General features: G+C 39.0%; 3 protein-coding genes across 12 annotated transcripts; all 3 read right to left on the reverse strand.

Annotated features, from left to right (window-relative positions):
- Positions 1-255: 255 nt before the first annotated feature.
- On the reverse strand, positions 256-50,346 carry TSG101 (tumor susceptibility 101). 3 transcript variants are annotated; one of them, XM_036860939.1, is made up of 11 exons: positions 50,180-50,337; positions 43,810-43,894; positions 41,736-41,801; positions 37,899-38,062; positions 27,987-28,113; positions 27,862-27,888; positions 24,535-24,601; positions 18,679-18,770; positions 3,403-3,605; positions 1,889-2,128; positions 265-598 (listed from the first exon to the last, which is right to left on the reverse strand). In XM_036860939.1, the coding sequence occupies exons 1-11, from the start codon at positions 50,219-50,221 to the stop codon at positions 509-511; spliced, it is 1,203 nt and encodes a 400-aa protein (XP_036716834.1). In that variant the 5' UTR covers positions 50,222-50,337; the 3' UTR covers positions 265-508. The 3 variants fall into 3 exon arrangements, with proteins under 3 accessions (XP_036716835.1, XP_036716834.1, XP_036716833.1); XM_036860938.1 differs by having other exon boundaries at positions 27,796-27,888; XM_036860940.1 differs by lacking the exon at positions 27,862-27,888 and having other exon boundaries at positions 256-598; positions 50,180-50,346.
- Positions 50,347-52,176: 1,830 nt separating this feature from the next.
- On the reverse strand, positions 52,177-98,121 carry UEVLD (UEV and lactate/malate dehyrogenase domains). 6 transcript variants are annotated; one of them, XM_036860158.1, is made up of 13 exons: positions 97,950-98,051; positions 91,593-91,712; positions 91,075-91,159; positions 87,335-87,400; positions 81,525-81,688; positions 77,878-78,013; positions 77,026-77,144; positions 73,051-73,153; positions 66,734-66,904; positions 65,511-65,684; positions 57,934-57,997; positions 55,660-55,783; positions 52,177-54,836 (listed from the first exon to the last, which is right to left on the reverse strand). In XM_036860158.1, the coding sequence occupies exons 2-13, from the start codon at positions 91,671-91,673 to the stop codon at positions 54,669-54,671; spliced, it is 1,455 nt and encodes a 484-aa protein (XP_036716053.1). In that variant the 5' UTR covers positions 91,674-91,712; positions 97,950-98,051; the 3' UTR covers positions 52,177-54,668. The 6 variants fall into 6 exon arrangements, with proteins under 6 accessions (XP_036716053.1, XP_036716055.1, XP_036716058.1 ...); XM_036860159.1 differs by lacking the exon at positions 91,593-91,712 and having other exon boundaries at positions 54,166-54,836; positions 97,950-98,121; XM_036860160.1 differs by lacking the exons at positions 87,335-87,400; positions 91,593-91,712 and having other exon boundaries at positions 97,950-98,121.
- A 15,138-nt stretch (positions 98,122-113,259) lies between these two features.
- Positions 113,260-135,524, reverse strand: SPTY2D1 (SPT2 chromatin protein domain containing 1). 3 transcript variants are annotated; one of them, XM_036860157.1, is made up of 6 exons: positions 135,430-135,524; positions 124,066-124,180; positions 121,149-122,816; positions 119,107-119,278; positions 117,562-117,639; positions 113,260-116,606 (listed from the first exon to the last, which is right to left on the reverse strand). In XM_036860157.1, exons 3-6 carry the CDS (start codon positions 122,737-122,739, stop codon positions 116,513-116,515), a joined length of 1,935 nt encoding a protein of 644 aa, XP_036716052.1. In that variant the 5' UTR covers positions 122,740-122,816; positions 124,066-124,180; positions 135,430-135,524; the 3' UTR covers positions 113,260-116,512. The 3 variants fall into 3 exon arrangements, with proteins under 3 accessions (XP_036716052.1, XP_036716049.1, XP_036716050.1); XM_036860154.1 differs by lacking the exon at positions 135,430-135,524 and adding an exon at positions 134,917-135,094; XM_036860155.1 differs by lacking the exon at positions 135,430-135,524 and adding an exon at positions 134,645-134,900.
- Between the last annotated feature and the right edge of the window lie 8,655 nt (positions 135,525-144,179).

The raw sequence follows: 144,179 nt of genomic DNA on the forward strand, positions 1-144,179 counted from the left end.
ACTGGTAGGAGGATACCACCCAGGACCTTTCACAAAAAAAGTCACTCAAATCCTTCAATTTCAAATATTTGAAAATTTAGATTTCTATGTGGTATTATTATATCCCATATTGAATAGAATTCACTTTATATGCTAGAGGATAAATAATGCTAAATTTCAACTCACGATGGATATTATACTTTGCTAAATTAGAAGCCGAGCTTCTTATTTAGGTTTCATATATTTTTCCTAAAGATGTTCAGTAAAAGAGAAAAATTATGCAACAAATTTTATTTAGCATAGTCAGTCCCTACATTCAGCACAAAAAGAGTTTACAGAGGATAGAAAGTGCATTAATAAAAGCCAGTCTTTACCAAAAGAAAACAGAAAATATATTATTGATTCAAAATATTTTACACTTGAATGATAAACTGCAATAACTTATTCTGGGCACCTACTGATATAAGAGAAAGGAAGAGAAGAAAAGAATGCTTTAGAAGAGCTCAATCTCCAGCTGGTATCAGAGGAGTCAGTAGAGGTCACTGAGACCGGCAGTCTTTCTTGCTTTCTGCATTAGTGCCCTCAGCTGGAACTGTTTACGGGACAGAAGACGTACATGCTGTGAAGGGGGAAAAAGTTTCAACAGTTTAGACTGGCTCTGATCCAGGCCCAGGCATGAACTATCAGACAGTTTGTAACCTAGGTGGGAGCTAAGAACCTAAACTCATATCAACTTTCCTTTGGAGCCAATACTTTATTACATGTGGCTTTTTAAACTCACTGGATTGATGCTGGCAGGTTGTGTTAAGGAAAGTAGTCTTCTGAGACCCTACAAAGGCCTTCTTCACAGGGAAAGCACCACATTGCAGGATCTGGCTCAGGAGTTCAAGCTGCACTTGAGACAACCAAGATGGCAGGGAAACTTGTACTATGATCCTAACAAAAGTTACAAAAAACTTTTGTACAAACTGTGACTGTTTGTTTGTCCCCACTTGGCTAAAAAAGGGGAAGGGCAAGGATGAGTATAGCACAAGGCCAGCTTTTGTCCAGTGCCTGGCAAACAGCATACCTCTCTTGCCTCTCCATGTGTATCTTTCCCTAGGCTATGCCACCCAAGCAGGGGACAGTGTACAGAAAGGAAGTCCTCTCTAGGGTCCCAGCTATTCATGTGCTTGCACCAGGTCCAAGAGTGGTTTGGCCACACACTCATAGTAAGATAGGCAAGATCAGCAAGCAACCTGACCAGCCTCGCATGTGCACTGAAGCATCAGCAGCAGCTGTATTGAATATCCAAAGGCTGCTATTATTCCTAAAGCCATGCTCTTCATGACCCAACAGAGAGAAGTAGCCAAACTTGGCTTACAGATCTTCATGTCTGTACAACAGCATTAAGCCTGGAATAACCTTTATTCAGAAGGGCTCTATAACCAGCAGGGCAAACCCAATACTTCGCAAGGCTGTTTGATCTCGGAAAACAGGTATAAAACTATGCAAGTCTAAGAAAATTAACAGAGGAAAAAAACAAAAACAAACACTAAGGGTGGGGCAGTCAATGATCTCAGTTTAAATGATGTGACCTGAAAGAATCGATGGAAATCTGACTGTACCTCATGATCCACCCAGGCACAGTAGTAAGAGAGAAGGATTACATTCAGCTTGATGCTATCTTGTGGGGTGGGGAACTGCAGCCACTAGCCCACTTTTCTTCCCCTACTCAGATGATTCTCAGCCCCCTCTGTAGGTGGGAAGACACTGCTCACAGCCATTTATCTCACTTGCTCTCTTTTGGAAAGACAAAGAATTTTAACCCATCTCCTACAGAGAAACCCTCTTGATCTGTGGTTTTCAAGGTCAGTGTCTCTAAAACACATGTTCCAAAACCCTGGAAAGCAGAGCGAGGAAGACATACCTTCAGGAAGACGTCCAGGTCTATTACTCCCCGCCTCAAGGCTTCTCCCAGGTAAAAGATAGTGTCTTCAATAGCATTTTCCTCTGCATACAGATTTAGGATCTGTTTGTATAGTGGGGCTGTGGGAATGATAACTTCATCAATATCATTGTTTTCAGATTGATTTTCCATTTTCTCCAGAGCAGAACTGAGTTCTTCATCCTTCTTTCTCAAAAGTTCTATGTTTTTATCAACCTCAGCCTGAAAACAGAATAGTCCAAGCATGATGATTTTATATTAATTGTAATTATCTGCCTGTCAGACATCTACAATTCAACTTCACAGAAAGACTTGCTAATAAAACAACACTTAAACAACTCATGGATGAGATTCATGTACCACATTAGTCAAAGTTAGAGGAAAAGGTGTGCTCTAGCATGCTGAGTGAAAACAGGAGATGCTAAGCTGAGCACTTTTGGTGGCAGTGATAAAGCTTGTCACTTACCAGTGACAAATGATACTGCAAACTAAGCCATCAGACAGGACACTTTCCAGCAGGAGGTTCCTTACATGAAAATCATAAAGGAGGTCCTTCTTTCAAAACAAGTGGGCATTTGCCTCAGAGGAATAACTTTCCCCAGTCTGTACAGACAATTTAACACATAGAACTCCCAACAGTTGAACTTTATTCACAAGATACAGCAGGTGGTGGTTGCAGGCTCTGAACTGTACTGGTGTCACTTTCCTGAACTTTTGAAAATAGCTGGCTATTGAGAAGCTCACTTTACACACTAGAACCATTTTATTAGAGTAATGTGTACATACAAATCACTTTCTCCAAAGCCCTCAAACACTTAATAACTCTTTACCCTTTCATCAAAAATGTACACTTGCTGAAACAAATTCTCCATCACAGGAATGAAAGTGAAGAGTGAAGCTGGCACTCAAATTATGCTAGTGCCTCTACATCACTAAACAAAAGAAGTCACAGGGTTGACTTACATTGACTCTTCAGGGCACAGCAGTCTGATAAAAATGTGAGAAAGCTTAAGAGCTAAAGGTTGCATACACTATGGGTTATTAAGTTAGAAGGGCTCACCAAAGATACTTTAAATATAGTTCAAACAACATTTGGAAACAAAAAAGAACTGACCCTTAAGTTTGCACCCAGGGTCTGCAGATCTTTATCACGACTTAGAGCTCTCTCAAATTCTTATTTCCTAGTAACTGTCTGGTAACATCAAGCACTCAAACAGTCCTCCTTTGGGTCAAAACATTATCCCCCGGGGTGAAGGTGCAAGCAAAAATCCTCTAAATACATCCACTCCCCAATCAAAGACTACATTCCAACCACAGGCCGCATTTTTTTTTTAACAAAGCTGTAGAGGAGCTATGTGAAAATGCTTAAAGGCGTGTATAATTTTCTGAACTCTTAACTATACCCACAATGTTCAGGGTAACCACAGTACATACAGAACAGTTTGCCATGGCTACGATTCAATCTAAATAGTGCAACTATTCAATGAGTTACTTACTACTTCTTGATCTAAACGGGTAACCATTTCTTCCAGTTTCTGGTGACCTTTTTTCAGGTCTTCCTCTGTTCGTTTCAAGGCATTGAGCTCTGCCTGAGCACGATCCATTTCCTCCTTCATCCGCCATCTCAGTTTGTCACTGACTGCTGAGATGAGAGAGGCTCGGATAGTGTCCTCGCTGATTGTGCCATCCCTACTGGGACCTGCAGGAGAAAAAGGCAGAAACACTTGCTTATTTCCCAATCTCTTTCTGTTCCTTTCACAAGAGCCATGACAAAACAGAACAAAATATATGAGTCAACACTTTCAAAGTGCGAGGAAAGAAAAATTTTATGTCACAACTTCATAAAACATAGCATTTAAAATCTGAGTTGATTCAGAAATACTTTCCCTGCAAGAGATTACTATTAATCCATATTTACCCACTTTCTTGCCTTAACAGCCCAAACAATTAGCTATTTTCTCAATGAGGCAGAGGCTATATCCCTACAGATTACAGTTATTCCTAAATCTCCAACAAATGGGACAACAAATTTATACCAAGGTAAAACATTTGATTCAGGTCAAGTCTATTCTCAGGCTTTACTGCTAAGCTGAAGGAGGAAGGAACCCACTCTAGAGGCCAGTAAGACAGAATGGGCAGTTTCCTTAAACTAATATACAGGTTAACATGGCTTCCCTTCTGTAAGACTTTTACTCCTTTACCCTTTAGGAAAAGAACAGGAAAGAGCAGATGTGCAAAAGAGAATGCCATCCAAAAAATTCAACAGCTGATAACATTCTGTTTATTGTCAGATTCTTTTCTCTCCCAAATGTACCTTCCTAATCAGTGTCTTATATAAAACTTACTCCTCAGATATTTTCTTCAGAAGGTCCTCCTTTTTAACATAAGTATGGATACTCTTTATGACTGTCAGTGTTCTTTAGTTAGGGTCCTAAATCAGCAAATGATAAATGGTATTTTGATTTTCAATTATGTTTGATGATGGAATACACATGGGGAATTATACTTACCTTTATTGCTTATAATGAATAAAGAATGATTACAGACTAACAGAAAGTATCGCTTCCACTTTGAGCTGAAAACTGTTATCACCTTGACGCTGAGTTCTGCTTACTAGGGGGAAAAAAACCCCTTCAAGTCCGTTTGTAAAAATGTACCCAGAGTCTCACCACTCATGTTCCCATCCATTATAGGCTCCTTCCTGGTACCATGCAAAGTTGACTGTTTCTACAAGGAAACTGCACTGTCCAAACTACACCGCAACCAGCACCACCTGTGCTCTTCAGCGTCCTATCTGATCACGACTCTCGCTATTCCATACACTGGTCTGGTCACTCTACTTTTTGTGGTTTTTGATTCGTAAAGTTGTTTTCTCCCAGAAGCTGGTCCATACCCAGGATACCCTGGGTGCTTTTCTGGGCTTTTGTAAATGACACTGGGAGACCTTGGAGTTCTCAGGTGTTACAGGTTTCAAAAAAAGAGTCTAAATCTAGAGTTGTGTTTTTTTTCCCTCTTTTTCTTGTTTCCACCACAGAAGAACTATTTTTTTTTTTGACTTGGGTTCTATTCTTCTAAAGTGAGTAAAGACAGTGTCTCCCACGGCCAGGTTTTCCTGAAGAGTGTCCTTCGTCCATCTGTCCTAGGGACACTGCTTGTACATGGTGAAAGGAAAAGCCCAGTATCAGACTCTCCCGCTAAGAGTCTCCCTCTTTCCTGTTAGAAACCTCCTGCTGAGGGGAGCCCAAACAGTATCCATCCTCCAGTGTTTACAAAGAGGCAATTAATACTTCTGATTGATTGTTAAAATACAAATCCATACATTATATGCTTTTCAGAGTTCACTTCTGATTTTACAAAAATATGTCAGCTTATTATTTCGTATTTCTGAGAAGCAAAACTATTAACTTTAAGACAATGTGTGCTTTGGAATTCAGAGTTGTAAAGCCAGAGGGCAGCCTGAGGTCTTGTTTTTCACATCCCTGGCCTCTCAACACCTGACTTTTCCAAAGTGTTCTCGTCAATTTACCAGCTACTGTATCACCTCTGGGCTCATTCCACTCACATTTTCCTATTTTCCTCTCTGACCACCTCTTTATTCACAACCTCCTGTATAGACACTGGGATGACTCTAGCAACCTCCCCAAATTCATCAATTCTTATCTCCACTCATTCCTTTCCGTACCTTCGACCTCCCTTTCTTCCACTCCTGGTCCCAGTATCTCCCCCCAGTCCCAACTCCTTGCCCATCTCTCTTAGTCCTGTATACAGGCTGCCTGCCATGGCAGCCTCTCTCTCATTCTGTCAGATCACCAGGACTTCTAATCCCAAAGGCCTCGCCTGCCATAACCTAACCCAAATCCTCAATCCTTTGGATTCTTTCTTAAAGCCTTAAGCCCTCCTTTTACCATTTTCCCACAAAGGCAAAAAAAATCCTCAGAACATCTTCAAAGATTGAAACCACCAGATGGGAGTCTTCCACTCTCTTCTCCCATTCTGCTTTGGAACACGAATCCTAACCCTTTAATTATGTGCTTCACTCCTCACCATTCAAAAGTACTCGCCTCCCTTTCTCAGCAAGACAACTTGCTTTTCCTCTCAGTATGATTTAAAGACTTAGCTGTTTTAGGCAAAACATTCTCTGATATAAATTGCACCAATGTTTCCTTAGGTCGGTCTCCCAAGGCAATAGAAATAAAAATGAAAATAAACAAATGGGACCTAATCAAACTTACAAGCTTTTGCACAGCAAAGGAAACCATAAGCAAACCGAAAAGACAACCTACAGAATGGGAGAAAATATTTGCAAAAGATGTGACCAACAAGGGCTTAAAATTTCCAAAATATACAAACAACTCATATAACTTAACAACAAAAAAACAAACAACCCAATCAAAAATTGGGCAGAAGACCTAAATAGACATGTCTCCAAAGAAGACATACAGGTGGCCAATAGGCACATGAAAAGATGCTCAGCATCGCTAATTATTAGAGAAATGCAAATCAAAACTACAATGAGGTATCACCTCACACCAGTCAGAATGGCAATCATTAAAAAGTCTACAAATAAATGCTATAGAGGGTGTGGAGGAAAGGGAACCCTCCCACACTGTTGGTGGGAATGTAAGTTGGTGCAGCCACTGTGGAAAACTAAAAATAGAATTACCATATGATCCAGCAATCCTACTCCTGGGCATATATCCAGACAAAACTATAATTCAAAAACATAACATGCACCCCTTTGTTCATAGCAGCACTATTTACAATAGGCAAGACATGGAAACAACCTAAATGTCCATCAACAGATGAATGGATAAAGAAGATGTGGTATATACATCCAATATATACAATGGAATACTACTCAACCATAAAAAAAACACGAAATAATGCCATTTACAGCAACATGGATGCAACTAGAGATTATTATACTAAGTGAAGTAAGTCAGAGAAAGACAAATACCATGTGATATCACTTATATGTGGAATCTAAAATATGACACAAATGAACCTATCTATGAAACAGAAACAGAGTCAGGGACATATAGAATAGACTGGTGGTTGCCAAGGGGGAGGGGAGTGGGAGAAGATAGGAGTGGGAGTTTGGGATTAGCAGATGCAAACTAGTATATATAGAATGGATAAACAAGGTCCTACTGTATAGCACAGGGAATTATAATCAATATCCTGTAATAAACCATAATGGAAAAGAATATGAAAAAGAATGTATATATAACTGAGTCACTTTGCTTATTAACATCATCAATCAACTATACTTCAATTAAAAAAAAAAGACCAAAAAAAAAAGACTTAGCTGTTTATTTGTACAGAATTTATGCCAAACCAAAATCTCTAGTTTCTTATATCGCGCTATTAAGTCCTAAGTGAGAGCAAAAAGGGGTAATTTCTACAAGTTTAGAATTTTGTGCCCAAAGGATGATTTACAAAATAATGACTAGTGGAGATGGTATTTCATTAAATCCCCATTTTATGATAAAGATGCATTAACAATAGGAATTTTAAAACTTGTTTCTAAAAGAACTTTCTTATTATATCCTATATGAAATGGTTCCTGTGAGATACAACAAACCTTCTCCCAGAGATTGGGGAACCCAAATTATATGAATATGGTTAGGTATTCAAATGTGTGGTCAATCATATGCAGCAGTTAGTGTCCCATTTATCTGTGTAGGAGTTATCTGAACTAATACAAGCTTAAGGGTCTTTTTATAACTAGTCTGGATTTTTCACACACAAACATATCAACAAACTTTGTTAAAATTACATTAAAATGAATCAAGGGACTTTCCTGGTGGCACAGCAGTTAAGACTCCAAGCTCCCAATGCAGGGGGCCCGGGTTCAATCCCTGGTCAGGGAACTACATCCCACATGCATGCTGCAACTAAGAGTTCACATGCCACAGCTACGGAGATGGCTGGCCACAAGTGAGGAGCACATGTGCCACAACTAAGACCCGGCAAACCCAATAAATAAATATTATAAATAAATAAATAAATAAAATGAATCAAGTTATACTGATGGTGAATTTTCAAAAACCAATTTTAAAAAACACACTTAAATCCTGGAATTTACATTCTATTTCTCTTATAAAATACGTTAAGGCAAATGCTACAATACAGGACCAAGTAAGTCCTTCCAAATAAGTCTCCAGCTAAAGCCATTAACAGTCAAAATGGGAATCAAGCTGAGGCAGCAGTCACCTGGCTTTCTATAAAGGTCACAGTTCACCCGAGGAGGCTAGAAATGCCAAGGTTAGACCTAGTCCTCTCCTCTACCACACATAGACCTTATTATACAGTATATTTGAACACTAAATCCATCTACTTTCTAAAGAAACAAACTGTAAGATCTGAAATGTGAATGCCAAGAGAAAAACCCAGATTAAAGTTCAAAATTGAATGAACCATGACACTTTAAGAGGTTGTTTATATAAACAAGTAAGAAAAACATTTGGGGGCTTCCCTAGTGGCGCAGGGGTTGAGAATCTGCCTGCCAATGCAGGGGACACGGGTTCGAGCCCTGGTCTGGGAGATCCCACATGCCGCGGAGCAACTGGGCCCGTGAGCCACAACTGCTGAGCCTGCGCTCCGCAACAGGAGAGGCCGCGATAGTGAGAGGCCCACGCACCACGATGAAGAGTGGCCCCCGCTTGCCGCAACTAGAGAAAGCCCTCGCACAGAAACGAAGACCCAACACAGCCCCCCCCCCAAAAAAAAAAAAAGAAAAACGTTTGGTAGAAGATTCTTATTCTTGATCACTCTTCGAACAAAAAAATCTTTTTTTTTCTCAAACGTCTTAAGAGAAATTTTAATATTCTTTATACCTGCTATCACAAGCCTTGGATTAATGAGTTTGTGGCAAACTGCCATACCTCAAGTCCCCACACATTCGTTGACCTTTACTCATGCAGAGTCGGATTTCAGAAGTGCCCTTCTACAATTCCAGATTAGCAGCAATTGAAAAGGTAACACAGATTTTGAGAAACAATCCTGAACAAAAACTTCATTTAAATGTCAGATAGGATCCAATCACTAAACTTAATCCTTAGGAAATAAGACGATTTTTCTACTATTAGGAAACCAGTACTCTACTCAGTGGATCTGATAATTCAATGAATAATTTAGGCCAGTATCTTCAAAGTACACTGGCATACACTACCTGATTTTAGACCATCTTTAAACACTTAAAGATAATCAGTTTTATTTATCTCCTAACAGTACTTACTGATGAGCATTACTTCCTACAACTCAAAAAGGAGCTCATTTATATTAGAGAAAGAACCCACGGTAACCCCAAAGAAAAATACAAAATAACTAAACAGTAACTTTTCTGATCTTACCTCTAACCAGCAAAGTGAATCACTTGCCCCCACCCCCAGCATTTTTCCTTCCTGAAGTTACTTGCTCAAGACCCACATAATGATCTTTGGTCGGGCATTTGTGCTACAGAGCAAACTATGGAGCCTAAGCAATCTGAAACGGAAGATTATTGACCCATCTACTGAGAAACTGGGTCAAGCCCATGTGGATCACTGGATCAAGCCCATGTGGATCACTGGATCAAGCCCGTATTACTTCCTTTTAGAATAAAAACAGAAAATCAGGTCAATCTCTGAAATAGGAGAAACATTTCAAACAACTATATGAGCAGAGCCATTCTGATTTGTGCTATTAAACACAAATCAGGCAAATTCATTAAGCTGCTTACAAAAGGCTTTTATTTATAGTCTATGAATATATAAACTTCTAATACTACTGGCCAGGCTCTGGGCGGGCTATGGAACTTTCTTCCAAAGAAATCAGGGGACCTCAATTTACCTTTTAAACACTATTAGAGCAGTACTCTTTAAACTCTAGAAAGTTTCTATTACCACAATCAATGAGAAAAAGAAAAACATCAGCAGGTTTACACTTCTTGAAAATAAACACACAGCACAAAGATTTAGATTAATTTACATAACAATTCAAGTTTCAAAAGTGGAGGTTAACTATAGACCTTATTAAAATAGATGCCAAAGTAGTAACTACTTCAAAAAAGAAATGGTGCTACAAAATCATTCAACTATCATAATCATGAAAGATGCTACTAGCAGGCTTAAGCACAAAGGCCAATTAATCTGAAGGACAGATTCCATCCTTTAAAACAAAATGGGTCAGAATCAAAGTCATACCTTAAAATTATTTTGTGAACAAGAACAATTTAAGAATCTACCATGTTAAAGAACAAAACTGGAGGTATCATGCTCCCTGATTTCAAACTACACTACAAAGCTTTTCAGTAATCAAAACAGTATGGTACTGGCATAAAAACAGGCACATAGATCAACTGGACAGAACAGAGAGCCCAGAAATAAACCCACACTTATATGGTCAATTAATCTATGATAAAGGAGGCAAGAATACAGAATGGGGAAAAGACAGCCTCTTCAATAAATGGTTTTGGGAAAACTGGACAGCTGCATGCAAAAGAAACTGGACTTTCTCACACTATATACAAAAATAAACTCAGAATGGGTTAAAATTAAATGTAAGACCTGAAACCATAAGACTCCTAGAAGAAAACATAGGCAGTACTAGGGATGTAATGTACAACATGATTAATACAATTAACACTGCTATATTTTATTTATTTTTGTTTGTTTATTCATTTATTTATTTATGGCTGCCTTGGGTTTTCACTGCTGCGCACAGGCTTAGCTGCGGCGAGCAGGGGCTACTCTTCATTGTGGTGCGCGGGCTTCTCATTGCAGTGGCTTCTCTTGTTGCGGAGCAAGGGCTCTAGGAGCGCAGGCTTCAGTAGTTGTGGCACGCGGGCTCAGTAGTTGTGCTTCACGGGCTCTAGAGCGCAAGCTCAGTAGTTGTGGTGCACGGGTTTAGCTGTTCCGTGGCATGTGGGATCTTCCTGGACCAGGGATCGAACCCGTGTCCCCTGCACTGGCAGGTGGATTATTAACCACTGCACCACCAGGGAAGTCCTACTATATGTTATATAGGAAAGTTGTTAAGAGTAAATCCTAAAGAGTTCTCATCACAAAGAAAAAAATTTTTTTTTTTGTATCTATAGGAGATGACAGATGTTCACTAAACTTACTGTGGTAATCATTTCATGATGTATGTAAGTCAAATCATTATGCTGTACATCTTAAACTTATACAGTGCTGTAAGTCAATTATATCTCAATACAACTGTAAGAAAAAAAAGTTAAAAAAAAAAAAAAGAAAACATAGGGAGTACTCTGACATTGGTCTTAATATTTTTTTGGATATGTCTCTTCAGGCAAGGGAAACAAAAGCAAAAAAAAACCCCAAAAACCAAAAAAACAAAAACAAACAAAAAAACCAAATAGGAGACTACATCAAACTAAAAAAGCTTTTGACCAGCAAAGGAAACTATCAACAAAATGAAAACGCAGCCTACTGAATGGGAGAAGATAGCTGCAAAAAATATCCGATAAGGGGTTAATATCCAAAATATACAAAGAACTCATACAACTCAACATCAAAAAACCAAACGGCCTGATTAAAAAATGGGGAGAGAACCTGAATAGTTTTCCAGAGAAGGCATACAGATGGCCAACAGGCACATGAAAAGATGCTCAACATCACTAATCATCAGGGAAATGCAATCAACACCACAATGAGATATCACCTCACACCTGTCAGAATGGCTATTATCAAAAAGAAAACAAATAACAAATGTTGGTGAGGATGTGGAGAAAAGGGAACCCGTGTACACTGCTAGAAGGAATGCAAAATGGTGCAGCCACTATGGAAAACAGTATGGAGGTTCCTCAAAAAATTAAAAATAAAACTACCATATGACCTAGCAATTCCACTTCTGGGTATTTTTCTGAAGAAAACAAAAACAGTCATTCGAAAAGATATATGCACCCCCGTGTACTGCAGCATTATTTACAATAGCCAAGATACGGAAGGAAGCAACCTAAGTGTCCATCCATAGATGAATGGATACCCCTCCTCAGCGTATGTGACCACATCCTCTGTCCCCACACTGGTCCGAGCCACCATCTCAGACCCGGATTCTTGCAGTGGTCTCCTCGGGGTGGGGAGCTCTGCTGCCACCCTTCCCTCCCGGGGTCTGGCACAGAGGCATCTGTTAAAATAGCAATCAGATCAGATCACTCCTCTGCTCAAAGCCTGCCCGTGGCTCCGCAGCTCACGTAGAGGAAAAGCCACAGGCCTCCCCCTGACCCACAAGGGCTTACTTGAGCCAGCCCTGTTTCCCCTCCGACCCCATCTCTCTGTGCACCCCTCACTCACACCACTGGGCTCTTTGCAGTCCCTTGAACCATAAACACACTCCCACCTCAAAGTATAAGGCACAAAAGCCTTTTTCCAGTCTTGGAGAGAACTCTTCAGGCAGAGGCAACAGCAGTGAACAGATCTCCAGGTCACCATCCAAGCGAGCAGAGCGCGGATGGGGCTGAAACAGCAAACCAGTGTGTTGGGGCTCAAGGAGTGGCAGGAGGCCAGTGGTGTGAGCAAGGTGGATACAGAGGAGGTGAGAACAGAATGCAGTCCTCACCCTCCAGGTCTTCCTGTGCCCCTCTTTCGTTTGAATGTTCCTAGGTAGCATTTATCTCCATCTGGTACATTGTATACTATGCTGTAAGTTTGTTTTCTGTCTTCCCCCATTGAAATGTAAACTCCATGAAGGCAGGAAGTTACTTTGTGTTGTTCTTACTCCTGGAATGTAGCAAGCACTCAGTAAATATATGTTGAATGACTAAATGAATAAACAAATAACTGAAGAAAAAAACAGATGAATGGATAAAGAAAATGTGGTATGGGCTTTCCTGGTGGCACAGTGGTTAAGAATCTGCCTGCCAATGCAGGGTACACAGGTTCAAGCCCTGGTCTGGGAAGATCCCACATGTGGCAGAGCCACTAAGCCCAAGCGCCACAACTACTAAGCCTGTGCTCTAGAGCCCGTGAGCCACAACTACTGAGCCCACGTGCCACAACTACTGAAGCCCACGTGCCTAGAGCCCATGCTCCGCAACATGAGAAGCCACCGCGATGAGAAGCCCGCGCACTGCAACAAAGAGTAGCCCCCGCTCGCCACAGCTAGAGAAAGCCCGCGCGCAGCAACAAAGACCCAACGCAGCCAAACATAAATTAATTAATTAATTAATTAAAAAAAGAAAAAAAAAGAAAATGTGGTATGTATTTGTGTGTATGCGTGTGTGTGATGTACTGATGGTACATCCTCTGATGAACTTCATAAAGGAGCCAATTTGTCCACTGACTTTCTTCACACGTATATTCATAACATGTAGAGGTTTCGTTGAGTGGGACCACACTTTTCTGGGTACCGTACTGGACCACACTCTAGTAACATTCTTGAACATTTGCTTGATAAATCTTTTTTTTAAAGATTATTTATTTATTTATGTATGTATGTATGTATGTATGTATGTATGTATGTAATTTATTTTTGGCTGTGCCGGGTGTTAGCTGCGGCATGTGGGATCTTTGCTGCAGCGCATGGGCTTCTCTCTAGTATGTATGTATGTATGTATGCAATTTATTTTTGGCTGTGCCGGGTGTTAGCTGTGGCATGTGGGATCTTTGCTGCAGCGCATGGGCTTCTCTCTAGTTGTGGCGCGCGGGTTTTCTCTTCTTTAGTTGTGGCGCGCAGGCTCTAGGGTGCATGGGCTCTGTAGTTGTGGTGTGCAGGTTCCAGAGAGTGTGGACTCTGTAGTTTGCAGCACGTGGGCTCTAGTTGAGGTGCGCAAGCTCAGTAGTTGTGGCATGCGGGCTTAGTTGCCCCGTAGAACGTGGGATCTTAGTTCCCTGACCAGGGATTGATCCCACATCACCTGCATTGCAAGGCAGATTCTTTATCACTGGACCACCAGGGAAGTCCCAATAAATCTTAAATCTTTCTTAATTTGGATTAAAATATCAAACAACTTCATCACTCCCAGATCACTGCCACCTGGGTACACCACCAGCACATCAGGGTCTGACAGAGAGTGCTATGCATGAATCAAGGTAGAGTGACTGGTCCCTCATGCCACTCTTCCCTATCCAATAGTTTGGAATTCTGCATGGGAATGCCCAGCTGGGGACCAAAGCTTTTCTTGAATGCCCGTCTTTCAGCCCTGAAAACATACAGATGACCAATATCCATACCTGCTTCTGCTGTATTCTGGCATGTGCTATTAAGAGAACAAACAAGTATTAATGTTGTCTCCTAAACTTATTCTTTGTAACTTGGTGGCGGTCAAGTAGTTTTAAACCTTTAAAATCAGAGTTCAAGTTCTCTTATAGTTTTGGCAATGCCAACTTGGTAAAAGTTATATGCCACTCCTAACAAAAATGTTTTACTCTTAAGAAACATAATTGAATCTGAAGAAACAGAAATTTAAATTTTTAAGTTTTTTAGATATCAAGAAAAGTTTACCTTCCTTCTGATGCTTTTGTTGATATATAATGCCTGCAATGGGCAGAAAATCTAAGGAAAACTGTCCAAATTCCACATCTTTTCCCACTGATCTTCCAGTAGAAAATGTTTTTGCTAGTCACTTGCAAAGATGATATACAAAAAATACACCTGGGACTTCCCTGGTGGCTCAGTGGTTAAGAATCCGCCTGCCAATGCAGGGGACATGGGTTCCATCCCTGGTCCGGGAAGATCCCACATGCCACGGAACAACTAAGCCCGTGCGCCACAACTACTGACCCTGCGCTCTAGAGCCCGAGTGCCACAACTACTTGAGCCCACACACCGCAACTACTGAAGCCCACGCGCTTTAGGGCCTGTGTGCCGCAACTACTGAGCCCGTGTGCTGCAACTACTGAAGCCTGTGCGCTTAGAGCCCATGCTCCGCAACAAGAGAAGCCACCACAATGAGAAGCCCGAGCACTGCAACGAAGAGTAGCCCCCGCTCGCTGCAACTAGAGAAAGCCCACGTGAAGCAACAAAGACCCAACGCAGCCAAAAAAACAAAACAAAAAGAACACCTGGTCTTACAGTAACGTCAACGAAGAATTTAAGTTATAGATCACAACTTTTCCCTCATTAAATAATACAAATGAATTAAAATATCACTGCAGTTGCCCAGACCTGATGGAAAAGCACCACCAACAGGTTTTCCACTATTCAACAGCTACCTTCACTGCTTAGTCAATGCCCTCAGTGAGCACCAATCTCATGAAGGTGGTTTTAAAAGTCAGGTTAGTCAGGAAGCTGTCTGCCAAGTAACAAAAAAGCTATAAAAAGACATGACAAAACAAATTCTCTGATTATCATTCTTTTAAAGGTTGTTGTTCAAAATCTACATGTAATGGAGTCAGAAAGAGCTGTTTTAAGTCCCAAGATCTGCATCAATCCTCAGTCTTCTGCAATATTTCAGAAGAGACTGCTATTAAGAATCTAATCTCTATTACTTCTATTTTTTTTTTTCCCAACCTCACTGCATAGCATGTGAAATCTTGGGATCTTAGTTCCCCGACCAGGGATCGAACCCTTGCCCCCTGCAGTGGAAGTGCGGAGTTTTAACCACTGGACCGCCAGGGAAGTTGCCTCTATTACTTCACTTTAAGTGGTTCTTTTACTTCAATATTGTTGGAGATGGTTAAAAATCAACACTTGCACAGGTATCCACATCAATAATAAGACATGAGTTAATTAATGATGCCTTGAAACAGGTGTTTGTTTTACCTCATAAAATCAAAATCTTTAAAGTGAAACTATCAAGTTCCACAAAGGACAAATAACCACTTTCATTCTTTCTCATGGCCTTAGTAGCACAGAGAATAATAGCACAGATCCTGATGGCCACTGACAGACTGAGAAAATGTTGACTCTTTGTGAACTCTAACATTCAGATGATACTTTTATGTTTCTGCTTTCCTTTATGACAATTTTGAAGTTCAACAGTGTTTTGCACAATGTACTACTAAAACAAGTAGGCAAGCAACAAAGGGTAGAAAAACAACATACATTAAAAGGATATCCTAGATTATCATAAAATGATAATTTGTTTCTAGCCTTTCTAAGAAAGTACTCTTAAAAGTACAATAAAATATTAATTGCTTTGATTCTTGTTCTAAAAACAAACATTAGATTTGATTTAAAACGTACCATTTTCTCCATATTCCTATTTTTTTGATGTATGGATATCATCTATTCTAAGTTATAAAATGCTTCATACCTATTGTAGTGAAATGAGTTAACATAAAAAACATCTTTAGGAACTGAGGTTCTCTACAAATCAAATACTATCATCTCAGTGAGAAACAGGGTAACAAATAGCACTATTCCTATTTTACTGATGATGCCTGAGCCATAATGGAGAGCTTAACAAGATTTAGTGTGTTTTGCTTGTGGATTAATGATCTCGCATCATCAGGTTTCTAACTCAAGCATTTAAATTACATTGTTAAAAAAAGAGCTATATTACAGAAGGATGAGAACATTTTTAAAAAACAAAACCATTGCCACTCGAATCTCAATAACTAGAATGCATCAATGACAAAAACAGCTGAAGAAAATGCTCTTTTTGGGGGAAGGGGAGATATTTACAGCGATCTCAGGATGCTTACAATTGATCAGAAAATGTAACAGAAAAGTAAACTTCACAAGATTCTACATTCAGACACTCAGTAAAATATTTAGATGAACTTCTATATATCAAGCACTGTTCTAGATGTTGGGCATGTGTGTATATGTGTGTGGGGTTGGTGATGGGAGTAGATTGGTCAGGGTAGGCCTGACTGCTCCACACAAAGGGAACAGGTAGTGGACGAATCCTAAAACAGAAGAGTAGTAGGAGATGAGTTCAGAGAGGTAACAGGGGGAGGAAAGCAGGATCACAAAGGGCCTTCTAAGCCTCAGAAATTTGGATTGAACGCTGAGTGAAATGGGAAGACATTGGAAGGTTCTGAGTAGAGGAGTGATATAATTTATTTATCTTTTAATAGGATCATTCTGGCTGTTGTGTTAAAAACAGATGTAGGGACTAAGGAAAGAAGAATGCTTTTTAGGAGGCTTTTGAAGTAAATTAGATGAAAGATAACGGTGACTTGGATCGGCACTGGATGTGATCAGATTCTAGATGTATTTTGAAGATAATTGGTTCTTGATGAAGAATCAAGGATGACACCAAAGTTAGAGTATTGAGTAGGTATCACTGGAGGTGGGAAAGCATCATAGAAAGATCGAGAGTTTAATTTTGGTCACAACGAGTTTGAAATGTCTATTAAATATCCAAATGGAGATATTGAGAAGGGAGCTTGGATATAAGAATCTGGAATTCTGGAGAGTGGTGTAAGCTGGAAACAAATTTGGGAAGTGTGGACACAGAAATGGTATTTAAAGCTATGAGACTGGTAGAGATCACCAGGAGAGTGAGTATAGAGAATGCCAAGGACTGAGCCGGGGGCATTCCAATATTAAGAAAAGGAGGGACTTACAAAGGAGACTGAGCATGAGTACCAGTGAGATGGGAGGAAAAACAAGTGAGTCTGGGGTCTTAGAAAGCAAGAGAGGAAAGTGTATCAAGGAGATACAACTGTGTCAAATACTGCTGACAGGCGAAGTAAGTGGAGACTGTTTAATTGGCCACTGGATTTAACATCATAAAGGTCAATGGTGACCTTGAGAGAAGCAGCTTTAGTGGAAGGACATGAGGGAAATCCCACATGGAGTGGTTCAAGAGTGAAAGGAAGAAGAGGAATTGAAGGTAATAAGTACGGATAATTGTTTCAAGGAGTTTTGCTCTAAAGGGGAATGAAGAAATGGAATACTGGTGGCAGGGAAAGGGAAATTAAGAGGAGGATTTTTAAAGGTTTTTAGGGCATATTTTTGGGTGCTGATGAGAGCAACCCAGTAGAGAACAAAAACTGATGATGAGAGGGGAAAGTGCTGAATGATGTCCCTGAGTAAATTAGAGAGGATAAAACCTAGTGGGTAGAAATAATGATCTGTGGTAACAGGGAGAAGGCAGATATGGTAGGGGCAGATAGTCATGTAGAGGGTTGGGGGGTCTGTAGAAGTTCTTGTATTGCTTTCATTTTCTCAACTGAAGAAAATTATATTTCAGGTAACTCTACTAATAAGCAACATAAAAAACCAAGAACTACTGGTCTGCAATAATTTATCTTATTTGATCCACTCATATTTCCCAATGGTGCTTTCTTTTAAAGATGCTCATCTGTTTTTACATATAACCAGGCTAGGAAAACCTAAGTATCTGTTAATAGTTCAACACACATTAACGTTCACCAATAAATATGTGAAACACAGGAAAGAGTGATAAGAGTCAATCAAATTTACTTTTATGCCCTGGTAGAAGGCTCATTTATATGATGATAAATCATTTCAAGTTTTAGAGTACAGGACACTGATCATTAAGAGTTTTTGGTCTAAAAAGAAAGAGTATTCTAACATTTCACATGTAAAAGTGAAGTGGGGGGAGGTGTGATAAAATTGATGATATTTAAGGGTACAAATTTATAACGAGTAGTAAGCAAGCCATAGAGATCTAATGCGCAGTATAATGGATATAGACAATAATACTGTATGATAATTATGTAATGTAATAAATACCGCTATAATGCAATCATATTACAATATATAAATCTATCAAAGTAACACACTGTACTCCTTAAACTTACACAATGTTACATATCAAACTTATTCAATAAAAAACAAAAGTGAAATGCACTTTTCACAACAGGAGACTGACTTTCCTTATGTGGAGAAATACAGTTTTGAATGGTACTTACCAACAGTGGTCACAGGAGGCTGGGAAGGGTACTGGGAACTTGTTGTGGCAGGATACTGACTGCCAGGTGGGTAAGGACAGCCTGGGTAACCACTAAAGAAAAGAACATAAAACATTAAATGTTAAGATGACCCAACTCTACAGTATCTTTAAGAACCCCATTCAGGGGACTTCCCTGGTGGTCCAGTGGTTAAGACTTCACCTTCCAATGCAGGGGGGTGTGGGTTCAATCCCTGGTCGGAGAGCTAAGATTCTACATGCCTCGCGGCCAAAAAAACCAAAAAACATTTAAAAAAACCCAGAAGCAATACTGTAACAAATTCAATAAAGACTTAAAATAAACAAACAAACAAACAAAAAAACCCACCCCATTCAGGAAGCTAAGCTTGATATTCCATTGTCTTACCAGTTAATGACTTTACAGTTTTAGAGCTACAGGTGTCTATTCAAGCAAAGCTCTACAAAAATTCCATTAATGACACTGGGTTTACTCTTAAAGTAAATGATTAAAATACTCTTGCTTGGCCCTGGTTTTTTTTTTTTTTTTTTTGGCTGCAGCATGCGGGATCTTAGTTCCCTGACCAGGGATCGAACCCGTGCCCTTACAGTGGAAGCACAGAGTCTTAAACACTGGACCACCAGGGAAGTCCCTTGGGCCTGGTTATTTGAGGGTCACCTTCACAGTAGCAGAAAGCAACTCGAGTTTTTCTAAGGGCAGTCCAACAGTATCAGAACTGAAAGCAACAAATATTTTGTGAGAACTTTTCCATTCTGATTTCCTAGCATACAGGGAAATAATATTATTTAATTTTTACCTGTGGTTCATTGATAACCTTTTTGAATGTCTGATCTGAAAATACTCCTCTTGAGATAAAGTTTTAAAAGCTTCCTCTTCACTCTAAGGAAGGTTTGTGTCATTCCTGTATTCACATCAGAGTTGGAAGAAACTTTCCTTAGAAGTATTGTCCTCCAATCTCCTATCCAACATTGTTTCATAAATATCATTTACAGTATCCCTGACAAATGGTCATCTTTCTCTACTGAACACTAACTGCATTTTGACACAGTAACCTCTAATTAATGGTCCTAAATTTGCACTCTGGAAGATCACTTGAATATTTGAAGACTTCTAACATTTTCCCCTCAGTCTTCTCTTCTTCAGGTGAAATATTTTTAATTCCTTCAACCATTCTTCACAGCTCTGATTTTCAGATCTAATCACTTTCCTCTGAATGATCACTAATTTGGCAGTGTTTCCCTTATAATGGAGAAGAAAAGGAACAGGATGATTACTATAGCTACCTGTTAGTTGAACAATCAATTTTGATGAATCCTATTTTATCTACAATTGTCAGATCTATGACATTTGCAATTCTGATTAACATGCCTTCTATGAGTCCATTAAAATTACTGACTAAAAAGACCCAGCCCAGAGTTCCGGAGCAAGAGCTCTGAGTTGATAGTCAGTAATCCTTTTATAGGGCAGTGGCTCAAAGATTCTCTCCTATGTGTACTACTAGTTCACACTTTATAACTTGTCACCAACAAAAAAATTTTGTGTATAACTTGTTGAGGATTCAATGTAATCATGATACTCTCTTATCGATTAGTATAAAAGTAAAATCAAAAAAGAAAAAGGTTAAGCATTTCTGTTCCCAGTGGACACATGCTGAATGCTATTGCACAGCACTTTTGTTTTAGTCGCTCTAGTAATCCATGCTGCAAGGAAACAATGTCAATCTTATTCAAATTTCTGAATCTACCTTTTTGAACACTGGAATAAATTTGCTTTTTCTGGAGTTCCTCCCATTTTGCATACTTTTTCAAGGACAATTTGTGATTTTATTGCTGAATTTTTCAGTAAGTGGTATAAAACTCCTCTAGGCCTACAGATATTAACTTCAGAGAACTCCCTGTCTCTTTATTTAGTTTGCTTAATTTCTCCTTCGTAGTTATTCTCTATGTTCAGGGTTAACAACTTTTCTTGAGTATAAAAATAATTTAGTAGTACTATTTTCTATCTTTGTACATTATTAAACAATTTGCCCTATGTAGGAAATCTTTTTCAGATTTTTAAGAGCCCTTTTGGACTAAGTGTATTTAAAAAGAATTTCCCAACACTCTTATATTCCTTTTTCTTTATGTGCCCCTTCAAAATTTACTATTTATTCTATTTAAAGCACTGTTTTCAAGTGCTTGAGGCAGGAGCTAAAGTATGAATCCATCTCTTCCTCAAGATACTAATAATCAAAATAGGGCGAGATCCCTGTAAACAATCCTGATAGGATAAAGAAAACAATAAATGCTAAATAAAACTTCAGGAAATGTGTACAGTTGATCCTTGAACAATATGGGTTTGAACTGTGCTGGTCCACTTATATGCAGATTTTTTTCACTACATACATACTAGACTACTATACAAGCCACAGTGGGTTGAATCCGAGGATGCGAAACCTCAGATATGACAGAGAGGCCCGACTATAAAGTTATACTTGGATTTTCAATTGCAAGGAGGGTCGACAACCCTAGCCCCCCGACCTCCCCCTGATGTTCGGGAGTCAGCTGTAGTGGAAAATCAATACCAGCTAGAGGAGATCAGAGAAGGTTTGGGGAGATGTGTAATACCTATGACAGTTGCACCTTTATTAAAACTCTTCAGGGGCTTCCCTGGTGGTGCAGTGGTTAGGAATCCGCCTGCCAATGCAGGGGACACGGGTTCGAGCCCTGCTCCGGAAGGATCCCACATGCCGTGGAGCAGCTAAGCCCTTGCGCCACAGCTGCTGGGCCTGCGCTCTGGAGCCCGCGAGCCACAACCACTGAAGCCCGCGTGCCTAGAGCCCGTGCTCCGCAACAAGAGAGGCCGCCGCAATGAGAAGCCTGCACACCGCAAAGAAGAGGAGCCCCCGCTCTCCGCAACTAGAGAAAGCCCACGCGCAGCAACGAAGACCCAACACAGCCAAAAATAATAAATTTAAAAAAAAAAAAACAACACTCTTCAGTCCTCCTACTCATAACCCTATATTCTCCAGCCATATTAGAGTGTTTCCTTATTCTTTCCTGGGATTTTTTTTGGCTTTCACACCTTTGATTACATAAAATTGAGTGGGCTGAACTTAATAACCAGTAAGTTTCCTCTGATATAAAATGTTATTACTGTTTACTGCTCCCTCCACCTCTAAATACTTACTTTTCTTTTAAACCATTTCCTTCATTTATGAAGCTATCTCTAAGCTCCCACCTCCAAATCAGATGTGACCTCTCCTTTAAAGCTGTTTATCACAGCACTTAACATTTTCTGTCTTTTCTGATATCAGAAACTGTTTTCTAATAATACATGCTTGCTAGTACATATACCAAAACTGGAACAACTATCCTTGACATACTTTTTAGTTTCCTTGTATACATGCTGCAAGGTGCTAAATAAAACTTTCAAAAGATCTTAAAATTTTAAAGAGACCTTAGAGATCATCTAGTCCAACTTTCCGCAGCAAGAATAAATATTCTCATATTCACTGTTGTAAAATAAAGATTCTTGAGTCACTGATTTACTAATTCTCCTTTAGGATAAAGCGAGAAGAGAAAGAGGTTCTGAGGCTCTTCTGCCAAGACCTTGCATATGCAGAAGGATACAGACAGTAATGTGAGTACAGTTACCCTTAACAACTCATAAGCCTGTCATGAGATTAAAAGTTACATTTCAAAAAAAACCCAAAAAACAAAACGCATCAAATCTTTGCAAAATAGCTACCTCAAAAAGGAACTTCTGGGGGCTTCCCTGGTGGTGCAGTGGTTGAGAATCTGCCTGCCAATGCAGGGGACGCGGGTTCGGGCCCTGGTCTGGGAAGATCCCACATGCCGCAGAGCAACTAGGCCCGTGGGCCACAATTACTGAGCCTGCGCATATGGCTCGGCAACGAGAGGGGCCGCGATAGTGAGAGGCCGGCGCACCGCGATGAAGAGTGGCCCCCGCACCGCAATGAAGAGTGGCCCCCACACCGCGATGAAGAGTGGCCCCCGCTTGCCACAGCTAGAGAAAGCCCTCGCACAGAAAAAAAAGACCCAACAAAGCCATACATACATACATACATACATAAATAAAAAGAATGTAAGCAGACAAGAATAGCATTAAAAAAATTTAAAAAAAAAAAAGGAACTTCTGGGCTTCCCTGGTGGCACAGTGGTTAAGAATCCGCCTGCCAATGCAGGGGACATGGGTTCAAGCCCTGGTCCGGGAAGATCCCACATGCCACAGAGCAACTAAGCCCGTGAGCCACAACTACTGACCCTGTGCTCTAGAGCCTGCGAGCCACAACTACTGAGCCCGCACGCCACAACTACTGAAGCCCGCACGCCACAACTACTGAAGCCCACGCACCTAGAGCCTGAGCTCCGCAACAAGAGAAGCCACCACAGTGAGAAGCCCACGCACCACAATGAAGAGTAACCCCTGCTCGCCTCAACTGGAGAAAGCCCGCACACAGCAACAAAGACCCAATGCAGCCAAAAAAAAAAAAAAAGAAATAAAATAAATTTTTTTAAAAAAGGAACCTCTTACAAATAACCTCACAAAAGACACTTTTAAGGTTATGTAAGATGAGTAAGATTTACATTTCTGTCAATATTTTCAGCCTTCATTTTTATCTACAGGTTTCTCTGAAGTGGCTTCATTGTTCAGAAGTCCATTTCCTTATTGTGCTTCTAATAACCATTCCCTATATGCCCAAAGTTCCTTCTTACTAGCAACTGTTCATTATAAAGCCTTGTAATTTCAAGGCTTCAGACAGAATTCCATTTCTAGAACTTAATCAGAAAATTAAAGGCCTCAAGAAATCTAAAACTTACAACTTGTTTATATATAACAATCACAGGAATCTTTCTCTCTTGTCTCTGACAGATGTTCATCTAGTCTCTGCTTACCCAGATAAATGTAACTGAATAATTACTACCCAGAAAGGCGCCCAAATAAATGTTTGCTAAATTTAACTTATAAGATCCTGCATATTATATATGTATATACATATATTTATTTATGGCAGGTGTTCCAGAATTCTAGCTGCATTTATCTGTGAGGTTCTATGAAGCTAAGAAGAGTTAGCAGGGTTAAAATTTTTTTGTTAATTCTTGTTAATTTCGAGTAGCTGGAAAATTTCATCTAGGCACCAAGTATATGCCAGTCTTGCATTCTAAGTTAGCCCCAAGACCACCTTTGGAAAGTACTCCTAGATTACCCCTGGAACAGGTGCACATTTAAAACATGGATTAATAATTATTTCTTATTGATTTTTCTAGTATGTATTATTCATAGACTGATTTCACTATTAATTTAATTTACCTCTGTTATGTTATTAACATATGGATAATAAAGGTTGGTAGTACGTGTAGTCTATGAACTGAATAAATAAATATGGGGACAAGACTGACCCCATCATATGCACCATTAATTCATTCCCTGTAGTTTACAGAAAAGGTCAGTTTTTTTAGAAGGATATTAAAATATTTTTCTCTGTGGCTGAAGTCATCATAATTAGTATTCCATTAATCTTTCAGCCATTTACACTGGATATACAGAGTTCTTAAAAGGAAAGAAACAAGGATTTCAAGGTACAAAACTAATCAAGATTATTGTCATTTCCCCACCCCTTTCCTCTCTCTAAATAGAATGCAGCTGCATTTCTCTAAATGGAAAAAACTCCTCTTGAACTATGTATATACCATAAAATTTCAGCAATAAACTGAGTTTTACCTTCCATTAAATTGCAACTAATTTCACTTTAATGCCCTAGTTAGCACCCATTATTTTTATTCTAGATCTAACAGAATTTCTAATACAATTATTCAAAAGATAATTTTTCATTACCTGGGATTGGGAGGGTATCCGGATGGGTATGCAGAAATTCCACTTGGCATGCCTGGCATGTAGGAAGCTAAAAATAATTTTTAATATTTTAAAATAGTATGCATAGTCCTGGATATATAGGGTATCAAATAAGACATATATCACCATCAAACCACAGCAAAATTTCATACAGTTAAAGAATTCAAATCTCAGCACTGAAACAAAACACTCCAGCCATATTAGTTCTTCACTGCAACTAATAAATATCTTCAAATCACATAACTCTAAAAGCATTAAACATGACAATTCCAACAAGGATTAACTGGCGAACAGGTCAACCTGGTCAGCTCTTCAAGCTCTCAAGGAGTCTATAACCTGAGACAGGAGCCAATTCAGTTTGGAATTTAGAGGAAGGTAATTGTGCCCTCCTCTGGTCCAAGGTCAGCTTCTTAGAAAGTGACCTCTTTATTACATCTAAGATATCTTTTGATATTTTCTTGCAAGATTATGTTGACCAATTAGCACAGCTGGTTTTGTTGGCTTGACTGAGGACTTTAAACGACTTCAAATTACTACAAGAAGTCCTAAACAAAACTTATATTCAGCCAGACTGGTTAAAACAAACAAAAGCTTGGAAATACTAGGTGGAAAAAGGTTCAAATCTAGCAAGCATAAAGAATGCTTTATATGTATTTTAAAGAGAACACTAATGACAAAGAAGTAGTCAGTGGTGCCAAGAGGCTAACCAACATCGAGGAAGAAAAAGAGAAGTTAATTTTGGCCTTAACTGGAAACAACTTGTCTGAGAATCAAATTAACCTCAGTGAAATTTTTCTCACTGAATATAATGATGAATTAGCCCTTAATCCAATCAGTGAATATTTTAGTGCCTTTCTGTGAAAGGCACTGGATTAAAAAAAAAAAAAAAAAGAAAGAAAGAATTCCTGGCCTCAAGTTGCTTATAGTCTAGTGAAGGAGATAAACAAGAAAAGAATAAAAATACAGAGTGATAAGTGTCATGACAGGGGAAGTACAGAGTGATATATATGGGATCATACAGGAGGTAGCTAATTAAATGTAGGAGGTGGGGGTAAACAAGAGTGATCTAGTAGATGAATGGTATACAAAGGCTTGAAGAGAGAAGTGGAACACTCAAAATATAAACTTTTACAGCACATAATGCAAGTGGATGGGAGAAGTATGCTGGGCTCTGACTAAGGGCCTTAAACGTCTTTATCAGAGTTGCTGAGCTTACATCCCCAAGTATCAGTGTTCATAGTCCTCTTGTTAGGATGAATCTATAGATGTCATAAGTAAATTTTTTCTTAAGTATAATGAAGCTAAGGATGATGTTCAATGTTATTTCATAAAGGGAAAAAAAACCTCCCAAAATGTCGTAATTGCTAGATCTCATAAAACATTTCTTCCTGGGCCAAAACACAGTTGATCTTTATGAACATCAAAAGATGAGGCCACTATTAGGTGTCAGCAACATATACAGTCAATTACTAGTTTCTCTCCCCATTCCAGTTTCTCTTAAACACATATAAACCACCACTTCACAGTTATAAGCAATTTCCTCATAATTATAGGCAATTTTCCTTTCTAAGGTTCTGAAAAGCTAGTAATTTGACCAAAATCTTCAAATTTTGATTTTGGGAAACAACAAAAGTTGAGTCCAAGACTGGTAAGGAAGCAGATAATAAGGTGAAGTAATTTCAGAGCCAGAATAAAATGGAATACAAATAAGCATAATATATGGGGTTATTATAAGGATTAAATAAGAACTAATATGAAGTGCTTAGCTGTGTCTCATAGTTACCACTGAATAAATGTTGACTATTACTGTTAGTTGTCAAAAAATGAGGTTTGGGCACAACACTTTTTTAGTGTGACTTATAGCTAGCTCAAAAGTCGTCCTAAAACCAGAGATGAAAAATGTTTACAGTAATGATAATAATAATAATAATAACAGAAGTATATAATTTCTTAACTACACGATCGTATTTGTTTAAGTATGGATCCAAATTTCTGGGCTGTTCCTTGATGTGTGGGTGTAGGACGGAATTCAGACTTTCATTTCTTTGCAGTCATACATAATAATAATGAATATCACTTAAATGTATAAAAAGTATTAAAACTGTAATGGATAGACAATAAGTTGGTCTCTTTTAGTAATTTACTTATATTAGCTCTATATTGTTTAATGTGATTTATAGTGAGTGAGTGCAAAATGGAAGTGTAATAGTGATCTCTTTAGTGAGGTCTCTTTCTTGAATGCTGCACTTCCAATGTTAATATAAAACTAAAAGAAATTTAGGAAAAAAATGTTGCTTAGGGGACTAACATTCTGAAAAGGTTACCTTTATCTTAAGTGGTCACTGGCTATGTTATTTGAGCAAATAAATGTGAACGATGATCTAGGAAATATTTTGCATTTCAACATTAGATGGGCAAGATAATCTAACCTTGGATATTAAAGTCAACAGAATTTATTAAGATGAAAACAAATTTCTGATCCAAAAGAATCCCTAGAATCTTTATTAAAAGAGCAACAAAATGCTACAACCAAGCTTATTCTGGGAAAGCAGGGAAGGAAAAGGAAATGGATTCAGAAAGTTCTGTTAGATTCCCATTCAGCCTGTTAGTCAAGATGCTCCTCAAGGCAGAATGGATTAAAAAGGAAGAGGATAATTTTCAGCAGGAGGAAAATGAAAGCTCACATAATCTAACTTACAAGATAAATTAAGTCTGGTTAATTATCTTAAACAAAATTTGTTTAAAAAAATCACAGCTCAAAACACAATGAACAGGTTTAGTAAAGTCAAAACAAGTAAGTACAACCAACTCTCAATTATCCAGGGTGATTTTAAAGTATCAGTAAGAATTATTTTTGAAAAACCCAGAAATAATAGAGATAATGTACACCAGTTAGGGGAGAATTGATATTGACTCCATGCCCCCACCCTCTCCACTCAAAGTAAAATCATGAATTGGTTGTACTCAAGAGAAGAAAGCTGAGAGCTAGATGTCCATTGTGTACACCCAGAATAGCTGAATGTGAATGATATAGTTTACTTTATAATTGATTCTCATCTACAGCACTGATCCTGGAGTTGCAAAGAAAAGGTCAGATTGCCTTTCAAGTTGTATCTGCTTCCAAACGGATCGAATAAAGCTATTCCATGGCATGCATAATTAAAAAAAAATTCCAGCTCTATTCCAGCATTCTTTCTCTTCCATTTTGGAATCCAGCACACCCATAGTTAGATTTCTACCCACAAACGAAAGCCCAAATGCCAGTCTTTGTTGGGAATCTGTACATGCAGATGTGGGGCCTCAGAATACCTCCAAAAAATCCACTAACTTGATAAGCTAAAAAGCAAAGTGAAGTCATCAAAAAAAATTTTTTTACAAGATTTTGTTTTCTTTTGTTTATATGAGTTTAAAAATCAAATCTCAGTTCTACTTACTATTTGGTGGCCCTGTTGCCTGGTATGGTGGATAGGATGCTGAAATAGTAGGACGAGAAAAGACTGGAGGTTCTTCTCCAAACACCACAATCATAACTTGAATAAGCCCCAACAAGTCTGACTGTGGCTAAAAACGGAAAACAAATTTAAGTCATTTACAGATTTACTTTTTGGCAATAAGCAAAAGTCTGACCATTTCTTATCTGTTTTCAACTTAGCTCAACAATTTCCTTTGTAGGACCCCAAACATGAAAATTCCATTTAATTAATTTAATACAGCTAGGTGATTTCTACTTATTATTTATGTGTACCAAGGCTGCTACTTCATGTATATAAAAAAAGCACTAGCCAAAGCAGTATACTACAAAATTCAGATGGTATTGTTCTTCACTTGACTCCATACAGCTAACCAAAATTTATTATATTTCCAGTGGACAAATTAAGGATTCTGGTACAAACTCAGGGATAGATGTAAGCAGTAGTCACAAATATTATTTAAGGCCTTTAAAAGATAACAATGTTACCTTGGAAACACGTGTTCCTAGATTAATTTTTATTAAAGATAGTATTATGCACTCTGAAATTATAGGTAGACTCCATTTTAGAAATCACTAGATTGTTGTACAAAAGATATAAATTATTAAAGGATCTTTCCTTCCAATACCATAGTTACAAAGAGAGTGCCTGTATCCCATAAAGGCTGCTAAACTTTTTTCTCAAGTATCTATTGATCACTAATTTAAGACAAACTATGCTAGGCAAAGTTGTTCAAACTGACTTATCTGATGGTTCTGTTTTCACCCATTATATTTTGTGTATATCTCACCTCACATACTTCATTCATTAGTTCATCAGGTTCTGAAGGATTACTCAATTATCTTGATCAGCTAATCATCTTCATAACTTCCCTTCTCCTGATAGAAGAGTTTACCAGCAGCTTTCAACTTTCCAAAGCACCAATTTTGTTCCATTCTGTCCCAACGTATGGACAGTGACAACAGATAACATTTCAGAAAGCTTCTTATGAAAACTTGCTGATTCTCACTATTCCAATACCCTTCTTATGTTTGTCTGTAAACTTACACGCTGAGACAGGGAGTAAACATGTACAGTATCTGTGTAGCACCAAGGAGTGCAGGCTGGAGATTATGGCTGGTGTGTGTGGGGTTGCTATTGAGAATCACACAATTTAATCTCTTGTTAATTATTTAGTCCAACAAAACTCCCTAACTAAATCATAAAATGATTTTAAAATCAGGCACTTTAAAAATTGAGATATAATTCACATACCATAAAATTTACCATCTAAAGGTGTATAGTTCAGGACTTCCCTGGTGGTGCAGTGGTTAAGAATCCACCTGCCAATGCAGGGGACATGGGTTCGATCCCTGGTCCGGGAAGATCCCACATGTGACGGAGCAACTAAGCCCGTGCGCCACAACTACTGAGCCTGCGCTCTAGAGCCTGAGTGCCACAACTGCTGAGCCCACGCGCCGCAAGTGTGGAAGCCCACACACCCTAGAGCCCATGTGCCGCAAGAGAAGCCACCACGACGAGAAGCCCGCACACCACAAAGAGTAGCCCCCACTCGCCACAGCTAGAGAAAGCCCACGTGCAACAAAGACCCAATGCAGCCAAGAATAAATAAATTTTAAAAAAAAAAGTGTATAGTTCAGTGGTTTTTCTCCATCACCACTGTCTAATTCCAGAATATTGTTATCATCCTCAAAAGAAATCTGTCCCTATTAGTGATCACTTCCAATTTCCCCCTCCCCTCAGCTCCTGGCAACCACAAATCTATTTTGTCATTGGATTTGCCTATTCTGGACATTTCATGTAAATGGAATCATACAATACGTGTCTACCTTTTTTCACCTAGCATAATATTTTCAAAGGTTAATCCACGTTTGTAGTATGAATCAGTACTCCATTTATACAGTCTTATAACCATAGTTTTGTCAAGACAAATTTTATTTTAATTCTTTACCATACCATTCCTTTCACATTAAAGTCTTTGAAGGAAGGAAAATTGTTAATACCTACTTCCAGGCCTATTATAAAGCAACAGGTCATGAATATTTCAGAATGACAAATGACTAATTCAGAATGATACAGGATACAAAAAAAGTAGCAAGAATATTAGTTTATTTTAGCTCAAACACCTAAGGGTCAACTGAAACACATAGTATCTTTATAAAATTGTTTTCCTACTGAAAACCCTGAAAACTTAAAGAGCAAAATTGCTTTCTTCTCTATCCCTTTTTGTTAGCTTTTCCAGCAAGCAATAAAAAGGACAGATTTTACATTCTAAGCAGTATATGATACATGTTCAGGATTAGGATTAATAAGCAATTGAATTAGTAAGATCAAGATAAATGAGAGCAGCCCTAGTTCACGTTCTGTGCCATGCTAGATTACTGCAATAGCCTTCTGTGCGGCTTCTAGTTTTACTTACTGATTATGATTGAGAGAATTTTCTATAAAAGTTCACGCTCCCCTCCCATTATACCATTCTCAGTTGCTGCTGAGAATCAGTTGCTTAGGCAGAAACTACATTTTCCAGTCCTTCTTGCAACTAGTTTTTACCAACGGACCATAAGCAGAAGAGATTTAACTTTTAAGCCAAGGTGCACAAGAAGGAGGGCCACCAATCTCTCTTTGCTTGTCTTCCTTGATGCAGAGGACTCTGAAGCCCCGGGAGATGGTGGCACAACAAACTGGAAAGCGCCTGGTCCCTGAAACTCAAGTGAGGGAAAGCTGCCTGCCAGTGAGGAAGACTCCCAGTGGACTATTATGTGAGCAAGAAATTTCCAGTGTTGTCTCTAGTATTTGGGGTTTTATGTTTTAGAGCAGCTAGTGATTTTCAGTCAGAAAACTAATTAATGTATTTATCTAGTACACTTCAGACATTATACCAAATAATCATTGCATTTAATGCCTTACTTTTGTTCAGAAATCTAAAATGACTCCCAACTGCCTATTACAGGACGAAGTCCTTAGCTAAAAATCAGGACCTTCCATGATATAACCTTGAATACCATACCAAAGTTAGCTACCATTATGTCTTTTTTGTTAGATTTGTGGAATATATCATACATACAGAAATGTATAAAACATATGTAACTTTAAAGAGTAACAATAAAGAAAGTATTTGTGTAGCTATCATCCAAGTTAAGAAATAGAAGATTGCCAGCAACTTACAAGTTCCTGACTGCATCCCCCTCTATCTATTCTATAGAGTTACCCACTTCTCTGACTTAGCAGATAATCATTCTTTTCTTTAAACTACCTTATAAACAATTTTCTAAACAGTATGTTTAATTTTTTCTGTTTCTGAACTTCATATGAATTAAATCAAACTGTGGATTCTATTGAGACTTATTTCAACAATGTTTGTAAGATACATTCCTGTTAAAGAGTATAGTTATAAATTCATTTTAATTGCTGTATGGTGTTCCACTGAATGAATACACAACTTCTTTATTCACTCTCCTGTTGTTAACAGTCATACGGGTTGTATCCAGTCTTTGGTTATTTATGCTGCCATGAACATTCTTGCTCTGTTTCCTAGTATGTATGTGCAAGGGTTACTCTTTTTTTTTTGGCTGCTGCGCGCGGCCTTTCTCTAGTTGCAGCGAGCGGGGGCTACTCTTCGTTGTGGTGCGCAGGCTTCTCATTGCAGTGGCTTCTCTTGTTGCGGAGCACAGGCTCTAGGCGTGCGGGCTTCAGTAGTTGTGGCTCACGGGCTCTCCAACACAGACTCAGCAGCTGTGGCGCATGGGCTTAGTTGCTCCACGGCATGTGGGATCTTGCTGGACCAGGGCTCAAACCCGTGTCCCCTGCATTGGCAGGCGGATTCCCAACCACTGCGCCACCAGGGAAGCCCACAAGGGTTACTCTTGTGCAGTAGTTATCAACTGGGGGTGCTATTTTTGTCTCCCAGTGGATATTTAGAAATGTCTAGAGACATTTTCAGTTGTCACAACTGTGTCATGCTACTGGCATCTTGTGGATAAAGGCCAGGGATCCTACATCCTATAATGAACAGAACAGCTCTCCCACAATAAAGAATTATCCAACCCACAACGCCAGTAGCACTGAGGTTGAGAAACCCTGCTCTAGTGTACATACCAAGGAGTGGAACTGCTAGGACATAGGGCATGGGCACTTACAACTGTACTAGGTAATGCCAAACTAATTTCCAGAGTAGTTGTGTCAATTTTGCTCCCATCAGCAGTGTCTAAGAGTTCCCTTTGCTCCACATCCTCTCTAACCCTTAGCGTTGTCAACTGGTAGTGCAAATTTAATGTGCATGTAATGGTATCTCGTTATGGTCTTAATTTATATTTCCCTCACTACTAGCAGGATTAAACATCTTTTCATATGTTTACTGGCCATTAGGATTTCTCTTTTGTGAAGTACTTGTTCAAGAGTTTCATCTATTTTTCTATTGGGCTTCTTTCTTTTAATGATTCCCAAAAGTTATTTTTATGTTCTGGACGTTACCCTGTGGGTGTTAAGTACTACAAGTATATTCTTTCAGTTTGTGGTTAGTCTTTTCACACTTTTTAATGTGTCTTTCATGAACAGAAGTTCTTAATCTGCATAAGCTCAAGGTAAAATTTAGTAGTCTTTTCCTTTATAGTAAAAGTTTTCCATCTTGTTAAAAAAAAACCTCACCTATTACAAGATCATGAAAGGCAGTCTCCTATATTATGTTTTAAAAGTCTTATTTTTTTGCCTTGCACAATCTACCTGAAATTGATTTTTGTATATTATACAAATAGGAATCTAACTGTCCTAACTCCATGACTGAAGTTAATCTTATCCCCACTTACGTACTATAACACCACTGTTATACGTCAAGTGTTTATGTATAGGCATACCTTTTCTTACTGTGCTTAGCTTTATTGTCCTCTGCAGATACTGCAGTTTTTACAAATTGAAGGTCTGTGGCAACCCTGCGTTGTCAGATGATGGTTAACATTTTTTAACAATAAAGTATTTTTTTTTTAATTTATTTTCTTGAAGTATAGTTGATTTACAATGTTAATTTCTGCTGTACAGCAAAGTGATTCAGTTATACATATATATATTCTTTTTCATATTCTATTATGCTTTATTATAAGATACAATAAAGTATTTTTAATTAAGGTATAAATACTGTTTTTTTAGACATAACACTATTGCACATTTAATAGACTACAGTATAGTGTAAACATAACTTTTACATGCATTGGGAAACCATGCAACTTGTGTGACTCATTTTATTGCAACATTTTGCTTTACTGCAGTAGTCTGGAATTGAGTCCGCAATATCTCCAAGGTATGTCTGTATAGTGGATCTTTTTTCTGGGTTATTTATTATGTTCCATCTATCCATTTGAATATTTCTCTGACAATTCCATACCATCTTAATTACTAGTTATTTAAAATGCATTTTGATACCTCTAGGGCAAGTCCCTTCCACCTTATTCTTCTTGGCTATTCTTAATCTTTTGCATTTCCAGATAAACTTTGGATTCAGCTTATCAAGTTCACAAAATCAACAAATATGCAAAGAAACAAACACTTCTGTTAAGAAATAGATCAATTTGTAAAGAACCAACATATTTATAATACTGAGTCTTCCAATCCATGAATAAGGTTCTCTTTTTTTGACTTAAGTCTTCTTTAATATCTTTCAATAAAATCTGGAATTTTCTCCATAATGGATTTGTACATCTTTTGTAAGGTTTATTCCTACGTCAACAGCATTAAAAATATAACATATTCATAAACCAGTTCATTAATTCTCTATTCTGCTGAGTCTAATCTGCTATTAAACCCATCTATTGAGTTTGTTTTGTTTTTTAAATTTATTTTACTTTGGCTGCATTGGGTCTTCGTTGCTGCGCGCGGGCTTTCTCTAGTTGCAGAGAGTGGGGGCTACTCTTCGTTGTGGTGTGCGGGCTTTTCATTGCAGTGGCTTCTCTTGTTGCAGAGCACGGGTTCTAGGTGCGTGGGCCTCAGCAGTTGCAGCATGTGGGCTCAGTAGTTGTGGCTCGCAGGCTCTAGAGCGCAGGCTCAGTAGTTGTGGCACACGGGCTTAGTTGCTCCATGGCATGTGGCATCTTCCCAGACCAGGGCTCGAACCCGTGTCCCCTGCATTGGCAGGCGGATTCTTAACCACTGCACCACCAGGGAAGTCCCTCTATTGAGTTTTTAATTTTTATTATTCTATTTTTCATTTCTAAGATTTCTATTTGGTTCATTTTAAATATAATTATATTACAATTAATTCTCCATATTGAACATACTAACCACAATCATTTTCAAGTCTGTGTCTGATAACTGGGTTACCTGGGGGGTGGTATCCTGTTTCTACTGTCTTTTTTCCCTCTTTGTCCTGTCTCTTGATGTACTTGATAATTTAAAATTGTACATCGGACACTTCGTGAAAAATTAGACAAGGCTCTATATATTATCTTCTTCCAGCAACAGTTCACTCTATCTTATGGCCGGCAGATACCGTGAGAATCACCTTAATATAATCAGGCACTGAACTGATTCAAGGGTGGAGTTTTATAGGGCTTATTCTGCCTGAGTTCCCACTCATGGGGTGTATTCCTCCAGTGGTGCCAACTGAGAGCCTAGGATGTTTACTCATACCCCTCCTCCTTTTGAGTGGTTCCAAACTCATACTGCCTCCTCAACCTAAGACTGCTGAGAACTTGGCTATGAATTTCAGAGGCTTTCTGCTTAGCTTTTTAGCATCTTGTCTTTGAAATTTAGGAATTCAGCATATCCCTTAAGGGGGAAACTCAAAGTATCTGGCTCGCTTCTTTGTAGCTTCCTTTTCTCCCAAATCTTGGCTCCTAAGATACTGGCTGCCTGGCAGACAGAACAGCAACTGTTGTCTTTTCAGCCCTGTGAGAGTGTTAGAAACTGTGCAGTCTTCTTTGCCTCTAGCTAATGCCCTCTGCCCAGATTCTCAGCCTCTCACTCTGTACCAAGAATCAGTAAATACTCTTAGGGAAAACTGGCAGAATGTTGACTCATCTCTTTGCAGCAAGGATCTTGGCCCTTCAAGTCCTAATTGCCTCAACAGTTCTCCAGAGCCTTCCACAGATGTTGTTTGTACTTTGGCTTTTCTAGCATTTTTTTGGATAGAAACTGCCAGAGCTATACCATCAGAGGCAGAAACAGAAGTTTCTTACTAGTATTACTTCTTGATAGGAACACTTTGAGTAATGAGATTTGAACAGTTTCACAAATATATGCCACCAGTATACTATTGGGTTGGCCAAAAAGTGTGTTCTGTTTTTAAGTAAAAATAAAAGGCACATTTTTCATTTTCACCAAGAACTTTATTGAACAACGTTTTCATCCTTTTGTTCCACTACCTTCTGTCATTTTTCAGGCAACTTCATAATTCCATATTCCCAAAACTTTTTATCTTTTTGAGCAAAGAACTGTTCCAGGTGCCTTTTACAGTCTTCCAGGGAATTGAAATTTTTTCCATTAAGAGAATTTTGTAAAGACGGAAATCAATGGAAATCTGAAGGTGCAATGTCTGGTAAATATGGCGGATGTGGGCTTCCCTGGTGGCGCAGTGGTTGAGAGTCTGCCTGCCAATGCGGGGGACACGGGTTCGAGCCCTGGTCTGGGAAGATCCCACATGCCGCGGAGCAACTGGGCCCGTGAGCCACAATTACTGAGCCTGTGCGTCTGGAGCCTGTGCTCCGCAACAAGAGAGGCTGCGATAATGAGATGCCCGCGCACCGCGATGAAGAGTGGCCCCCACTCGCCGCAACTAGGGAAAGCCCTCTCACAGAAACGAAGACCCAACACAGCCATAAAAAAATAAATAAATAAAAATTTAAAAAAAAAAAAAAAAATGGTGGATGAATCAGAACTTCCCAGCCAAGCTTTAACAGTTTTTGCCTGGTCTTCAAAAAAACACGCGGTCTTGCGTTATCCTGATGGAAGATTATGTGTTTCCTGCTGACTAATTCTGGATGCTTTTTGTCGAGTGCTGCTTTCAGTTGGTCTAACTGGGAGCAGTACTTGTTGGAATGAATCGTTTGGTTTTCCTGAAGGAGCTTATAATAGAGGATTCCCTTCCAATCCCACCATATACACAACATCACCTTCTTTGGATGAAGACCGGCCTTTGGTGTGGTTGGTGGTGGTTCATTTCGCTTGCCCCATGATTTCTTCCGTTACACATTATTGTACAGTATCCACTTTTCACCTACCATCACAATTTATTTTAAAAACGGAACGTTTTCATTACATTTAAGTAGAGAATTGCATGCGGAAATATGGTCAAGAAAGTTTTTTTTTGCTTAACTTACGTGGAACCCAAACATCAAAGCGAGTCACATAACCAAGCTGGTGCAAATGATTTTCAATGCTTGATTTGGCTATTTTGAGTATGTTAGCTATCTCCCACGTTGTATAATGTTGACTGTTCTCAATTAACGTCTTGATTTGATTGCTATCAACTTCAACTGGTCTACCCGACCATGCAGCATCATCCAGCGAGAAATCTACAGCATGAAACTTCGCAAACCACTTTTGACACGTCCGATCATCACAGCACCTTCTCCATACACTGCACAAATCTTTTTGTGCGTTTCAGTTGCATTTTTACCTTTCATGAAATAATAAAGCATGATATGCCAAAAATGTTGTTTTTCTTCCATCTTCAATATTAAAATGAATGGCGACACAAAAATCCACCAATTTTGATGTGTTTTTAAATGCACGTTGATAGGACAGCTATCACATACAATCTAACAAAATTGTTTCGAATGAAGTTAAAGACAACTAAGTGCTACTAAAGCCATCTTATGGAAAAAAACAACTGAACCTTTTGGCCAACCCAATATATATATTTTTTCAAATAAATAAATAAATTTATTTATCTATCTATCTATCTATCTATTTATTTATGGCTGCGTTGGGTCTTCGTTGCTGAGCGCGGGCTTTTTCTAGTTGCAGCAAGTGGGGCTACTCTTTGTTGCGGTGCATGGACTTCTCATTGCACTGGCTTCTCTTGCTGTGCAGCAGGGGCTCTAGGCACACAGGCTTCAGTAGTTGTGGCTCGCGGGCTCTATAGAGTGCAGGCTCAGTAGTTGTGGTGCACGGGCTTAGCTGCTCCACAGCATGTGGGGCCTTCCCGGACTAGGGCTCGAACCCATGTCCCCTGCATTGGCAGGTGGATTCTTAACCACTGCACCACCAGGGAAGCCCCCCAATATGTTTTAAATGCATTTCCCATATGTGAATTCTATCTATTCTTAAAGGTTCAACTCAAGCAAATAAAATAGTGACTATGCGTATTCTATAAACTACCAAGTTCTATAGAAATATAAGCTATGTTTCATTTATTTATTTATTTATTCTTATAAATTCATTTACTTATTATTTATTTTTGGCTGCGTTGGGTCTTCGTTGTGGCACGGGGGCTTTCTCTAGTTGTGGCAAGCAGGGGCTACTCTTCGTTGCGGTGCATGGGCTTCTCATTGCAGTGGCTTCTCTTGTTGCGGAGCACGGGCTCTAGGAGCACGGGCTTCAGTAGTTGTGGTACGTGGGCTCAGTAATTGTGGCTCACGGGCTCTAGAGTGCAGGCTCAGTAGTTGTGGCATGTGGACTTGGTTGGTCTGCAGCATGTGGGATCTTCCCGGACCAGGGCTTGTACCCGTGTCCCCTGCATTGGCAGGAGCATTCTTAACCACTGCACCACCAGGGAAGTCCAGACATGTTTCTTTTAAAGAGCCTTTTTCAATTACCCAGGTCAGTGATTAGTGATCTTATGTGAATTTATTCTCCTTTAATCCTCCTTGAGAGTTAACAGAAAGTAAATGCTAGTGAACAAAATATATAAAATACAACGAATTCACAGAACACTCTGTTAATACTTACGTGTTTCCATTCATGTAGATAAGGAAGATATATCTTCCCGTTAGCATCCACATGCTTTCCTGTTTTAATAGTCATTGAACTAGTAGGCTTAACAAAACAGATAGGGGGATTATATGGGTATGTGTCCAGCAGCCACAGGCATATTGGAATATTATATGTAGTACCTGAGAAAGAAAGAGAAACTTCAGTTACTCTACTTTTATTATTTTTCAATAATGGCTTAGTAGGTAAGCAAGAAAGAGCTACAACTAAGCAACACTTTTTAAAAAAATCACAACAAATATTTTATGTTTCAAAGTTCTGTTTAACATCAGTTTCTCAAATTTTCAGTTTGTAAAATACATGAGCAGGATTAAGGAGCTAATTAATTACTACTCTGCCAGTGTAGTAAGTGTACTTACTGCCGTAAAAACATTATTCACAAATTATCTTTTGGTTCAAGCCATTCTTTGTTATTTGACTCTTGTCGCTTCAGTTAATAAAGTTCACTGGTAAAGGATACAGAAGGAAGACCATAGATAATGGTGTCCTTTCAGAAAGTGATATGCTAGACTTGAAATTCCCTTGCCAAAAGTCACACTGTAAGACCTAATCCAAGTGTCAAACAGATGCTGACTGGTGGCCACAGCCTGACCAATGAATATGGCATTTTCAGTGGTAGTTTCAGAATCAATGATGTCATCCCCTTTTTTTTGCTTTATGTAATAGAATCTCTCTCAGTTGAGAAATTTGACTATATATAGTCAAAATGAACAGTGTTTCAAAGGATCTGATAGTTAATATACTGAACATAAAGCAAAGACTTTTCTTCCTAAGGTTAAAGCCCAGTGTCCCAAGCAAACATCTGAATCACCTAACATAATTCAGATACATTTCCCCCACTCAGAAACAGTTTTACTTCATAAAAGTATATACACATAAAATTCACTTAAAGAAATCAGTTATGGGACTTCGGATTTATTTTTCACCCAAAACTACTTCTACAATGAAAAAAAAAAGACTCCAATAAAATATATCCTAATACATAAAACATAACTTTATTTCCACCATCTAGAATTCTTTGCTTTGTGAAAATGATGGATTCTCCAGAATTACTTAGGCTTAGGAACTGTGCTGTACAAAAAAATGGTGAAGGAACAAAGGTTTAGTTTAAATAAAATTTACATATATGTATGCGTGTGTGTGTGTGTGTGTATGAAAAAGAGAACCCTTGTGCACTGCTGCTGGGAATATAAATTGGCGCAGCTACTATGGAAAACAGTATGGAGATTACCTAAAAATTAAAAATAGAACTACCATATGATCCAGCAATTCTACTTCTGGTTATTTATCTGAAGAAAATGAAAACACTAATTTGAAAAGATATATGCACTCCTATGTTCACTGCAACATTATTTACAATAGCCAAGATATGGAAGCAACGTAAGTACCCACTGATAGATGAATGGATAAAGAAGATGTGGTATACATATACATAATGGAATATTACTGAGCCATAAAAAAGAATGAAATCTTGCCATTTGTGACAACATGGATAGACCTAGAGGGTATTATGTTAAGTGAAACAAGTCAGACAGAGAAAGACAAATACTGTATGATTTCACTTATATGTGGAATCTAAAAAACAAAACAAATGAACAAACAAAACTAAACAGAAACAGGCTCATAGATACAAAGAAGAGGTGGTTGCCAGAGGGGAAGAAGGTGGGAGGAGAGAAATAGGTGAGGGAGATTAAGAGGTACAAACTTCCAGCTGTAAAATAAATGAATCACAGTATGATATGTACAGTGTGGGGAATACAGTCAATAATTATGTAATGTTTTGTATGGTGACAGATGGTAACTAGACTTATCATGTTGATCATTTTGAAAGGTATAGAAATATCAAATTGCTATGTTGTGTAACAGAAACTAACACAGTGTTATAGGTCAATTATATTTCAAACACACACAGATAAACAAACAAACAGAAAAAGAGATCAAATTTGTGGTTATCAGAGGTGAGGGCTGGAGGGAAGGGAGAATTGTAGGACAGTAGACATAAGGTACAAACTTCCAGTTATAAAATAAGCAAGGGGACTTCCCTGGTGGCGCAGTGATTAAGAATCCGCCTGCCAATGCAGGGGACACAGGTTCGTACCCTGGTCCGGGAAGATCCCACATGCCACGGAGCAACTAAGCCCGTGCGCCACAACTACTGAGTCCAGGTGCCACAACTACTGAAGCCTGCGCGCCTAGAGCCCGTGCTCCGCTTCAAGAGAAACCACTGCAATGAGAAGCCCATGCACCGCAACGAAGAGTAGCCCTCCTGCTCGCCACAACTAGAGAAAGCTCGGGAGCAGCAACAAAGACCCAACGCAGCCAGAAATAAAAAAAAAAAACTAAGTACTGGGAATGTAATGTACAACATGATAAATGTCATGAACACTGCTGTATGTTATATATGAAAGTTGTTAAGAGAGTAAACATCGCAACTTGATGAAAACTTAAGAATTTTCATCACAAGGGAAAAATATTTTTTTCTGTTTCTCTAATTTTGTATCTATATAAGATGACAGATGTTCACTAAACTTACTGAGGTAATCATTTCTTGATGTATGAAGTCAATCATTACGCTGTATACCTTAAACTTATACAGTGCTATATGTCAATTACATCTCAATAAAACTGGAAGAAAAAAATAATAAATGTCTTTAATTATGTCTACGATAGTCTTCTGCCTCCTTCTCTCTCCCACATACCTTTTTCCCTCACCAGAGCTTACGTCCTGGGGTAAAGGCAGTCAGTAATCCTGAATTTTACTCGTATTTGCTCTATAAAATGCTGATGCTCAAGTGTTTTTTCCCTCTGCCTGGGATGTCCATTCTGTTATGAATGGTTCACTCATCCTTTAATACCAAATTTGACCGTCATTTCTTTGATGACCTTCCCACGTGTTCTTGTTCTCCTCTATAATCTCACAGCACCTTTATATTTCATTATTCTATAACAGGTATAGAATAGTGTAAATATCTATTTATTCCCTGTTTCCCCTATTTGTGTATGTTCTTCCAGAGAAGGTACATCCTTTATTCACCTTTGTATCCCTAGCCCTTTTCCCCCACGCATAGCAGGTACTATATAAAATCAACGGGTAGGTTACTGAGACACAGGTCTTAGCTAGTCACAAGGAATAACTAACAAACAGAGCTGTCCACAGTTGCTCATGAAGCTGAATGCTCCATTATCATTGTAAGTATTCCAGCAGAGGGTGGCTGACTAACAGAGACGTAATTATCCATCATCAGCATTACAACCATAAATAATAGCTACTTTTGATATACCAGCCCCTGTGCTAAGTCCTTTACATACATTATTACAAATGAATTCTTTTGAGTTAGGTACTATTATCCAAATGTTACAGATGCCCATTGTCACAAAACTAATAGATTACAGAGGGAGAACTAAAACCCTACTCTGCCCTGACTGTAAAGCCTCTATCTTAGTCACTATACTATACAGCTTCCCATTGTCAGATAAGTTTGAGTAGGGTGGGAGCTGAACTAGGAGGCAGCTAAGATCCGTTTCTAGTTCTAAGATTCTTTGATTCTCTGAAACAAACTCTTCCAGTGCACTGAGGCACTTATTTGTTGATATATCTTGGTAAGGAAGTAGGGGAAAAAAGCTGAAAATATTAGGTGCTGCTGCCAAATGAAGTTCAATTAGAATAGGAGGTGAAGTTTCTATATTATCATGAAAGTCACAAGAAAGCAAGCTTAATTACCTACAATTCTTTGGCAACTAAATGTGAATTAAAATGCATCTATGCTGGAAACATGAATCACATAAGACATTTACCTCTATAAGGCACAGGAATCGTTCCAGTGAGGTTCATTAGTTCCCTGGAACTGCCATCATTAAAAACTAAAAGGTAAGAATAATGAGTTAATCAACAAGCATTTTCACAGATACTCCCACATAAGTTATTCTTATGTTTCAGAAACAACAGTTAAAACACATTATTACCCTTGAAAGGGACTAACTTGTTAATGTTCATACATTTTGTCCAATAATAAAGTATCCTTTGTTGATTCACTTAATGGGATCAGCTTTTGAATGAGTAAAGATGCTATGAACTACTTGGAAAATTAAATGTTAATGCTACAGTCCCAATAATATGAGCTCTGGATCCCCAACCAACATGATTATAAAATTACTTAAAAATCACTATTAACTGACACCATATTAAATATTAACCTAATATTTTCAGATGTTTATTCCCACTCACTGTCATTCTCAATCCCAATGTAGTATCCCACAGTATGAAAAAGGAAAAAAGTTTTCACAGTCAAATACGGACATCTTCTTTTAATACAAATATTTCTCACATCGCACAAGTTTTCCTACCTATAATTGATTGAATAACTAGGGCACATACTTTGTGTTACATGGACTGCTATTATCTGTAATAATGATTTGGAATTAACACTGTATTACATAGAGGAAAGGCTGTAATGTGCAGTACAAGAACACCTCAGTTCTTTTACCTACTATTAACAATTATAAACTGTGCTGTAATTTATTCTGATCTTGTATTTTAAAAAGACCAGCGTATTTAATTTTAGGGTTATATTTACTCTAAAAGTATGTTGATGACAATGGTTTAGACTTGGTCCAGGCTGTGTGGCTGTATATATAATATTCGTTCAATGATGTTGGAGTCTTTGTCAGTTTTGATCAACATTTACTCTTTTAGTTTTCAGTAAAAACTATACACTTACCATAAAGTTCTAGCCTTTGTCACTTTATTCCCCCATTGAAGCCATTTTTAAATTAACTCTAATTTTGGTAATATGAGTTTTTTTGCAGATCTAAATACCATAGTACAGTATGTGGACAGGAAGGAGAATTATGCCCTAGTTTGGGAGAAGACTTCCGGTTCATGACTTTGTTGTTCAGGAAATTCAGGATTGATTCCCCTGTGCTGCCTCTCACCAGGCTCCTGTTTACAAAGCCCTGGGGGCGAGTGGAGTTTCGAGTGAGAGTCTCAGCTACAAAATTCAGCTCTTTGCCCTCATTGCCAAGGGCCTCACAATGGGCAGGAGGCAGCATGGGTTTCCCTTGGCCCTGGCACATTTGGTGTTTACCAGGAGATGGGGTTGGAGAGATTATGTTAGGACTGGTGGGGCCAAAAAGACTGTTAAAAAAAAAAAAAAAACCCTCTCAATATTGTCATTTCTTACTTAAATCACAACTTTATTTCATCTCAATAGAAGGTGGACACAAATTGTCAGCTACCTACTCTACAGAATTAAGGACAATAGTTTTTAAGTGTTTTCTTCATCTATAAAATGAAAAGGATAGTCCAGAATATAGTTTTACAAAATGTGTTCCTAAGAATATAAAGAGATGTTCTAGAGAGAAAAAAGGTTCACTAGTTAATTAACTTTAGAATATACTGAACAATGTATTATATTCTCTCCCCCCTTGGTGAGGCATAATGACACATTAGCATATTAAAGGCTCTGAGAAATCTTGTTGCAAAGAAACCCATTTAATTTTGTTTAATCTATAAGTGCTCAAACTTAACCTCAGAATCCCCTCTACCCATGCCCCCAAAGCAACATTCTTCACAACTATGGATACTATTTTGGGAAATGATGGACTAAACTATTTTTAACATCACCTCTAGTTCTAAATTTGCATTAGTTCTATGTTAGAGTAGTATATTAAAACTTAAAATAACTAAACAAATATAATATATTATTATTAGATCTTGTAATTTCCTATCTCTCACAACTTTTTTTAGGTGAAGGTTAGTCCTACAATGAAAAAACCAACAAACTTAAAGGGAAAATGGGAAACCTACAATTATTAACAAAAAGAGTAAACTCAAAGTATAGTACTTGATATTTTTATTATATAAACTCACCATATGAATCCAATACAGGTTTGAGATCTTTGTATAAAGTAATAACACTGACAGTTTCACGTACAGTTAGGTCTCTGTATTTGTACTGAAAAGGAAAATTACAAATGAATTTAGTTTAAAACCAATGCCCATATTTTACTGCTAGGTTAATTTTCTTAAAATCTTATTTTCTTAATAGCACTCTTCTTAAAAGTATAATGGTTCTGAGTGATCATTAACATTAATCAAATAAAGACTGAAAGAACCTCAGTAGCTTTTTCTCCTGCCACCTATTCAAACTTTTACCTCCATTTTAGCTCTTTTTCCAACTTAAAAGGCCCTCCGCCAAATCAAATCTTAATCATTCTCAAAGACCTAGTTTACATCACTTTCCTTCTCAATGAATCCTTTTCCAGACTTCCCTTTAGCCCAAAACGATCTCTCCCTCTCCAGCATTCATCGTCAATACTATTTTGCAATTTACCACGTGCTGTATTGTATTCTCATACCCCTGCCTTGTACCGCTCCAGTCCAGGAAAACTAGGAACCTTGCTTACACACTCTTAGCAGATTAGGAAATCAGGAGATGGGGATCCCCATCTGTTCACAACACACTGAAGCTCACCAGCTGACAAGCTCCATTCACGCACAAAGCTTTCAATCAGCTTTTAGTGCTTCTCTCTTAAAAAGGAACAGTCAGCTATTCCAAAAAGAAAGACTCCAAGAAACATGTCACAGACGGAAACGGAAAGAAGGAACTAAGAATAAAAATAATGCAAGGAGCAGAAGAAAACTTCAAAAAGAATTAGCATTAAAAATTTCAAAGAAAGAAGAAATGATATTGTATCCATGAAACAAGAACACTCAGAAAAGAAAGGACTCTTGGACATAAAAAAAAGTGAGAGTAGAAATAAAACATCCAATAGAAGGATTAGAATATAAAGTCAGGGCTTCCCTGGTGGCGCAGTGGTTGAGAGTCTGCCTGCCAATGCAGGGGGCACGGGTTCGAGCCCTGGTCTGGGAGGGTCCCACATGCCGCGGGGCAATTGGGCCCGTGGGCCACAATTACTGAGCCTGCGCGTCTGGAGCCTGTGCTCCGCAGCGGGAGAGGCCGCGATGGTGAGAGGCCTGCGCACCGCGATGAAGAGTGGCCCCCGCTTGCCGCAATTAGGGAAAGCCCTCGGACAGAAACGAAGACCCAACACAGCCATAAAATAATAAATAAATAAATTGTGAAAAAAAATAAGAACTTTAAAAAAAAAAAAAAAAAGTCCATTACTTGAAAAAAAAAAGAATATAAAGTCAAAGAAATCTCAGAGACCAGCACAAAAGACAGTGATAGACAGTAAGGGAGAAAATACAAGAAAAATTAGGAAATAAATCCAGGTCTACTCAAAGGCATCTCTTCAGCAGTTCTTGACCTCTTTTGTCCTGAAGCACCAATTTTTCCATGCTATGGGATCAGTACTATTACCACACACATATTCTTCTTTCTCCTGTCTTATTCCCACAAAAACATTCCTTACCTCCCTTCCCCCTCCACCTACAACCAAACTTCTCTTAGTTCCCCTTTACAGCAAACTCCTGCAAGGAGCTTCCTACTTTTGCTGACTGTAATTGCTCTCTTCCTACTCTCTCCTCTTAAAGCTTTTTATTATGGAACATTTCAAAGGTATCCAAAGGTAGAACAGTATAATAAATCCCCTGCTTCAGCACTACACCCAGCTTCAACAATCAACTCATAGCCAATCTTATTTAATCTATAATCTCATTCACCTTTCCCTCCTCCTGTATTATTCTGAAGCAAATGGTAACATCATATCCTATTACCCATAAATATTTTAGTACGTATCTTTAAAAGATAAGAACTTTAAAAAGAAGCCCACAATACTATTATCACACTAAAATAATCACTATTTCCTTATATCATAAAATATGCAGTATCATGTCATTTTTTTTTTTTAGTTTGTTTGAATGGAGATCCAAATAAAGACCACATATTTCAATCTGTTAAAATGTCCTTTAGGCCTCTTTTAATCTACAGATTCTCTCCCACCCCTCTTTTTTGATAATAGCTTTACTGAGATATAATTCACATACCATATAATTCACACATTTAAAGTGACTTACGTAAGGCTCAGTGGCTGTTAGTACATTCAGAGTTGTACAACCGCCACCACAATCAATTTTAGAACATCTTCATCACCCCCAAAAGAAACGCACACCCTGTAGCAATCACCCACTCACTCCACCAGCGACATCCCCTTTCACCCTAGACAACTGCTAATCTACTTTGTTTCTATCAATTTGCCTATTCTGGACATTTCATATAAATGGAATTATATAGTCTGTGGTCATTTATGACTACCTTCTTTCACTTAGCAGGTTTTCAAGGTACATTCATGTTGCTGAATAATATTCCATTATACGGATATAACACATTTTATTTATCTCCTCATCAGTGGGCCCATTTCTATTTTAACCCCTTGAAACTTACTTGTTGAAGAAATCGGTTCATTTGTCCTACAGAAGCTCCCACAGTTTGGATTTTGCTAACTGCGTCCTCTTGGTGTAGTTTAATATATATGTTCCTATTCCCTTTGTATTTCTTGTGAATTAGTAGTTGGATCTGGAAGTTATGATCTTGTCATGATTTTTTTCTAAATTTTACTTTTTTTTTCCTCCACTGTCTTCCCCTCTCTCTGGCAAGATCATTTCACAGATGATGGTGTTTTTCCATCAAGTAGCATATGACATCTAGGTATCTCTCCGTGATGTTAACCACTGATGCTCAAAGACCAGACCCATTCTCTTCAAACCCACTCCAATCAGGGTTTTCCACTTTCACTGAAATTGCTCATTAACGTCACCATTAACTGCCACACATGGCCATATGCAACGGCCAATCCTCAGTCTTCATCTTACTTAACCTATTCACAGTAGCATTTAACCAAGTCAATTCCTTCCTCTTAACACATGTTCTTCACTTGATTTGCAGGACACCACTGCTTCTTTTTCTCCTCTCTGTGGCTGCCCCTTCTCAGTGTCTTTGCTGGTTCTTTCTCTTCTCCTAACCTCTTATCTTAATAATATTGAGCCCCAGGGCTCAGTCCTTGGTCCTCTTCTTTATCTCAACTCACTCCTTTGGTGATCTCCATGCATGGCTTAAAATAACATTTGTACACTGATAACTCCCAAATTTAAAAATTCCAGTCTGAACCTCTTTCCTGAACTCCAGACATGTATATCCAATTACCAATTTGATATCTCCACTTGGATATCTAATGAATGTCAAATTTAACATGATCAAAACTGAACTCCTTTTCTTCCCCCCAAAATCTATGCCTCTTACAGTCTTCCATGTCTGTATCCTTCTAGTTGCTCAGGACAAAAGCTTTGACATTATCCTGGATGCCTCTCTTTCCTACACATCCACAGTGAGTCTGTCGGAAAACCCTGTTAGCTCTACCTTCAAAAATATCCAGAACCTGATCACTCCTCACTACCTTCATAGCTACACTGACGTTACTACAACTGCCTCCTTAGAGTTGTCTCTGCTTCCACTCTACTGAACCTCCTACAGTCTAGTCTCAGCACAGCAGCTAGAGCTATACTGTTAACAGATCAGGGGCTTCCCACCATACTCCAAGTACAAGCCAAAGTGCTTACAGTGGCCTGCAAGACCCTCCAAAATCTACCACCCCTTTATTCAGCACTGTTTCCCCTTGCTCACTGCAGTCCAGCCCCCTTAGCTCCCTTTGCTGTTCCTCTATCATGCATGACAAGCTTCTGTCTCAGGGCCCTTGTGCTTGTTTTTCCTTCTTCCTGGAATGTTCTTACTCCAGATTGTTCCAGTTTGCTTCCTCACCTCTTCCAGGTCTTGCTCAAATAGACCTCAGGAAGGCCTTCCTTTACTATTCTATAAAATTGCAACCTATCCTATTCTCACGTTTGAGCACTCTATCACCCTTTCCTGCTTTACTTTTCTCCAAAGTACTTAACACCTTCTAACATGCTACTTAGTGTACTTACTGAGTTGTTTATTGCCTTCTAATAGAATTTAAATTCCACACTGTCTGTTCACTGTTGTATCCCTAGAATCTAAAACAGTGTGAAGTGCATTACAATCTTTAATGTGCCAGCTCTCTCCTACCTAGTTAGTAGTGACTCCACCTCTAGGAATGCTGTAGATATAGCATGTAAGAATACAGGTAGTTGTCTGTATGAAAAATATAAAAGTTATTTGTGTAAAGCAAGATGGACCAATAGTATAAATATACCTCTCTTAACTGCAAAAACAATGACAGAGAGGTTGTTAAACTAAAAGCTGTATTTAAGTTGGGAGCTAAAATAAATGCTCAAAGGAAAAAAATACCTGTAGTAATATATAAAAAGATAATATACTGTTCTATGTCAATTATACCTCAAAAAAGACGTAAGTCAAAGCAGGTGGCCCAAAGTAACATGTTGGGTGATGGAAGTCCCAGAATCAGATAAAGAGTAAAGGACCATCACCCTAGCAATGTGTCCAAGGTCCTGGCTACCAATGCCTACACTGGACCACATCCAACTGAAAGGATAACACCTGAAGCTAGCCCTCCACCAGGAGGAAGAAATTCCACAAATTGCTTCTATTATCCTACTTACTATTCCTACCTATCTATCTATTCACAGGCTGGAGAGAAAACATGCCGATACTCAGAACGGACATCACCACTTGTAAGAGACTCGGTTTTTCAGATATTGGGCCAAGAACCAAAAGAAGGACAGAATGCCCTCTCCCACCTCTTCCCTATGTCCTTTTTTGTTCTTAGGATATGAAGAGGGTGGAGGGAAAAGACAGGTGGAGGTATAAAATATCTTCTAAAGATGTCCTGCCTCTGTCTTTGAAGGCAGGTTCCTCTACAGAAAGTTTAGGAAAACTAATTATGGTTTTTAAAATTCACAGCCAATATTTGAATATTCCTGTCCTTGTATGTAAATACCTTCATACATATAAATTAAGGAATAAACCTTAAGGGCAATGTTATCAACTTTAAAGATAAAAAAAATGGTACGGAACAGATACTCTTCAGTTACATAGTATATAAAACAACATACTTTTAAAAAAAAGCAATATATAAATGTTACAACATAGACCTCTGCCACAATCTTCTAGGGCTCCCTAAAACTTCCTCTACAATTAAGGATAATTACTTTTCGAAAGAAAATCAAATCAACTGTACCTCAATTTTTTTAAAAAAGAAAGAAAATCAGAAGCCTAGAAGATATGATTAGAACAATCAAGAGAAGCTTTATTTAAAAAACCATCACTTTCTCTTTAGAGATTATCTGCTCTTCCATCAAAGACTATAGGGATGATTTTACTGGAGGAAAAAGTATATTTTTCAAAGGAATAAGTTCATACATAATAGTGTATTTTAATACTATTGAAAACTGTTTAAACTTCTTTGCTTCCTACCATTCTTGTTTTGACAAAAGTATGTAAAGCTAATCGTTTAACTGGAGAAGATTCTACACTCAACCATTTCACATACATCTTATTCCAATTAGCTTTGGTAAACTGAAAAAAACCAAAAAACAAAAAAACCACCCAGTTCACTCCGGCATCAGGTGCCACATTTTAAGTAGTTGTCAAAATAACTCATGGCTTTAAATACAAAATGCCTACCTGCTTTTTTAAAAAAATGAAAAAAATACACCGGTCTTCAACGATGAAGATTAAATATTTCAAAGCAAATAATTCCGCGTTATAAGTAGCATACAATTAAAGGTAGTCACTCTTAGCAAATCAAAGTCCCTGAAATGGTAATGGAATTCTATTTATTTCACCCGATGTAGGGAGGTACCGGTATTCTGGCTTCTCAGGACGTTTTTACTTATAACTGAGCCAATTCAACCAAAAGTTATGATCTCCCGCGGGTCGGCTATTGAGCTGCGTGAGGAATACAAACTGAAAAGGACACAATCTCCGGGGGCCGGGAGGGAAGGGCGAAGACGGACGAACCCTACACTGGGACACAAGTGGAGGAGTGCCCATGACCGAGTTTTAAGTACAACCCTCTCTTTGTGTTGATAAAAACTAAGACGAAAACTATACTGCCCCAAAGACTGCTCCAAACTCTCTCCCTGAAAAGAGGAGGGCGGGCGGCAGGTGGCAGGCAGCCTCGGCTCCGCGCCTTTGTTGACCGTCGCCGCCCCCCGCCGGCCCCGGCCCAGGATCCCGGCACCGGGCGACAGACATCACGGAGCTGGGGCGGCGGAGGCGGCCGGGCACTGCCCGGGGCTTCGGGCCCGCCCGGGGGGGCTCGCTAGGCTGGTCGGGAAGGCCTCGGCGGCGCGGAAGGGAGCGGTGGGTGCGCGCCGAGAGGCGAGCGCGCCGCGGCCTCACCTTGGACACCATTTTCTTGAGCTGGCTCTCCGACCCCGCCATGGCGGCCGCCTTGCGACTCCCGTCCCCACAGGCAGAGGGTCAGCCGCTCCGGGGCTGCCCCAGGCCGCCCCACACAGTCGCACACCACGGAGCCGGCCCCCCACCCCCCAGCCTCTACCAACAGGAAGTCAACCACCACGCCAGCGCTTCCGCTTCCCTTACGTCACTTCCGAGGTCGGTGACCGAGGTTGGGCGTGGATAGAGCTCGGCTGGCCGAGGAATCTTGTGCGGTTTTGTGCTCTTCTCTTCAAATGGCCAATGTTTTTACACTAGTTCATTATGTTGTGATTCTTTCCAAGAGTGCAGTCTTGTTCCGAGGGTGGAAACTCTGAGCCGGGATAAGATTGGCAGGTCTTTGACAGTTGCCCTTAGACTAAGAGCGCAGGTGCAGGGAGGGGAAGAAGTACGAAGATCTTGCCAGTGAGCTTAAACGATTGATTCATCAGGTGGAAAGGCACTGGACTGGAGTCAGAAAACTGTTCTGCCACTGACTTGCCCTTCTGATAATAGCAGGCAAATCCACTGCTAGTTCGGGCTTCAGTTTTTTCCAACTCTAAGATGAAAGGCTTGCAAAAGGCGATGCCCAGGATCTCTCTGATTATCAGGTTGTTTTTCATTTTTAAGGTGAAAAGTTCATCATACTACATTCCCGAGGGCAAAGTGCAGAGCCCTCGTTTCACAGGAAGCCAGGCAGTAATTTCTTCTACAGGAAATCATTCCCCTAATCCAAGTGCTTGGATTAAGCATTTTAATCCAAGCCCCCATTTCTCCTTGGTGCCCAGACATCCTACCTTCTACCTTGGACTCCGTGTGTGTACTAGCCTGTCCACTAACAAAGTCCAAGTCTTTGAGGGCAGACTCATCTTCAGATCCTCGTTGTCTTATTATACAGTGCAAGAGTGGGTACTCTATCTTAATTGAATTTCTACTACCCATAAAAGTTCCTCATGGTCATTTATATTAGTCATTATTATTGCACATCACCACCAGTTTTGTAAGTACAGTGCCGTTCGAGGTACTATAAAGCTTGGGTTTGACGGTGTGAAGTATGATTATTTGGATGATATTAGCATAGTGCTACTGGGGAACAGGCTGTGGTATTCTCTTCTAAATTGGCATCTAAATGAAGGTCACATACACAAAGAGGGCCTAATTGACAACATGTGGAAGCATCATTACACATTGTTGCCAACACACACACACAAAATAAAGTCTATTTTTTTGTTTTTAATTTTACTTATTTATTTATGGCTGTGTTGGGTCTTCGTTTCTGTGCGAGGGCTTTCTCTAGTCGCGGCAAGCGGGGGCCACTCTTCATCGCGGTGCGCGGGCCTCTCACTGTCGCGGCCTCTCCTGTTGCGGAGCACAGGCTCCAGACGCGCAGGCTCAGTAGCCGTGGCTCACGGGCCCAGCCGCTCCGCGGCATGTGGGATCCTCCCAGACCAGGGCTCAAACCCGTGTACCCTGCATTGGCAGGCAGACTCTCAACCACTGCACCACCAGGGAAGCCCATAAAGTCTATTTTAATAGGTATCTTTCTTTGGACACTATATATTAGTTAAGCACACAGCTCCAGTCAAACCAAACTATAGGGCAGTCTATCCTTCCCTACACCTCTTCTTTGTCCCTTAAAAGTAATGTGCTTTTCAAACTATTCTTAAAGCCACAGCTTACCCAGGAGCAACTTCAATTAGAGCAATTCTACTTTTATCAATTGGAAGAGTGTAGGTAATATATTGTTCAAAAGGTTTTCTTGTTAAAAATAATTTTTTAAAGTTTGAAAACAATTAACAAAATCCATTCTCTTCATTTTGCACTTAAGCCACTTAAAATGAAGTAACTAAATATCCTGGGGACTGTATGAATTATAGGAAAGAATCTTTCTCCTCAATCTGAATACATTTCCTTCCACTCAATAAATTAGGAATCTCCCGGTAATTTTAAAGTCAAAGTTTATTTTATTCATTATTCTTGATATTTAAGAATAACTATAATGTAAATTGGAAAATAAAATATTTATCTGTTACAATATCAAAGAAGCATTTTAATCCAAGCCCCATTAAAAACCATGACAAGAGACACTGCATGATTTTGGAAAGATGAAAAAAGTGAAAGTTAATAGAAGCATCATGAATGTCAAATTATCACCAAATCACAGTGAGGTGGTGGTGGTACTGCTTCTTGACTTACATATGGAACTTACTATATGATTTATAATACTCAACACTCAAGGAAATATCTGATAGAATTACTTCTATATTGTGGGCTTCTGTAGGGCAAGGGCTATTATTACTCATCTTTTGACTACTCAGATTCTAACACAGTACCCGGAATAACAGACGCAATAAGTATTGTTGTAGTGACATGTTCCTTTTATAATTAATGTAGTGAATTCTTAGCAATTCATCTATTTATACAGTATCTTGTAATTAGGTTATTGTTCAAGAGCACAATTAGGTATCTGATATTAGAAAAGGCGACTTTAAAAACACAAGAAATGGTCCTTTTAGTTTTACTTTCTTATTTCATACAAAAGGACAGTGAGGATATACTATTAGAGTTAACACCAAAATAACCTACCCATGCAGTGAAATTACACAGAACTAATGCTCTTCTCTTCAAATGGCCAATGTTTTTACACTAGTTCATTATGGTGTGAATCTTTCCAAGCATATTAAATACCTTTCTACTTAAACATGGAACACTGAATATAATTTCACCTTTTCTTTATGATTTAAGCTCATCATTATAAGCATCCATTATTATGCTAAATCAGCATTAGTTTGACTGTTTCCTCTCTACCTAAGGTATGTCTGCCCTTATAATCCATCTGGCTCCTATCTCATTGACCAGGTTTAGGTTACCTATAATATGCTTTCAAAGCACCTGGGACTTCTTCACAGCGCTTATTACACTTGCAATTGTACATTTATTTGTGAGACTTGATTACTGTTTCCATACTAGATTATAAGCACCATGAGGGCTTGTACCTAGTCCAGGTTTGCTCACCACTGTATCTGCAGTGCCCAGTATGGCATCTGGTGTATAGCAGGCTCCCAGTTATTTAACTGAATGACTACATAACTAAACGCCTACTTCAGTGCATACCTCCCCCATCCCCCCCAGCTAGTTGCTGAGGGCAAGTCTGGGAAGTCAGAGAATCAGTCTTTCTAAAAACTATATTGAAAAAAAAAAGCCTCTACATGAGAATATAAGAGTATAGAACCCCAGCTTTAGGGTCTTGTGGTAACTATTTCTGCTTTTATGCTTTTTCCCTCTTCTAGTACTTAGAAAAAGTAGAGGTTGTATATAAGTGTCCCTTAGTCATGAGATCTTGGGCACTAAACCTCAATTTTCTCCTCTATAAAATGATGATAATAGTCCCTACCTCAGTGGGTTACTGTGAGGATTAATAAATAATCCTGAGGAATAAAACAGTAAAGTGCTCATCACACTGCCAGAAATACTAGAAGTGTTGATGTTAGTTGTTGCTATTAGTTGTGTGTCACATTCGTAATAATATGCTAACTTTCACATATGAAGATATTGTCATTATTGACCCATCACCAAAGTAAATCATTTCTTCAGGAGTAGTTAAAGGATTTGCTCAGACAATCAGCCCACCCAACCTCTCCCCATTAAGACCAATGGCTTTTATGAAAGCCTCATATTTTAGCTTTAAAGTAAACTGCTTGGCTTTCATTCATAACTTACTTGCACTAAAAATACACATTCTCTATGGTTCTACTTATGTCACAGTGCGTTCTTGAGATGTCGGAGATCTTATATAGCCCAGGAAGAGGTTATAGAAAATTCCAGAAAGGACAGTCCCACTGGAAATTAAAGTATACTTTTTCTTCATATATTAAAAAATTTCATTTTCCTTTTTACTATTTTAAAGTACGTGTAAAATTATTTTCCATTTTTTTGGTAGCTAATTAATGGAAGAGGGGAAACAAAATGCTTTCTTATTAATACCAACTGTATTTTAAAGAAGAAAAATTAATAGCTTAAATTGTGGATCCTTTGGGTGTATAGCTGGCACAGATTCTGTAAATCCATACTGGGCCTTCGGCTTATCATGGTTATTGTAACAGTCAAAGAGTAATTTTCCTTTAAAAACGTATCATTTTCAAAGTATTCCCAAAGTGCTGTTTTGCTAATTGAGGATACATAATTTTAAAATGATGCATATTGCAGATGAATGTTTATCTCTGCTGTAGGTTTAAAGAACGGTATAGATATCTCAAGAACAACAAAGAAAATTAGATTTTTTTCCTTCTTATCTAACTACCTAAGGATTCATATTACAAAGCCAGCCAAGAAACCATCTACCTTAACCAAGCAGTTTGTAAGTATAAATAATAAGACACAGAAGTTCTCAGCCCTATATATATGTTGGTAAAATTAAATGACCTTTCCTTTCAAGTAACTCTGAACTTTAGAATCAAAGTTTTAACTGTTGCTGGAGACCATGTATTGATGATGCGCTGCTTTGGAGTTTCTCAGTCACTGTATCTTCTTTCACTGTGGTCTTGATGACTTCAGACACTCCACTGGTTCCAAGGATGCAAGGCAAACTTAAAAACACTTCACTATTTATATCATAATATCCCTGAAATGAAAAAAATTGGGATTATATTAGAGCTGAATCACTGCAAAAAAGATAATACCATAAATATGGATATTTTCTTGCTTTTCTGGTCCTAGAAGTACAAAGTGATACAAGTTGAACTTTAAAAAAAAATTGTTTATTTTCTAAATTCGAGTTACTGTTTCACAAAATTTTTGTGAAACGGGAGGAACTTGGTCAAAGACACCCACTTTACGGGGAGGTAAGCTAGCCCCCTGCAATATGGGTAACAGGCTGGGGGTTAAGAAAAATAATGTCAGAGTGAATTCCCAGGGGAGGGGCTTAGCATGGACTCTGAGTGCAGTCAAATTTGGTCATCTGTTTTCAGTCTTTCCTTCCATGGTTTATTTCCCTTCTGGTATTCCTAAGTTTTCATGAACATTTGGTTAAGCACTTGTGCCTCATCTTAGCTGTGCTTTAGGGACTCTATACTTGGAATAAAGCAGTAAAGAACAAACTGAACTGGACAAGCAGACTGATGATTGGCTAAGACCAGTTGGCACGTCAGTCTGGGGTGACCTGGCTGGCTGAGGAGATAAATGACAACCAGAAGAAGTTTATGGAATTTATAAATGCTTCTTGGGGATTCCAAAAATTAATGGGGGTGAAGGGCAACCTGGTAGAAGCCCAGACTTCCCATAGCCAAGCAGGACAGAGCTTAGACCAAACTGTCTTCTCCCATGTGTTACTCTAAAAGCTGGTGATACTGAAGATACCTGGGTTATAGTGTGAACAGCACTTTTTCTGGCTTTATATGAATAATATAAATATTTTAATATGATGAGAGAATGAGAATATCAATTACCTTTGCTAAAACTGATACAGAATGCACTTTCTTTTTATCATTCACAATACTGTCAACCAGGTCGGCTACTGACAGTCCAACAGACCAGGATCTTTGACCTTTTACCCTTAACAGTTCCATGGCTCTAGGTTATAAAAAACAAAAACAAAAATAAAACACACAAATCATGATTTTAGAAAATGCACAAAATATGTACATTTAGTTTTAGCTTCTGTTTAAGGTATTAATTAGATATTTTTATGACACAGAAGTGAGAGTTATACAGCAATTGTTAGGAAAACCTACAGTCTAGTAATGAAGCTTTTCTTAAAATGTCAGGCAGTTCACAGAGAGTCAATACAAATGGCCTAATAATATAAAAAGATGTCAGCACCACTAATATTTAACTAAATATGAGTTAAAACAATAAATACATCAGTTTTGCCCATCAAAATTGGCAAAGATTAAAAAGACTGATAACTACTTTTCCAGAAGCTACAGAGAAACAGGCATTCCCATAACTGCTGTTGAGAGTGCAAAATTATTCAACTTTTAAGAGGAATATTTGGCAACACTTGATCTAGAAATTCCTCTTCTAGGAATTTATTCTATAGCAATATGCTCAAGTGTGCAAAGATATACATATAAGTATGTTTGTCTTGTTTGAGACACAAAAAAATTTGGAAACAATCCATGAAAAGAGGACTTGTTAAATAAATCACTACCAAATGTAGTGCCATATAGCTTTTATTTTTTTAATTAATTAATTTATTTATTTTTGGCTGTGTTGGGTCTTCGTTGCCGCACACGGGCTTTCTCTAGTTGTGTCGAGCAGGGGCTACTCTTCGTTGCAGTGCCCCGGCTTCTCATTGCGGTGGCTTCTCTTGTTGCAGAGCACGGGCTCTAGGCACACGGGCTTCAGTAGTTGTGGCACGTGGGCTCAGTAGTTGTGACTCGCAGGCTCTAGAGCGCAGGCTCAGTAGTTGTGGTGCACGGGCTTAGTTGCTCTGCAGCATGTGGGATCTTCCCGGACCAGGGATCAAACCCGTGCCCCCTGCATTGGCAGGCGGATTCTTAACCACTGCACCACCAGGGAAGTCCCCTAGTGCCATATAGCTCTTGAGAAGAATATAAAGTAGATTTATATGTACAATAATGGAAAAATATCCAAGATTTATTATTAAGGAAACAAAGCAAGTTGCAAGATAATATAAATAGCATACATTTATTATTATAAAAATAATAATAAATAATAATGATAATGTTTGCAGAAGCATGGGAAAAAATGTTTGGACACATGGACACTAAACTGTTAACAGTGGTTGTTTCTGGAGAATGGAATTATCCCTGCTTTTCACTTTCTACTATATAGATATCTGCAGTATTTAAAGTTTTCTTTGCTGTATACCAGAAACTAACACAACATTGTAAATCAACTATACTTCAATAAAAAAATAAAAATAAAGTTTTATGAGAGCATACATTCGCTTTGTAACTAATTAAAAGTGATACAAATTAAACAAACATGTTTGAATTCCTTCCTTTTAAAAGCTATAAATGCAGGATTATATAGAGAAGCAGATTAGAATGGATTATACAACATACTACTCTTCTCAATAAGAGAAAATATTCTTTCTAGTTGTTATATTCTAAAAACCATAAACTGCAGGTTTAAAAAGCTAAAAATCACCACTAGGAATTCAGGAAAGGATGTTATTATGTGACAGTAAAACAACAAATGGCATGAAAATATACAGTATGTAGAGTCCACCCTATCGGGTCCAGACACCAGGAAGGCCTCTGAATAAACACAAAAGATACGAGGATCTGTGCATTATACTTTGTTTTTGCCTGAATTTATAATGTGGGTTATCCATTGATATTAGACTAATTTCCAAATGTATTTATGTGTGATTAATAAATACATATTGATTTTTAAGTGGTATGGACAAATTCTCTTCTACATTTAAGAAAATATCCAATACCCTCAGATACAGGATCCTATATCCTAAATATAGGAGCAGTAAATCACTGCCTACAAATAAGGAAACTATTCTACCCTCTAAAGAGTCAACTGTATATCTAAATATTAAGCTTGCAAAGCACTCTTAGATCTACTTTGAGATAAGAAATCAAAGAATAGAAAACATTGCTCTCATGTACTTTGGTTTTGTCCATACTAGTAAGTTTTGTTTGCAGAAGCCCGGTAAGTACATGCTGTGCAAACAGCTGTTACATTAGCTCTGAAGTATATGGTTTTTAGTTGGATAAATGCAAAACTACACTCAGTATTACCTGTTGGACAGCTGCACCTGAGAGTTATGCCTCGTTACATCCTCTTGGCCACCCCATGTGGGCACTAAAAATTAAACGAAAAATTGATTATATTTTGTCAATAACTCTCTTAGGATTAAGATGTGATAAATGATCATCTGCAGTTAAGGGTACCTGTATTAAACTTTAAAGAAACATTTTCCCCCCTTCTAGCTAGAGTTACATTTTTCCACTGGTGGCACTAAATGTGCTGTACTGACTGCTTGGGGTGAGAAAGACTTTGAGCTGCAGTTCCCCCAAAACATGATCCCCAAAGTCTACTTGCAGCCCCTTACCTGTTCTCTCTCAACAACACTGGGCCATTTTACTGTCCAAGTAGAAAGCTTTCTTTTCTCAGCAGGCAATGCATAATAGGCTCCCATGTGCTGCAAGCACTTGGCATTTGCTCCACTGGGAACCATACATACTAATTTCTTTCACCAGATGAGGAATAATTTGGTCACCTATTCTGGACTAGATTTCCACAGCTGTTAGAGAGGCAGGGTCCTGTTTTCTAACAGCATATTTGGGTTTTCCATTGCCTCTTACTACACCATTTTTAAAAACAATTTAAAAACTTAAAGCTATACACATGAACTGGATATTTATACCACACTTTAATACTAAATTGAAAGTAACATTTTGAAACCTTTCTAATAGTCATCTGTTTCTCATCACTGTGAAGACATTCTTTGATACAAATCTTTATTTGGGTAGGCAAAATAAAAACACATTCAGGTATGTAAGACTATTTTATGTTTAAGATACAAGTCTTCTTTTTTTTTTGGCCATGCCATGTGGCTTGCAAGATCTTAGTTCTGGCCAGGGATTGAACCCAGGCACGACAATGAAAGCGCCAAGTCCTAACCACTGGACCACCAGGGAATTCCCACAAGTCTTCTAAACTGCATTCAAGATTAGGCCAGTTAGTGATGTGTCAGCAACAAAGGACAGCTTCCCCTCCTCAAACTGATTATAAGCTTCCAGGGGGCAGGGATCATGTGTTTTTCTTTTGTGTCCTCCAACACAGATTCTTTACCACAATAAAGAATGCACAGGATGGGCTTCCCTGGTGTCACAGTGGTTAAGAATCCACCTGCCAATGCAGGGGACACAGGTTCGTGCCCTGGTCCGGGAAGATCCCACATGCCGCAGAGCAACTAAGCCCGTGCGCCACAACTACTGAGCCTGCGCTCTAGAGCCCGCAAGCCACAACTACTGAAGCCCGCGAGCCACAACTACTGCAGCCCACGTGCCTAGAGCCTGTGCTCTGCAACGAGAAGCCACTGCAATAAGAAGCCCGCGCACCGCAACAAAGAGTAGCCCCCACTCGCCGCAACTAGAGAAAGCCTGCACGCAGCAACGAAGACCCAACATAGCCAAAAATAATAAATAAATACAATAAATAAATTTATAAAAAAAAAAGAATGCACAGGAGATAATACGAGCTAACCTTGCACACAATCCATAATTTTTTAAAGGTATTTTTATTTATTTATATATTTTTAATTTTTTTCTTTCTTTTTTTTTTGCTGTGTTGGGTCTTGGTTGCTGCGTGCGGGCTTTCTCTAGTTGCGGCGAGCAGGGGCTACTCTTTGTTGCAGTGCAGGGGCATCTTCTTGCAGTGGCTTCTCTTGTTGTGGAGCACAGGCCCTAGAGCACACAGGCTTTAGTAGTTGTGGCACGTGGGCTCAGTAGTTGTGGCTCGCGGGCTCTAGAGCGCAGGCTCAGTAGTTGTGGTGCATGGGCTTAGTTGTTCCGCGGCATGTGGGATCTTCCCAGGCCAGGGATTGGCAGGCAGATTCTTAACCACTGTGCCACCAGGGAAGTCCACAATCCATAATTATATTAAACAAAGAGGAAAACATAGTTGCAACAGTTAAGTTGAAAAACATCGAAAAGTTTTAAAAGTTTTTATGTTAAGTTAAAAAAGAAGCAAAACCAAAAATTGTTACATGAAAAATATAAATACATGTGGACAAATTAAGGGGTTTTAAAAAATGTTTCACTTGAATGGAAGGACTATACATGAATTATTTTCTAAAACAAAATTTTGGCACATTATTAGTATATTCACAATATACAGAAAATTGCAGAGAAATGTCTGCTAAATGGAACATGGCATTTACAGACCTTGGAAAGATAAACCAAAAGGGCAAGGTAGGTATAAGAAAAGACAAAAGACACAAAGAAGTCTGGAATTTAATTATGAGTATTACTGCCATTATATATTACAAACATAATCACGTTTTATCTTTCCTCTGAGTTCAGACTTATAAGAGCCATGAGAAAACAATGTTTGGAGAGAGGGAGAAAGCTTCACTATGTTCAAATTTGCTTCTGACACAGTCATTAGGATTTTCAGTTAAGTTTAGATGGACTGAATTATTTCATTTTTTTGTTCATTTACTGCCCAACGCTTCACACTTCCTAAATGTATATTTATCCTAGTTTAAGAATCCCTTTTAAGTAATGCATCTAATCAATCCTAATCTTTCTGGTTCTACTCCTTAAAAACAGTAATCCTCTGACCCCAAAAATTTTAATAAAATATGACCATGTGATCTCTCTTTTCCATTACGTATAACACCTATCCTTTAGGTAAGATTGATGCCCAAAGCAGATGATCTAACACTCTGTTTTGAGGTCCAGCCCTTGGGTTTCTAAAACACCATTTGAAGGAGTTATCTGCAGTTTACATATGATTTCAATATCACAGCTAAAAATAGCAGCTCCAAAGCACATGTTCTACTGACTAATTTGGTGGGGCATACTATGAATGACCTTTGGATACAACAAGATAGTATCAGGATCATTCATTCATTTCAAAACATATTTACTGAGGCCGTTCCAAGCTCAAGGAGTTTACAGTCTGGCGGGGTGAAGAGACAAGTAAATATGCAATTATAACACAGTGTGATAGTGGTTATAATAGAGGCATAAACTTACTTAACCTGGAGAATTAGGGAAGGCTTCCTGGGAGAGGTGGCACTCAAGCCCAGTCTTTTTTTTTTTTTTAATAAATTTATTTATTTATTTTTATTTGTTTATTTTTGGCCGCACTGGGTCTCTGTTGCTGTGCACGGGCTTTCTCTAGTTGCGGCGAGCAGGGGTTATTCTTTGTTGCGGTGCGCGGGCTTCTCATTGCGGTGGCTTCTCTTGTTGCGGAGCACGGGATCTAGGCACGCGGGCTTCAGCAGTTGGGGCACGCAGGCTCAGTAGCTGTGGCTCATGGGCTCTAGAGTGCAGGCTCAGTAGTTGTGGCGCACGGACTTAGTTGCTCCGCGGCATGTGGGATCTTCCCGGACCAGGGCTCGAACCCGTGTCCCCTGCACTGGCAGGCAGATTCTTAACCACTGTGCCACCAGGGAAGCCCTCAAGCCCAGTCTTGAAGGGTAAGCAGGACTTAGCCAAATTAATGAATGTTCAGGGAAAGGAAGCATCAGGTGCAAACGCAAGGCAGCATGAGAGTGCGTGAACCCTTCGGGAAGCTGCAAGTTGATCATCTGACTAGCATAAAATGCTTGTCAGAATGGCAGAAGATGAGGCTGAGGAAGGAAGCACGAAACAAATCCTAAAGGGTCTTATATGTCATGTAATTCCTCCTCCAGGCTGTAACTGTCATTTGTCTCTGAAATACTTAAAGAGAATAATTCCACTTACATATCTGCTATTCTTATAACTCTGTTTCTAAACCCTAATACTGCATTATTTCAAAGTGTAGTTTTCCCTGTCCCTTTGCCAATTTTCTATTCATCACCATCTCGCCGTCTTGATCACTGTAATAACAGCTACCATTTACTGAGTGTTTACTCTGTGCCAGGCACTGTACTAAATGCTTAAGACAAATTATCTAATTAAGTCACAGCAAGAAAAAGTACAGCTTTGGAGTCAGACCAGGGTTCAAATTGCAGTTCTGCCCTTACTAAATGTGTAAACCTTGCACAAATTGTTAACCTCATTGAATCTTAAGCTTCCTCACATATTGATTTGGAAAACTACCACCTCCTTCATGGAGTGGTTTTAAATTTTAAATGAGATATGCAATGCATTTAATACTCCATAAAAAATAATTCTAATTTTGCTATTACTGTGGTGTCACCTATGCAAAGATATAACCAACTGGTGTCCATACATGAAACCAGCAGAGGGAGCCTCTAATCCATTTCTGGCTTCAAGACCAAGGCAATTATCAGTGGATAGAACTGTCTCTGAAACAAAGTAGAAGACAGGATAAAAAGTGATCTGATAGCAGTACCTAGAAGGGAGATAGGGAGGTGGGTTGGGGAGTACATAGGTAGCTTCAATGGTATTTGTATTGTTCTTAATTGAGTATGGATTCATGAATATTTGTTCTACTATGATGCTTTAAAACATACATATATGCTATACGTATTCTTTTATATGTGTCAAATATTACATAATGTTATATCTAAGTGATCTCAATTCACATGCACCTACATCTCTCTATTTCTAGTTCCTACTTGAGAGCTCCCTTCCTTGTGCTTTTGTCTTACTTCCCTTGGACCTCTCTTATTGCAAGTCAACACTGCCTTTTATTATAGTCGTTTCCTATATTTGACTCCAAGCTGCCTAAAGACAGGGTCAGGTTCTTATTCATTTATGTAGCTCCAACAGCAGTCAGCACAGTACCTTAGGTTTATTTATCAAGTCACACCATCCTTTATTTTCTCTTTACAATTTGAGATATTAATATAACCATATTGTGAAATGTTCTTACTCATTCAAAAATTATAACTTATTAGGGGGACTGGTTAAATAAATTTTGGTATATGCAGTAGTTTAAAAGAATGAGTAAGATCTATATATGTTATTATGCAATCATTTCCAAGTCATATCGATAAGTAAAAGGGCAAGGTGGAGAATGATGTATTATGTATACTTCATACATGTGCTTGTCCATACACAGAACATTTCTGCAAGGTTGCATGGCTTCTAGAGAGAGGGACTGGGTGTCTGGCATAGAAGGGAGACTTATTTTTCACTACATATCTTTTTGTACTAGTTAATCCTTTTACAATGTGAATGTACGACTTTTTCAACTAAAAGAACAGCTTAATAATTTACGCTTTCAATAAGGAGAAGGTACACACACAAAATTCAAATTGGATCAGAATAAACAGCAGTTTAACAAAAGAATAAATATCTTGAGACAATATATGGTTAATTACCACATAGCTAGCAAGAGCTTTTAGCTCAAAGGAATGAAGGAATCACTGTGCAATGATGTGATCAAGAAAAGCTTCAAAGGGTAAGGTAAGGGAGACTTGACCTAGATCTTGAAGAATGAGATTTGAATATGCTGAGAGAGAAAGAGAAGGGATTATGGGAAAGGTAAATTCAATGGGCAAAGGTCCCTGTGGCTGAAGCAAAGCTGTGGGGTGGAGCCAAAATGCACAAGACCTGGGTTTTAGTCCTGCTTTGACCTGAAAAGCTACAGGCTCTTGGGGATGTCACTCTTACCATCCCTGCATCCATTGCTGGCTCCCTACAATAAAATGTAATCGATGATCCCTTGGGTCCCTTCCAGCTCTCTAATAACATGACTCTCTCCATAACTGTAATTGGGAAGGAAGGTTAAGACTGTATTTTGGGACTCCTTGAATGGCAAGCAAAAGAATTTAATAATTTGGTCAGAGGAAGCCTGTGAAAGTTTTTGAAAAGAGGAACGTGACTTAGGAACATTGAATTAATGTGTGAAACATACTGCAAATACTGTTAAGTTTTAGCTAATATCATTATTAATTTGGCATCATTTACAGGGTAGACTAGAGGGAAAAGAGCAAATTAACTGGGAGATCTGCAATAATCAGACAAGCAAGAGATCAACATGGGCCAGAATTCAAATGGTAGTAGTGAGTAAAATTTGGGGTCTTGAGTTTGTTTGAATCCCTAGACATTTGTTACTCTAATACATCTGCTCCAAGTTCTTATTTGCTCCCCTTTTCTGGTTCTATTGATTAGTGTTTAGTGTCAGGAAGCATTCTGAGCCTGAAAAGCTATTTCTGCTTGAATCACACTGTCAGGTTTTGTCAAGGTTTATTCTATAGCCCGACTCTTTCTAGCACTGAACTTTCTAGGTAGCCAGTGCAGATTTATACAGATTTAAAATCTTCCTCCAGTTCTCCAGTTAAATGATCACTTCCTCACAGGCAGAGAAGTTCTTTTCTACATTGTGCTCTACTCTACAGCACCTACAGGCTGAACAGAGTAATAGTAATATACTTTAAATGAGGAAGCAATGATTAATTTTCCCCAAATTACCTTTTTAGCATATCACCCCCATGCTCAAGTACCTTTAATAGTTCCCCTCTGCCTGAGAATCACCTTCCAACTCTTTTATCAGGTATTCAAGGATCTCCAAAATGTGATAGCAACCAAGTTTATCTGGTTGAAACTCTGCAACAACCAGTCTAGATTTTTTTATCCCATGAACATGCCATACTTAAGTGTGTGCCTTTGCCTATTTTCCCATTCCTGGAATGTCTGTCCCACTCTTTGCTATTTATTCAAATCCTATTCATTCTTCCAAAGTACAGTTCAATGATGGCCTGCACAGAATTTTCTCCAGTCATTTCAACCCATGTTAAATGTTCACTCATAAGTGTCTAAGCACTCTAAGTCTAAAATATATTCATTTTTGGCACTTAATCAAATAGTACCCTATACTTTCATTGTTAGCCAAAACATCTTGTAAATATTTTTCTTGTTGCTCTAAAATAATTTTTAAGTATAATGAAGGAAGAGACTGTGCTCTGTGCCTCTTTTGTATCACACTAACATCTTATACAGTAGTGAGAAGAGTAGACACTCATATACTTGTTTAAATGAATAAAAATGAACAAACTTAGGATAAAGCACTTTTATCACCTAACCAACCTGACTTTATAGCATGAGGGAAAAATAAAGAAAAAAGAGATTCTTGAATCAAATAGGGAAAGCATTCTTTTGGGATAGGAAAAGGGGCTTTCAAATCCAGGGGGCTGTATTTTATGAATGCTTTCTGTGGTAGGGACAGAGCAGAGAGCAAGTAGGTGGTAAAAAAAAAAAAAAGGCCATAAGGGTAAATAAAGAATGAAAATTCTGTTTAAAAAGGTGAGAAACGGACAGGAGGTATGTACCTAGGGAGAAAGTCTGAACTTAGGGAAAGGTAAGCAAGATTGCAGGATGGGAGAGTAAAGGAAAGAGTTCTGTATATGCTTTAGGGTTTATGTAAATGTTGCTCTCCAGAAAATTAAACTTTTAAATTGATCCTGGATGCTGAAATTCAAATACAAAATATAAAAAGATAAATAAAAATATAAAACCTAAGGGGGTCTTGCATTTTACTTACAGAAAATTAAATACAATCGGAATGACACGTTTGCAGAGTATATTCACAATACAGGGCCTGTCACACAAAAGGCACTCAAATGTGGAAGGAAAGCCAATTAAGTGCCACAATTCTGGAGTCCCCAGAACTGTGCATATCATGCATATCATGGCCTCTGGTGATGTAGGTTATCAATATACATAACTAATAAACATGTATTTCTTACCTTTGTCTTCTCCCTGCTCACCAATAACCCATACTTCTCTTCCTGAAGTCTGTGCCTTCAAAACATTTGTAATAATATATTGTAATCTCTGTGAATCCAGATTGCAACCAATTCCAATCACTCGATTTGCAGGAAATGCACTCAGTTTCCACGTCACATAGGTCATGATTTCCACTAAATATTACATACAAGGTGAAAATATAAATATTTTTAAAAATATACTTCTAGCCTAGTTCCTAAACAAAATATTTATTATTTTAATAAGTATATTAAAACTTGTATATACTCTTCTTAGGTCCTAAATGTACTATGAAGCATAACATATTTTAATTTTATTATATATTATATAAATTTAATATATTTTAATTTTAATTAATAATTTAAAACAACTAACCAGGTTTCAGCATGATTTTACATAACTTTGCTGTTAAATATAAATTTTTAAGAGTGGAAAACAGATAATTTCCTTGAGCAGTTAAGCAAGAAAGATGAAAACTGGGTACAGAAAACCAGAAAATAATTTTTTTCATTGATCAAGTTCTCTTTTATATCTAGCTTAAGCTGAATTTCTATCTTTAAATTAAAATACTGATTCATATACCACCACCATGCTATACAGCATTATCAACAAAAATACAACTATTTTTTTCTTATGTGCCAAAAGGATGTCAGGAATTAGACCAACATCCCTCAATCAGTTGCTACAGGAAAACAAGTGAAATTCATATCATACTCCTATACTGGGAACATTAAAAAAAAAATCTGTTCACCAATTTGAGTCCAGTACCACCTAATTCTTTGAAAAAAATTTCTCAAATAATTTGAGAAACAATTTAAAATACAAAATGTTAAAAATGCACTCCGGTGTGCTCACTAACATTTTATGACACTTCAGAGTTAACAAAGGATCCTTCCTATAAGCTACTGCATCTTTCTCTTGGGCGTTTAACCATTTTCTCACTGAGAAAGGCATGGCTAACAACCTGGAACATATTAATAGTAATATTACATAAAAAATTGTAAGTTGTAACCTTCTAGTTAATGCCAGTCAGAAGAAGTAACTGGTTGACAGGATATGGAAAATACTGCATTGTTCATCATAAGAGCAATTTAACTGAATACTCTGGCTGTCCCTTTATAACATTGTTTTATGACTTTTATCAGAAATGGCAATTCTACTGATACACTGGACCACCAAATTTATTTAAAATAAAGCCTTGTACCTGGTTGAGATGCAACGAGCAGGATGCCATGTGGACTATAATGTCCCAGAGCTGCAACAAAGGCTCTGAACATATCCACATTGCTCTGCACCACATCGAGGTAGGACTGAGAACTACCCAGAGAGTTGACTGTGAAGATCACCACCTTGGAATGAGCAGAGGCAGACAAATCTAATGAATAAAAAGAAACAGTCTGAGCTCAAGATAAAGGTTTTAACCAAGTTCTTGTTCATGATAATCAGGTTCTTCTTTTCTACAATTAGACAGCTTTTAGCACAACTGCCTCTAGATCAATCCTGTGTCCATAGGAAGGATACAAAGTGCTGAGGTTTGCCTCCAGAAAGAGGATTAAAAGCAAGAGTGTATCCCAAGGGAGGAAAGAGCAAAAAAGATAAAATAAATTACAGGATCCAGACTCCACAAACAGGGAATTAGGTTTCTATGTAATTCACAATTTTCTTAGAAAAAATAAATAATATGCTATAGGCAGAATGCACCTATAATCAATTACATCACTGATTTTTTTTTTTAAGCCCTAGGTCCATCCATGTTGCTGCAAATGGCATTATTTCATTCTCTTTATGGCTGAGTAATATTCCATTTTTTATATATAACGCATCTTTTTTAAAATTTTTTATTGGAGTATAGTTGCTTTACAATGTTGTGTTAGTTTCTACTGTACAACAAAGTGAATCAGCTATACATATACATATATACCCTCTTTTTTTGGATTTCCTTCCCATTTAGGTCACCACAAAGCATTGAGTAGAGTTCCCTGTGCTACACAGTAGGTTCTCATTAGTTATCTATTTCATACATAGTATCAATAGTGTCTATATGTCAATCCTAATCTCCCAACTCATCCCACCCCCCCTTCCCCCTTGGTATCCATACGTTTGTTCTCATCACTGATTTTTAAACTGCGAGTTTAGGGGCCCTAGAGTTTCTTGAAAGTGACTAAGAAGCCATGTAGGAATGGGAATAAGTGGAAAGAAAGCTGGCAGGCACAGCATAGTGTTGTTTGTATCTGTTTTATTTATTAAGGATTCTACTCCAAAGAGGAAAAAAATTATTTGAAAATCTTTAAATCAAGATAAAACATCTTGGCTCATTTTTTTACTGACTTTTCCTTACATTGAAGGCCAGTGTCTTGGTTTTAGGTTCTTCTAATGGGGCTTACATGTAAGCAACTGTTATGACTTAGGAAAAGTTGTTCTCCAGAATTCATGTCTCTGATCCTCAAGCATACTTACGCTATTTTACAACTACATTACTCTCTATTACACAGTGTGTTTTACAGAAGTACATGCCAAAACAGTGGCCAGAATTATCACTATCAGAAACAACAGAAAAATAATAAAGTAACTAGGGTGATATCAGTTCAGTCAACATGTGTAAATGATTATTAGCATCTCAGCGAGACAATGAGTAGATTCCAGGGTTTATAGTCTTAATTAAGCCTATAAGGCCATTTTCCTAAACAAGTTGCAGAATGAAACCCTTGTGCAAGGTGTCCACTGGGAAATGCGTTATCCAATTTTAATTCATAATCTGACACAGCTGTGGGGGTAGATCCAAAAACTGAAGTCCTGGATTTTAATTATGATTCTTCATGAGTCCTCTTAAGTAAATAATGCCTATGTTCTAATGTTCAGAATAGATACCTGGTAATGAGTCAAAATCTCAGCATTGGAAGACATTAGAACTGAAAGGGATATAGTTAATACTTCCATACCACTTCTATGTGCCAGGTACTGTTCTAACACCTTGACCTGTATTTACTCATTTAATGTAATCCACAACACACTGTGGGGTCAATATCATCCCCATTTTACCGATGAGGAATCTGAGGCACAGAGAAGTTAAGTAACCTGCTCAAAGTCATAGAGCTAGTAAGTAGCAGAGCCAGAATTCAAGCCCAGGCAGACTGGCTTCAGAGTGCTGTTCAACACTATGCTATATTTAGAAACTTAGTCCTATACCGTCATAAAGTTGAGGAAATTGATATCTGGAAGGATTAGGTAGCTTGTCCATACTACTGTATTAAATATCAGTGAACAGTTGAACTTATGACCCTACAGTTTGGCCCCAACCTATCTTGCCAGGATCATATTTCCTTTCTTTTCCTTCTTTAGCTTCCTCTACTTTGAATGATGAAATGTCCTCACCCTCAAGGTTGACTTATAAGTAAACAGAGTAGTAGCTGTCTAATATGATTTCAGAAGTGCAAGAAAGCCTTCCTACTCTAAAGCCTTTTAATCTCTCCATAGGCCTGGGGTGGACACAGGCTTCTGTAAGTTTAAAAAGCACCTCAGGTGATTCTCACACAAGGGATCAATCCATAACCCATGTTTTAAGAACCACTGGCTATTGAGCAAATTTTACTTTGCTCCATATGTCAACAACAGCTTTTTTTGTTTGTTTTTGGCCACACCACGCAGCATGTGAGATCCTGGTTCCCTGACCAGGGATCCAACCCATGCTCCCTGCAGTGGAAGCCTGGAGCCCGAACTACTGGACTGCCAGGGAACTCCCAACAACAACTTAGTTTTTAATTTGCAACTACTGAACACTTTTTTCTTGAGGCACACACATACACATACTCATGCACCCAAACATCTATGCTTGTATATGCAGAGACTATTTCTGGAGTGAATCATAAGAAATTGGTAACAAACATGTTTGAAACTCCTGCTTACTGTGTGACCAAAGCCACAATCTCTCTCAGCCATCTATAAAATAAAGTAAGAGAAGTAATGGAATATATGTAAACTATCTAGCTTATATTACTGGATTCCCTGAAAAAAAATGGCATCTATTATTATTATTAAGGATAAGGGACCAACATAATAGTGTCTTCAGCCAGGAAATGACATGATCAAAATAATATCATAGGATAATTATTCTATTAGCTATGCTTAATATAAAATAAAAGTAATCAGCAGAAAGGAAACAGGAACCCTCATATACTGCTGGTGAGAGTATAAATTAGTACAACTTAATAATATACATTTTAAAAACACCTTTGACCCAGTAATTCTACTTTATCCTACTAGGTAGAGAAATACACAAAGATTTTTATTACATTACAATGTTCTCTGCAGCATTATTTGTAATCACAAAAAAACACAAAAAACTAAATGTCTACCAATAAGAGACAGACATCCATATGATGGAATATTATTATAAAGCTGTTCAAAGAAATAGAGCTATTTAGATCTCTATGTGCTATTAATAATGATCTTCAAAATGATACTATAAATTAATCAATAACTTAAACACAGAATTGTGATATGGCCTAGCAATTCCATTTCTGGGTACATACCAAAAAGAACTGAAAAGAGGTGCTCAAACAAAAACTTGTACAAAAATGTTCACAGCAGCACTACTGACAATAACAAAAAGATACAACCCAAATGTACATCAACTGATAAATGGATAGATAAAATGTGGCATATCCATACCACAGAATATTATTCAACCATAAAAAGGAATGATAAATGCTACAATATAGATGAACCTTGCAAACATTATACTAAGTGAAAGAAGCCAGACACAAAAGGCCACATATTGTATAATTCCATGTATATGAAATATCCAGAAGAAGCAAATCCAGAGTAGATCAGTGGTTGCCAGGGCCTGGGGAAAAGGGAAAATGGGGAGTGATTGCTTAATGTGTAGAGGGTTTCCTTTTGGGGTGAGGAAAATGTTCTGTAACTAGATATTCGTGACAGTTGCACAACATTGTGAATATACTGAATGTCACTAATGGTAAATTTATGTTATATGTATTTTAACACAATAAAAAAAGGGATAAAAATATTAAGTGCAAAAAACAAGTGCAGAATCAGTTTCCCCAGTCTGACTTCTGAAGCAACTACTCTTAACAGTTCCTCAGTATTTCTCCAGATTTAGTCTATGCACACACTGTTCGCTTATGTATGTAGAGTATGCATGTTTGCAGGCTCATATATACATATGCACAGCCCTCCCCAAAGTATTTTAGTAGTTATTTAAAAAATCCAAATGGAGAAAAGTACAGCTCTAGGATGATCATCAATGCCTGTCATGATGGGGCATTACTAAAATTTCCAAATGAGCTTACTTTCCCAAAATTATTAACACACTTCTCCATATCATAGAACATATTTGAGATGTTAGCTAATATTATATTTTAAATTACCTCATGTAATAGTAATTATCAGGAATATGCAATCAAAATTAACAAGGGGAACATGAAAGTTGCCCCAATATAGTGCTAATTCATTCAAAACTCCTTACTTGGTGGCAAGTACCACATCTTATATATCTACTCTAAGGATTCTATTCTTTCAATTATCTGAAACAATAGTTATTGATGGTTAATGAGACACATAGGAAGAAACAATTTCCTCAGGTCCTAAATGGCCTCACAACCTCTAGGGCCCATGTACTAAACAGTCTCCTGGAGTGATTTGGAAGAGTGAAGAGGTCCCTTAAGAACTTCAGTACCTGGAAATGAGAGGCACAAGAGACTATCCAGCTCCCCAAGAGATCCTCTGTACAAGGCCTACAAAAGGATCATTAAGGCAACTATTGTACTCTTTCCAGAGAAGGAAAATAAATCCATTGTATCCTACAGGGATCCAGAGGCTTGCTAGAACTATTACACCCAGTTTTTATAACCTATAGGTATAATTTCAACTTTTTGATCCACTGCGGTTCTTAGTACATTCAGCCTTGTGAAACCATATGTCTCAATATTTTATTTGGAAAATATGGCTAAGAATACACGAGGGCTTCCCCGGTGGTGCAGTGGTTAAGAATCCACCTGCCAATGCAGGGGACACAGGTTCGAGCCCTGGTCCAGGAAGATCCCACATGCCGTGGAGCAACTAAGCCCATGCGCCACAACTACTGAGCCTGCGCTCTAGAGCCTGTGAGCCACAACTACTGAGCCCACATGGCACAACTACTGGAGCCCGCCCACCTAGAGCCCGTGCTCCGCAACAAGAGAAGCCACTGCAATGAGAAGCCCACAACACACCACAACAAAAGTAGCCCCTGCTCCCCGCAACTAGAGAAAGCCCGCACGCAGCAACAAAGACCCAACGCAGCCAATAAATAAAATAAAAAGTAACTTTATTAAAAAAAAAAAAAGAATACACGAAACCTGAGTAAGGAAAGGCAAAGGAAAGCTAAGCAACTATAGCATATTACAACCTGACTCTAGCTATAACCTGGTTTTCGGAGACTAAACATTCTCTAGTTCAATGGCCTTCCAATATTTTTTGATCATGCATCCCTGGTAATAAAATAATTTTATTCCCACATCCCCAAATCTGGTATTTACCTACATATATATGTCTGTACTAATATATTATGTACATTGTTAAATATATGCAAATCTTTTGAATTAAAAAGATTTAAAAAATTACTTTTTTAACATTCTAAATTTTATTTATTAATGATACAAACCCCTCTTTTGTTTTTATTAAAATTCATTTTAACAATATATTTTTAGTGAAAGCAATGTGAATGAATTTTGTTTTTTAAATCTTGATTTAGCACTTTGCTATATACCAAGAGGTATGTATTAATTCCCACTTTACAGATGATAAAACTGAACTTTGAGAGATTATATAATCTGACAAATGGCAGAGCTAGTATGCAAACCCCCATGTCTAACTCTAAAATCAGTGTTCTTAACCAATATATTATGAAAAAGGAAGCAATCAGAGAAAACAATTTATACTAAGGTATAAGTCAGAGACTGAGAATAAATCCTTCCAACCGATCTGAATGTTATTTGCTTATCTGACTCTTATTAACCTAATTAGTTGCAATCTGTATGACTTCAGGTTAAGTCCCTTAATTTATATGAATCTCAGTTTCCCAATATGTAAAATGAGGGACTTGGACTAGGTGATCTTGAAGATGCTTTCAGCAGTAAAATTCTAGGACTCTAGGTAGAGCACAGAGAATTTTTAGGGCAGTGAAACAACTCTGTTTGATACCATAATGGTGGATACATGTTTGATTTGTCCACACCTATAGAATATACAAAGACAAGAGTAAACCCTAATGTAAACTATGGACTTTGGATGATAATGATGTGTCCAGGGAGGTTTATCAATTATACCACTTGGGTAGGGGATACTGACAATGCAGAGGCTGTGCATATGTGGGGGAAGGGGGTGTACAGGAAATCTCTGTACCTTCTGCTCAATAATACTCTGAACCTAAAACTGCTCTAAAAAATAAAGTCTACAAAAAAATTCTAGGACTCAAATATAAGGGCAAACAAGGCACAAATCTTTTAAGCAGAATAACCAGACCTTTGCTGATCTCCACATTAGGCAGGTTGAATATGTCAAGGTCCATCATCACTCCTTTAGTCCCTTCGGAGAGGTCTAAGAGGACCAGTCTGTCTGCAATGCCCTGTACAGTACAATAAGAAAAAGAACAGCATTACACTGCACATGGCCAGTTACTCAGTTTAAATTCATTCAGAAGTGAGAGCTAAGGGAGAACGAATACATAGGCCTATGTGCTCTCTTATGAAGGAAGTAGCACAATAGCAATAAAAGGGACATACAAGCAAGAAAATACTATGCACTTGAATAATGTGATCCTTTAGGCTTAACTAAAAACTGGGCTCTAACAGGGCTTAACTCAGAAGTCACAGAGTGCAGGTTTCTTTTGATGGGATAATGAGTAAAAAAGATGACATGGTGCACTCAATATGTTTGCTACTGTTCTTCCGTTTATGTTTTCGTTTTGTCATAATTTCCATTCTGAAAGAATTTAGAGTGATTTTTTTGGGTCTATTTTAGCATCAATGTCAACACTAATGCCAAGTTTCTCTTAAAAAAAAAAGATAATAGTCATAAAGCTAAAATAAAACCCAATTATCATGCAGTTCTCTCCCCAGAGATCTCATGGAAAATACTTCACATGCCTGTAGACAGCTTTCTAGGTGCCATGGTGGGCTGACCATAAACAACAGCATGGAAACTCCTAAGAGTCGATTTACCTTCGTGTAAGTCCTTTTTCCAAAGCAGCAAGGGATATGAGCATCTCTCCTATCTTAGGGTACAGGAGCAAGACTACCCAGGGATCTACCAGACTATGAGGCAGAAAGTGTACAGGAAGCAATCCAGCCATGCTACTTATTAACTTTGTAAGACTGACAAAGTCACTGAACTTGGTCTTATTTCTTGGAGTTATGAAGATTAATTATGTGACACAGGGCTGGCAAAGAGCAGTCCTCTCTAAATTGTACCTATTAATTTTATTAACGTTAACCACACTCATAAGAGAAATGCAAAGAAAACTATGAGTTACCATTTTTCATTTATCAGACATGCAAAGATCCCAAAGTTTAACAGTAGTGTGGGAAAACAGGTATTCTCATACACTGTGGGAATGAGAATGAACTAGCACAATTGATATGAGGGATAATTTGACAATTTCTGTCAAAGTTTAAAAATACAAGGACTTCCCTGGTGGTCCAGTGGTTAAGACTTTGCCTTCCAATGCAGGGGGTGCAGGTTCGATCCCTGCTTGGGGAGCTACGATCCCACATGGCTTGTGGCCAAAAAACCAAAACATAAAAACAGAAGCAATGTTGTAACAAATTTCAATACAGACAAAAAAAGAAAAAAAAAAGGTCCGCATCAAAAAAAAAATCCTTATAAAAAAATAAAAACACAACTCCCTTAATCCATCAACCTCATTTGTAGAAATCATCCTACAAGTTTATTAGTACATGTGTAAAATGATACAATATGTATAAGGATATTCAAAAGACTAGAAACAAACTAAATGTCCGTCAATAACCACAACAAGGCGTGTTACATAGTGGTTTAGAGCAGAGCTTCTCAAGCTTTAAGGGATCGCCATTTAATAGATCAGTGAAGCACATGGATTACCAGGAATTTTGTAAAAATGCAGATTTACTTCCTTTGATCTGGAGTAGGGCCTGAGATTATGTATTTCCAATAAAATCTCAGATGATGCCAAGGCCACACGTTGGGTAATAAGGATCTAGAATACAGGCTCTGTAAATAGATTGCCCAACCTCAAACCCTGGCTCCTTTTATTAATACTGTGACTTTGGGCAAGTTGGGTAACCTCCCTATGCCCTGGTTTCTTCATCTGTAAAATGACAGTAACGATAGTACCTAAGTCACAAGGTTGTTGTAAAAATTAATCAAGTGGGACTTCCCTGGTGGCGCAGTGGTTAAGAATCCGCCTGCCAATGCAGGGAACTCGAGCCCTGGTCCAGGAAGATCCCACATGCCGCGGAGCAACTAAGCCCGTGAGTCACAACTATGAGCCTGAGCTCTAGAGCCTGCGAGCCACAACTACTGAGCCCATGTGCCACAATTACTGAAGCCCGTGCACCTAGAGCCCGTGCTCTGCAACAAGAGAAGCCACCGCAATGAGAAGCCCATGCACTGCAACGAAGAGTAGCCCCCGCTCACTGCAACTAGAGAAGAGTCCGCTCGCAGCAACGAAGACCCAACGCAGGCAAAAAAATCAATAAATAGAATAAATAAATTTATTTAAAAAAAAAATGAATCAAGTGTTTAGACAAGTGCCTGGATCTAGTAAGCATTCAGTAAGGGTTAGTTACTGCTGCTACCACCACTTCAACTACTGCCATTATTATGACTACTACTGCACTAGTTGAATATTGTTGCACTATTCGAATATTGTACCTTGTATCAAAATATTAACATTTAAAGGGAAAAACGGAAAGAAACCTTCCAACTAGACAGTTCACAAACAAAGAAATACTGATAGTGCGACTTCTAACAGTTAAAGAAATATGACTTTAAGGGGTCTTCCTACACTTACCAAAAACAAATAAAATTGATAAAACTTAGTACTGTTAGCAATGCCAAAAATCAGGTTGATGTGTGCATTGTTATTAGCAGTGTAAATTACACTGTTATTAGCAGTGTAAAGTTCTGCCCTTCTGAAGAGCAATCTAGCAATATGTAATAAGTACCATAAAAACCATTCATGCCCTCTAACTCACTAGTACTATTTCTGAGATTATGTACCCTTAACAGAAAATTCAGACAAGAAAATAAACAACTTGTAAGGCAGTGTTTATTGAAGCATTCTATTTAGTAACAAAAGATCTACAAACATTTCAAATTCCAATTAAGAAGGAAGAGTGCATTCAGATGGAGGGTGGAGGAAATGAAAATATAATACGTCAAGTTAGCATATATGGTTCTGAACAGTTAGCTTTTAAAATCTTCTAGCTCCCTGGATACAATTTAACTATTTGCTGAAGTAGAACCTACCTCCAAGATATACGTGAATCTTAAATGGAAAGGGAAGAATTTAGATGGCAATCAATCAAACTTTAATAGAAAAGAAAACTAAATACCAGCTATCAAATAAATACATGGAGGGAGAGCTAGTCTTGCAGTCCCCAACCTTTTTGGCACCAGGGACGGGCTTCGTGGAAGGCAATTTCTCCTCAGACGGGGTGGGGGTGGAGGGGTGGTGGGATGGATGGCTCAGGCAGTGATGGTTCAGGCGATGGGAGCAGCAGATGAAGCTTTACTCACTCGCCCACCGCTCACCTCTTGCCTGGTTCCTAACAGGCCGCAGACCGGTAGTGGTCCTTGGCCCAGGGGCTGGGGACCCCTGAACTAGTCTATTCTGGTCTACATGGCTCAAATGACACAGACATGCTGTTACCATGATACTGGGCCCTGGAGGGTCTTTCAACCTCTCTGGAGGGGGGACTTAAGCCTTTCTGAAAATAATTTATACAGAAAAGATCTAGTAAGAAGTACTCATGGAAAAATAGGCAAATCTCAAACTATTGTAAAATATCAAATCAGGAACTATTATCCTAAAAGAAAGTGGAGTAATTACACAAGAAAAGGCAATTGTTTTTAAAAAATGTTAATTTTAGAAATAGCTAAATTAAGTATTATATTAAATAAGAGTTTAATTAAAGCAGCAGGACTCAGAAAACACAAAAGACTTTGTGACTAAGTCAGATGAATGTCAACTTGAGGTTTCCCTTGGATTAGGATGATGAGCCCATTGTTCAAATAATGTTTTTAAAGCCTATTCCACGACTAACTACTAATTAAGAAGCAACATTACTGATGAGAACTTTCACATATTTTTTCTGTCAGCTTACTAAATATATTTTAAGGCAAAATGAAGTTTTCCCACATGACAAAATGAAGCCATTACTTCTTGTGTGTTAAATAGAAACTGCCTAAAAGTGTAGCAATATGACAGATGTATTCATAACCACTATGCTTACATACCTTTGCTGAAATTGCTAATGTGCAGGCAATTCCCAGTTCTCCACTGCCAACCACGGTAATTTTATTGACTGTTTTATTCTCATGATTTGCCCAGTTCTTTGAATTTATATCTGAGACACCTAAAAAGTAAAGTGAACTATCATAAGAATTTAAAAATATCAAAAATCTTTTTAGCATCTTAAAAAAAATACACCAAAGTTCAATAACTTGGACAGAAAACATGGTACTAGGCACTCCATAATAGACATTCAAAAATATTGTTGAACAAATGAAATGCAAGAAAGACAGGAATCTCATATTAAATATTCTACTAAATAGAGGCTATCATTTTAAACAGAAAATATCTTTCCAAACATTTAAAAAATATTATATAAGACTTAGAAAAATAGGATTTCCATAATTCTGAAAAACATTGTGATTCTTACTGCTCTAGTCTACAATGCAAAAAAATGTTTAACATGAAATTTTGCAAGCATGGGTATTTTGCTTTATCCTCAATGAGAAACAATGAGAATCATAGATTCTCTGGTCCAGGATACTGAATGAGGCAAAAAGCCACATAAACGTATAATGAAAAAGGTTTGGGATCATTAATATATATCAAGTGGTTTTGAAAAAAACAAATTATTTTAGCTGTCAGGATAAAAGTAATCTTTTACATTTTAAGAAACCATATTCATTGGAACTGTATGGTAATACTTACCTTATGATAAATATATAGGAATTTTTGATTCAACACAGATATGTACATATACAAGCATGTATTTATTTAGAGAAATCAAGTAGCAGAGAGTAAAGGATATTAGTGAGAAATTGTAAACTCATAACTCTATGATTAACAAAAATACAAACCTTCAGTGATTTTTGCAATATAGGCTAGCAAGTCTACCTGCTGTGCCTCATCAGATGATGATAGAGAATACAGGGGAAGTTCTTCTTGAAACTTGGCAATCATTTCTTTAATTAATCCAACAATGACAGATTTAGGCTACAGAACACACACAAAGGGAAAAGTTATGCAAAAATTTTGCTAAGGAATACTACCTTGTTAACCTATACATTGTTATAGAGTTAGCCAAAAGAAAAGTATTACATCATGCTCTCATTTTTCGAAAACTACCATACAAATTATATGATACTTTTAACTGTTTTAATACATTTAATCGAAAAAAATTAATTTTTTTAGCTGAAAATAAAGGGAGAAATGCTAAATCCACATCTCCAAAAAGTGGGAAAACAGCATAAATGTGCTTACTAGCAGAGTACCTATATTTGGGAATGGCCTTGTCTATCTGCCTTTTTTTAACTTTTGATTTTGAAATAATTGCAGACTTACAGAAAAGTAGCAAAAAAATAGTACAAAGAATTTCCATATACTCCTCACCCAGATTACTCAAATGTTAACATTTTATCACATTTGCTTTCTTAGTCTCTTTTCCTCTATTTTCTGAACCGAGAGTAAACTGAAGATATGATACCCCTTCAGCCCTAAATACTTTAGCATATATTTCCTAAAAGAAAGAACAAAACATTCTCCTATATAACCATTATCAAATCATAAAATGAACACTGATATTTATCTAATCCAGTACTGTTCATTTTAATTTAACTGGTTAAGCAACCTTAGTGAAATGCACTGAACCTCTCTGAGCTTCAGTATTATTAGCAATACAATGTGAATAATAAATCCCAATAATATGAGAAAAAATTGAGCTAATGTATGCAAATTATATGTTGTGAGTGTAAAATATATGGTTATTATTATTATTATTAGGAATATTTAGTGGCTTGCTCATTTTAAAAATTGCTTAATTTCTCAGAGTCTGGGTTTCACTCTAATAAATTTTTTATTAGAATAAAAAAACTCATATACCTTTAAAGACTAAGCAGATAACATAATGTGTGAAGTTGTCAAGTATAAGAAAATTTGGGGAGATGGTCACTGTGGCAAATTGGAAAGAGTACATGTATAGTCATTCAAATTCATATTAAGAACAAAACAAAGCAAAACAAAACCACTGTGCTGTTCAAACAAAATTCTGTAGTCCTAATGCAGCACACTGACTCTCTTGGGGAAAATGTCTGCAATCCTTGGCCTAGATGACCTCTAGATTCCTTCTAGCTCCAAACTCTGTATAATTATACTATGTAATTCCAACTGCACGTGGAACTTAAAGTTTACATAGTACTTTTAAAAATCATAACATCATACTTTTTTTTAATTGAAGTATAGTTGATTTACAATGTTGTGTTATAGTTTCAGGTGTACAGCAAAGTGATTCAGTTTTATATATATATATATATATATATATATATATATATATATATATATATTCTTTTTCAGATTCTTTTCCATTATAAGTTATTACAATATATTGAATATAGTTCCCTGTGCCATATTATCTATTTTATATATAGTAGTGTGTATCTGTTAATCCCAAACTCCTAATTAATCCCTCCCCCTCCCCCAAATGTAGTTCTTCTAAATAGGGCCATTTAAATAATATAGTATCTTCTTAAGACTAGTTTTAGCTTATAATAAAGAGGTTCAGAATAGTAAAATGAAATCAATACTGTCTGATCTGAAATCAAGCACAACCTTGACTAGATTATAGGACTATCTCTGAGTATTTATTAAACAAACAAAACTATGAAAAGAGATGCCAAAGAAAATCAGAAAGAGGAAACAGGAAAGATAAATTCCCACAATAGGGCACAGACGTCAAAATACTGTTGAAGGATAGTATTTTTTTTAAAAGTTGTAAAAATGGATAAAAGAGATAAACAGACAATTCAAAAAAGAAGAAACGTACATGATAAATAAATGCATGATAAGATTTCAATTTCTCAAATAACCAAAGAACTAAACATTAAGGTTAAGACCTCATTTTTGTCCTTCCAACTAACGAATTTTTATCATGCCCTATTCATCACATTTAACTGGTAATCTTATTATTTAAATCACCAAGTAATGCAAATAATGTACAAGTTCATAAAGTAAAAGATTAATGTTTCCCCACCTGAACTCCACTACTGACAATTTGGTATGCATCTTTTCTTTTTCTATTTCTTTTTTTTCTTCTTTTTAAAAGTTTTATTTATATGAAAAACATAGAAAACCATAAAACAATATGAAATGCATCCACAATTGCATATCTTTTTACAATATGTATATAAAATAAGAAGTGATAATCCTAATGCCATCCTTTACTTCAACCTCACTCCTCTCTGACAGATCCCTGTCCTCCGGTCCTACAACTTTCTGGGTATATACAAATATATTATAAATTAACCTTTCATAAAAGTGTTAGTTACTTACAAAAATGAGAGCATATTCTACATCCTTCTAAGTAAATGAACCATAGAGATAAGCAAAGGTTTGTTTTGTTTTAATGATAGTACCTTCTTTTATAGCACCCTTTAGAGCAAAGGTGCTGTAAAACAGGTACCCCCCATACTGATTTCTATTGATGGTAGAATTACAACATTTTGTCTACCTCTTGGAGGCCAATTTGGGAATATATAAGAATAGCCTTCAAAACATTTTAAAATTTTGATCCAATAATTCCATTCCTAGAGATTTATCATTAGGAAATTATTAAAGATTTATAAGATATATACATTTATATTTACATATATTTATATTTAAGGATGCTCATCATTAAATTTCTAACAGAGCAATTTACAAATACATCAGGCAACCATTAAAAACCATGTGTTTTGAAAACATTGTTTAATATGGAAAAATGCTCGATATAACAATAGATGAAATATGCAGAATACAAAACTGCATAATGTGAGGGCTTGTGTTTTTGTTTTGTTTTGTTTTGTTTCTGTTTTTTAAGTCTGGGCCATTTATTTTTATTTTTTTATTGTTTTACTTTTATGTTTATTTATTTGACCGTGCCAAATTAGTGGGATTAGTTCCCCGAACCTGTGCCCCCTGCAGTGGAAGCGCAGAGTCTTAATCACTGGACCACCAGGGAAGTCCCTGTGAGGGATTGTAAAACACATAAATTACAGTTTCATGCATCGCTGTGGGTGAATTTCTAAAACTTAATGCTCAGTTAAAACAAAGCATGTAATAGAAGATTATATACAATATGATTCAATTTACATAAAGGTTAAAACAGGCAAAACTACAAATAAATACACATATTACATAAGAATCTTTACTGGGGAGGAACTAGGAAATAATGCCCAAATATATTGCGCTAGTAGCTCTTCATTTGCTTTATCAAACGGCAAACAACTATAAAAAGACAGGGAGCAAACAATGGTTGGCTCCCAGACCTGGAGAGAGCAGCTTCATGCAGGCTGCCATCATCAGGGTTCTGGGTCTTGGGTGACCCTGGGGAGCTCAATTTCAAATTATTTTTAAAGACCACAAGAAGAATTATCATTGAAAGAAAATTCACTAACTTATTTGTACCATTAGGATTGAAGATAAATATTCAGAAAAATAAAAACTTTTAAAAGAAAATCCAAATTGATCTTACATGGCTCCAGTTTTGGAGATAGGGCAAGTATATTCTGCCTTGAGTATCCACATGTTTTCCAATTGAGATTCCCATGTTTGCAGTTGGCTTTAAGAAGCAAATGGGGGGAGCAAAAGGGTGAGAATCCAAAATCCACAAACGAATTGGTATGTTATATGTATTACCTATTTGAGACAAAATAAACACATCTTCAAACAATAATGAACCACACACATTATATTTACGGTATAGCTAGGTGGCATTTTAAAACACAAGTCTAGTCAAGTTTATAGATAAAGGATTTATGTAAACTGAGGCCTATTTCCCTATTTTCATCCACATTCACATTGGAAATATGCTCCCATTAAAGCACCAGTATAACATTTGAGGAAATATAATCAAGACAATGGCCAGCTTATTCAATTCAATTCAATAAATATTTATAGGACCTACTGTGCTAGGAGTATGGGATACAACATCTTCTTTAGGTAACCTTCTTTGCTCCACCCAATTTATTTGCCTACAAGTCTGTTTCTGTTTTTACACTATAAACGTCTAGAGATGATTAGGTATTATTCATTTCCATGTCCCCTACAACAAGTATAGTGCCTAACATACTGGATACTCAATAAAAGTTTCTTATATAAATAAGAATGAATGAATGGGGACTTCCCTGGTGGTCCAGTGGCTAAAACTCCACACTCCCAATGCAGGGGGCCCAGGTTCGATCCCTGGTCAGGGAACTAGATCCCACATGCCACAACTAAGAGTTCACATGCTGCAACCAAAGATCCCGCATGCCACAACTAAAGATCCCACATGCTGCAACTAAGACCCAGCGCAGCCAAATAAATAAATAAATAAATGTTTTTTAAATGAATGAGTGAATGAACAAATGAAAGATGCATTTGATACTGGCCCTCAAGTTGCTCATTAATTGCAGCTACTGTAACATACAAGCTGGGTTAGATACATACAACTTAGAGCTGAAAACAACCTTAACAGTCACCTTGTCCAGTGGCTCTTTTTTTTAAAAATAATTTTATTTATTTATTTTTAGCTGTGTTGGGTCTTCGTTTCTGTGCGAGGGCTTTCTCTAGTTGCGGCGAGTGGGGGCCACTCTTCATCGTGGTGCGTGGGCCTCTCACTATCGTGGCCTCTCTTGTTGCGGAGCACAGGCTCCAGACACGCAGGCTCAGTAATTGTGGCTCACGGGCCCAGTTGCTCCGCGGCATGTGGGATCTTCCCAGACCAGGGCTCGAACCCGTGTCCCCTGCATTGGCAGGCAGATTCTCAACCACTGCGCCACCAGGGAAGCCCTGTCCAGTGGCTCTTAAATTTTAGTGTACTGAGATAGGAACCCAAATGAAAGCTCTTCTATGTACATGTACCATGTAACCATGTACCACGTACTATGTAACCCTGTACCACATACTATGTAACCATGTATGTCATGCCTACTGAGAGCCAAAATCTCTGACTGTTTTGGTTTACAGGAAGCCCAAAGCTAAACCTAATATAAGTGCAAAAACTAACCTTAAACTAGAAATTTGATCAATTATCTTAACTGTTCTATTGTATCTCCCGATATTTATTCCTACTTTCACAGTCTTAAGGCATATGTCTTTCAATATATTTAAAAACATGGCTGCTCAGGAGCACAAATGCCTAGGTTCAAATCCTAGTTGCACACATTACTAGCTATATGATTTTAGGCAAGTTACTTAACTTCTCTGTGCCTCAACTCCTTCTTCTACAAAATGAGAATAATAAAAGCTCCTACCTCATAGGATTGTTGTGAGGATAAAATTAAGTTAAGGTACATAAAATGCTTAGAACAGTACATGACATGGTAAGTACCATGACGGGTTGGTAATTTTTACAATTTACCTCAAACCCATTTTGGAAATAAGCAAGGTATAAATAAAAAGTTTTCTTCTCCACTGCAATCTTTTTCTTACTAAGGAAATCCTCTACTTTTTTCATCTTGCTTCCTCCTGCCCTAAGCACAATGATACTCAGCTCTGTCTGCATATTAGAAATGCTTAAGGAACTCTGAAACATACCAATATCCAGGCCTCTCCCCAAAAGTTTCTGATTCAGTGGGACAGGGTCTGGACAACATTTTTTAAAAGCTTCCCATGTAATTCTAGAGAACTGAAAGTCACTACATAATAGAAATGTCCTAGTACTATTTCTACTATTTTATATCAGCAGTTCTCAGAACCATATTCCTCTTCTAATTTTATCTAAGTATTTTAAAAAACTGTTTTTATTTGGGTATAATTGATATATAACACTGTATTAGTTTCATGTATACAACGTAATGATTCAATATTTGTATATATTGCAAAATAATCACCACAATAAGTCTAGTTAACATCCATCACCATACATAGTATCTAAGTACTTACAGTATGGATACAGGCATAGCTGTTGGTACTCTATGATTATAAAGTCATGTGCTCACAGCACCACAGAGTGACCGACAGGTATTGAGACACATCATCACATTCCTCCAGAAGTCACTCTGTCTAATGTTATATACTCTAGACCAGTGTTTTTCAAATGTTGGTCACAATAAATAGGTCATGAAATTAATTTAGTGGGCTGCAAACAATAAATTTAATTTTAGTTATATACATATGCAACTATGTATACGAAAGTATTTCTTATTGTGGGTCACAATCAAACATTTAAAAGCCACTGTTTGGACCATGCAATTTTTTTTTTTTTTTTCCACGCTGTGCAGCATGCGGGATCTTAGTTCCCCGACCAGGGATTGAACACATGCCCCCTGCATTGACAGTGCAGAGTCCTAACCACTGGACCTCCAGGGAAGTCCTAGGCCATGCAATTTCTTTTGTTTTGGAGTGGTAGTCCCAATCTCGATGGAGCCATTTTCTAATGTTAATCACTACACATTAAAGAAAAGGAAAGAAATGTCTATTGAAGGTATCTTCCTGGTTGATCAAGGATCTGCTGCCTCCATCAATGCCTCTCCCCCGCAGCATTCATGCATTTTAATACCACACTCCTGGCAAAGCGCATGGTGAGCCTGATTCCCATGTCTATAACTTGTAAGATTCCACTACTGGTATTCTCTGTGCCCTTCTTCCTTCTTTCTCATTCTTTTCTGTCAGCAAATGCCCTGCCTCCTACCCTGCCCATTTACTTTCAGTAATTCATTATCAAAGAGTCAGGACTCCTGGTAGAGTCCTCAGATTTAAAGTAATTATATCATAAAGATATAATTTAAGTTAGCTGTAAATAAAGTTCAGATGGGTATCATCTTACTAAGATGATACACATCTCTAAACAATGGATGGATGAAGGAAAAGTGTCATCACAACCTTGACACAATCTTGGAGGGATAAGAAATAATCCAGAAAATTTCTGCAGGTATATATAAGGAAATATCAACAGAAGATTCACCTGGGGAATAGGACTGGGTGGGAGGTTAGATATAAACTTAACCTCATCTCTTTTCAATTGTTTAAATTTTTTTAGCATGAGCATGTACTATTATTATACTAAAAAAACTAGTAACCAGATAAAAGTAACAAAAGCATGCACATAATAATGGCCAACGTTTATTAGGCACTTACTATGTGCAAGGAACTATGCTAAGAGCTTTACTTAGAGTAATGCATTTAATCCTCAAAACTGTAGAGTTAGGCTCTATCATTGGCCCATTTTACAGATGAGAAAGATAATACATTCTGACCTTCTGATCAGCAGGAAATAACTAGTATGCATCACAAGGAGTTGCTATAATTCTAGTCAAAAGCAAAGGGGAAAAAGAGTGTACTACCAAAAAAAAAAAAAAAAAAAGGTATTGCAGGTACCATTACTACCTTGGAATTACTACCAGCATAAGAATCAATGACCTGACTCCACCGCTCTAGGAAGATGCAGAGTGCCAATGAGTGGCATCTTAAGATAACTTTTATGCCCTCCTGTAACCTCCCCACATTGTCCTAGAAACTGAGGGCTACTAAGCAATGATTCATTTAAATTTGTAAGTTCCTCTGTCAATATGCAACTACCCTTGAAATCACTGGGGTTGGTAAGAACTATGGAATCAATCAATCAATTACTGGGGTGGTAAGAATTCTTTCTCTCTCTAACATCTAACCATAATAAACACAGAACACAAGTAATGGGAAACAGGTCTCAGTAAAATTCTCTAGGCAGCCAGAAAACAGTCTGAGAGCTTGGGAGGGGAGAAGCAAGGAAAGAAAATAAAAATCGACTCTATACCTGCTCTGCCTACCTCACTGCAATTTTTTCAGAGCCCACTGCTACCTACTTTCATCTCCAACCACATTCCTATTCATAAAAACCAAACTGAATTTCTAAGCATTCTCTGTGCCAAAGGAGATGTTATGATTGGACGTACACAGAGGAAGAATAAAACATGAGTGTACCTCTGGCAATAAGTCATCATGGGGGCAGGGGGAAGCAATAAAGGAGGGTTTGTAACAGTCTAGCCACTACCATAATGAAGCACTTACTTTGAAAAAAGTCCCCCAAAATACATCTTCTTGGTGTCTGTTGGGCAATGTGCTCCCATAATACAGCGATGAATCCTTTCTAAGAGACAGCAAACTGCACTGCTCTCTCCCCATTTGGTTTCCAGATCTTCCTCAGCCCTTTTTCAGTGCACCTCCTCTTTCAAATACCCAGTAAGTTCATGTATTCCTAAACCCTTCAGTCAGTAATCAAATAAACTAACTCAATCATTCAACAAATATTTACCGAGCATTTTCTATAAGCACACCACTGTATATTAGTGATTTTGGATGTTATTCCTCCTGAGATTATTTGCATTTTAAAAGGGGAATGGATTTTTAAAGGTGGAATTTCAAGCACCACTTCAGAGAAATAATTGGAACCAACACTTCTCTGGTGTTCTTCAAATCATACTAGAGAAGCAACCTCCTATGACACCCATCTGACAGGTTAGTCCTGTTAAATGTTGAAGGAAGTAGGTCTAGACAAACAGAATTAATTATAGGGAAGTCAGTGATTTTTTTTTTCTTTTTGGGCAAACACTTAGCTATTTTAACCTGTCAGGTCATCTGAAAATATGTTGCTTTTTTTGAGCTTTAATGGCGCCTGTGTTTTAAAAATTTCCTATTGGAGTTTTAAGTTCCAGTCTGACACCAGCTGTGTGGACTCAGGTAAACCACGTGACCAGGACTCAGTTTCACCAACAGAATGGGGATAATGCTACATCATATAGAGGGAAAGGGAGGGGAACAAAACATTCATGTAATGGGAGAAAAAGGTGGGATCCCTGCAGTTTCCTATGGAAAGCAGAGTTAACTCTCCACAAGCGCAGGCCTATGTCTGTCTTGCTCACCTCTGTACCTCAAAACCTAGCAGAGTAGTGGGCAGATAGTTGACATTCAGTAAATAAATATTCGTTGAACTGAATTGAATTTGTTGGTATTAACCTAGGCCTTCCTTCACTGGGACAGCATTCTGCTATATCCAGTAAGGTTCAGTATAGATCATATACATGTTAAAACACTTTGAGGGGAATTCCCTGGCAACCCAGTGGTTAGGACTCTGAGCTTCCACTGCTGGGGGCCCAGGTTGGGGGAACTAAGATCCCGCAAGCCACATAGCGTGGCCAAAAAAATAAATATTTAAAAAATAAATAAATAAAAAATTAAAAATTGACCAGCTCGTAAAAATGTTCTTTAAAAAACAAACAAACAAACAAAAAACACTTTGAGAATGTTATGGAACTAAACAAATATAAGTTCTAATTAAACTGATCTTTTAGAAAATTCCCACATTTTCTCAACTTCCACACTTACCCTGATACATCACAGGAATCGTGCCAGTGAAATTCAGCAGGTTTTTCTGGGAACTATCTTTGAAAACTGGAAGAAAAAAAAGCCCCAGAATGCGCAATCAGAAGTAGGAAGAACCGTGTTAAAGTGTGTGCATGTACATACACACATACAGAAACACACATAATTTCTAAATACCATCATCTAGGAATCAGTAAATATGTTGACAAGGGCAAAGAACTAAATGATGTTCTCTTAGAAAGCAGAGCAGGTAGTTGAAAGAACACAGGACTTAAGATACTGAAATCCCAAGTTCTTGGCCGACTTTTCCTACTTAGAGGTGATGGAAGAAATTTTCACATATTGAGATACGGGGAAGTCATCCTAGCTTATACATTATTTAACTTAAGCTTTATGCTAACTAGAATAGCCAGTTTTGTGGCCCATTAAGCATACATTGTACATCTGCTTTAATCATTAAAGAAAAGGGTGCATTGTCCAGAAGTAAAGAATGTCTGTTTTGAAGACAGAGATAAATGCCTCCCTTCCCTAAAACATCAACGCTAGCACTCCAATGATAAAGCTCCCTTCACAGGCGCCAAGGCCATGCTGACTCATCGTGTGCATGCTCATTTGTCTTTTTTTGAAACCTTGAAGGAATGCACCCCTGTGACGTTTGATGTTCTTTGTTCTGACAGATATAAAACTGTGCTGAAGGGCTCCCCTGGTGGTGCAGTGGTTGAGAATCTGCCTGCCAATGCAGGGGACACGGGTTCGAGCCCTGGTCTGGGAAGATCCCACATGCCGCGGAGCAACTGGGCCCGTGAGCCACAACTACTGAGCCTGCGTGTCTGGAGCCTGTGCTCCACAACAAGAGAGGCCGCGATAGTGAGAGGCCCGCGCACCGCAATGAATAGTGCCCCCGCTCGCCGCAACTAGAGAAAGCCCTCACACAGAAACGAAGACCCAACACAGCTAAAAATAAATAAATAAATAAATAAATAAATTTATTAAAAAAAAAACAAACTGTGCTGAAAACCATGCTTCTTTGGAAAGCTCTTCAGAACTATCTGAGGCTATAGTGCTCAGACTGGCTCAAATAAAACTCTTTTCTATCCTATTATAGACTGTTTATTATTTCTGTCGACAGAGGCATGTGACTTTTGGTTACTTTAACCTCTTTGACCTTCAGTTTCATCATCTAGAAAATAAAGATATAAAATCTATAAAGACTGCATCATAAAGTTGTCATAATGATTAAATGAGATGATGTGAAAACCCTTAATAAGAAGTAAAGGATTATAAAACGTGGGGACATTATCAAATAATTGTCACATGTAACATCAGTTATAATCACTTTTAGATATCAGATTATAACTTTTATAATCAGAAGAAAAAAGTTAGTTTTATTTTTGAAAGTGACCTTTTAGAAGGATTAGCAATTATCTTTGCTTTCTCTAACTCCATTATTCTCAACCTTTTCTCAATCTTCACATCCCTGAAATTTCAACTTACCCATCTGGGACACACTGATGGAGAATCAGTGCCCTAATTTCTGAACTGAATACAGAAAACACTACATCTGGCTTCAAACTGTCAAACTGCCTTGGAATGTGGTCCTTTAAGGACTTCAGTAGCTTACTATACTATTTACACAGGGGAAGAAAAAAGTCTAAATAGATTTGATGACCTATCAGAAAGGGAGAAGAGGAAAAGCGAGGCTGACAGAAAACTCAAGGCCAACAGTGTACATAAGTACAAATATTTACCTTGAACTATATGAGTGAAAGGTAAAAATGGGTGAAGGGATCACTCTAAGGCAAAACTAAAATGGACAGAGGAGTGGAACAGGGATTGTTTCTCGGGGACACAGAAGAACCTGAAAATGTGGTAGAGAAACTACAGGTGTAAATAGTCACTGTCCAAATTATTCAAAAAGCCAAAAGAAAAATGATTATAATACATGACTAACATTGTCTTCAATAATAAAATGTACCTTGACAATATTAATCCTATAGCTTGAGGGTTTAATGGCACCACAGCCTACTTCCTCTAGATGGGGGAAATGAGAATAAGAATTAACTGGTATAACAAAGGTTTAAATCTATAAGATTACTTATAGATTGTAAAAGAACAAGTATTATTCAAGCAGAGGGCAAGATGGACATGAGTACAAGCCCCAACTCCATGCCTAACTAGCTGTGTAATCTTAAGCAAGTTATTTAAACTCTCTAGGCCTCAGTTTCTTTCTCTGAAAAGTGAAGATGATAATACTGACCTCACAGCTTTGGTTGTACAAGAATATGTAAAATAATATAGATAAAACATTTGGAAGTATATCTGGTGTTCAATAAATAGTAGCTGTTAAATCCCCCATCCCAGGCATTTATAAGCAGCACCAAATACCTGGGTGTTAATCAAGAGAGGCCAGACACAGGTAGGCCAGAATCTAATCATTTCTTCCACATATAAAATTAGCTATTCCTAAGAAATACTTCAATAATGCCTCAAATTTTCCAATATATAATTCTGAATTAGACATATTTTTGTAACCCAAGCTAATTCAAATACAAAACATACCCATGTAGAATAAAGAAGCTTTTCAAAACTGTGTGTTTTGACTAATTCGTGGGTCCTGAAATCAATTTAGTGAGTCTCAATCAGCATTTTTTTTTTAAACGGTATGGAATGGAATAGAAGAGAAAACGCCAAGGTGTACATAATACTTTAGTTGTGTGTATATGGGTTCATGATATAAAATACATTTCCAAGTGTGGGTTGTGGTCAGAAATTTTGAAAGATAGTAAAGTAAAATCTTTCTCAGGTAACCAGACCCTCTATATTAAGTGAAGAAGATAACTAAAACTTTGTTATTAATTTATTATCAACCATATATGTGGTAGGCAGAATAATGGCCTCCAAGGATGTCCAATACCCTAATCCTTGGAACCTGTGCATATGTTACCTTACTTGGCAAAGAAACTTTTTAGATACAATTAAGTTAAGGACCCTGACGTGGGGAAATTATCCTGTATGATTAGAGTGGGCCTAAGCTAATCACATTTGGTTCTTAAAAGCAGAGAACCTTTTCTCTGGAGATCTGACTACAGAAGGACGGTCGGAGAAATGCAACATTGCTAGCTTTAAAGATGGAGGAAGGTGACCGTGAGCCAAAGAATCTGGGTGACATTTAGAAACTAAAAAAAGCAAGAGAATAGATGATCTCCCAGAGCCTCCAAAAAGGAACTAAGACCTGCCAACACTTAACCTACAGAGACCTGTGCTGGGCTTCTAGCCAAAGAACTGTAAGATAGTCAATTTGCGTTGTTGTTTTTTTTAAAGATTTTTTTTTTTTTAATGTGGACCATTTTTAAAGTCTTTATTGAATTTGTTACAATATTGCTTCTGCTTTATGTTTTGGTTTTTTGGCCTCGAGGCATGTGGGATCTTAACTCCCTGACCAGGGATTGAACCTGCACCCCCTGCATTGGAAGGCGAAGTCTTAACCACTGGACCGCCAGGGAAGTCCCTGTGTTGTTTTAAGCCACTAAATTTGTGTTCATTTGTTACAGCAGCAATAGAAAACTAATACCATATAAATTTTATTAACTTAAATTTCCTCAAAAACCACAGGTCATAAAGTGTAGTTCAAAATCAGGGGATAAAAGAGAGAAATGAGAAATTATAATAAGTTTGTAGCTCTCTAGGAACAAATAATTAATAGTTTAAATAATGTAGCAAAAACTAGAGGATACAATTCTTACCATAGGTATCCATGGAATATCTGAAATGTGGGAAAAACATATTTACATTCTTCAGTTCTTCCATAGTTAGATCCCTGAACTTGTACTGAAAAGAGAAAAATGATCACGGAATAAGAATAAAATTATAAGCAACAGAACAATTACAAATTAACATTTAACTGAACACTTACTATGTGCTAGGCCCTGGGCTCTGAGTTTTACAAACGTGAATAGTATTTGACTTCATCCTTTTAATAACGACCCTATGAAGTAGGCAGGGCTTATAACTGCTTGACTTTATAGAAGATGAAAATGAAAGCTAGAGAATCAAAATAACTTGCTGTGGTAGATAGCAAGTTAAGTAGTGAAGCCAGAGCTCAAACCCAGTGCCTAGGCCTTTAATCACTATATCAAATGCCTCCAAATACTTCCTGAAGGCTTAAGAAATAGGGCAGGATGAAGCACCCCTGTCATCACTGTAAGATCCACCTCTCATGCCTGAATATCTCATTCACTTGAGACACCCTGAATTTCCCTACCTGGTACCGCAGCTGGGTTTCATAGGGAAAACAGAAAGCATGCAAAGGTTTGCAGTCAGGTTGAGTGAACTGCCTCCTCATTCATCCAGATGTAGTCTCAGAAATATTACCTTGGTTGCCCTGTGGGCAAAATCATTTAACTTCTTTGAACTTATTTTCTCATTCGCAAAGAGAAATTATACCCACCTCCCGGACTTGTGCTAGGCATTAAATGAAAAAAAAAAAAAAAAAAGTATGTTAAGAGTCTATTACCATTCTGAAAATGAATTTGAGAAAACAATTACGTTTACAATAGCATCAAAAAGAATAAAATACTTAGGAATAAATTTAACACGATGCAAAACTTAGACTCTAAAAACTACAAAACATTGTTGAAAGAAATTAAAACAGATCTAAATGAACAGAAAGATATCCCTTGTCGATAGATCAGAAGACTTGATATTGTTAAGATGGCAATGCTCCCCAACAGATTCAACAATCGCCAATCCATATCAAAATCCCAGCTGACTTTTGCTCATTTGCAAAAATTTACAAATGGACCTTAAAATTCATATGGAAATTCAAGGAATGCAGCCAAAACAATCTTAAAAAAGAATAAAAAAGGGCTTCCCTGGTAGCGTGGTGGTTAAGAATCCGCCTGCCAATGAAGGGGACACGGGTTTGAGCCCTAGTCAGGGAAGATCCCACGTGCCGCGGAGCAACTAAGCCCGTGCACCACAACTACTGAGCCTGCGCTCTAGAGCCCACAAGCCACAACTACTGAAGCCTGCGTGCTACAACTACTGAAGCCAGCGCGCCTAGAGTCCGTGCTCCGAAACAAGAGAAGCCACCGCAATGAGAAGCCCGCGCACCGCAACGAAGAGTAGCCCCCACTCGCCACAGCTAGAGGAAACCTGAATGCAGCAATGAAGACACAATGCAGCCAAAAACAAACTAAAAAAAAAAAAAAAAGAAGTCGGAGGATTCATACTATAATCAAAAAGACAGTAACAAATGTGGGAAAGGATGTGGAGAAATCAGAACCCTCATATACATACACCACTGCTGGTGGTAAAATGGTGCAGCTGCTTTGGAAGAGTTTGGCAGTTCTTCAAAAGATTAAACACAGAGTTACCATATGACCCAACAATTCCACTCTGAGGTATACACCCAAGAAAAATGAAAACATGTCCACACAAAAACTTGTGCACAATTGTTCATAGCAGCATTATTCATAACAGTCAAAAAGTGAAAACAATCCAAATGTCCATCAACTGATGAATAAAGTGTGACATATCCATAAAATGGAATATTCAACCATAAAAATGAATGAAGAACTGATACATGGATAAACCTTGAAAACATTATACTAAGTTAAAGAAAACAGACACAAAAAGCCACATATTGTATGACTTGTACATAAAGTACCCAAAATAGGAAATCCATAGAAACAGAAAGTAGTATAGTGGGTGCCTAGGGTTGGAGGAGATAGGGAGAAAATAAAATAACTGCTAAGAGATCCTATTTCCTCTCTCTGAGTCTTAAGTTTTTCATGGGCAAAAGAGATAAGCTCTACTGCCCGCTAACTTCAGTAGGTATGTATGAAGATCTCATGATTAACATATGTAAAAGTGAGATATTAAACAAAATATGTATACAATAGTAAGTATCGACAGGAAACGATGAATCGACAAAGCATACCTAGGTTACAGAAAGGCCTCTGAAAAGAGCTGTCTGCAATTCACATTAGAGCCTAGAACGGTACAGAAAATTAGAGGGAAGGACGAAGGTCATTTTAAGATGGGAAAGAATTTGGCAGAAGAAAAAGTGTATAATTAACAACTTGAGGACTGGAAACATCTCTTACTCATTTTTATTTCCCCATAGCATTTAGCACAGGGTATGGCTTCAATAAATGTAGGCTAATTGGATGGGAGTTAGCAAAGAGGCAGATTTATACGAGTAGAGTGGATATAGAAAGCAATTGTGATCCAAAGGACTGAGCATCGATCACTAAGATCACTAAAACTAAGAATCGATCAGTATTAACTACAGCAGGGTAAAAATGAGTCCCAGATTCAGTGTCCCTGATTCAGTGAAAACAAAAGTGAATGAAACCATCCCAACTCCAGACACTACATAAATGTACAAAAGGCTGCATTGTTGTCACCTGGAAGATACATTTTTTATGAACCAAATAATTTTTGTTTTGTTTTCTACTTGATGTTATAAGCTGTTTTCTACATCCTTAACATCCTCTGAGAATGTAATGATTAATGGCTGCATAGGGCTATACACCAGAATTGATCTAACTGCAAAACTGACATAAAAGTTTGTCAAAAGAAGGCAAAAGCACTCTTTTTTTAAGGCTTGAAAATCCAAACATCATTACTAGTCGAATATGTGATTTGCCTTTCTGACGAAAAAGACCTATTTTATCTGTCCTATAAAAATAAAAAGCACATCATTTTCACTATACATGAAACAGAATATCTTCTTAGTGTAATATTGAGACATATATTCCATTACTGTTCCTATACCACCTAAGAGAAGCTTGTATAACATTCTCCAAGGAATATGCCTCAGACAATGCCATTTGCTTAAAGGGTGCAGGCAGGGAACTAAAGAGGAAAACTGGCCCATGAGATTCTAAAACTAAAGCAATTATACTATCATAAAAATCAGTTGAAAAATTGAGAAGTTACTAAAATTTTAACTTTATCCACTACTACAGTATGTTTATTTAGTAGACTGATACTTATGAACATCAAGAGTACTCTTGTATGACATTGCTCAAATGTTGGACACCCTGAGGAATACTTTGTGGCATCATTTTATTAAAAAAAAATTAAGCATCAAGGAATCTTACAGATCAAATCCAATCCTATTATTTCATAACTGAGCAAATCTAGGTTAAGTTACCTGTCCAAGGCCAGGGGAGTGGGAAATAGGAATTAGGGAACCAGAGAATTTTTCTAAACTTAATATTTAATACAACTAAAGAATACATATACATATAAACATATATGTACATATATACACATTTTGAAGAATAAACACTCAGGCACCAACTCACCCATGTTTGATCTATAACAGTGCTGTCCAACAAAATTTTCTGCCATGATGGAAAAGATCATTATATGTTCTGTCCAATACAGTAGCCACAAGCCACATGTGGCTACTGACACTTAATATGTGGCTGGTGTGACCGAGAAACTCATTTTTATCTAATTTTGATGAATTTAAAGAGCCACATGTGGCTAGTGGCTACCATACTGGACAGCACAGACCTTTCCAATTCCATTACATCTGTCCGGGTGCTCCTTCTCTTAACCATTCAACTGCCTACCTTAAACTGTGTAGTCACATTCCTTTGCTTTTGCCCTCCATAGTTTTTATCGCATTTGTGTGCGTCCCTAAACACCACACTGTTTGTTGTTGTTTCTTGTTTTAATCAAAATATAATTTTGCATATAACCTCCAATTTTTTTCACTGAATATAATGTTTCTAAAATTCACTTGTATTGCTGCATGTTGTAGTTCATTCATTTTCACTGCTGCATAGTGTTTTCCATTGTGTGAATGAGTACAGAACAAATTATCCTTCCTTCTGTCAATGAACATTCGGGTTGTTTCTAATTTTTAATTATGAGTAATTCTGCGAATGTCTCTTGCTTCATATATTATGAATTCTCTATGGTAACTACCATAGAGTTTAAAATTCCCATTCATCCACATCCTCCAAACCCTTTGAAATGATCTTAATTTATGACAATCTAGTGAGAGAAAATGGTGTTTTACCATGCTCTCAATTTGCTTTTCCATGGTTACTAATGGGTTGAGCAAACATTCATTTCCCTGATTCTTCTTTTGTTTTTTAAAAAATGATTATTCGTGTCTTTTGTCCAATATTCTATTGGTTTTAATATTGATTTGTAGGCTAATTTATATATACTGGATACCAATACTTTGTCAATTATGCGTTACAGTATTATTCTCCAAGTTTGTATTTTGCCTCTTCACTCTCTTCGTGTTGTCTTTATATAAAAGTTCTTAATTTGAATGCAATCAAATTTATCACTCTTCTTTGAGTATTTTACGTCTTGTTTAAAAAATGTTTGCATACTCTGAGTCCATGAAGATTCTTTCCTACATTTATCTCTATATGTTTTAAAGCTCGTCTTTTACACTTGAATCTTCAGTCCACGGGGAATTTTTATGTTTGGTAAGAGGTAAGGGTCCAATTTCATTTTCTCCTGTATAGGTAATCATTTGTCCCTGCATTCTCCTTTCTGTAGTTATCTGCAATGCCTCTTCTGTTTTATATCGCATTTCCAAACACATGTGAACATGGTTCTAAGCCCTCTAGTCTGTTCCACTGGTTAATTTGTCTATCCTATACCAATATCACACTAAGCCTCAATTACTAGTCTTGACATCTGGTAGAGCAAGTCCCACACCTATTCTTCTTCTGTAAAAATGTCAAGATTACTCCTGGCCTTCTGCCCTTCCAAATGATTTTAGAATCAGTCTGAAAAGTTCCCCAAATACCCTGTTAGAATTTTGACTGGAATTGCATTGACTCTATAGATCAATCTGGAGAGAGCTGACATCTTCACATCCACGAAGCTGGAATATTTATCTAGGTTGGAATACTTATTAGGTTTCATTTGTTTTCAAAAAGATTTTTCATGTTCTCCTTACAGTTGCTTGATTTTAATGTATTGTTCACTTCACAAATTTTTCAGCAGTAAAATTATTTCTAAGTATTAAGTTATTATATTATTTTCCTACCTCAAGGGTTAAGGAACTTTGGAAATATCTGCTGGATTAACGTGTTTCTAAATGGTCTCCTTAATTTACACATCCAACAGACATTTATTAAGCACCTAAGTGTCAGACTCCATGCTATACACTGATGATAAAAAACAAAAACAAAAACCTTCCTCAACTATTCCGGTCCCACCCTTGAGAAAATTATTGTCTCTCTTTTGTCTTTTTCCTGCATTCCAGTTCCACCAAAATTATGAAGTTCTTTTTCTATTCTCAGCTTTAGCAATTCTTCCCCTTGTACAATACACCATGCTTCCGTCACTGAAAAACTTGATAGAGTGGTTCTTTTAATTTCATGTTCTCTGAAGAGGAGACAGAAAAGGGTATAATCCTAAGGACGATGATACTTCTCTTCCTACAAGACCTACACACCTGTCACAGTAGATAAAATCATTCAAATCAAGTATATAAACAATTTCAATCATAAGGCTTCAAAACCTCGAAGGGGTGTACAAACTGCCCCAACAAAGAAAGACACAGGCAAACCCAACTAAAGAGAAAGCAGTTTATCTTGAGAGGAAAATGTAATCAAAAGAACCAGAAAAATATGTGCATGTATATGATTCATATTTAACTGCTGCCATTCCATTTTGCTACTGTTTTATTCAGAATGTATCATGTCTCATGCTTCAATAAAATTTTTATCAGTTTTTTTCATAAAAAACAAAACAAAAAAACGGCATAAACGTACGGTTTCCGCATAGGGAAGTTTTAAGAAGCATTATGAATCACTTAACTAAGAAACTGGTGAAAAAGGTGGTTGCCTCAGACTGTACACTGGTGGGGAATCAGAGAGCCTGAACTAAGAGCCTGGTGTAACATAGAAACCGGCGTTAGTCATGCCCGAGAAACGCAGGTCAGACTTCCGGGTCAGCCCTCCACCTCAACCTTTCAACATTACGAGGCTCTCTTCTGGGCCTTCCAACCCTGTCTTCATTCTCAAGTCTACACAGGTCTTTCATTCACTGCACAGTTACTCAGCACTCCGTCGTGTCAGGCACAGGGCTAGGTGATGGGAATACTACAGCACTGTCTCTGCCATCAGAGTTCACCGCCCGAGTAAGGTTTGTATGTAAATAATTACTCCACGATGTGATAATCGATATTTCTGAAAGCAAGTAAAGGAGGTAGTGATTCTGTTTCTAGGGAGTGACATCTGAGTTGAGTCCTACAAAGGATGAGCAACGCAAGTCATAAAAAAAGGGGATGGGGGTGAGGCCATTTCTGCAGAGAGAAAGGCGTGGTTAAAGGGACTGGCGAGTACTGGAAGCTGAGACCAAGAGAAGCTGGTGGCGTGAGAAGGTCTCACAGCGGGTGGAGGTTGGGGGATCTCGGATTTGCAGGCGAAGCCAGAGCCCCGGCCTCGGGAAGGAGAGGTCCGCGCCCCCCCTGCGGCCACTCCCCGTAGCCGGCTTCAGGCCAGCCCACACCCCGCTCCAAGCCCCATGACAAGCCGGGGAAACGCCCCAAGGAGGTGGCCCGGCCAGGGGTGGAAACGCCCCCAAGCCCCGGCGCCCCAGACCCTGCCCGGCGGGCTGGCCGCACCTTGCCAAGCAGTCGCCTCAGACCCTCACTGTTGAACTCCATCTCCAGCCAGAACAGCGAGTCCGGTTCTGAGACCCCAAGCCCGGAATCTCCTTCCGCACTGTCCTGGACGGCGGCTGCCGAGGACCAAACTTCCCGAGCGGTCCAAGGCCCCGCCCCTTCCCAGACTCGAAAGTCCACCGATGTCCAGCGCCCCAGGCTCAGCGAGGCTCCGCCCGGAGTCTCACCACCGCTCCTCCGCGAACCCGGAGCGCGTTCAGAAACGCGTGAGCGCCAAGGGAACCACGACCCAGCTTGCTGGAGGGAAACTTGGGGACATCGGTGAAGACAGGAATAGGAAGGACCCGAGGAGAAGCAGTAAAGGAGGTAGAAGATATTGGCACTGTTCTGGGAGAGAGTTTCGAGAAGGATGTGATAAATTCAGTAGGGTATCGAGAAAGATCAAGAAAGACCCCAAACTGTGGTTGGATTTAGGAAGGAAGAGGTAATGGAGCTTCAAAAGAGAAATTTCGGGGGGGCTAGAAAGGAAAACGGACACAGGAGGAGAATTGTCAGAACTGGGAGATAAGACAGCCGAGTGAGGGTGGTGCAGCATGGGGGCAGGGGTTGCCTTTGGCGGGGCGGGGCAGAGCATAACAGCGTTGGTGGCCGAGAGAGGAAAAAGTCAGGTAACAAAAAGAGTGTGAAGACAAAAAAGGTAGATTGGTGGCTAAGGTCATCCGGAGAAGTAAGACGAAGAGATGCAATTTGCGGGCCTTGTTTGGTCTCCTTGAATGAGTTACTTACCTGCTTTGCATCCCTGGTTTGAGCCAGTGGGCCTAAAAAGTCCTGGGAGCTGACTATTGTAACTGTCAAGAGGTTGGGTGGGCAGGAAGGTGATTGTATTTATGGGAAGAGCCAAAGGTAGGAATGCTGTGATTCTATTAGGAGAAGAAAGTGAAAGGCTGGAAGGAGCACTTATTTATTCAACAAACTTTTGTTGAGCATTGGCTACTTGCTAGATATTGTTGGGGAGGAAGAAATTTTCCTCTATTCTTCTAGCTTCCTCTGGCTGGTCTAAGAAGTAAACTGACACCAGACAGAATAATAGGAGAAAATCAAACAAAAGTTAATAGCATGTATACCTGGGAGAGACCCAGAACTGAGTGACTCGCCTTAATGGCCGAAGCCCTCACCTTAAATACCATCTTCAGCTATGGCGAAAGAGGATGTTGGGGGTTGTGGTTTGAGACTTCAAAGGGGAGAAAGGCAGTTCACATGGAGAGAGAGAGTAAATATTTGGTAAACAAATGTTTGCTGGCCCTTGCAGAGACTAGGAGACTCTGATTTCTAGGCTCTGCCGAGTTCCCGCCACCACACCTAGCCCATCTTCTTTGCAGATATCTCTGGTGACAGCTTAATAAGGGGAACGGGCCTTCTCTCTAAATCCTTTTAGGCAGTTAGGGGGAAGTCTTTGGGGCCTTTAAAATGGGCATCCTAAGTTAACCCTCCTGCCAAAGAGACACATTTTAGGGTGGCAAATTTTGCTCCCCTGCAATATTTTTCTAGGTCTGAGGATACTGCAGTAAACAAAATAGATGAAAGTATCAGCAGTCCTAAGGCTGTCATTATTTTATTAGTAGGAGGAGAGCAAAACAATAAATATAGTAAGTAAATTAGGCCGTATGTTAGAAGTGATTAAGTGTTGTGGGGAATAATTTTTAAAAGGCAGGTTAAGGAAGTGAGGGTATGTCTCCTTGAGAGGTGAGAAAGTAAGCATTCCATATTAGAGGGCATCCAGAGCCCTAAGACAGACGTGTGCTTGGGGAGAGTCAAAACCGCGGGGAGGCCAGTGTGGCTGGAGTCCAAAGAAGAGGTGAGGAAGCAGAAGTAGGCTACTTCAGAGAAATAAGGGGGAGCCACAGAGGGTTTAGGACAGTGATTCTTCCTGTGTGGTCCCCAGACCTGCAGCCTCAGCATCACCTGGAACTTGTTAGAAATACGGATTCTGAGGCCTCACCCCAGACTTAACAGAATCAGAAACTCTGGGGATCAGGTCAAGCAGTCTGTTTTAACAGGCCTGGGTGATTCTAACCACTATAAAGACTTTGGGGACAACTGTGACTCTGGCTTGTCAGTGCCCTCCCACCAGAGACCATCAGGAACACACACATACTTAAACAAGTTGGGTTGATTACTCCTGCCCGTAAGGGAGCAGATACTGTGGAGAACCACTGGGACAGCTGAGTAAGAGTGTGGAAAGAACCTATTATAGGATTTGGGCTCTGGGTGATTTGGGAGAGGGCTTAAGGAATCAAAGCTTTACTTTGGATTGGGTGCTGTCAGAAGGCAGAGACAATTCTATGAATGGGTATCTCAATATATATTATCTCTCAGATGGGTAAACTAGAGCAAGGTTAAGGCTGTAACTGGCAGAGAACCAGTAGTCGCATTAGCAGAGAGAAGAGGATGTTTGGGTATTTCCTGGGTTGCACAGTGACCTTGTTTTTGTCTCTGCTTAGAAGAAATTATGACGAGGGCTTGTTTGGTCTCATTTTATCATGATCTGAGTGACCCTGTCTGATGTCAGTGTTCTGAGATTGTTTATATCCAACAGGAGACAACAGGAGCCTGGCTGTGAGGGCCAGGTCAGCTTGTAGCAACACTGAGACCTAGCTTGGTCAGTCCAGTTCCCAGATGTCAGGGGCTGCTTTTTTCTTTCTTAGGCTTTTGCTCTGAGAGAGAGGAAGCCACTGGAGGGTTTTGAACAGAGGAGTGACACGATCTGACTGAGTTGGAAAAGAATAAGTCTGACAGATGAGTTGTGAAGAGACTGGGGGTGGGGGGGGAGTGGAGAGTGGAAGCCGGGAGGCAAGGTAGGAGGTGAGACGGTTGAAGGATAAGAGGCTTGTTAAGAGCACCTCAGCCAGATCTAACACACCTCAGAAACTTTGAAACTTCCAGAGATTCTAAGATTTAACAGATCCTATCAGAAATCCATTAATCAAGGAAAAGCAATCAAGTTAGAAGTAAGGCCTGAACAGGGTTCTTCCATCTTTTATGAAAGAACCTTTTATGGAAGAAGCCTTCCATCCAAACCACCAATTCTCTTCTGGTTTAATCACTATGGATGAATTATAGGCACTAGGAACACTCTATGCCTGTGTGTGTGTGTGTGTGTGTGTGTGTGTGTGTGTGTGTGTGTGTGTGTGTAGCTATCAATTCCCATGTGGAAGGTACATTGCTAAGAGTTTTATGCGCTTCATTGCAGTTAATCTTCACAAAACTCCAGATGGAATTATTATCAATTATTACCTCACTTTTACTGTTGAGCAAACTGAGGTTTAGTGAAGTATTTCCTATTTCCTTGTTTCTGAGATCCTGTTGAATAAGAGATGTATTACTGACAATGTTCTGGGGAGAAAAGTTTACAAAATTAAGTATACATACCAGTTTTAACCCCACTTTTGGGAATTTGTCTTAGAGAAATAAAAGTACCCAGGATGTATGTATTATACAAAGATGTTAATTATATTAAAAGGGAAAAAAAGTCCCCAGGCTAAGAAATGGGCAAAGTGTATATTCTGGACCTTTGTTTATAGTTTGAGAAAAAACACAAGAATGGCTTTTCTTGGTCCTCTGCTTCTGATCTCTGTTTACACCCTTTGGTTTCATAGTTATGGGTCCTATCAGACACATTGTTTAGGGGTAAAACCTTGGTATTCTGAATATCAGACAAATGTATCCTTATCATTTACTTCTTTAAAAAAATTTTTAATTGTAAAATACACATAATGTACAATTTACCATCTTAACCATTTTTAAGTATACAGTTCAGTGGTATTAATTACATTCATAACGTTTTACAGCCATCACTACCATCTGTCCCCATAACTCTTTTCATCTTGTAAAACAAACTCTGTACCCTTTAAACAATAACTTCCCATTCTTCCCTCCCTCCAGCCCCTGGCAAGCACCATTCTGCTTTCTGCCTTTGTGATTTTGACTACTCTAAGTATGTCAGCAGTGGAGTAGAGAGTCCAGAAACAGACCCTCACATATATGGTCAATTATTTTTGACAAAAGTGCCAAGACCATTCAGGTGGAAAAGGACAGTCTTCTCAGCAAATGGTGTTGGGAAAACTGAATATCCATATGCAAAAATGAAGTTAGATCCTTATCCAATACCATATACAGATATTAACTCAAAATGGATCAATGACCTAAATGTAAGCCCTAAAACAATAAAACTCTTAGAAAAAAATGTAGGACAAAAGCGTTATGACATTGGATTTGGCAGTGATTTCTTGGATATGACACCAAAGACATAGGCAACAAAAGAAAAAAATAGATTGGACCTCATGAAAATTTAGAAATTTTGTTCATCAGAAGACAGTATTGGGAATTCCCTGGTGGTCCAGTGGTTGGGACTCAGTACTTTAACTGCCATGGCCCAGGTTCAATCCCTGATCGGAAAACTAAGGTCCCACAGGCTATGTGCAGTGCGGCCAAAAAAAAAAAAAAAACAAACCAAAAAAACAAGACAGTATCATTTACTCTTTAGATGTGTGGAGCTTATATTGTTATTCATTGACTGACAGCATATGCTGCATCTCAGGCCATCCTTCCACAAATGTCCTTTGACTTTGTGAAATGAAACTGCAATCTTTCTTTTCTTAAACTAGTTCTTTTTTCTAAGGATTTTATATCGCCTCTCAATTTTCATGCTCTGTCTGAACTGGCATACTTTTTTTTGGGTCATTTTGCTGCTTCTCTGGTTAAGTAAAAAATCGGCAACGTGCAAGAGAAATGTGTCCAAGAAATTTTGTTTATGACAATCACAGCATTGTTTACGGTGATAAAAAGTTGGGAAAAAAATCTAAATGCACATTGTGCCTGTTACTAATTTATTACCTTTCAGTTCCAAATACACCATTTATTGCTTGCTCTGCTATTGTGGAGCTGGACCTTTTAAGCATTTCTCCCTTGCTAGTGGGCACAATATTAAGTTTTGTCAATAGAGGGCCTGGGGGTGATACTGCAGGAGGAAGAGACTTCCTCCTTCCAGTGTGCTTTTGTTCTTGGTCCTGCCATGTGGCTGCCAGTGGCATGAGTCGGGATATCCAGTAGTGCTCACCTCTGTCGAGTTTCAGTGGCCCCTCTGTAGGGTGCTTTCCATTGAGTTTCAGTGGCGCTCCTGCTACTCAATGAGTTCTACCACCCCCAACAAGGTGGCTTCCCAGTACATTCTACTGGCATATCCCCAGAGGGTAGATTCTCAGCAATGATCAGTAAACTTGACAGACGCCCCCCATGGAGACTTGCCAGCAGATTCCACCAGCATCTCAGAGGGTGGCGCCCTACGTACCAGGTACGGCCTACAGCAGCTCATTGGATTTCCCTACCATTCGGTTGGTCATGACCACCACTTGTGCAAGTTTTGGATCTCAACCCTGGAAGGTCAGAGACTCTTTCAAGTTTATTCCTTTCTTGGATGCTTTGCCTCAGCTCTAGTGGTGGTGGCTGCTCCCTATATATGCTATTCCTGTGACACGTAGAGCTTTCTACCTCTTCCATTAATCTCCTGTTCCTAGTTAATAATTCTTTTTATCGAACTTTCTCTGTTCAAATTATTGTGTGGTTTCTATCTCCTGACTAGATCTTGACTGATATATCCATTATTAGGAGAAAGATGAGGGAATTCCCTGATGGTCTAGTGGTTAGGACTCGGCGCCTTCACTGCTGGGGCCTGGGTTCAATCCCTGGTCGGGGAACTAAGATCCCACAAGCCATGCGGCTCAGCCAAAAAAAGAGAGAGAGAGAAAGAAGAAATACACGTGGAATATTATACAGGAATTAAAAAAAATAAGTTAGACTTCTGCTTCTGCCTATGAAGAATCAACTGCTACAGGAGTTGTCTTCTCTCCATAAACAAATAGAAAATTGCATAAAATATATGAAATAGTTATTTTCAGATCTTGCACAAGGGCCAGCACCAGACTGTGAACTTTGAAAGAAAGGAAACAAAAGAGATGAGCTTTAAAAGCCCCTGCCTACTGCCCAGAGGCAGTTTTCAGACTGCAGCATAGAGAGGGGTTACCCAAACGAAGCCGAATTGAAAAGAAAGATAGTGGCGTACTAAGGAGGCCAAAGTGCCAGGAATTTGCAGGATGGAGTACTGAAAAGAGGCAATTCCACAGAGAAAGAACTCTGGACATCTCCACTGGAACCCTTGTGAATCTTTAGCTGAGTTCTGTCTGTGCACACATGGGGTAAAATTCCATGAGACCGGGAAGAGAACCACCCAGAAACAGTAGGCCAAATATTTCTTGGAGCTCCCAGAAGGGCTGGGAGTTGTGGGAAATTCCACAGATCGGAAAGACCTAATACCATTGGCATCAGAGAGAGCGCTTAAAAGGGTCATAGCTCAGTAGTGGGGGTGATTATCTCTAGAGTAAAGGCTGCTCCTGGCCCACCATAACAAAGCTTAAAACTTGCCTCAGAACACTCAAACTGATTGCAGGTAACTTAATTGCATCCCAGAAGAAAACCCAACACTATCAAAAAGAATACAACAGGGCTTCCCTGGTGGCGGAGTGGTTAGGAATCCACCTGCCAATGCAGGGGGACATGGGTTTGAGCCCTGGTCCGGGAAGATCCCACATGCCGCGGAGCAACTAAGCTCGTGTGCCACAACTACTGAGCCTGCACTCTAGAGCCCGCGAGCCACAGCTACTGAGCCCGCATGCCACAACTACTGAAGCCTGCGTGCCTAGAGCCCGTGCTCCACAACAAGAGAAGCCACCACAATGAGAAGCCCACGCACCGCTACGAGGAGTAGCCCCCACTTGCCACAACTAGAGAAAGCCTGTGTGCAGCAACAAAGACCCAACGCTGCCATAAATAAATAAATAAATAAATAAATAAATAAATAAAAAAGAATACAACAAAATCCAGCCCTCAACACTGTAAAATTCACCATGTTGAACATCCAACCAAAAGTTACCAGGCATTCAAAGAAACAGGAAAATATCATCCACAACAAAGAGAAAAATCAACCACTGAAACAGCTCCAGAAATGATAGAGATGATAGATTTGCAGACAACTTCCTTAAAATGCTTATTATCAATCTCATAAATATACTCAAGGATGTAAAGGAAAACATGAACACCATGTGGAGAAAAATGAAAGGTAGAATTAAAAAAGAAAGAAATTGAACTTCTAGAGATGAAAAATACAAAGTCAAATTTAAAATACACTGTATGGGACTAACAGAAGTTTAGAAGATTAGGGGGAAAGATGAGTGAACTTGAAAAAGACAGCAATGGAAACTATCCAAAATGAAACACAAAGAGAAGAAAAATGAACATTCCCACCAACAGTGCAAGAGGGTTCCCTTTTCTCCACACCCTCTCCAGCATTTATTCTTTGTAGATTTTTGATGATGGCCATTCTGACCGGTGTGAGGTGATACCTCATTGCAGTTTTGATTTGCATTTCTCTAATGATCAGTGATGTTGAGCATCCTTTCATGTGTTTGTTGGCAATCTGTATATCTTCTTTGGAGAAATGTCTATTTAGGTCTTCTGCCCGTTTTTGGATTGGGTTGTTTGGTTTTTTTGATATTGAGCTTCATGAGCTGCTTGTAAATTTTGGAGATTAATCCTTTGTCAGTTGCTTCGTTTGCAAATATTTTCTCCCATTCTGAGGGTTGTCTTTTGGTCTTGTTTATGGTTTCCTTTGCTATGCAAAAGCTTTTAAGTTTCATTAGGTCCCATTTGTTTATTTTTGTTTTTATTTCCATTTCTCTAGGAGGTGGGTCAAAACGGATCTTGCTGTGATTTATGTCATGGAGTGTTCTGCCTATGTTTTCCTCTAAGAGTTTTATAGTGTCTGGCCTTACATTTAGGTCTTTAATCCATTTTGAGTTTATTTTTGTGTATAGTGTAGGAAGTGTTCTAATTTCATTCTTTTACATGTAGCTGTCCAGTTTTCCCAGCACCACGTATTGAATAGGCTGTCTTTTCTCCATTGTATATTCTTGCCTCCTTTATCATAGATAAGGTGACCATATCTGTGTGGGTTTATCTCTGGGCTTTCTATCCTGTTCCACTGATCTATATTTCTGTTTCTGTTCCAGTACCATACTGTCTTGATTACTGTAGCTTTGTAGTGTAATCTGAAGTCAGGGAGCCTGATTCCTCCAGCTCCGTTTTTCTTTCTCAAGATTGCTTTGGCTATTCAGGGTCTTTTGTAAACAGGCACTTTTCATATGCTCCAGCAATCCTCCTCCTGGGATTTACCCTAAAAAATTAAAACTTATATTCCCTTAAAAAGCTGTACACAAATATTTATAACATCTCTATTCAAAAAACAAAATCTCTATTCAGAATAGCCCCAAACTAGAAACAACCCTAATGTTCTTTGACAGGTAAATTGATAAACCGATACATCCATACAATGGAATAATATTCCATAAAAAAGAACTAACTCTTGTACAACATGAATGAATCTCAAAAGTATTAATGCTAAGTGAAAGAAGCCAGTGGAAGAAGGTTATGATTCCATTTATATGAAGTTCTAGAAAATGCAAAAGCAGATCAGTGGTTGCCAGGGGCCAAGGGATTTAGGGGGAAGGGATTGACTGCAAAGTGGCACGGGGAGCTTTCTGAGATGATCACAATTTTTTCTATCCTGATTGTGGTGGTAGTTACAAGATTGGCACAAAAATGAGTGTGCTTTATCATATGTGATTTATACCTCAATAAAGCTTATTATTAGAAATAAAAAAGGAATGTGTTTAGATTTTTTATCAATTGGCCCAGGAGGATGTCCATGATGTATTGTTATAGGAGAAAAGCAAGTTACATAGTAGCATATGTAGTGTGATCACCTTAAACAAAACAACACTGAAAAAACCCCTCTGTATCCCTCTATATGTGTAGTGATATTTGCAAGCTCGTAGAGAAGTCTTTGGCAGAAGAACACACACTAAGCTGGTAACACTGGTTACATCATGTGGCTAAGAAAGAGGGGGAGAGTATTACGTTTTTCTTTATACATCTTTGGATAGTTTCATGTTTTACAATGATTTATCATGAAAATAAAGGGAATATCAAAATAATAGGGAGATGTGTATGTAGGAAGAACTCTGGTGGAGGGAGAGGTCCACTGTACCAGTGCAGAAGGTCAAAGGGATCGAGATAAGGTCATTAAACGTGACAGAAAGGAGATCTTTGGTAACCTCCGAGAGAGCATCTAAGGAGTGGGGTGGGGGCAGAAGTCAGGATGTGATGCATGGAAGAAAAGCGTGGACTGGAAAGAAAGGCTTTGGGCATGGACCACTTGTTTAGGAAGTTTGGTCGTAAAAGGCAGTTAAGAAACAGGACAGTTAAGAAGGGAGCCACAGCAACAGTTGGAGGTTTTTGTGAGTAGAGGACAAGGATACTTGTGGCTTCTTGAAGGCCAAGAAAAGAGAACCAGGACTTCCCTGGTGGCTCAGTGGTTAAGAATTCGCCTGCCAGTGTAGGGGACACAGGTTCGAGTCCTGGTCCGGAAGATCCCACATGCCTTGGAGCAACTAAGCCCATGCGCCACAGCTACTGAGCCTGCACTTTAGAGCCCGTGAGCCACAACTACTGAAGTCCGCGTGCCTAGAACCTGTGCTCCGCAACAAGAGAAACCACTGCAATGGGAAGCTTGCACACCGCAGCAAAGAGTAGCCCCCGCTCGCTGCAACTAGAGAAAGCCCGAGCGCGGCAATGAAGACCCAACGCAGCCACAAAAATAAATAAATAAATAAATAAATTTATTAAAAAATAATAAAAAGAAAAGAAAAGAGAACCAGTGGACAGGAGCTGACCAAAGGAATTGAAGAATGGTATAAAATGGTGGTGAGAGAGCCCTTGAGATGGGAGGGGAGGGATTGCAAGGACAGAAATAAAGAGTTCTCATTTCCCTAGAATTCAGTTTTGTTTCATTCACAGCTGTCATAGACCTAGGAACACACCTTTCCCAATCCCTGTCTCTAGTCTAAAGAGCCCAACTTCCTAACAGGCAACTGGGCCCTGATCTGGAGCATCACCTGTGTGACCTAGTAGTGCAGGTCACTCAGGCTCTGTAAACCTCAGTTTTCTCATTAGTAAAATGGGATAAATAATAGTACCTACCTCATATTGTTGTTGTGAGATAACGCATTCAAAGAGCTTAGTTTGCTGCTCAACTGCTGGTCTGGGGGCAGTCTCTCCGACCTGTTGTGGCCTGGGCCATATAATCAGTGATGTCACAATGCCCTAGTAGACTCCAGCTTCTCTACTAGGGAGTTGCAGATCCTTTGGAGCTGAGGACTGGAACTTACATGCGAGACCTCTACCAACTGAGGGTTTCATGAGCATACTCCTTTGTCACGATCTTGGTGAATAGTCTTTTGCTGTGCAATCGTGTCTTAGAAATTGTTTTACTTATTATCATGATTGTGCTTGGCTGGATGCTTTTTGTTGGATTTTCATGTTACATGGGCACATTTCCAGAGTTCATAGTAAGTAGTAACCTTGCCTGTTAATCCCTCATAGTCAGTCCTGGCTCTGGCTAACCCTCCCAGCTGGGGTTTCTGACCAAACAGGAAAGATAGTTGGGGTCTCACCACTAATAAGAGGTCAGGATGTGGTGGGAACAAAGTTAGTTTCGCAGGCTACTTCCCATCCCATTGGGACATCTTTAAGCCTTTCCCCTTCCACTTGGGTACTTAACATCACTTATTTCAAAGCACTATGGAATTTATAAGGGGTCTGGTGGAGACAGTGCCTGACTTCTGGATTTCAGGCCAAGTGGATCAGTGGTTGCTGGGAGGAAAGGGAATGTGGACATTGGTGGGACCTTTTCAGCAGCCCTTCCAGTCACATACAGAGGCAGTCACCTACTGTGCCAATGAGTAGGGCCAGCTCTGCCTTTGAGTTTCTTTCTTCCTCAGCCTCCAACTCTGAAGTGGAAAGAGAGGTAGGCTGTTCAGGAGAGCAAGACACACCCGAGGAGCCGGACTTTGGATGAAGATCTGCAGCTGTGGGTGGACGTGACGGTCTGTTGGGCTGGATTCTTCCCTTTCAAGAGAACTTGGTGGCACCCTGAAATCTCAATGGAAAGTTTACATTCCTCTGGAAAATAAAATAGACTGCGGAAGGGGAAAGAATTTGGGGAGTACTGCTGAGGACAGCAAGCCCTGGTTCAAAGATTTGTTAATAACCATACCTCATGGGTGTTCTTTTCAAAGACTGTTCCATCTATTAACTTATTTTCTCCATGCAAACTCTGTAATAAATTAGACCAGCATTTTTAATGCCCCCTTTGGCAGACTCTGAAACTGGAGTTAGTGTAAATTTGAGTTCAAGTCCTAACCTTGCAACTTCCTAGCCATGTGACCTTGAGAAAGTTCAATCTCTCTGAACCTCAAGTTTCTTCATCTGTATAATGGAGATGTTCCAGTATCTTTCTGTTTTTGTGAGGATTACATTTGGGAATTCATGTAAAGCATTTATTGCAAAGCTTGACAATTAGCATTTAGTAAATGCTAACTTAACAACTAGGCAAAATAATGAACCAGTCAACAAAGAGTTACTGGTGACTATACTTACCTAGGGCCACACAAACCAACCCATTTGTGAAGCTGGGTTGCAAGCATAGATCTCGGGACTTAATACCTCTCTCACTCATTCCACTAGACCAGCCTGCCGATAGGAAACATTAGTAGCCGTGTCCTTTTAGCACACCATTTCCTGGGTTTCTCAAATCCCACCCCGTTTCATTCAGACCAGTTTTTTCAAAGATGTTCCCATTGTTAAACTTAACTCTTAAGAGTCTTAGTAGTATGCCGATTACAGGAGCAGGTTTTCTGGGAAGCTTCTCCAGAAGGCATGGGTATCTATCAAGTCCCAGGCCCAGGTATATTAGGAGCAAGGCATGATGGTGGTTCTTTTGTTTGTTTGTTTTCTCCATCTGCCCCAGAATTTCTATGAGAGTATTGGCCCAACAGTAAGACCTGTGTGGGGTGGGGATGCAGATGGAGGCACTGGGCACTTGTTCAGCTTGAGCCACTGCCACAGTGTGATCCTGACCAAACCACTGAAACTATTCTGCGCCTTGGTTTCTCCAGCTATGAAATGGGCATAATAGCCCATCTTCCTTCTCTTCCCTTCTCAGGGAAGTTGATAGGAGGCTTCCCCTGCATGATGAGGGTTTAACTGTGCCATTTTGCAAAGTGCAAGATTTTTCTTCTTTGAATAGCCTAACAATAGTATTTAAGTAATTGCTTATAGCTGTACATAGCCAGTCACTCCTCCCAGTTAATCCAGGGTGTGTTTTATTTGGCTTTGTTCACAGCAATGGTTTTTTTGCATCTGATTGCATAAAGCAAGTAGTCAAAATTTTGGCAGGTGATGAGTTAATAAAGATATCAGCTAGATCCTAACCACACAGAGTCACTAAAGAATGGAGCCCTCCTGCTAAGGGCTCTTTAGCCTCTATACACCTGGCATCCTGGCCAACTGTCCCATAGCTACTCACTCTGATCCCCAAGGTCACAGGAGCTGATGTCACAATTGGTGTCTGAGCTCTGACCACCAAATAGCCATGGCGAGCCACTTCAGGTCAGACTAGGCCACGAAGCTCCTCAGCCAGGAGCTATCATGCTGGACCATCCATCATCTGGTCTTGAATGAGGACAGCCCAGTTTCCAGGACTCAGGGAATAGAACGCCACACCTTTCAGAAGCGCCTGTTTCCCCCTGCACACACCACCAGCTAAGCAAGAAGCCCCACAATGATCGTTGTCTTGTGGCTGCTTCTCATTGCAGGAACAATGTGGAAGGGATATAAGTATCCCCCAGGAGGGGTAAGTGTGCCTTCAACTTTGTCCTCTCTTCCTACTTTGAAATGTATTCCCCGGGATAAATGAACTAAGCATCAAAATCCAACTTTTGAAACAAATACTCTCTTCTTTATTAGAAAAGTTATTGTAGCATACCTACTTCTATTGTTATTCACTATCTACTTAGAGTTGAGAGAGTTCCCTCTTTCGTGGGATCTTTTATACATCTTTTCCTAAGAGTCTTTACTTTTTTTAAGTTCTTCAGTGTCTTTCAAAAAAACTGGAGGTATAAAGATATTTCAGGCCCAGACTCAAAGCTGTCTGACAGTGCTGACCTCGTCTCATGCTCATGGGACACTTTATATGTTCAGCCTTCTATACCACTTAGCCCACACCAGCAACCCACACTTAACTGTCCCTCATCAGGTAAACACTGGTCTGTAAAACGGTTCTGGTGGCAGATGTCTCTTTCCTCTCTCCTCCTGTTAGACCTTGGATGTTCTTCTTTTCTTTGCCTCTTGTCAGCTCCCACACTGCTAAGCCCCTGTGGCAACTGGGATCGGAGGCATTAGGTGAGACAGAATGGGACACAACTACCCCTACCTGCCCTTGAGGGCAGTTATCTCAGCCCCACACCCTAGCAAGCACTAGGCAAGACCCACCTGACATACTTTTTTTCCCCCCAGACCCCGGTGGAAATAAGCACAGATGATCCTGGTGAAGTAATGCAGCTCTGAAGCGTTCCTGGCCAGCTGTACTGTTCCTGTTGGTTTCACATAAAGTAATTGCATACCATGTTGTCACATTTTATGTAACAAGTTACCACACTTTTAAAGATGAATGAAGACTTGGTATTCTGTTAGCTCAAAACAGGGAGATGGAGGGTCGGGAGGTAGTTGGGTGGATGGGAGTGATTGGGTCCCCTCTGTTTCATAGTCTGTAAGAGTGGCATTAAGACTAAGATACCTACTTCAATTTGTCCCCTATTCTGTACCCTTGAACATAGAAATCCTCTAGAGCTCTTTAGACCTATTTCCCACATAATACCTTTCTCCTGGGTCCAAGGTCCAGGGTCCAGGCAGGGGTGAAAAATGTAAATGTTACAGAAGGGGTTAGAGATTGCAGCAACTTTAAGCCTATTCTCTGAGGGTATTTCTCTGTGGCCTTTTCACAGCTATCATTAAGCCCAAAGCTTACACCATGTGGGGAAAGGGCATTTTCATATTGGGTGCTAGATACTAAACTATACAGTATTTTAATCCTTAGAGTAACCTCAGCCTCATTTTACAAAATGGCAAAAATGAAGTCGAGAGGCTTAAGTACCTTACCAACCCACACAGTTCTCGGTAGCAGAGTCAAAATTAAGGTCCAGGTCTTCTCTTTGGTGTGCTTTTACATGCCAAGGAAAGGAGCCAAGCAAGAGAGGCCGGATTATCCAAGATCTTGACTACCTCTTGGTTCAAGTCTTCCTCACCTGAATAAACAAGAAGTTGCCTTTTCTTTTAGCAGTGACTGCTGCTGATCTAGGCAGCATGTGTAGAAACAAAAGCTAACTGCCCAGTCCTCAATATGATGCAGTTTGAGTTCATGAGACCAAGAATGGGAACCTAAGTATAAGACCCATGCAATTAATCTGGGTGTCCGAGCCCTAGGATATTCCTAACAAGCCCTCTAAAAGTGGCTTGAGCTTTCTGACCCTAAAAGAAAGAAAGAAAACCTAACAGGAGCAAATACTTTTAAAATAAATTATATGGAACTGCTCCCATTCTGTGGTTGCTTTGGGATGACCAATGGTTTCATTGTTCAAAAGTACACACTTACCAACAAAGTAGATCTTTTGGTTACACAGACAGCATATTGTTGATGACTATTTGGTATTTGTTTGCTGAAGTATTTTTAAGTGCCTCTATGCACTGTATGGATTACTTTTTTTAATAGAAAAAGTGAATTCAAAATTCATAAGCAAAAATTTATAATTTCTAAATCTAGGATACCAGCATCTTTTATGATCCTTGTATGACCTAGACTCAACACATTCCATTGAGTTAAGTGCCTACATTCTCTGGCTGCATGGCTGTGCCCACTTGCCTCATATATTCCTAAGGACTCATCTTCCCAGCCATCTCAGGCTCTTTGTATTATAGGGGATCAGAACCACTCAATTTCTTGAAAAGAGGAACTATATACCCAGTTCTTCTTCTTCCCTTGTTCCCTGACTATACCTCCAAACAGTTCTCCTAACTTGGGTGTCTGATACCAGAATAGTTCTCTAAGCTGGTGGTGCAAGAGGGGAGAGGTGTCAGTGGCAGGGGCTGAGCAGACGGGAATGTGTAAGGGAGAAGGAACAGAGGTGTGTGTAAGGAGGTAAACCCCATCTCTGAAGTCTGATGAGTCTACTGGGGTTTCTAGCTGGAATAATGTTCAGGGTGATGAAATAAGGAATATGAGTTTTAGTAAATAAATGCAAACCAGTGAAAATATCAATAAAATATTTTTAATGCCTACAATGTCTTTTATACATAAATTGCAAAACTTTTATCTGTATATGCAAAAGTAGATTCTCTTGCAGGTCAACAGCACCAGAAAACAAGCTATGCTATGTAAATGTTTCTTTAAACTTGATTTGTCCATTATGTAAAAGACATGGATTTAATAACTCCAAAGACATCTATATTCCACTCTTAATCATACACTAAACACCTGAATATTTATTTCATCACATCCACTCACAAAATAAATAGTAGTCTAATATATTCAGCACATTGAAAATAAAACAACCAGTCTCTCTTCATATATTTATTCTCTTTCCAAACATGTTTTGGTCTCCTGCTATATCTCAGAAATGTACTAACAGGTGCTTTTAAGTTATAAAATACAAAACAGTCATTTCTTTCTTGGAAAAGATCTTGGGGATTACATTAAAAACTGAAATTTCGAGTTCCCATAGACTTTCTTGTTAACAGTCTTTGAACCTTCTCACGGCACACATGTAAGGCTGCCTGTGACATGTGGTACCCTGGCCTCCAAATGGACGTAATTGCATTTACAGTTTAGAGAAAATACAAAGACAAGTTCTGAAAGTAGCCTTTAAAGAAAGTCCCCCCTGCTTTGACATAGCAATACCTAAAGCAAGTGGGACTGTGCAATCAGAGCTATATGAGTTTTATGAAAACTACTTTCCCTTCACATCGTGTTTGAGAATGCCACATCCATCATCATGTAACATTATTACAATACTGAAATAACATTACTACATTCGTGACTTAACATTATCCAATAAAAGGCACATCTTCAAATATTAATAAAATCTGAAAATCAAAACAGTAGAGGACACATTAAAAATCAAGCACTTAATTTGTAAACTTGATAAAATAACAGCCTATTCCAGTTTCTTCAAAGGTTTGTGAGCTTTTTGTAAGAGTGGTCAGGAGATGCAGAACAATATGGAAGACAGGATTTGGAAACAAGGCCAAGATTAAAAGATTCAGAACCTTTTTTTTTTTAATGAGCTACAGGAGTGCCCTTTTATAATGCTGATGCTGAAGAAAACTGAAATCAACATCTGTATTATAGAAGAAGAAACGCACCCAGAAGTGATGACACATAAGGACACAACCTGACTTTTTCTACCAAGTTCTGGAACTTTTAGCTAACACAATGGTGCCTTTCTGTACAAATAACTGCACAATATCATTGAGTAAAGTGCTAGTAAGCTTTAAGCCACCAGAAATCTTTCAGCTATGACAAGCACTTGATTGTAACTACAGATTTCAAGGAGTCTGAATAGTGAAAAAAATATATTCAAGCAAACTTTTGAAGGGGGAAAAAAAAAATCACATTAAGTGACAGCAAAGGAAATAATGTTCCAAACCTGTTTCATTACATGGAATATCACACTACCCTTGAATCAATTTCACTGAAGGTATTTGAGATTGGTGAGAGGCAGTCAATAGGCTTTTCTGCCACCAGTGTTTAACAGTTCTATGTGATCATTAGAAGGGTGTTATTCCTAGTGATGAAGACACCTTTCATAGGATTCAACTTCAAAAATAAGTTCCTGCATTTTTAAAGTTTGAAACTCAATTCAAGATGAGTCAAAAGTCTTAAAAGGACTGGTATTCCCATTAAGGATGGGTCATCCCATTAAGGAAGGCTAATAGTGATAATCTATAACACCCGAACTTGAGAATAAAGAAAGCTTTACGGATAAAAAAGAATATACAGAAACAACCTTTAGACCTGTTGAAGAGTAAGGATTCTTGTAGGATAACCTCACCTACTTCCTAATCCCCACCAGTCAATGGCTTAAGATAGCCACAATGTTTATTACAGAATTGTTCTACAAGCTTATGTCCCACTGTCCCCAACCCTCAGAGTCAAGGACAAATGCTCTCTGGCATCATCATACCTCATTTTCTGTTGCTGACTTTCCTTGAGACTTGGCTTCTCTCCAGCCAGAACCTAGGTCAGCCCGATTGGAATTGCTTGGACTTGAGGCTTAAGAGATATAACAAGTCTATAGATATGACTTGAAGAAAGGTGAGAATGAAGAAGTTCCACAGCCTAGTAAATACCAGTAACAGGGAACATCCTTTCCACCTGGGAAAAAAATCTCTTCACAGTGCATAGTTTGAAATAAAAGTGCAATATGGGCAAAGAGAGAAGGTGGTGGTCTTGATACACATGAATTTAGTTTTTGGTTTTTTACCGTTAATCACTAAAGAATTTAAGATAAAAATACAAAGTCATTAACGTGAAAAGGTCCAGGGCACCTTGGATTCCAAAATATCTCTATAATGGGGGAGCGGAATGGGGAGGAGGGGAGCCTCACATGTCACTTCCTTATTTTTTAAACTATTATTACTCTTCCAAATCTAATGTTTGAATAAAATAAGTATTTTTTCTTCAATATAAAAATGAAATTTTTAGATAAAAATCAAACAGCACAGTGACCTTGTCTATTTTACACTAAAGCCAACATAACAGTAAATCTGAAAGTAAACCTTGGAAAAGAATATTCTTATATAAAATGGCATAACTTGTATTTTAACTTGGAAAAATTTTTGTTAATTGCCTAATCACCTAAATTAGTGAATAAGAATGCTCAGCATCCAATCCATGAATAATGCAGAATACAATTTATTCTACTTTTTACTTCAAAGTCACATAAATGACATCCATATTAATTATAACAGCTACTCTACATTTTCAAGTTCTCAATCCAAACATATAGGTTAGGACAGGTCACTTTATTGCTGGCAGCATTAATGGAAGGGCCAGTTTCCTCATCAAAAGACAAAATAAATTTGATTGGGAGCCAGGCAGTGCCGTACTCACACATCAGCAGAATTACGGAAGTAAAGGAGCAATCCTTTTTTTTTCCTTTTAGAGTAGCAAAGGAATAACATAAGATTGGCTGACTTGTGAGCGGCCCCACATGAGAGTGCATAGCTCATCAGGATCAAGGGTGGCACCTGTGAACAGTTAGCTTCGTAAGAGCACTCACTGGGTGTTATGTCATCTGCATTACAGATTTCACCCTGGAAAGTATCTGAAAATACTTTATGCTCTAACGACAGCCTGCAGATAGATGACAGTATGCATTCCTTCTCCTTGAGTACCCAAGTAGAATTCTAAAATGATAAGGGGCTTCTTCAGTCTGAAGGCAGGACTTCCTTGCAGCAGACTGTTTTCAGAATTTCACAAAAATAAATAAAAGCAGCAGCTAATGCTTCTTCAGCTTCTTGGCCTTTCGACGTTTCATTTCTTCTTCTTCACGTCTCATTTCGTCTAAATCTTCTTGCATACCCAGTCTTAAACTGTCAGGAAAAACAAGGGGGTATTTATCAATATACATGAAATTACCACTCTCTTTAAAAAAGCAAAAATGAAATTTCAGCTGGGAGCTTACATGGAATGTGCTGATGCACTCAAAATGCCTCAAGCCTTTACCACTGAAAACAGACTAAGCAGGAATACTTTTTACCAGGAGCCACTGCCACTGCCTCAAGTTATAGTGGAAAAAAGACCTTACATATAACCTCAACACCTTAATATTCCCATTACAGTAATAAATATAAATTATCTCATCAGCTTTAAAGAACAAGAAACATTTATTCAATAAATAACATTCTTTTCTTGTCCCTTCCCAACACTTTAGTTTGATATTTTATCTAGTTAGAGGAGGGACGGCAAGAGGGAGAAAGAGGTTTAATATTCTCGGTTGAGAATGAGGTGAATTATTTCACCAAGTTAACATTATAAACAAAGTAATCATTTGTTACCCCTACCCAAGAAATGATCATTTATTTGATATCAGGTGGCCAAACAGGAATCAGACATAGGAAATTTCATATTCCTCAACAGGTCCTTGAGGCCAGCGGTGGTACAGGTTAGCAAGACTGAGATGTATCTGATGTGGAAAGGGAATTAAGGATGGGGAAAGAAAAATAAGAACATGCTACAGTGGGATCAGGGGAGGCCTCTAGCATTTATTGTGTGCCTACATGGGTGAGTCACTGCACTGGGCGACTTGTACACATTATCTTAACCCTCACAAAATCTCAATGAATAAAAACAGTATATTCTCATTTTACAAATGGGAAAACAGATTTAAAAGGCTAAGGAATTTGTCTAAAGCCCCACAGCAAGTAAGCAGGATTGGAATTCAAACAGCATGGCCCAAAGCCCCTGCTGCCAATGATGCAACTGAAGGAGGGAACAGAAAAGAACTTTTAGGACATTTCTGCACAAACGTGTTACATCTGTGCTTACCTCTTTGCTTCTTCCTTCTGCTGCTCTTTCCAACTACTCTCCATGTAACGTAAGGCATAATCGCTTTCATCTTTGTATCTGGTAAGAGAAAATCAAAGTTGTTAAAAAAAAGAAAAACCCGATTTTCTAAAGGAACTACATCCTCCTGTTTTTAAAATCAACATCTTTATAACTAAATCAAACATACATTTAGGATTATTCCTCCTTGTTTGGCAGACAGTGAGGTGGGCAGAGGTTGGGTAAAGGGGAGATTCTAAAGTAAAGATAAATTAAATGACCCCTTAATATTTCCAGAAGGCAACTATTCCTGAATCTAATTTTGATCAAAGTACCAATCCAACAACGTTTGCTCAACTCACTCACCTCTATTTACATGATAGTTTATATTAAAATCATGAAAGCACAATATATATGAAAATTATTATATATATATATTAATCTCATTTGAGTTTCATGGATTCAGAACAGAGACTGAGGCAGATAACAGCTTGACCAAAAGCATATAGCTAGCTTATGACACTACTAAGATTAGGTTTTTAGATCTGATTTTTAATCCAGTTCTTTCTTCTGCTAAATTTTTTTAAAGACCTTTTCTTACTATTGCCTTCTAATTTCTAATATCCATGACTTCAAAGGAGAGGGCAAGTGCTGATGGATTTACTTATACAGTTGGCCCTTGAACAACATGGGTTTGAACTGCATGGGTCCTCTTACATGAGAATTTTTTTTCATACTACAGTGCTACACAGTCCATGATTGGTTGAATCTACACATGTGGTACCACAGATAGGGAGGAACTGGTACACAGAAGAACCATATATACGGAGGGCTGACTATAAGTTACATATGGATTTTACCTAACCCCCATATTGTTCACAGGTCAATTGTATACTACCGCATTTAATCCTCCCAAATGTCATTTAAAAAATAACTTACTCAAGTTTACCCAGCTAGTAAGCTGTGGAACTTCCATTCAAACCCCGAGCTTTGCTCTACATCAGTGCTTCTCAAACTTTAATATGCATGTGAATCACTTGGGAACCTTATAAAGCTGATCTGGATTCAGATCTAAGGTGGGGCCTGAAAGCCTGCATTTCTAACAAGTTCCCGGGTGACGTCAATGTTGTTGGTCCCATACTGCTTGCTGTTCACGGACCACACTTTTGAGTAGCAAAGCTTTTTACATCAAAGAAAAGCAGGTGTCAGATCAAACTGGCTTTCAACATAGCTCTGTGGATGGCTTTCTGATTTCAAAGCCAATCCACTTTTACTACACCAAGCTGCTTCACTCTCATTAAATATATATCTTATAAAGAGAACAGTTAAAAAGGGATATTTTTTGGCCCTCATACAAGTAACTACACAAATAATTCTGCATTAATTCTTAAATATTAAGTGCCAAAAAAGTAAATCTAAACAATCATCCAAGGATTCCTAATTAAGAATTGTATTCAATGCCTCTACTATTAATGTTTATTTTTTTTCCCCATAGCATGGATTATTCAAAATAAAAAGTATATATATCTAAATCTTCTTTAGCCTTACTTTTTTCGGTCATAGCCAAAGATCTCTCGAATGTGCTTGGATATTTCTTCCTGAGGTTCTCCTTCATCTTCAATAAAATCTTCCATTTCAGAGTCATATTCATCATCATCTTCCTCCTCTTCATATTCTCGCTGCCTTTTGTAACTACCAGGGGAGGGAAGCCTTTGAGGACCTAAGAATAGAAAAGCCATTATTTATAAGATCATTAAAACTTAGTAGTCCCAACAAAGTCCTATGTAAGCTGAGATTTTAAGAACTCATTAAGATGGCAGCCTCAAAAACCAGAGCCAGGGTTTTCCCTGGTGGCACAGTGGTTAAGAATCCGCCTGCCAATGCAGGGAACATGGGTTCAAGCCCTGGTCTGGGAAGATCCCACATGCCACGGATCAACTAAGCCCGTGCGCCACAACTGCTGAACCTGCGCTCTAGAGCCTGCGAGCCACAACTACTGAAGCCCGCGCGCCTAGAGCCTGTGCTCAGCAACAAGAGAAGCCACCACAATGAGAAGCCCGCACGCCGCAACAAAGAGTAGCCCCTGCTCACCACAACTAGAGAAAGCCCGCGCACAGCAACGAAGACCCAACGCAGCCATAAACAAACCAACCAACCAACCAACCAGAGCCAGCAACTGGCCCCCAGCATGAACTCATTACTACATCATCCCTGTTGCTTCATGGTACCCACAAGGAATAGAATTCCTGTCTATCCCAGGGCTTACTAGAACTGTTACATTTTCTAGCTTAGTAGTTCCTACTCTTTTGGATTTAAAAGACTAGTACAATTTCTTTTAAAAAAAATTACAAATCACTAAAGGATCACTAATTTTACTCATGCCAAGAAAAGATGCCAAAGGTAACAATCTACCATCTATTATCACCATAATTCCATTAAAGTTTTAAAAAGTCCAATGAAGTATGACAGATTCCCAGATATGGGTAATTGTTCAAACTGAGCAAGTCTGACTTTAAGGAAAAACTCACTGCATCATCCTAATTTTTGTCATTTTGCCAAAAGACTGATTAAAAATTCTGCAAAAGACAGGCACTGATCAACAGACCAGTATCTGGGAACAACTGCTTTCTAGTCCTTGATTACAGACACTCCCTCTGTTGTTCTACAGTTGTTTTTAATATGCGTGGCTTGTCTCCTGAGCTCGGAGTTTCTTTAACTTTAGCACTCTGACATTTTGGGCCAGATATTTCTTGGTTGTCAGGAAGCTGTCCTGTGCAGTGTACGATAATAGCCTGGCCTCCATCTACTAGATGCCAGTAGCATCCCATCCCCAGTGTGTCAATCAAAAATGTCTCCAGACATTGCCAAATGTTCACTGGGGATCAAAATTGTCCGTGGTTAAGAACCAATGTTTTGACTGAATTAGGAAGTTTAAAGCGTGGAATCTCATCTTTTGTTTCTTTTTATATTCTCCGTGGTGCCTAACAAGTGCTTCAACAAATCCTTAATACTGTGTAGAAACTATGACCTAGCAGTTAGTAGGTGCCACCAATGATCCCATACCTTGGGACGGTAGAATCCTAAAGGACTGGTAGCTAGGGCCACTGTAAGAAGCAGAAACACAAGGGCAATCTAAAATAGTTCCTGGCACATCGTGGGTGCTTAACAAATATTTAATGGCCAAATAATGCAACAAAAGGCTTCAAGCTTACAAATACACTCCAGTCCTTGAAGACAGGTGTCTATAGTCTTCATGAAGAGGTAAAGATGAATTCATTCATTGAACCACAAAAGGCATATACACTCACCCTGTCTTACAAACCCCATAGCTAAGTTTATTGCACTTGGAGACATTACAGGAGTGAACACAGAGGGCCCTAGATAAGTCTCTTTCTAAAGACTTTTCCAAGCCATGGTTACTAAAGGAACTCTCTGGCATAGGACAGACAAAACATCAGGATTCTATCAACACAAGTATACATTTGAAAGCACATAGGAGAGTTCAGAGGGTCTTTGGTTATATAAAACAAAGTATTCTTTCCAATTTCCTAGTGACAAATAAATACTTTTAGGGTGAGGGGAAATTCTACCTTGGGCAGATCTGTAGCCAGATAAGGAAGGCTTCATTCCATTCATCTGTCCATTGCTGGATCGGCTGATTATATTCTTGGAAGAAATCGTTTCTGAGACAACAGTGCATTTGGGCTTCAGAGAGGGACCTGAGGTACTAACTGTCTGCCCAGGTGCAAAGCTGCTCACTGGTCTACCAGGGCCTGAACTGCTGACAGTTCGTCCAGCTGGAACTACTGATCGGCCAGGGCCATTGACTGACCGCCTAGGGGCCCCTGAGCCACTCACTGGTCGTCGAAGGTCATGTGGACTGCTCACAGGCCGCCCAGGGCCACCAGAGCTGCCCATAGGCCGCCCAAGGCCACCAGAGCTACCCACAGGCCGCCCAGGGCCACCAGAGCTGCCCATAGGCCGCCCAAGGCCACCAGAGCTGCCCACAGGCCGCCCAGGGCCACCAGAGCTGCCCATAGGCCGCCCAAGGCCACCAGAGCTACCCACAGGCCGCCCAGAACCACCGGAGCCACTGGTAGGTCGCTCAGAGCAACCTGAGCTGCCTGCAGGTCGACCAAGGCCACTTGTACCACTGACTGTCCGTCCTGGGGGATTTAAGTCACTGGTTGGCTTCCTGGTCCCACTGACTGATCGCTCGGGTCCTGAGTTGGAGCTGCCATTCTGGCTCCTGGGCACGGGGCCAGAACTAACCGTGGGCCGAGCAGTCCCTGTGCTAGGCCTCCCAGGGGCTGAGCTGGAGCTGCTGCCTGGCTGCCTGACACCTGGACTCTTGGCCTTATCGTGTGGGGTGACCATGGGTCCAGGCCTGGAACGGCTAGGATGAGGAGATTTTTTGGCTTTGTGCTCAGTAGCAGATTTTGGAGTCCCTTTAGCAGAAGTCTTTGGGATACTTGGTGAACAGGTGCTGGAGTGGGGCTTTCCAGCCCCATTGAAAACAGGTCTGTCACGGCCCTCCCAAGGCAAGGGTTGGGCGCAAATGCCAGATACTACTTTGGTCCTTTCTCCTGGCATGGATTTGGATGAGGATAAATGCAAGTGTTTCTCATTAGCTGTGCTGGGTCTGGATTTCTTCTCAGCATAAGGAAGGGGAGTACCCTTGGAAGAAGGATGCATGTCTCCAGAACCTTTGCTAAGTTTTGTGCCCACACTTTCTTTCTGAGAGGGTACTTTTCTGGTTGGTGGTAATCTTGCATCTGTCTCAGGTTTCCTTTTCCTCCGCTTTTGTTCAAGGAATTCTCGCTCCCTAAGTTCTTCTGCAGTCATAGGCCGCTCTTCTGTCTTCTTCACTACCTTTATCTCCACCGGTTCGTACTGCTTTTTCTCGGCCAGCCTGAGTAGATCATTGAAGTTCATGAGTGGTGGGGCACTTTTAAGGGGGACCTTTGGCTTGCTTTCAGCTTTGGGAGGTTCTTGCTCTTCCTCATACTCTTGCTCTGACTCTGCTTGATTGTATTCTAAGAATTCATCCTCTTCCTCCATCTCAAACTCTTGGTCTGTTCCCTGGCTAGCGTGGGTTTGCATTGCCTGCCTCTTCTTTGACTTCTCCTCAACAGGAATCCCATTGTAACCATGGAAATTATCCTTTGTCCTCTTGGCCATAGCTCTTGCTTTCTTGTCATGTTTTAGCTCAATTCGCTTTTTCACTAATTCTTCTTTTCTCCTTTTCTCTTCCAAAGCTAAAAGAGACAAAACAACATATTATTTCAGGGTCTCGATAACAGTATGTTCATCTGAAATCAGTAGGTGGCCAAAACCAAGCAACATTCAAGTTACAGTTTGAAGAAGTTCGATGACATCTAAGAATCAAATGAGGAAGTCATTAAACAAGTATCAATTTGAGTCATCTTTACATAATGTAAAACCCATATGGGTTTTTCTATATGACTAAGCAAGGGAGAGTCTTGGCTTTTAGCTTTAAATATACAAAATAGTTCATACCAAATAAATATACCAAGTTAAGAGAATATTCGTACCCACTTAACAGTTGTTATTAATTATGAATCAGTGGATACTTAAACTTATTGAATTAGTTTCCTTGTCATTTGTGTGAAGTAAACCTACTGCTTGAGTTTACTCGTTTTACAAAAGTGTCCCTATTTTAACCTTTTAGGTAGCACTCTTATTTGTTTATTTTTTTAATCTTTTCGGCTGCGTTGGGTCTTTGTTGCTGTGCGCGGGCCCTCTCCAGTTGCCGCAAGCGGGGGCCATTCTTCGCTGCTGTGCACGGGCTTCTCATTGCGGTGGCTTCTCTTGTTGCAGAGCACGGGCTCCAGGCGCGTGGGCCTCAGCAGTTGTGACACACGGGCTTAGCCACTCCGCGGCATGTGGGACCCTCCCGGAGCACGGCTGGAACCCGTGTCCCCTGCACTGGCAGGCAGACTCCCAACCACTGCGCCACCAGGGACGTCCCTAGATAGCACTCTTAATAACATATTTTTAAAAATTAAAATACAAAGTAGGTAGAAGCAGATTCAGAACCAAGGTCAAGAGGGAGTTCCCTGGTTGTCCAATGGTTAGGACTCAGTGCTTTCACGGCCGTGGTCCCGGGTTCAATCCCTGGTCAGGAAACTAAGATCCTGCAAGTCATGCGGTACGGCCAAAAAAAAAAACAACAAAAAAAACAAACAGGAAAAGAACCAAGGTCAAAGAATGGAGTTCTTACTTCTCACTGGAGAGCTAACATGGCCAATTAGAAGATATGGTCACTATACCCAAAAAGCTTTTAATTTAAGAGGAAATAAAAGATAGCATCCATACAAATGATCAACATAAGAATATATGTAATGCTATAAATACAGCTGATTCAGACACATACACAACAAATCCATTAGCCTGTTATGATATTACAAACATCCACTGGTTAGGTACAAGCTAGTTGTGAAGAAAGAAGACTTTAAAATTGAGAATAAGGCTATAGATTCATACCTTTTCGTCTGAGCTCTTCTTCTTTTCTTCTGAGAAAAGCCTGGACAGCTGCCGACTGGACACCCTTAACTTTTGGGTCTTTTTTGGGAGGACCCACTGCCAAACTGTATCTTTTCTAAAAATAAAAACAGAGGAAAAGTTATACACAATTAACTTTGAAGCAACAGAGAGGTTTAAATGTTGACTGAAGAATCTATTCTGAATAATTAAGAGATCACATAACCCACATGAAAACTTAGCTATAAAATTTCAGGCTAAATATGATTATACATGACTATTTTTAGGTGCAGAGTTTCTTTAAACATCCTCAATAATACATAAATGAACAATTGAGAGAAACACTATTTTCAGGCTATTTTCCCAAAAAGATACCTGGACTGGGAGAACTGAAAAAAATCACCACTAAAACAGATTGAGTGCTTTAGAATTCTGATTTAAAAGATTAGCCTTCTTCAGAACTTTCCAAACAGAAAAAACTACTATCACAACTGTTTTCCTCCTGAGTACCCTACTCCAGATGATTTTCATAGCTGCTTCATAGGTTACTTTGCTTTCATCATGAAATACTGAGATTCTACTTTGATCATGGGCAAAGCTGGTAGCCAGCCATAGGCAAAAAGCATTTCAAAGAAATTTAAGCAGCAAGAAGGGCCCAAGTCTCTGTAACCTTTAAGTGTAGCTCTATGTTCGTTAAATATTAATTTGCCACACAAACCCTTTTAGACAGGTTTCCATGTCACCCAAAAAGTACTAACATTATCCTGGAACAGATGGTATTTCTCTGGTCTTTGATTTTTATCTAACTGCATTGGGAAATGACTAAAACTAGAATAATGTTAATTTAAACATTTCCTTTTATTTTATCGTTAGAGAAGTATGATAAACAGAGCTAATAACTCAGACCAGGATGATTAATCTCCAGGACCATCCCAAATTAAATTTATGGGCTAGGAAATAAGAATTTTTTAATGCCCTCCTTCTTTCGTCTTAGGCAGATGACATTCTTATCCACTCAACCTGCTGCTGTGCTAGTTAAGAAACACTAACCCATGAGAACAAATTGAGCTTCTTAGGAACCAAAGAAGTGACTCCCAAAATGTGTATGAAATTCCTGGAGGAAAGCCAAAGGACTCAATGCTTACTACACAGCTGCCAAATAGAAGGCATCTTGAAACAGGCTGGAAGTTCCAGCTAAGTTAGTCTACCAACAAAGCAGCTGGCCAAGAAAGCAGGCCCTAATCCAACCTGAAAATCCTGCGTGATAGCAATGCTTGAGACCTGACACATCCCACATAGAGAGAAATTCCAAAAGAGAACATCCAGATTCCTTTCCCAGTCCCTTTGGCTGTCATAATAAAATCCTTTAATAAGTCCATATCTTTGCAAATCTAGTTGCAATCCTTTCCATAGTGGATTGTGACCCAGTATGTAAAGGAGAAAGGAGATGGAAAGGAAGACAGGAGAAAAAGAATATTGCTGGGGCTTCCCTGGTAGTGCAGTGGTTGAGAATCTGCCTGCCAATGCAGGGGACACGGGTTCGAGCCCTGGTCTGGGAAGATCCCACATGCCGCAGAGCAACTGGGCCTGTGAGCCACAACTACTGAGCCTGCGTGTCTGGAGCCTGTGCTCCGCAACAAGAGAGGACACGATAGTGAGAGGCCCGCGCACCGTGATGAAGAGCGGCCCCCGCTTGCCGCAACTAGAGAAAGCCCTCGCACAGAAACAAAGACCCAACACAGCCAAAAATAAAATTAATTAATTAATTAATTTAAAAAAATATTGCTTACCTAACTAGATATATAAAATTTGTCATGGTTTACAAGAACCTCAAACATAGGCCTTATCCACAGGAAACTCACATTTTCTTAATAGAAGTGCTACCATGAAGATGATTCAAGTTGCATAAGACACATAGACTCATAAGCAGAGGCACACACTCACTCTACCCCATCCCATCAAGTAGATATGTGAGAAGAGGAAGGGTGGATTTGTGTTGCCAAGGCTCAAGATTTTTCTGTCCCTGCCAACTATACAGCCCAGAGATTCACCTGCCAAATCAAAGCTTATACAGGGCTCCCCCTACCCCAAAATGCCAATATACACATTAGTGTTAATTATTTAAAATAGGATTGGTTTGTTACCTAGGTAGTACAGCAGCAAGTGAGCACTTCCTAATTTGATTTCAGGGTAGACATCTTTCTTCCTAACCTGGGACTTAAAAGAGGTAGGTAATGGGATATGACTAGCAGAAAAGCTACTCTTGACTGAATACAGGCACTGAACAAGTAAACCACAGTGTCAATGGGGCAGTTTAATGCCTTGTTTACTAAGCTTCAATCATTCACATATCACCTTCATGATTTTTGCCCTTTTATAGTATACCACTTGTATTATTATTTACTAATTTTAAGAAAACATGTAGATCAAACACCATGACTTATTACTACAGCTTTACCTCAAGCAATAATACTTATAAAATGACAGGCTTGAAGGGCTAGTTATATTTTTCCAAATCCTATCAAAATATATAACTTAAAAAAATGCAACTATGGGAATAAAACATATTTGTGTATCACCGAAAATCATGGTACACCCAAAGCTATGTGTACTGCACTTTGGGAAACACCGACTGGGAAACATAAGCACAAGAAAGGCAGAACACAATAAAGAAACAAGGGAGGGGGTTCAGGAACTCGGATTCACTCAGAAAAGAATCCCAAAGACTACTTTGAGCTTTTTTCAAAGTATACACCTATTTTCATCAATTCACATGCCAATTTCAAATTCAGCTTTTTTTTTAAACACTGCTAACCCTTAAGGATACTTATTAAGCTGGCCTCACATTTAACCCAACAATTTTGCTGTCCTTGTCCTGTCCGTATGATGGAGAAGGAATTCAATAAATCTATAAAACGTCTTACTTTGCGGGCCTGCTGGGAAACAATTTAAGTAGGACAAGGTCCTACTTGATGAGGCTTAATCTTATTTACTGACACGAGCTGAGTCATAATTAATAGTTTCTTACATCCTCTGTAGCTTGATGCACTCAAAAGCAGATACCAGGAGAGTATAAAAATATTCTCTTAGGCAAAGTTTAGATCAAAACCTAGAAATCTGGGGAGAAAAAAAAAAAGGGTTGGGTCTCCAGAGATAATAATGATCTTCTTTTTTAACATTTTTAATGAGATTTAATTCACATACGATAAAATCCACCCATTTAATATGTATGAGTGTATTCATAGAGTTGTACAACCATCACCACTATCTGATTCCAGAACATTTTCACCTTCCCAAAAAGAAACCCCTTACCCTTCAGCAATCATTCCCCATTCCCCCTTCACCTATGCCCCTGGCAGCCACTAATCTACTTTGTTTCTATGGATTTGCCAGTTCTGGACATTTCATATAAATGAAATCATGCATCCAGTGTACCATTACATAGTGACTGAGATGCATCATAAAATAAGGTAAAATTTAGAAGCTGTAGGTAAATGATTATGTAGATAAGTGATTATACAAAGTAGGTAAGATTTTTCAATTAAAAAAACTTTTTTTTCTCCACCTGCTCCAGAATTTCTATGTGAAACTCTCTCTCATCAGACTTTACCGAACACTTACAAGTGTCATCAAAAAACCAACAGGGTTACTGCCCAAGGCTTTATCAGGCTGGAGTTGGAGAGCTGGAGTAGGGAGCTAGATGGATTCGAGCTTTACAGATGACACCTCAAAACCCCACTTCCGACAGCATTAACTCCAGCCTGAGCGCCAGCCTGCCCAACACATTCCAGACTTGCAGCCCCCACAACCGCATGAGCCAATTCCCTAAGACAGATCCTACTGGTTCTGTTTTTCTGGAGAACCCTGACTGCTACAGCGGTCTTTCGTATCTTACTACTTTCACTTAGCATAATGTTTTCAAGGTTCGTGTTGTAACATAGTCAGTACTTCATTGCTTTTATGGATGAATAATTTTTCATTGTATGGATATACCACATTTATCTAATCATCAGTTAATGGATATTTAGATTGTTTCCACTTTTTGGCTATTATGAATAATGCTGCTGTGAACATCTGTGTACAAGTTTTTCTGTGAACGTGTATTTTCCTTTCTCTTGGGTCTATCACTATAGACGTTCCTAACATTGACCTGGCTAGACTTTTGAAAAAGGGGTTGTAGTCAGACCCTGGTATTAGAAGATTTGCTGTAATAGAATATTTTATTAGACAGTCTCCTTCCCCCACAGAGGTGCCCAGCAGAGAACCATGTGTTGAAAAGAAAGCTTCAGGCTGGGATTACACTATATTCCATTTAATAAGGCAGGAGAACTGTCTGCACTTTCTCCCACATCAGATGGTCACTTTTAGCTCTAGCAGCAACACATCAAGATGCATCCACCAATTCTGTATCTGACTCAAGGCACCAGGCTGCTTCATTGTTTGAGTTTCATGAAAAGCAGCTGGACAAGAGTTTCTTTTATCCTAAGTGTATCCATTTTATTGTACTGCAAGCCGACTCAGTCATTCTGCTGGGCCCCAGTGAATGATCCACAACAGCGAAGCTCATGCCATCGAAATACAGTATCAGAGATTTTGCCAAGATTTGTAATTCTGAAGCCAAGAGACCTAGAAAATATTAAGTCACTTTAAACACATGTGTTCCTTGCATTGAAACTATACTGTCATGGTCAGATTAAGAAAATAAGGAGCTTTCAGTCTGGAAATATATGTTCACCAAATATGTTATATTAGAATCAATAGTCAATTCCTTCTTGAAAGCTGTTCTTTACTCAGGAGATAATATATTGTTGTAATCGTAGAAAATATAAATTTCCTTATGGTTTTATATAAATTAGAGGTTTATCGTTGGTTACAAATAGGAGTTAGAAATATTCAAAGAATATATCCTAGGGGCTTCCCTGGTGGCGCAGTGGTTAAGAATCCGCCTGCCAATGCAGGGGACACAGGTTCAAGCCCTGGTCCGGGAAGATCCACATGCCGCGGAGCAACTAAGCCCGTGTGCCACAACTACTGAGCCTGCGCTCTAGAGCCCACGAGCCACAACTACTGAAGCCTGTGCGCCTAGAGCCCCTGCTCCTCAACAAGAGAAGCCACCGCAAGGAGAAGCCCGCGCACCGCAACGAAGAGTAGCCCCCGCTCGCCGCAACTAGAGAAAGCCCGTGCGCAGCAACAAAGACCCAACGTGGCCAAAAATAAAATAAATTAATTTAAAAAAAAAAGAATATATCCTGGACTTCCCTGTTGGCACAGTGGTTAAGAATCCGCCTGCCAATGCAGGGGACACGGGTTCAAGCCCTGGTCCGGGAACATCCCACATGCCACGGAGCAACTAAGCCCGTGCGTGACAACTACTGAGCCTGCACCCTAGAACCCACGAGTCACAACTACTGAGCCCACGAGCCACAACTACTGAAGCCCGCGCACCTAGAGCCCGTGCTCCACAGCAAGAGAAGCCACCGCAATGAGAAGCCCCGCGCACCGCAGTGAAGAATAGCCCCCACTCGCCGCAACTAGAGAAAGCCTGCGCGCAGCAACGAAGACCCAATGCAGCCAAAAAATAAAAATAAAAAAATTTATCCTTAACTTTAATAATGACTACACAACTTCTACAATCCTCTCAAAACATCATACTCAGGGAATGAATGCAGACCTGGAAAACCACTGATTTGCATTAGGCTTGCTTAGCTGGGTAGCTAAGAGGGTGAAAATAAAACCACCAAAAAGCATGCTATTCAAGACTGCTATGGGGTCAAATGTAAATTTTACTATTATTGTGTTTAAAAAATATACCAGATTATATAAAATGTATTAATAGTATCAGATAGATACCTCAGAGCCTCTAGTCCAACCTCATGTTAGAAATGGCCCCCAAAAGACAACTATGTATTTACTGGCTATCACTCACACAATTTGTAGCAGTGTCTGAATTAGAATCTAGGTCTCCTGACTCAGGGGCAAAAGTGTTCCCACTACAACATGCTTCACTTCTAACTTAATCCCAACACTTTCATCTCTAGCTCGAACCTCATTCTTAAATGCCATTCCCTAATTTCTACCTGCCTCTTAGACCGTGCCATTACCCCAAACAGGTCCACCACTGAACTTTCCCTCAACCTCAGACTCTATTTCTGTTAACTATGCTGGCACTCTCCCAAACAGGCTGTAAATCTCTATCCTCCAGTTTCCATATGCTGTTAGTTTGGTCTTTAAATTTCTCTCCCGTCAGACTTTACTGTACACTGAGAAGTGTCATCAAAAAAACAACAGGGTTACTGCCCAAGGCTATATTAGGCTGGAGTTGGGGGTAGGGAGCTAGATGAATTCAGGCTTTATAGAAGACAACCTTCCTCACCACCCCATTTCCAAAAGACTCTCCTCATTCAACACAGGGTGGTGATTAAGAGCAAGAACTCTGAAGCCAGTTTGCCTGGACTACATTCTCTGCTCTGCCACGACTAACCCTGTCACTTATTAGCTGTGTGACTCTGGGAACATTTCTTCATCTCCCTGGACTTCAGTTTCCTGATCTGTAAAACAAGCTTCCGTATATGGTTATTAAGATGATTAAATTAATTAATATACAAAAAGTGCCTATAACAGTGCCTGGCACAAAGGAAGCACTATAAATGTTAATTGTTGTTACTATTATCCTTATTATTCATAAAGAGATTGTCTAGGTAGTGATGGGGAAGAGAAATAACAGAATCTCTGTGGGGCAGTAGTTTCTAAAAGACCCTTTCCCTAAAACACCAGTTCAGAAGTACTGCTCCAGGCTAGAAATCTAAAGCTGCTCCAGGCACTGGAAAAGTCATCTTCAGATCTAAGAGTGGGAAATAATCCAGTTATAATCAACTATCATCAAGGGTTACAAAGTGACTGCCTGCAGAAACTTTTTTGTTGGCCTATACTATTCTTTAAAAGGAAGTATAGATGGACAAAAAGCACACGAAAAGGGGCTCAACATCACTAATTATTAGAGAAATGCAAATCAAAACTACAGAATGGCAATCATCAAAAAATCTACAAACAATAAATGCTAGAGAGGGTGTGGAGAAAAGGGAACCCTCCTTCACTGTTGATGGGAATGTAAATTGGTATAACCATTATGGAGGACAGCATGAAGCTTCCTTAAAAAACTAAATACAGAATGACCATATGATCCAGTAATCCCACTCCTGGGCATATATCTGGAGAAAACCATAATTCGAAAAGATACATGCACCCCTATGTTCACTGCAGCACTATTTACAATAGCCAAGACATGGAAGCAACCTAAATGTCCACTGACATAGGAGTGGATAAAAATGTGGTACATATATACAGTGGAATATTACTCAGCCATAAAAAAGAACAAAATAATGCCATTTGCAGTGACATGGATGGACCTAGAGATTGTCATACTGAGTGAAGTCAGAAAGACAAATATCATATGATATCGCTTATACGTGGACTCTAAAAAAAATGGTACAAATGAACTTATTTACAAAACAGCAATAGAGTCACAGATGTAGAAAACAAACTTATGGCTACCAGGGGAAAGGGGGGGAGGGATAAATCGGAAGATTGGGGTTGACATATACACACTACTATATATAAAGTAGATAATAAGGACCTTTTATTCTCTAATAAAATAGATAATAAGGACTGCGTATAGCACAGGGAACTCTGCTCAATACTCTGCAATGACCTATATGGGAAAAGAATCGAAAGAAGAGTGGGTATATGTATATGTATAACTGCTTCATTTTACTGTTCACCAGAAACTAACACAACATTGTAAATCAACTATACTCCAATAATAATTTATTTTAATTTTTAAGTTTTTAAAAAATAAAAAAGGAAATATAACCAGCACAAGGAATATAGCTAGTATTTTATAATAATCTTATATGGAGTATAATCTATAAAAATATCAAATGACTATACTGTCACCTGAAACTAATGCAATATTGTAAGTCAACCATACTTCGATTTAAAAAAAAGGAAATGTAACTACTATAAAGTACCTATATTCTTACCCTCAAGGTTCTATAGCTTCCCAAATCCTTATATGTCTGATACCACATGAAGGCTTCCCCTTACTTTTTGATCTGAGGGTCACACCAGAGCTACAGTATCTTGTCTGGGATGATTTTCAGACTGACTGTGAGAAAGACCATTTAACTTGCCTCATGCACTACAAGCCATCAATTATAGTTACTTGTAACCTGTAAGAATCCAGATTCTAAGCTCTTCTATTCTACTAAATCAGACAACCACTTTGTTTTTGTTAGAGGAACCCAGGGAGAAAAATATTAAGGGCAAGGTTACCAAAAATATCTTTCCTCCTTTAAAATAAACAGAGCTAATAACAGTGACTGGTTACATCACCTTGATCAGCTGTTTTTTTGTATTCAGTTTTCCACTGCGAAATGATAGCATGCTTAATATTTATAGGCATGATGCAATCCTTCTTTTAACTAAAACATTATAAAGCTAACTATTTCTCTTAAAAAGAAACAATGTAAAAGAAAGCTGTCCCAATGGGAACTGTTCATTGCTTTTCAAGTCAGATATAGTAGACACTTCTTAAAAATAAAAGCCCTGCAAAGAGTTCCAAATAGCTGTACAGGTGTTTCAGATTTTAGCCTCCCTTGGATTTTAGTCTAATCAATGCTAGTGTATTTCTTTTCTGTAGCAAAGGTGTGACACAGGAACTTGATGACTGAAATCGAAAGTCAGCTCCAACAGGATCCAAATGGAAGGTGGGGGAAGAGATGGCTAAAAGAGAAATATGAACCAAGCACTAGAGAGGGATGGAGTTATCTGCAATTACTGCAAAGCCTCTGTGGTTCTCAGACCATAACTCAATCAATAAAGTTTTTGTCAAGCAGGGTGTGTGTGTGTGTGTGTGTGTGTGTGTGTGTGTGTGTGTGTGTGTGTGTGTGTGTGTGTGTGTGTGTGTGTGTGTGTGTGTGTGTGTGTGTGTGTGTGTGTGTGTGTCCGTGCACTTGCAGAAATGTGTTTCTTGACTTGGATGGTGGTTTATAAAGATACTTGCTTTGTAACAATCTTACACTGTACAATATGTGTTAGATTTCACAAGTGATAGTGTGCTCTAAAAGGCTTTACTTTGAGCTGATAAAGCAAATATTCAATAACTTAAAATAATTAGATGAATCGAGTAAAAACAAGATCATGGATTAAATTAAATACAATCTTGCTCTATTCCTCAATAGTTTCTTTTGTGACTTACTTTCATCTGAAGTAAAAAGATAAGGATTATAATGCTGATAACTAAATCAAACTTCCAGGCTTACTAGCTTTTGGGGTGGGTGGGAGGGAAAAGCATGCTTTCTTGAAGTACATGCCTATGTTCATCTATTACATTTTAAATGACTGCCAATTAACCCATTTTCCTTTTTGCTTCCAATCTTTGTTATTCCAATCACAGATAAATCGATAATATATATATTCTGAAATACAGACATAGTTTGAAAACTTCTGCTCTAGAAATATGTACTTTTCTCTCAGCAACCATTGGTTTTTAGAATAAGAAACGAGTAACTTGGTTCTGATTCTTCCACAGAATAGTCTTCGGCATCAGGGCTAGTATTATCTATCTTTGACCTCCACTGAAATTGAGTAAGATGTAGAATGAAATATGGACCTAATTTATGCAAATATGAATGTTACTAGATCCAATATCGACTTGTCTAGGAAATTTACAGATGCAGAAAGTAATTCTGTCATTCAAGGTTGCATAACTTCAAGATCATTCGGAGTATTTGGGATGGGATGGGAATATATATAATAAACTGATGAATATCAGTTTTATTTACCAGTTATTTTACTATTTTTAGATCAATATCTTCAAAAGAGTAAAAAGAATGAGCCAGCCTCAAAAGACAAGAAAAGTGCAGGGGAGGGAAAAAAATATTGCAAATATACAAAAATCTAAGAAATGCATAGTGAGAGCTCAGTAAGGTCCAGTTGAATTGACTTTAAAAGACAGCCATTTGAGCTCTACATCTCATCTCTCAAACCGCAGGTAACACAATGCAATTTATCGGTTTACAGCTGGGCTGTGGTACCATCTGAGGATACAGAAATGATTAGTTTATGCAAAACAGCTACACCCCCGCAAAGCAGGCACTCTCACCCACTACCTCATTTAAAGTCTTACACCTCTCTGCGAATATTAGCGAATTAGCAAACCTTACTGAGTAAATGGGACCTAGATTTGAAACAAAGACAAATCTGGACGACCACAAATAAATGGAAGCTGAAACTATTTCACTCATTCTGTTGGCCAAGGATTTCGTGGAATCCACTCAACTCCCGCCTTGGGAGGTGATAATTCAATCACCTGGTTGGTTGAGTGGGTGGGGCCACAAGTCAAAGAACTTTTTTGGGAAATCACAAAACGTTTGACCCAAAGATCAGGGGGAAATCGCCTCAAAAGCTATCAGGCCAAGTCCCTAAAATTCCTGAACTCCCCAACCCCTGGGTTGAAGTTTACGCCGAAGCTAGAAACTACTAGCGCTAGATTTCACTATGTGCCAGGCATGGCTCTACTCACCAGCGCAAAGTTGCAGGCGTAACAGCCTAAACAAGCCGCTCGTCAGAAGGCTCCCACCTCGCATCTCAAGCCCGTCTTCACCCCCAGTACTCAGAAGTACATGTCCAAGAGAAAAAAAGAAAACCACCAACCAACCAAGCAACCAACAAAAAACGGCGTCCAGGTCTTTCCTCTCCCGGAGCCGACAGACGGATTCCTGGAAGTTCCACGGGCCACACATTCGGAACTTGAAGACCAGGATCTCCTACAGTTGCGCCCCGGCTGGTACTTACCGGCACGTTGTTGACACCTTGTGCTTTGGAAGCTATCTGGAGAACTTCCCTGAAGTCCATTCTGGCCGAGGCGGAGGACTGGGCCAGCCTCTCGGAGAAGAGTGAATCTCCGCCTTAGCGAGGCGACCAGCAACAGCCGAATAAACTGCCTGCCCAGCCCCTCTCCCACCCCTCCCCTGCACAACCACTTCCGGAGCCTTCCAAAGCCGTCTGCCCACCCCCTCTCCTCCAGCGGCCAGTACCCTTCCAGGTCCGCCGCTTCCCTCGCGAGTCTTTGGCGTAACTTCCGCTTTCAGGCTCGAGACACGTAGAAACGTGGTACGTGGCTGCTGGCGTCGGCTCGAAGGGGCGGGACTAAGCCCTTCACCGACCAAGGAGACTCGGCCTAGTAAACTGTGGGGCGTGGCCAAGGGAGAGAATCGCTATCCTGTGGGCCTTGGCGCGAGGCCTGACAATTTTGGTGCTCCTTGTGAGCTCTGGGTAGGGGAAGCGAGGGGGTGAGGGGTTACCTACCAGGCCTGGGTTCGCTGGGTGTCACGGGTGGACGCTCAGGTTTGAGACGGCGGCGTTCCAACAGCAGAACCGACGGGTCTCGAGCAGGGGGTTTGTTACCCGTTTGTAGGCACTCGCCAAGCTGCGCAGGCGCAAACCGCACCGACTGGTCGTCTGTCGTGGGTGCACATTACTCAAAGCGTCTTGGCACAGGGCGTGTGCTCACCTCTTACACACAGGCACGCGTGCCGTGTATAGAGGCGCCCGCTTACTGCTTTTGCCTCATTTAGATAATAAGCCCCATGTAGGGCAGCGAACTGTGTGTTTTGCTCAGTGGATAAATGGAGGAATTTCTCACATACACTCGCGGCCTGGATATACTAGGCCCACTGATCAAAACGTACATATATTTATATGTACATATTCATATTCGTTGGGAGTCCAGTCGAGGGTTCCTCTTAAGGTTATCTGGGGTAATTTTTACTCAGTAAAATACACTAATTAGGCAGGCCTGGGGCTGTGGGTAAGAGTAGGCTGGGTCCACTGCAAACAGTAGGGATCTTTCTGGTGTGATGGAAATGCTCCAAAACTGGATGTGCTGATGGCACATCATCGTGCACTTAAAACACGTGAATTTTGCAGTATGTAAATTATCTCAATAAAGCTGTTTAAAAATATTAGGCAAAGCCTCTCTGTCTTCCTTTTTCAACCGAAGTTTAACGCTGAGGTGTGGCCCTAACTACCTTTCTCCATTTAAGGCTGCCCAAACAACAGACCAAAATTAAGTCTTTGTCCAATGGCAGAACTGTAGTTCTCAATGTTTTTACGCCCTCTGTGGAGCCCAGCATAGCATACTGTAACTTATGCCATAGTTCCTTTCAAATACGTACCCATCTATTTTAAGTAGTTCACACTTGCCGGAGGCCAACTCTACAAATATTTCCCCCTCACAGGATTGTAAGTTATATGGAATCTTGGGTGTAATATATTGAAAAAACTAACAGATGTCAGGTTCCTCATCTATTAAAAATTAAAACTAAGATTTTAAAAGTTTCTTCAAGTGGTCCTCTATTCAGCAGGTAGAGTCAATGTTTTCCCATTGTTCTTAGGATGAAGACCAAAATCTTAATCCTATTGTGGCCTGAAAGGACTGCTATGAGTTACCCTGGCCGCCTTCTTTTTTTCTTTTTCAACATCTTTATTGGAGTATAATTGATTTACAATGGTGTGTTAGTTTCTGCTTTATAACAAAGTGAATCAGCTATACATATATATATATATCCCCGTATCTCCTCCCTCTTGCGTCTCCCTCCTACCCTCCCTATCCCACCCCTCTAGGTGGTCACAAAGCACCAAGCTGATCTCCCTGTGCTATGCAGCTGCTTGCCACTAGCTATCTATTTTACACTTGGTAGTGTATATATGTCCATGCCACTCTCTCACTTCGTCCCAGCTTACCCTTCCCCCTCCCCGTGTCCTCAAGTCCATTCTCTAGTAGGTCTGCGTCTTTATTGCCGTCCTGCCCCTAGGTTCTGGCCCTCTTCTTTAATGTCATCAACGTGACTCTTTCATTCTGTTAGAAGCGCCAAGCTCTCTTCTACTCCAGGCCCTTTCCATATAATCCCATCTTCCTGGTATGCGCCCTCTAGCCTTTGCTGGGCCAGCTCCAACTTGTTGTTCAGCACTCCGTAAGCTTGTGGTGATTGTTATCAGGGTTCAAGCCCCAGTTTTCATGACTCCTAGGTATTGTATGACCTTAGGCAAGTGCGTAACCTCTCTCTGTACCTCAGTTTAATCTATAATAGTAAAGTAGCAATGATAGGATTGCTGTAAAATAATGCATGTAAGTGCTATAGATTAATATCTGGCTGTTATGGGATGAGTTGTGTCCTCAAATTCATATTGTTGACAGAAATAAGCAATAAACAATCTGTAATGGGACTAGAAAAGAGTTTTATTTGAGCCAAACTGAGGACTATAGCCAAGGAGACAGTCTCTCAGATAGCTCTGAGGCACTGTTCCAAAGAAGCATGGTTTTTAGCACAGCTTTGTATCTTGTCAGAGCAAAGAATATCAAACATTACAGGGTACATTCCTTCAAAATTTCAAAGAAGACAGATGAGCACGTACACAGCAAATCAGCCTGGCCTTGGCGCCTGCAAAGAGAGTCTTATCATCAAAGGAGTGTAGCATTGATGTTCCAGGAAGGGAGGTATTTATCTCTATCTTCAAAACAGACATTCTTTACTTCTGGACAATGCACCCTTTTCTTTAATGGTTAGAGCAGATGTACAGTGTATGCTTAATACGGCACAAAACAGGCTATTCTAGTTAGCATAAAGTTTAAAGTTAAATCATATATAAACTAGGATGACTTCCCCACACCTCAATATGAGGACATTTCTTCCATCCTAACACCCAGGATCCCAGAGTATGACCATATTTGTAGATAGGGTCTTTTTTTTTTTTTAATCTTTTTTTCTTTAGCCGCACCACACGGCTTGCGGGATCTTAGTTCCATAACCAGGGATGGAACCTGTGACTCCTGCAATGGAAGCGAGAGTCCTAACCACTGGACCACCAGGGAATTCCCTGTAGATAGGGTCTTTAAAGAGATAACTAAGTTAAAATGAGGTCATTAGAGTGGGCCCTAGTCCAATATGATGGTTGTCTTTATAAGAAGAGGAAATATGGACACAGGTACAGAGAGAAGACACAGGGAGAAGATGGCCATCTATAAGCCAAGGAGAAAGGCCTCAGAAGAAATCAGCCCTGCTGACACCTTGATCTCAGACTTCTAGCTTCAAAAATTGTGAGAAAATAAATTTCTGTTGTTCATGCCACCCAGTCTCTGGTACTTTGTTATGGCAGCCCTAGCAAGCTAATACACTGGCATATGGTGAGTATTCAATAAATGTCAGGTATTATTTCTCAAGGAAGCTCTCTCTGAACTAGCTCAGGACCCATTTCATAAATTCTTACAACCCCCAGCATTTTGCTTCATAGAACCTATCACAATTTGTAATTACATATCTGTGTTCTTTCTAACTACTGGCTCTCTCTAGTGTTAGATTGTAAGGTCCATGAGAACAGGGACCAAACCTATTTTATCCATTACTATTCCTGTCACCAGCACAGTTCCCTGCTCACGCACATAAAAGCTGCAATAAACACTTTGGGATACATAGTTGAAAGTTGCTAAAAGAGTAGATTTTAAAAGTTCTCACCACAAGAAAAAAATTTTGTAACTAAGTATGGTGACGGATGTCAATTAGACTTACAGTAGTGATCAATTCACAATATATACAAATATTGAATCATTATGTTGTACATCTGAAACTTATATAATATTTTACGTCAATTTACCTCAATATGAAAAAGGAAAAGATCTACCATTTAAAAAAACAAGAAAACATTTTTTGGGGAATTCCCTGGCGGTCCAGTGGTTAGGAGCCGGGCCCTGGGTTCAGTCCCTGGTTGGGGATCCCGCAAGCTGCATGGCATGGCCAAAAAAACCCCACATATTTGGCCAAATGAAAGCCCTCAATATTCAATATCATAATAGCTGATTTAATCATAAGTGCCTGTAGTAAGGCACTTGTTCCTATTTTATAGATGGAAAAACTGAGGTTTGAAGAGATGAAATAACTGGGCTAATAGTGTACAACTGGCTAATAAGAGAACCAAGACTTAAATCTGGGAGAGACTGGCCACCATGCTAGACTGCCTCTTTATATTTCAATTAATCCATGAACAGGTATAAATATATACACGCGAAATTATAGATAATCTAAGAGAGCTTGGATTAGATAACTAATATATGGTTACTCAAAATCACCAAGAACAACTGCTGAGTGTTGGAGTGAGGTAAGGAGTAAGAGGAAAGGAGCAATTTTCCTGTACCCAAAGAAAATTTGTATCACTGAATTCGGCAAATATTTCCTGAGAAACTACTGTGTGCCCAGCCCTATGTACAATACAAAGACCCAGCCCTTGCCTGGCCAGGGCTTTAGTTCTTGTATGAACACTAGTAACAGTGATGTCAGACAAAGTGTTAACTGCATTAGGGGCACAAAGTACTGGGGGTAGGGTGGCCAGATTTAGCAAATAAAATAAGATGTTTATCTGAATTTCAGATAAACACTAAAAACAATTTGTTTTTTATCTGAAATTCAAATTTAACTGGGTGTCCTGTGTTTTATCTGGCAACCCTAACAGTGATGGAGTTCCACTTAGAACATGAGCAAAGACAGAGAAGCAGGAAAACATATATAAGTGTTCAGAGAACAAGTAGATGTGTTTAGAAGAAAATAAAGCCAGAGAAGTAGGTGAACCCATGTTGAGAAGGTCTTGAGAGCCATGGCAGGAGAGAAGGAGGAAGAGGAACCAGTAAAAAAGAATAGTCAGGGGCTTCTCTGGTGGCGCAGTGGTTAAGAATCCGTCTGCCAGTGCAGGGGACATGGGTTCGAGCCCTGGTCCGGGAAGATCCCACATGCCGCGGAGCAACTAAGCCCGTGCGCCACAACTACTGAAGCCCGCACGCCTAGAGCCCGTGCTCCGCAACAAGAGAAGCCACCGCAATGAGAAGCCCTCACACCGCAACGAAGAGTAGCCCCCGCTCGCCGCAACTAGAGAAAGCTTGCACACAGCAACGAAGACCAAATGCAGCCAAAAATAAATAAATAAAACAAATAAATTTATATAAATAAATAAATAAAAAAGACCAGTCAGAGAGGCAGGAGGAGAACCCCAAGAGTAGAGTGCAGTGTTCCAGCAGGCCCTGGAGAAGACTTGTTCAGCAGAGGACAATCTAATAGGTCTAGGCTTCAAATGTCATATGCTACCAAGAGGTTCAGTAGGAATAAGACTCAGAAGGTCACTGAATTCAGCAATTGAGTTTTTATATGAAAATTAAAATCATATGATATCAGTTATATGGGGAATCTAAAAAAAGATGCTAATGAACTTATTTACAAAACAGAAATAGACTCACAGACATAGAAAACAAAGGGGCCAGCAGGGGTGGGGGAGATAAATTAAGAGTTTGGGATTAACATATACACAGCGCTACGTATAAAATAGATAAACATCAAGGACCTACTGTATAGCACAAGGAACTATATTCAATATCTTGTAATAATCTATAATGGAAAAAAATCTGTAATATATATATCTGAATTATTTTGCTGTACACCTGAAACTAACACTACATTGTAAATTAACTATACTTCAATTTTTTTAAATGCCCAAAAAATAAACTTAAAAAAAGAAAAGGAAATTAAAATAATAATGAGATATGCTTTTCACCCATCAGATTGACCAAGTTCAAAAGTTTGAAAATGAGCAATGTTGGTGAGGGTCAGGGAAATAAGACACTATGGTGGGAATATAAGTTACTTTAACCTCTTGAAGGCAATGTGACAAAGTAAGAAAATAATATCATATAATAAAAGCTAATGCTATGTGTTTATTGCATACCAGGTGCTCTTCTAAGCAGTTTCCTTTGTATATTAACTCATTGAATTTTCACAGCAACCTTGTGGAGGAGGTCCTATTAGAGATGGAGAAACTGTGGCATTAGAGATGAAGAGGTTAAGGGACTTGTCCAAGTTCATCCAACTGGTAAGAGGACGAGCCAGCACGTGGCTCCAGTCTGTGCTCTACTACAATATCCTGGCCCTATCAGTCAAAAATCTAAAAGGCAACTACTCTGACACAGAAATTTCCCTTCTAGGAAAATGGTCTACCAGAATATTCACACATGTGTGCAAAGACAATTGAACGACGTTATTTATTGCAGCATGGTTTGAAAAACAATCTGAATGTCCATTAGTAGGAGACGAATTAAACACATTTTGGTACAGCCTTAGAGTGGAAAACTATGCAGCCCTTAGAAAGAATGAGGCAGATCTATAAGTATGCATATGGAATGATCTCTGAGATATAGTGTTGGGTGAAAAGAGCAAGACATAGAAGTGTGCCCCTACTGGGGTAAAAAAAAAAAAAAGCGAATATAGATGTGATATACACATACACTTGTATATACAAAGATTATCTCTGAAGGGATGGTTGCCAAGAAGATGAGCTAGAAAATGATTGCTTCTGTGGAGGAGAGAACTCAGTCACAGGTGGGAGGGAGGAAGGTTTACTTTCCATCTCATTCTCTTTGGTGCGGTTTGGATGTTTCTCCTTGTGCATGTACTGCTTTTTCAAAATACACCATTTTTTTTCAGGCTTTAAAAAAGAGATTATAATAGCCAATGGTTTTGTAGCGCTCTCCACTTTATAATGTGCACTCACATGCATGAGGTTCTTTGATGCTCAAATGATCTTAGAGGAAAGCCTTATTGACCCCTTTCTGGAGAGTCATGTTATAGACATGAGATACTCTATCAGAGACCGCCATCTGGAATGGACTCTCTGGAGCGCTGAGCTACAGCAGTGGTGCTTTTATCGTCATTGGTGAGAGGCAGAGGCCTGAGCAGTGCAGGCCTGTGTGTTTAGCTGACTCAGCACTCAGAGTTCCTCCAGTAATTATACAAACCCAACCTGACAGCAGGGCTTTAATAAGCAGTTTCATCCATGTGACCTGAGGGGAACAGAGTGACCAGGGCTTAATGAGTGGGAGGAAGAACGGGTGACTTTGGGAGGTGAAGACATTTGGTGATGAAGAAAAGGTGAGATACATGCAGGAATGAGGGGGGGAGGGTGGGGGCTACTGGGAGAAAGGAAACTCAGAGAAGTTGTGTGAACAGGCAATAATGGAATGAGCTGTCTTTGCCAATCTCAGGTCTAGGCTGTCATCTTAGCTCTGCCTTGGAAGGGCTATGTGTCCTTAGGCCAGTTACTTTTTGTTATTTTTTAAATGTATGTATTGCACAGTATTTTTTTTAACATCTTTATTGGAGTATAATTGCTTTACAATGTTGTGCTAGTTTCTGCTGTACAACAAAGTGAATCAGCTGTATGTATACATATATCCCCGTATCTCCTCTCTCTTGCGCCTCCCTCCCACCCTCCCTATCCCACCCCTCTAGGCGGTCACAAAGCACCGAGCTGATCTCCCTGTGCTATGCGGCTGCTTCCCACTAGCTACCTATTTTACATTTGGTAGTGTATATATGTCCATGCCACTCTCTCACTTTGTCCCAGCTTACCCTTCCCCCTCCCCGTGTCCTCAAGTCCATTCTCTACGTCTGCGTCTTTATTCCTGTCCTGCCACTAGGTTCATCAGTACTGTTTTTTTTTAGATTCCATATATATGCGTTAGCACACGGTATTTGTTTTTCCCTTTCTGACTTACTTCACTCTGTATGACAGACTCTAGGTCCATCCACCTCATTACAAATAACTCAATTCCATTCCTTTTTATGGCTGAGTAATATTCCACTGTATATATGTGTTGCACAGTATTTAAACACAGTGCTTGACGTAAAAACATTTCGAACAATATAAATAACATAAAAGCCCCCATCTGCCTCACTTAATTTCACCCCCCTTACCAGAGGAAACTACCATATCATGCTGCTGGGGTTTTTCTGAGGTGTTTTGATATGCACCATTATGCCTAAGGTACAGTATATAGGTTATATACATATATAGGATACAATATAGATTTCTATTGATACATAGAATATATAATATTTTATATTAATACAAATAGAGAATAGGTATATTTGGAAACATATAATTTGGTTTGTTTACAGAAATGAGATCATTCTATGTGTGAATATATGTATATGTAAAGTTTTTTTTTTCGGTTTAAAATACATTGTGGAGCTCTTTTCATGTCAGTACTGTTAAAAACCAATATTCAACCGAATAAGTTTGAAGATCTAATTAGCTTTAATCAATGATTCATGCATCAGGCAGCATCCCATCTTGTAAATAGACGGGAGCTCTAAGGGGGCGTTGTATAAACTGGAAGATTTTTATAGGAAGAAATGTGGGGCAAGGGAGCTATTAGCAAAAGAAAATAAAAGATTTTTTACGGCCAGGATGTCTCTTTTGGGGTGGGAAACGGGCAAGGTCTTTATCATGCAAACTATCTCTACTTCCGGGAGGAGGATTGGAACGAAGAGGGCACAGATGACAGATCACCTCTGTGTGCTGACCAGAAAATTCCAGAGATGGTTAAGATTTAATTTCTGGTGAAGATTGAAACTACAATTAGGTTAGGTATTAAATCTAGATTTAGTATCACGGGCACGAATGACGCCATTTTGGGTTTTTCTCCTTAACAGGACATATTGATCTACTTTATTTTTTATAGATGCTACATCATATTCCATAGTATGTATTTAGCAGAGTTTATTTAACCACACTACTATTGATGAACTGTAAGGCTTTTTACAAATTTTTACTATCACGAACAATGCTGCAATGAATATCGTTTTACGTGCTTTACTTTTTTTTTTTGGCCCTGCCGCACGGCTTGCGGGATCTTAGTTACCCGACCAGGGATCGAACCTGTGCCCCCTGCAGTGGAAATTCGGAGTCCTAACCCCTGGATTGCCAGGGAATTTCCTCCTTGTACGTATTTTAATGTGAAAATATTCCTCATGTTTTCCTGTGTTCAATTTTTTTGTTGTTGTTAAATTCTATTTATTTATTTATTTATTTATTTATGGCTGCATTGGGTCTTCGTTGCTACCCACAGGCTTTCTCTAGTTGCAGTGCGTGGGCTTCTCAATGCGGTGGCTTCTTTTGTTGTGGAGCACGGGCTCTAGGCACGTGGGCTTTGGTAGTCGCGGCACGCGGGCTCAGTAGTT

This window comes from Balaenoptera musculus, chromosome 8, assembly GCF_009873245.2.
Source record: "Balaenoptera musculus isolate JJ_BM4_2016_0621 chromosome 8, mBalMus1.pri.v3, whole genome shotgun sequence".
NCBI classification, from domain to species: Eukaryota; Metazoa; Chordata; class Mammalia; order Artiodactyla; family Balaenopteridae; genus Balaenoptera; species Balaenoptera musculus.

Coding starts and splice junctions, on each gene's coding strand:
- TSG101 (XM_036860938.1), bottom strand. CDS start 50,221: ATGGCGGGGTCGGAGAGCCAGCTCAAGAAAATGGTGTCCAAG. Junction 43,895..50,179: donor TCAAGAAAATGGTGTCCAAG/GTGAGGCCGCGG, acceptor TTTCCTTTTCAG/TACAAATACAGAGACCTAAC. Junction 3,606..18,678: donor GCCTCCTGTGACCACTGTTG/GTAAGTACCATT, acceptor TTTCTCCTGCAG/GTCCCAGTAGGGATGGCACA.
- UEVLD (XM_036860158.1), bottom strand. CDS start 91,673: ATGAGGAGGCAGTTCACTCAACCTGACTGCAAACCTTTGCATGCTTTC. Junction 91,160..91,592: donor AAACCCAGCTGCGGTACCAG/GTAGGGAAATTC, acceptor TTCTCTTTTCAG/TACAAGTTCAGGGATCTAAC. Junction 77,145..77,877: donor TATTGCAAAAATCACTGAAG/GTTTGTATTTTT, acceptor TTTACTTTTTAG/GTGTCTCAGATATAAATTCA.
- SPTY2D1 (XM_036860154.1), bottom strand. CDS start 134,976: ATGGACTTCAGGGAAGTTCTCCAGATAGCTTCCAAAGCACAAGGTGTC. Junction 124,181..134,916: donor AAGGTGTCAACAACGTGCCG/GTAAGTACCAGC, acceptor TTTTATTTTTAG/AAAAGATACAGTTTGGCAGT. Junction 117,640..119,106: donor TTTGGCTATGACCGAAAAAA/GTAAGGCTAAAG, acceptor TTCTCTTACCAG/ATACAAAGATGAAAGCGATT.